At 39.7% G+C, this 144179-nt stretch overlaps 2 protein-coding genes and 1 long non-coding RNA gene across 6 annotated transcripts; 2 read left to right on the top strand and 1 right to left on the bottom strand.

Annotated features, from left to right (window-relative positions):
* Positions 1-41677: 41677 nt before the first annotated feature.
* Positions 41678-126387, top strand: gask1a (golgi associated kinase 1A). Of its 2 annotated transcripts, none has more exons than XM_084942756.1 (6): positions 41678-42001; positions 80414-81523; positions 83433-83870; positions 109980-110102; positions 117845-117948; positions 122402-126387. In XM_084942756.1, exons 1-6 carry the CDS (start codon positions 41999-42001, stop codon positions 122604-122606), a joined length of 1983 nt encoding a protein of 660 aa, XP_084798882.1. In that variant the 5' UTR covers positions 41678-41998; the 3' UTR covers positions 122607-126387. The 2 variants fall into 2 exon arrangements, with proteins under 2 accessions (XP_084798882.1, XP_084798883.1); XM_084942757.1 differs by lacking the exon at positions 41678-42001 and adding an exon at positions 43059-43428.
* Positions 126388-126950: 563 nt separating this feature from the next.
* On the top strand, positions 126951-131102 carry LOC146377125 (uncharacterized). 2 transcript variants are annotated; one of them, XR_014801680.1, is made up of 5 exons: positions 126951-127520; positions 127728-127833; positions 128447-129176; positions 130169-130387; positions 130997-131102. It is a non-coding gene; the product is annotated as an uncharacterized LOC146377125 (long non-coding RNA). The 2 variants fall into 2 exon arrangements; XR_014801679.1 differs by lacking the exon at positions 126951-127520 and having other exon boundaries at positions 127527-127833.
* On the bottom strand, positions 130886-137251 carry LOC146377124 (G2/M phase-specific E3 ubiquitin-protein ligase-like). 2 transcript variants are annotated; one of them, XM_084944356.1, is made up of 14 exons: positions 137176-137251; positions 136112-136238; positions 135672-135772; positions 135272-135580; positions 135089-135171; positions 134871-134914; positions 134682-134715; positions 134505-134566; positions 134109-134192; positions 133408-133724; positions 133155-133336; positions 132767-132939; positions 132276-132490; positions 130886-132159 (listed from the first exon to the last, which is right to left on the bottom strand). In XM_084944356.1, the coding sequence occupies exons 4-14, from the start codon at positions 135435-135437 to the stop codon at positions 131924-131926; spliced, it is 1596 nt and encodes a 531-aa protein (XP_084800482.1). In that variant the 5' UTR covers positions 135438-135580; positions 135672-135772; positions 136112-136238; positions 137176-137251; the 3' UTR covers positions 130886-131923. The 2 variants fall into 2 exon arrangements, with proteins under 2 accessions (XP_084800482.1, XP_084800483.1); XM_084944357.1 differs by having other exon boundaries at positions 133513-133724.
* Positions 137252-144179: the final 6928 nt, after the last annotated feature.

The raw sequence follows: 144179 nt of genomic DNA, 5'->3' as shown, positions 1-144179 counted from the left end.
CTTTGAAACGTTGGCTGCCATAGCAGTATAGTATTGCAACATTGCATTTGGGTCTTCTAACTAAAATAGGAAAATAGGAACATAAATAGTGCCATCATTGCCAGACCTGGCCCACATCTGGTTGACATACACCCTGCCATGACAGTGGTCAGTCAGAAGTGCCAGCTTGATGCTAGATCCGGACTAGACCTGTTTTCTATGGGCTTGGGCCACATAAACCAAACCACAATCGAGCCAGATATGGCATGCCATCACATCTATGCCAGGTCCGGCCCAAATCTGGATGACATACATCTTATCATGCCAGAAGTCAGCCAGCAGTGCCAGCTTGATACCAGATCCGGGCCAGACCTGCTTGCTATGTGGGTATGAGAGCGTACTGTTGACAAGTCGTTTTCAGGGACACAAAATAATGTTGGGAAATTTGTATTGAGGAACATAAAAAAGAACGGGTAAATATTTGTATCTGTCAGTGTGAATCAATAACTTAAAGGTCATGACTATTTCACAAACTGCTTCGAGACTGGGTTGGTAAATCCTGTCTAATGAGTCTAGACTGTCACAGCCATCGCGTCTTTGCCTTGTAATATCATCATTATAAACTGTGATGTGTAATCATCAGTCCAGTATGTTTAGAAATATGCTCCAAAACCCTCAACTATATGATTCTATTGCATCATGCTATGTTTTTTCTTTGATGTTCCTAGTGTTCAGAGTATTTTGCTTAATTTATTTAGAAGATGACAGAAAAGATAAGATAACAGTTCTTGAATTCAAACCTTCTCTTGCTAGGAAGTCAAACAAACATACATGCAAGCATCCAAGCATGGTTTAAGTATATTAAACAATTCTAAACTCAACAGCTCGTGAGCATGAATTTAGCTCATGCTCATGTGGCTTTCTAAGTACAAGGGGTAAAAGGGTGATTTGGAAGGTGAAGGAACCCTAAGACTGGGTGTAGGAGTAGGGAAAATAACCACTTAGAAAGAAATTGCTCAATAATTTGTACTGTGAGCTCCAATGAGATGTAAGTGGATATTTCACAAGCTATAATAGCTGATTTCCAACAGCCAGACATTAGTAAGAAAGATAGTAAGAAAATGAAAGTGAATCTAATCAGCATCATCTCTTTAAGTTGTCTGTTAACCTTAATGCAACCTTACACCATTCTGCTCTGTACCAGCCCAACATGCATTATGTTAGTCTTCCCCACAATACTGCAAACTACTTCTTCTAGAAAACTGCACAAAATTTCCTAGCTGTTCGTTTAATCTGTGAATAACACAAAGTTATTACACTTCAGTTTGTTTCAAAATATGAAGAAAACAAAAAAACATGACTGCCAGGATATGATTTCAAAATAAAAGCTCTAAAATAAATTAGAACATTACAAGTAAGCTTTAAATTTCCAGTTGATCAAATGTCACTTACTGACCAGTCCTTGGCTTTGAAAACACTGTCTTATCTTCCTCTGTTTCTTACAATGTTCTCCTTCTCTGAGAGCTTATTAATACACTATGATTTTTTTTCTTCGTGAGAAATACACCATGTGTTGGTTTAGCTTCCAAGACATGTGTGGCATTCCCACATATGTTTATGCAAACATTTTTTCTTTTGTGCTTTCAATCTAAAATTCATAGTCCAATGACAACAACTTGGTATCTTGCCCAAAAATTCATAGGCATACAGACTGGAGCAGCCAGGGATTGAACCAGCAACCAGCAACTTTCTGATTAGTCGATAATCTATTGCCATCCCTGAAGGACAAAGGAGTGTGTTGAGGGAGCAAGATGTGATGTCATAATTTTATACTTGCTAGAAGCAACACTAATTCACTCAACAGTACTAATGAAGTAATCTGCCTATCAGATTTAATTACTTCTTTACTGAAGATGCAATTTTTAAATCCTCCCTGGTAGTGCTGTTCTGACCATATGCACATCAGCTTTGCATGCAGGCTGAGCCATCCTCTGCTGAGCCAAAATAGTGTCTCACAGAAGCTTTTGATCCCATCTTTTTTGTCAGCAAAGATAGTTTGGTCTTGGTGATATGTGATGACTTTTAAAGAAAGGCAAGCAGAGGAGATTGCCCTGACTCGGTACCAGTGTTTGGTATATGTTACACTGTCATCAACAGCTATTCTCAGACCCCCATGTTGTGATTGATCTATCAGGATAGCATCAGTGTCTCCGTCAGGGTGCAAAAGCATACATCAAACCCCAGTTAAGTATTCGCATACTCAAAAAAATTAAATTCAAATGATTATTGGATCATAAATGATGATAATTTATTTTTACTAAATTTACTTTCCAAATATTGACAGCCTAAAAACAATATTATGTATACAAAACACATAAATGTATTAAACGTAATTATTGCCAAAAATCAGATATATGCCTTGGCTTTTTACACCATGCCATAAAAAACGTCCTTAGCTTTAATAATTGGGTTATAAAAACTACTAAGAAATAACTTAATAATTAGATAGATAGACACGATTTTATGTATATTTCCATGTTGTCTTGATGCTTGCTCAGTCATCCAGGTAAGTAAATCCCAAAAGGTTGAAAATGGAAATGCTACATGGGAAATGCTACATGGTCAGGAAAACCTGTGGTCAGCTGAGACTGAAGAAGTCACTTGAATGAGTGACGAAACGTATCTCTCATTGAAAATGCTACATCCAGGTGGACAGCATCAACCTTTTGGTACTTGCATGCATGTTACTTAGTCCAGGTTAAAGATACAGAGGATGCCATTGGGGTTTCTTATGGGTCTTTTGGGTCAAACTAATTAGTTTTCAGCAGTTTCTTTCTAAATATGTGTGGACTTGCCCGATCAAGCAAGCTTTATTTTAGTGTGTGTGATTGCCAAGACTGTGCAGAAGACTTTGTCATTGTACTGATGTCCATTGCAAAATCTTTCCCAAACTAAATCATGAATCCCGCCTTTCATCTGTGCCAACAATGCTGTAAAATGAGCTTTTCTCTGGAACTCATATGAGAAGTAAAGGCCTTTTCTCTTTATTGACCAGTTTACAGTAAAGACAGAAAAGAAAGAAGGAAGTCTGATATGAATAGAATAGAATAGCCCTTTATTGTCATTGCACATGCACAACAGAATTATGGCACCAACTGGGCCAAAATAAAAAATAAATAGTACACAGCAGGAATAAATAACAAACAAGATAAAAAAAATATACAATCAAGATGGCTATATACACAAGCAGAGAAATCCATGCAAAACTAAGAGGAAGGCACACAATAGAGAGCAAGTTGCAAAGTGCTTGGAAGTAGTGCAAACAAAAAGACTGAATACAGTCGGTGTGTGAGTGGCCTGAGTGGTTAAGATTATTCAGACCATGGCTCAGATTGGTGAGGTGAATGGACAAGGGTGGGATGTAGGGCAATAGTGTTTGTTAAGAGTCTGAATGGCCTGGTGGAAGAAGCTGTTTGTCAGTCTGACCTGAGGCGCCGACCAGAGGGCAGCAGGTCAAACAGGTGGGTAGGGTTCAATGGGTCACCCGCCTGGATTTCCTGAGACAGGAGAATCTGTCCATGGCCTCCAGGGGTGGCAGAGGGCAGCTAATGATTTTTTGGGCACTGTCAATTACCACCTGTGCACTTCTTGTTCTCAATTGTGGCCCCTGTATACCAAGCACCCAGGCAGAGGAAGAGCACACTCTCCACTGAGGAGCAGTAGAAGGCCAGCAGCAGCTTCTGGTCCAGATTATTCGTCCTCAGGGTACGGTCAGTGCAGCTGCTGCTAGGCCAGTGGGTCCACTGTAAGGTGGAGACAGATTCCAAGAGTTCTCCATTTATAATGAGAGGGGTGTTGACCAGAGATGGGCAACGCGTTACTTGTAACGCGTTACTGTAATCCGATTACGTTTTTCAAGTAACGAGTAAAGTAAGGGTGCACTATTGCAAAAAATTTGATTACTGTTACTTTCCCGCAAGCACACTGCGTTACTGCGTTACTAAAACCGTGATTTTTTTGTGAGAATGTCTCATGACAATGACGTAAGCAAGTGCGACGTTCGTGGCAACAGCTGTGTGCAGGTCAATAAAGGGCGATCGTGGCTCACAGAGTTAGCAGTTCGTCTTGTAACCGGAAGGTTGCCGGTTCGAGCCCCGGCTCGGACAGTCTCGGTCGTTGTGTCCTTGGGCAAGACACTTCACCTGCTGCCTACTGGTGATGGCCAGAGGGGCCGATGGCGCAATATGGCAGCCTTGCTTCTGTCAGTCTGCCCCAGGGCAGCTGTGGCTACAACTGTAGCTTGCCTCCACCAGTGTGTGAGAGTGAATGAATAGTGGAATTGGAAAGCGCTTTGAGGGCCCTGAAAAGCGCTATATAAATGCAATCCATTATTATTATTATTATTATTAATGGATAATATATCGAGTGCGGCAGAGAGTATGACCGTGCAAGCGTTTAAAGCGTGGAAGTACTGACCTTACTTTGAGTTTGATTCCGTAAAAAGTGACAAAAACATTAGCGTCTGCTGTACAGTGCATGGGAAGAAAACTTCTTTTTACAGCGAAAAAAAACCCTAAACCTCTGAGCAAGCACCGAGTACGCTGCCACGGAATGAGAAATTCACAGAGAAACTCGCGGATTCTTCCACTGACCGCTGCAGCACACCTGCACCAGGGCAAACATCCGCCTGCCCCACTCCTGCTATACAGGTGAAAATAGAGCAACAGGACCGCTGAGTCTTTGATTTTATTTATTTTCTGCTGTGTTTTACTTGCATTTCTTTGAAAGACTTTGTGTAAACACAAAACCTATTTTATTTTATGTGCCGGAATGTGCAGAAAATAGGTTTAAATGTTAAACAAATTTCTTCCAGTCAGAGAATGTTGCATATAATTTAATTTTTGCTTGATGCATAAAGTTAAAAGATTAAAACTAATAAAACAAGTTTTAAAAAAAAAACTTTTCCATTTGATTACATTTTGTATGATGGATTATGCAGAAAAAGTAGAATTGGGCTGAAAAATCTATTGCTTTATTACCTATTCTGGTTGTAAATCATGTTTTTAAAAAGTAACTAAGTAACTAATTACTTTTGAAAATAAGTAATCAGTAAAGTAACAGGATTACTTTTTTGGGGAAGTAATCAGTAATTAGTTACTGACTACTTTTTTCAAGTAACTTGACCAACACTGGTGTTGACCTGTCTGTGCCTCCTGAAGTCCACAATAAGTTCTTTGGTTTTAAGGGTTAGGGTTAGGGATGAGAACCTCTCAGTATCTGGTGCTGAGAGACTGTGGAGGGGAGAGGTGGGAGCTGAGTCAGACTGTTCAAGGTCAGTTGGTTAGGAAATCTTAGCAATGGATGCACAAAAAAAAAAATTAAAAAAAATAATTATTTAATAAAAAATCCACACAGTCCTTTATTTTCTCTTAGCTTATCAAACTTGTGACCCCATGTTGTGATTCTGTGGCCAGCATATCTGGTGTGTGTCAAACTGTTTTATCTCAGTAACAGATGTGGGAGGCCAGGAGTAATCTGAGTAAGGGAACAAATAACAGCTGATAAGAGTGGGTGGAGGAGCATGTGGTGTGTGTGTGTGTGTGTGTGTGTGTGTGTGTGTGTGTGTGTGTGTGTGTGTCAGTTTAAAAGGCAACCACTTGTTCTTGCAGGAATTATCCAGAATGCACTTCCATGTCCTGCAATGCACGTACCATAAACTTACATTAATAAACACACACACATTTTTTCTAACCCATTAGAAGGTGTCACGGTTCTGGGTCAGTTTGACCCAGTATTTTGAGTTGTTATGTTTTGGTGTGTTTTTGCATTTTGGATTATTTTCTTATTATGATGATAATGATGATGATGATGATTATGAATCTATGTTTCAGTTATTCTTGTTTAGGGATTAGTTCGTAGGTTTTGTGTTCTCATGTTTATTGCAGGTTTAGTTCTAGTTCCATGTGTCATTTTCTCTCTGTCTCTCAGTGTCGTGTCTGCGTCCTTGTGTAGTGTTTTCTTGTTTCCTGTTTTATTGTGAAGGTCTGCGTCTCATTTGAGTGTGTTCAGTTTTACCGCCCTTGTCTCGTCTCGTTAATTACTCCCAGCTGTGTCCACCACCTGTGTGTAATCTCCCTGTGTTTCTCTGTGTGTATTTAAGTCGCGTCTTCTGTCATTGTAGTTGCCGGTCCGTCTGTGTATCCACCGTGCTCCTTCTGTGTGTTATCCCTGCTGTCATCCGTCGTCATTCTCCGCTGCTCATCCTCCTTCATGTTCATGTCCTGGTTTGTGTTCACTAGTTTAGTTGTTCTCAGTTTAGATAGCCTTCTGTTCCTTTTTGCCGTTTGCCCATTTTTATTTTGTGTTTAATAAACCACCCTCACACCTTTACAAGTGCCTGCGTTCGGATCCTCCTTTTCTTTCTTCCACATGGCTCACTCAACTCGCCGTGACAGAACGAGCCTGAGTTAGTGCTTGAGGGTGAGAGGTACCAACTAGATATAGTCGGGCTCGCCTCAAAGCACCGCTTGGGCTCCAGAACCAGTCTCCTGGAGAGGGTCTGGACCAATGTTCCCTCTAAGCTGCGCACGTGCGCAATTGCGCACTGCTGGCACGGTCTCTGCGCACAGAAAATCTGTGTTGCGCACAAAAAAAAATCTAACCTGAATTGAAATTAAAATAAATACTTTAAGATGGCGCCGCCATTGCGTGCAATAGGTCGGCAGCCTTATGAAATTTCCCCTTGTGGGATTAATAAAGGTATATCAAAAACAATTCTGTTTTGCAGTGTTAGTCAATAAGTGACTGGCTGCTCCCATGTGGGATTAGAACAATGCCACCTTATCCCATAGTCCAGCCAATGATGCGATTCACATTTGTATATACGCAGCTAATCAACGTCGTTGACAGGCTATGACAGCGTCCTTATGTGCCGACACTGGTGTTTTAGCTAGCAAAGCGGCGTGGCTGATGTGGAGTGAAGCCACGTTAATGACAATGTGTACAATCATTGGAGATGTGAGCAGGACAGACGGAACAATTGATGGGAAAAGTGTGGACTTTATACCAGTTTTTAAATTGTGTTGATAGGCCACGTAAAACCAGAGTTGTGATAAAAATATATGCAGTGTTTGTTTTTCTTCCTGAATACTATCGTTGTTTAAATTTACTGCGGGAAGAAACGGTAAAAAGGAAAACGCTCCATAGCACTCTCCGCCTGTGAGCAAAACCAAAACCAAAAAACCCCAACCTTTCCTATTGGTGGAAAAATGTACCATGTCGACCAATCAAAAAATGATATGGCAACATGGCATTTAGTTGTTTAGGACGGGGGGAGTTTTAGTGTTTTAGTGTTTTGAGATGTGAGACATTTGAGACGTTTAGCGCAAATCTTGTGTAGTTAGTGTGTACTGTAGTTTTGTTGTGTGTGTCAGAACAATGAGGCGACTGCTGAATGTTACAGGTGTTACAGGAGTGATACATCTCCTGTTGTCAGGCCTGCAGGTACCAGGCTGTTGTTCTCCTTTATCTCAAAGTGGACAGAAATTATTTTTTGGAGTGGCACAAATAATTTGCGTGGCATCAAATTTGATGCAGAACAGCTGATTGTTCCGTAAATAGTTTGAAATGTTTATTTAAAAAAACACCTTGGCTCCATTTTGAGGTAAAAAACTGCAAAAAACTCAGTTACTTTTTTGAAGAAGTAACTATGTAATTAATTCCCCAACATTGGTAATTATATATTTTGGAGACAGAGTTACGGGACTCTCTCCCAGACCACAGACTCATACTCATAATACAAGTCAGAGCTTTATTCAAAAAAAAAAAAATATATATATATATATATATATATATATATATATATATATATATATATATTTTTTTTTTTTTTTTTTTTTTTTTTTTTTTTACTTCCAATAGTGTTAACATACTACACAGGTCATGAACAAGATTTTTTTAAATTTTCATTGTAAGTGGGCTAAAGCAGTTAATTAAAAGTAGTCTAACATAAATGTAAATGCTGTAATTTGATTATTTTAATAAACCATGTAACTTGGATGGATTCGATGCTGGCGTGACCACAGTGCACACGTCTGCTGTTGCTCACAGTGGTCCAAGTGTCCGCTCAGGGAGTTTGTGTGTTCGATCAGACACATGAAAAATTAAGCGGAACATTGGTCTGGACTCTGTCTCAGTCTGGAGTTGCCCTTAGCGGCGGGCTGGGGTGGGTATCTTAGTATCCCCTCGGCTTTCTACCTATATGTTGAGGTTTTCCCCCTGGACTAGAGGGTTTTTGTCCCTTCGCCATTGGATCAGGGAATGGGACCTGACTGTCTTCTGCGCCTATGCACCGAACGACAGTTCAGATTACCTGGCCTTCTTGGAGTCCCTGAGTGGGTTGCTTGAGGGTGCTCCACCTGGGGACTCTGTCATCGGAGGCAGCTGATAGGTACCAACAGGGCAAAGCGGAACATGGCTTGGACAGTAGCTGAAGCATAAACTCGAGTGTGTGAGGAGTTCATAGAAAAAGACCTTTGGACTGCCTTGAAAAGATTCTGGCAAACTGTCAGGCACTTCAGGATGGGAAAGAGGTGCTCTATCTGCACTGTTTATAGTGCGGGTGGAGTGCTGCTGATTTCGACTGAGGATATTGTTGGGTGGTGCAAGGAATACTCCAAGGACCTTCTTAATTCCACTGACACGTCTTCCGTAGATGAAGCAAAGTCTGGGGTTGAGGGGGATGTCCATCTCCTGGGGTGAGGAAGTGTTGGGGAGTAACAGAATAAATGTACCGCCGTTACGTATTTAAAATACAAAATATGAGTAACTGTATTCCGTTAAAGTTACTGTTTAAAAAGGTGGTATTCAGAATACAGTTACTTTGTTGAAATAAAGGAATTACACGGCGGTCTTTTCCTGTTTCATATGTTAGGCTATGCCCTCTCTATTTTAGGTAATTCCACGCCGGTGGAAATCCAAACAAAACACGCATTAAGAGGCTCCAATGCCTATGTCTCAATCAAAGTCACCTCTACTTGCGGCCCGCATAATGACGTGAAGACATATTTTTTAAAATTATTGTTCAAAAAATGATTTAATATGAAGGCAATAGGCAGAGTTTTATAGGCATAGCCCTAAAGAATGTAGCCTCATGGGCAGTGTAGCCCAGTTGTAAGTAAGCTGTTAAGACTCGACTGTGTTTGTTTTTTCCTCCGAAACAATAAGTTCCGTTGGAGCAGCCTTTCAAAGCATCTCTCGCTACCAAAGTTGACCCAGACAACAAAGTAAAGCTAGTTTTCGGCTACGAGCCCAACATAGAACCCAATGTATTAGCCAGAGGTCCCTTTACTACGGTTCAGTGCCGCAGACCTGTTTTATATACGCGTGGAATAGTTTTCTATACAAGATCGCTGCAAAAAGTGCAGCCTTACCTAATGTCCACCCAACTGTTACTCATTTTATATTAAGATTTACAAATCTAGTTGGTATTGGTATGGTGAGTAGCCTTCAGTAATAGTAATAAATCACACAGCAATAGTACATTCATGTAGTTGTAAAAAGCTTGATAATGTATTAAGTAATCCAAAGTATTCAGAATACGTTACACTCATTGAGTAACGTAACGGAATACGTTACAAAATACATTTGGGGCATGTATTCTGTAATCTGTTGTGTAATACATTTTAAAAGTAACCTTTCCAACACTGGGGTGAGGTCACTGAGGCAGTTAAACAACTCCTTGGCCGCTGGGGTGGATGAGGTTTGCTCTAAGTTCCTGAAGGCTCTGGATGCTGTAGAGCTGTCTTGGTTGACGTACCTCTACAACATTGTGTGGTGATCACAATGGTGAGGGTGTGCTCAGCCTCCCTAGGAAAGTCTATGCCAGGGTGCTGGAAAGGAGAGTCTGTGTGTTAGTAGAACCTCGAATTCAGGAGAAACAAACAATGCTGTTTTTGTCCAAGTCGTGGAACACATATGTTTTGTGAACTTGGAAAAGGCATTCAACCGTGTCCCTCGGGATGTTCTATGGGAGGTGCTTTGGGAGCATGGAGTTTCTGGCTCCTTCAATTCTTGTACAACTCTTGCAAAAGCTTGGTCTGTATAGCCAGCAATAAATTGGACTTATTCCCAGTGGGCCTTGGACTCCGCCAGGGCTGCCCTTTGTTACTGATTCTGTTAATAATTTTTATGGACAGAATTTCTGGGCTTAGTCAAGTGGCTTCATCAGGTGGTATCCTCCAGCTCACACTAGAGCAGTTCGCAGCCAAGTGTAAAGTGGTATGAATGAGAATCAGTATCTCCAGGTCTGAGGCTATGGTCCTCAGCTGGAAAAGGGTGGAGTGCCCACTCGAGGCACGAGTTACTGCACCTAGTGGAGTATTAAGTATCTCAGGGTCTTGTTTACAAGTGAGGGGAGCGGAAGTTCAACAGACGCATTGGTGCTGGGGCTGCAGTGAATCGGACACTCTAGAGGTCGGCTGAGAGTTAAAAGTGAAGCTCTCTGAGATCTGATGGTAGAATCAGGAAGTACAGGAAAGTTTTCTAAGGAAAAGGTTAGCATTGAAAAATCTGGGATACGAGGGGAATGAAGTACCTTGGAGTCTTGGTATATGGCATACAGAGGTGATAGGAAGCAAAAAGGCTTATACTTGTTCTTGGACTTGTTCTAACTGGGTAGGCAGAGAGAACTGGAAATAATGTGCAGCAGGTCAGAGTATTTAAAGATTGAAATAAAAATGTTTCTGCGCAAGTGAGGTGGGATCTTTTCCATTTTTATATTTTATCCTGTCTCATTCTGCTCCTTTCAACCAGTTGCAACAGACTGCTGCCCCTCCCTGAGCCTGATTCTACTGGGTGTTTACCATACAAAATATAAAGCACCTTGAGGTGACTGCTGTTTGCTGTTTAGTGCTATATAAATTGAACTGAATTGAATTGAATTGAATTGAATTGAAGGCAGGGTGGAGTGATGGAGACAAGTGTTGGGGGATATTTTATGACAAAGGACAGCAGAAAGAGTGAAAGGGAAGGTTTACAAGATGGTAGTGAAACCTGCCGCCATGGTTTGTATGTACAAACTTTCTTTTTTTCTAGACATTACCTGTCTAGAGAGTTACTGAGTTACTATGACTTTAACCACATGTCTAATCTAACACTATCCTAAATCCACTTACCCCAGCCTCAAACTGCACAGTGTCATCAATGACATACATCAGAATCCCAAAATGGAACTGTGGTGGGGCGTGGTCTCTGGTGCTGTGCAGGGAGGGCGGACGCACCTGCACGGCATCCTTAATCACGCCCGCCTAGTTAAAAACACGGGGACTCAGGGGTTGGGGTGTGTTGTGGTGTGACGAGTATTGAATAAAATGGTTCAAACCTATGATCCCTGGACCCGCCGTGTCTCATTCACACCACAGGAACACATTGATTATGTGTTTTAAAAGTATCCTAAAAAGAGAAAGTGATTACACAAGACTGTTTGTGTTTGATAGTGTTGAAGAGTAAAAGAGAAGTAAAATAGAAACTCCTACTGAAAAAGAAGTATCTTTCTATTTGTGTTGTTCTAATGTAAAAAGCCATTTGACATAATCTTTTTCTTCCTGCATTTCCCCTTCTAATTAATCACTTATCTGGGCTTTCCGGGCACGGATGCAGGAAAGAGAGACGTCAGCAACACAGGGCGTGGATTTGTTGGGAAAGACAGCGTGCTGTGGAGGGCTTTTGGGGATACAGAAAGTTTAGAGCATTAAGACTATATCACCAACAACAAAGAGGGAGGAAAGGAAAGGAAAGGAAAGGAAAGCAAAGCAAAGCAAAGCAAAGCAAAGCAAAGCAAAGGAAACCAAAGTAAAGCAAAGGAAAGCGCATAGGCTATAAGTCATATGTGCAGCAAATATCTTCCCAGTGGCAGTCTATGTTGGTTAACCATTTGACTCTTTGGTGCAGACTGAAAGTTTTGAACTGTTGGATAGTTTGGGGCTTATGTTATGACAGAATCCTCTGTGCGGAGAGTATTTTTAAGGAATCCAGTTTATATTCAGATTGAAATTTTTTAATTTGCAGATTCAATTCAATGTTATTTATATAACATTGACTTGAGGTGACCACAGCAACAGTCACCTCAAGTCAAAGGGAAAAAATACCAGACTGTGAACCTGGAAAACTGGTGTTGACTCTCCCTCAAGTTTCATTTTCACTCCTTTTTTGAAAAGCCTATGCATTGAGTCATAAACATTTAAATATATTCTCTTTCTGGTGTGCAGAGCCCCTGTAGAGCGCTAACATGAAGCCAGTGCATTTGGCTTCTTGTCATGGTGGCATTACACTTCAAATTTCAACTGTTGAGGACTAATTTGACAGCTTCGAGTTGAGTAGTTATATGAGTGAACTCAGTGGAATTTTATATTTCTCTCTGCAGAGGTTTATAAGATATTTCTACTGATTAGCACAATATGAATGTACCACAATGTAAGTGTGAGAACTGTGCCCTGTTGATTTAACTTTATGTTATGTACAGTTTTTATTTTTTTCTAAGGGATGCACTGAATGTAGGTAAATAAAGAGAACTAGTTTTATTTTAATGCAAAAAAAAAACAAAAAAAAAAAACAGTGTTCTGTTTACAGAACAGCAATGAAAACATTTTCTGTCATCAAAATCAATGAATATTTGTGATCTCAATACTGAACAGCACAACCATGATGATCATCCTGGTCATAACTGTGTATTGATATGTTAGCTCAGCAAATCCAGTATTCTTAATCTTGTTGGAATGTGTGTACACAGTCTCTGAACATGGCAAAGTCTCTGAAGGTTCATTATAAAAGTAAAAGGCCACCTTAATGAGTCCTGATACTATTCAAAAATGATTATCTGATTACTATAAGACTGCAGTGATGAATGAGATTCAGCATAGCTGCACATTCAACCTCTGTGTGAGTCTTCCTGCCTTTTCTTTCTCCTCAGCAGAAGGCTGTGTGTCTGTGGTGTACCTCAGACATCAGATGTCACAGCTCATCTTAGCTTTTAGATGTTTGACCTTTCACCTCTGCTGTTTGGAGTCTTCAGGCTTTCACTCCTGAAGGGGGGGAAGTGCATGTCATAATGGGCTGCATTCAGGACTTGATTCATGACCACGAAGAATATGATATAGTTCACACACACACACACACACACACACACACACACACACACACACACACACACACACACACACACACACACACACACACACACACACACATCTGCTGAAACATTCACCCCCATCCCCATCATGGTGGTAAGTGAAAATCAAGAGAGATGTTTTGATCTGAGAGAAATACTACTGGAGGAGAGCATGAAATTCAGACTTTTGAAGTGAAGATCTGAAGAAAGAAGGATTAAGACGGAGATTTAAGAGTCCAAAAATGAGGGAAGAGCATAAAAGGAACACAGTAACAAGGTTCCAAAGTGTCATACTCTACACAGAAAGAAGCATGTGCCACATGTTGCTTTCATGCAGTTGGGAGTGACTGGAGGAGCTGCAGGAAAGCAGGGGCTCAACAGTCAGCAGAACATGATATGTTCGCAGTGTCGCCTTGTGATTTCCCCACTGCTGTTGTTAATCTGCTTCCTAACCTCTCCATTTCTCTTTCTGCAGCCAGAACAAAACCCTGGAGATGGGTGGGGAGCAGGGGAGTGTTCTCCTGTCTTCAGCTTTATATAATTTGGATTTTATTTTCCTAAAATGTACAACGTTTCAGTTTGTTTTTAATTACTATTATTCTTGGTTGGATTTTCTTAAGGGATTTTGCTACAGCGGATCAGAGAAAGTAGTAAAACTTGTAACAGATCATCTGCTCAGGCAGTCCATTAACATGCCTTCACAAGCAACATTTAATTGGCAATTATTATAGGACAGAAGGAGTCACGCTAAAAGAGAGATGCTTATTTTCTTCAAAAGAGAGTCCCCATGAAAGACAAAACAGATAATTGATGGTTTGTTTGTTTTTTTCACATTTTCTTTGCTTAAATTATTCGTGACAGTCTTCTGTTCACAATGTGTGTTCCTATTTTTATTGGTATTACTATAATTAAAGAGTGTCTGCATTTCTTTCTTCTTTTGAGGTTGGAGTGAAGAAAAAATAACATACCATATTTGATCTTTTAGACAAACTGCATATGAAAGGATAAAGCTGAAGTTTCTCTCTATTTTTCTTATTGTTTACAAATCCTTTGAAATTATTCTGTTGCCAGACAAAGAATAGTCATATTAGATGTTTCTGCAAAACCCCAAATTACAGAGTACATTGTTGAAATTCTTTCTTTCTGCAACATCTGCACACAACAGTCACATCACTATAGAGGTTATAGGGAAATATAATATTAATGGCAAGTGACAGGCATACATTGACTTTATTCCTTCTGAAAATTTACTTGCTAACCTAAAATGCAAATGATTTCTAAGACAGAACCATATGGGAAGTTAACCTTGGAAATTCTTTCAAGGACGACTTCCTACCAACAAAAGGCTTCAGTGCATCTCTTTGATATTCTATTAATGAAGAAGAATCATGTATTTCTTATATAAATAATGCCGTAGAACCATCCTATCATCGCCTTCTTTTCCATTATCGTCACACCTGAATTATAGTTGCCATAGTTGCAGTACAGGATGTTGACTTGTGTAAGATTTAAGGAACTTTACAAGATAAGTTGTCTGAAAAGACCACACTAACAATGCTAGGTTAGGCCCAAGCTTAATTTTTTTCAGATTACGCATACATTATTGCTGAAAAACGTCTTCTTCTTCTTTCTTTCTTTTTTATCGTTATTGTTATTGTAAATACTTGAAAAAATACATAGAGGTGGCTTCCTTATGGTGACAGTCAATCACACAATACACATTGCACTTAACACGTGGCACTATTGCATGAGAACACCATCACATGTGTGGCATTATTGCACATCTTTTACAGTAATGGCTACCGGACAGAAGTTAATCTTGGGGCCAGGGTGTGAGGAGTCTTTTAAAATGTTCTTGGCTTTCCTAAGGCAGCGGGATCTATGGAGTTCTTCAAAAGAGGGTAGAGGATAGCTGATGGTCTTCTGGGGAGTCTTAATGATTCTCTGGAGTGTTTTCCTCTGTGCTGCTGTGCAGCATGATAACCACACACAGAGGTACTAGTAAAGTATGCTCTTAATAGAGCATCTGTAGAAGGACACCAGCTTTTTTTGAGAGATGCTGAGGACTCTTTTGCTGGGCCTTCTTTGTCAGCTCTCCCACCTTCACATCTCAGCTCAAGTAGAGAAGTGGGAACCAGTGTTGGGAGCTATGCTAAATATATTACTAACGAGTAATCTGAGTATTTTAATGTTTTACTTTATTATGAATTGCGCCAAACACAGGTCACAACTGCTAAACATATTGTGTCTTGTGTGTGTGACACACTACAAGCCACATCCGCTAGCAGTTACAATGCACAACATTAAACACAGACAGACTTATTTTTGATCCACTGAGCGATGTTCCATTCTGTTTACTCTGCTGTTGTAGAGCAAACACGAGTTCTGGCTCTCTTTGAAACGCTGATATGTCATATATCACTACAAAGTCCAAGAGCAGCAGATTTACAGATGAATAACTGCGTGACTCAAAGTTTTCAACAGCAAAGTTAACATCTGCACATTTCAGAACGCATTCAGACCCGTTTACTTTTACTACATGTCATTTAGTTGTCAATTTGTTTTGAATGGATGAAACTAAACGTTTTCTCTTCAGTCAGTACTCCATAGCAAACACAAAGTGAAAACGTCAAAACCTGAAGTGTCTTATTACGCACTTTAATACTTTATGAAACATAGACTTTATAGAAGTTACAGTTTCAAGTCTCTACAAGTGTCCACATCTGGATTTGAGCAATTTATTCCATTCTTTCTGGCAGATCCCATCCAGTGCTGTCAGACTAGATGGAAAGCGTATGTGAACAGGTCTCTCCACAGATATCCTGTGGGGCTTAAGGCTGGGCTTTGACTGAGCCCCTCAAGGACAGTCAGAGACTTTTGCTGAGGTTTCTTAAGTGCTGTTTTGGCTGTATTCTTCCAGTGCTGTGTTGTGGCTGAATCATGGACCCAGTCTTAGTTTGCTGTGCTGTAAAATGTTTTCTTTTTGGACCTTTTTTGCTTTTAGCTGCACTCATCCTGCCTTCATTTCTGACCTGTCTCTTTTTCTGTTGCTGAGAAGCACTCACAAAGCATGAAGCATGATGCTGCCACCACCATGCTTCTCTGCAGGGAGGGAGGACTAGATGGAAAGTTCGTACTTGTCATCTAACCATGTCGCAGCCCGGAGGATCAGCAGGTAGCTGATCAGTAGCATTACAGTTTCTCTCTCGCTCTCTCTCTTTCTCTTGCTCTCTCTCGCCAGGGTGGAACTCATTGTGGGTTCACGCCCTCGACCTACGCACCTGTGAAGTGGAAACACCTGGGCCTCATTATTGCTGTCAGCATTTAAACTGAGGGATGGCAGTTACTCATCGCTGGATTGTTGTGTGACTAGCGTCAGTGTAGCCAAGCTCTCAAAGATTTCTGTATAGCTCTTGTTACTTCTTTGCCTTCGTGCATGTCCTGCATATAGATTCCCTGCACCCGTCGCTGTGTTCCCTGAGAGGATTCCTTGTCGTGAGTGATTGGAGAGCGGCTGGCAGCGAGCAGTGAGTGACCGAAGAGGAGCAAGTGTTTTCCCCCGTCCTCCCCACCTTGGATTCCCTGGAGCCCATACCCCTGTCACCTTGGTATAAAGCACTCTTCCCCGCACTGTCTGTTGGAGATTCCCGCGTGACCTCAGTGAACTGTGACAAGCCAGGAATGGATTTTATTTCCATTTGGTGATCACACAATTATAGTATCTGTTGTATCATCTTTGAGAACAAACTGCAGCTAAACTGAATAAGGGAGATGTGGTCAGGGCTCTCTTCACTGATTTAAAGAAACCCTGTTAATAATAAGGGTTTAGTTACCAAGTTATCAGAGTTCAGTTTCTCACAATTCACTGGATGAATAAAGATAGAAAAAAATGTATTTGAGTGAATAATAAAACGTTGACTTCGTGAATAACAGTTTATTCGAGCATGTTAATTAACCGTATGAACCGAACAACTCTGAAAATCCAAGGAAAAGCTGAGTGTATCTTCTTTAGACCTCATCTGGAATTTGATGGATTACTATACTGCATTCAGGACTTTATCACAATGGTATATGAAGAGTGGTACCACTAGAAAGTGTACACACAGTGTCTCACTTCATGCTTGCTCTTCACCAACCTCTGGTGTCACTTTGTAGTCACTTGTGTTGTAATTGTCTTATTTGTTGCAGAGGTTTTTGCTTGGGAAGTAACCGTGACCTCTTTTTCAGAGGCTTCTCTAACATTTAATGCTTGTGAAAAATGTTTTTCTCCTTTACTTTAACAGCTAAGAGCATTTTGAGCACAGTATAGACAACGGGTTGCACTGAGGATTTTGAACTATGGCCTGTTGTCACTGCTGAGGATTCGTGTACACAGATCCTTTTTCACTGAGCTGCTGTTTACAGTTTCAAAGTCTTCATCAGAACAAGCACTTCTAATTGTACTTTGGTTTAGTAATCTGTCTTAATATATTTTGTGTTTTATTTATTATATTGGGAACAGGCTGTGGTCATCCATCCTGTTCTAATAAACCCGAATTTCAGGAACACCTTTAGATCTGTTCAGTTTTATTCATATAGCACCAGTTAACAGTCAACAAATCTTGTCTTGGGTCATACAGGGAGTGCAGAATTATTAGGCAAATGAGTATTTTGTCCACATCATCCTCTTCATGCATGTTGTCTTACTCCAAGCTGTATAGGCTCGAAAGCCTACTACCAATTAAGCATATTAGGTGATGTGCATCTCTGTAATGAGAAGGGGTGTGGTCTAATGACATCAACACCGTATATCAGGTGTGCATAATTATTAGGCAACGTCCTTTCCTTTGGCAAAATGGGTCAAAAGAAGGACTTGACAGGCTCAGAAAAGTCAAAAATAGTGAGATATCTTGCAGAGGGATGCAGCAGTCTCAAAATTGCAAAGCTTCTGAAGCGTGATCATTGAACAATCAAGCGTTTCATTCAAAATAGTCAACAGGGTCGCAAGAAGCGTATGGAAAAACCAAGGCGCAAAATAACTGCCCATGAACTGAGAAAAGTCAAGCGTGCAGCTGCCAACATGCCACTTGCCACCAGTTTGGCCATATTTCAGAGCTGCAACATCACTGGAGTGCCCAAAAGCACAAGGTGTGCAATACTCAGAGACATGGCCAAGGTAAGAAAGGCTGAAAGACGACCACCACTGAACAAGACACACAAGCTGAAACGTCAAGACTGGGCCAAGAAATATCTCAAGACTGATTTTTCTAAGGTTTTATGGACTGATGAAATGAGAGTGAGTCTTGATGGGCCAGATGGATGGGCCCGTGGCTGGATTGGTAAAGGGCAGAGAGCTCCAGTCCGACTCAGACGCCAGCAAGGTGGAGGTGGAGTACTGGTTTGGGCTGGTATCATCAAAGATGAGCTTGTGGGGCCTTTTCGGGTTGAGGATGGAGTCAAGCTCAACTCCCAGTCCTACTGCCAGTTTCTGGAAGACACCTTCTTCAAGCAGTGGTACAGGAAGAAGTCTGCATCCTTCAAGAAAAACATGATTTTCATGCAGGACAATGCTCCATCACACGCGTCCAAGTACTCCACAGCGTGGCTGGCAAGAAAGGGTATAAAAGAAGAAAAACTAATGACATGGCCACCTTGTTCACCTGATCTGAACCCCATTGAGAACCTGTGGTCCATCATCAAATGTGAGATTTACAAGGAGGGAAAACAGTACACCTCTCTGAACAGTGTCTGGGAGGCTGTGGTTGCTGCTGCACGCAATGTTGATGGTGAACAGATCAAAACACTGACAGAATCCATGGATGGCAGGCTTTTGAGTGTCCTTGCACAGAAAGGTGGCTATATTGGTCGCTGATTTGTTTTTGTTTTGTTTTTGAATGTCAGAAATGTATATTTGTGAATGTGGAGATGTTATATTGGTTTCACTGGTAAAAATAAATAATTGAAATGGGTATATATTTGTTTTTTGTTAAGTTGCCTAATAATTATGCACAGTAATAGTCACCTGCACACACAGATATCCCCCTAAAATAGCTAAAACTAAAAACAAACTAAAAACTACTTCCAAAAACATTCAGCTTTGATATTAATGAGTTTTTTGGGTTCATTGAGAACATGGTTGTTGTTCAATAATAAAATTATTCCTCAAAAATACAACTTGCCTAATAATTCTGCACTCCCTGTATTGTAAGGTAAAGACCCTACAGTGTTAACCTAAGTCAAATGTTCACTCTGATTCATTGATGAAGTGAATGCAAGTCAGTAATCAAAGGTGAGTTTTTGGCCATAACTCACTATAGTATATCATGAGTGGACAGACATGGATGTAAACCACACCTTAACGGTTTGGCTGAGCCAAAACAACCACAGCAGTGATTCTGGCTACATTCTTTGTTTGTCAGGTGTCCTGTTTGGAGAAAACACTTTGAAGCCACTTGAATGTATAGGAACACAATTACACAAGGACAAACTGACTTCAAGAAAAATAAAAATGCTCAAATTCTAAAGTTTGTGAGTTATGCTGTCTTTATATTTTAGTATAGTTTTTGAGTTGAGGCAATAAAAGAATATTTAACATTAAATGCACCAATGTTCTTGTGTACTACTTGTGCACAGATCATTTTAAGAAGTTTTCATTTAGAAGCAAATAGTGTGTAAGCTTGTAATTGTATAGAAATGTATGGTTAAGGATATAAAAAAGTACATTTAATGGGTTAAAGTTAAAAGAAGTGACAGTAAATAAGAATAGAAACAGAATTTTCAGTTTTTCTATTAATGGAAAATATCCACTAATGATACAGAAACTATACCGTGAATATCTGTAAATAGTACAGAGAATATACTGTAAATCTACAGAATTTTACCGCTTATGGAAAAGTCTGTCAACTTCTATAAATAAAACAGAAAATGTACTGGCAAAAAAAATACTAGGACATTTTCTGTTTCTTTACGGAATTGTTTTTTACAGTAAAGGAGCAATTAGAGGAAGTACTTCAGTCTTGTCATCATGGGTACTGATAGAGGTTTTTGTGGTTAATGAACACTCCACGAAGCCTGTGTGCAACACGAGACAATAAAGAAATGCTGACAGAGTAGGGCAGGTTATTGTCAGTCCTCTTGTCTCTCTGTGGCACAGTTGCTACATTCTGTTACGGAAGGGCCCTCCCTACAGGAAAGAATAAATGTATTTCCCTGGCTGACCAGTGAGGGTAGTGAGTGGCTTTGGGCAGTATTTGTGTTGGGTGGATCATCTCTTCCTAATGAAACTCAGCAGGCTGGAAATCCACAGAGAGGCAGAGGTGGTGTCAGCAATGATCCGTTTGGGTGGATTTCCTTAAAAATACCAAAAAAGGAAATGGTGCTATTAAATCGCTGGAACAAGGACTACTTTTTGCAGTTTGACCCAAATCTAACACAGCGAGTGATCTAACAATCACCCGCTATGTTAGATTTGTTTGTTTCCTTTACACGCTCGTAATGACAAGCATGCAAGACTGTATTGTAAGGAAATGGTAAATAATTCAGCTGCTAGGTTTCTCTTAGTATATTCTGTCCAATATCACGCCTTGCTGGGAGTTTGTGTGCATATTAGTCCTCACGAAATACCCTTTTCTTCACATACTTCTACATGTTCTTCCAATCAGTGCTCAAAATTTTATTCCCATCCTCCCTCTGTGAGCGACTGTAGTTGCTGCAGAACAAACGGCATGTGCACTTCATTGTGCAGCCCCTTTATATGTGCGTGTGTTTGTGTGTATCTTTTCTGGGGCAGTTATATGTCACTTTTGGTCAAGTGTTTTATGGAATTGACATGTGTTGCAAATTGTCTGCCAATGCAGTCACTGGAGTGTCTGCGAGCTCGTAAGAAAGACTGAGACAGTGAGCACACATGGGCATAATTCTTCAGAATGACGATGGGAGTGGACTTACGGAAAGTTGCCTCAGTATCATTTATCCTGCACAGCTAATGTGTTTTGTAGTCTGTAGTCTAGACAGTGCGAACACGCATTTCACAGAAATGAACGTGGTCATAATTATGAACAAATGTACTCGTTAATCACATGTTCTGCAAAAGAGAGAAAATAAACACATTTGGTACAAGCTGTGCTTTTTGGTCTGACAGTACAAATAACACATAAAAATCAAAGGATGTGAGCCAACACATGAAAGACACACAGATGTCATGGCATTCCAAAAATTGTCAGAAGTGATAGTAGTATCATCTGATCACTAATCACACACCAACACTTGTTTACCATTCAGCTTACAGTTCAGGCCTTGTCCATAAACCCTTTGATGCAATGACAGGAGGAGCTGGTGATAGAAATGCCAAGCAGGAATAAGTAAGTTTTCTCACTACAAACTTCCTGGTATAATAGTCTTAACTGGTTCTTGCCTTTCCACCAGATGTGTATAAGTGGTTGCCAGGATTTTCCCCTAAACAATAACAAGAGCTGCAGTGAGAGCCAACACTATTGTTGGGTAAGAACTGGCTCATTTCAAAGGTGTTTAATAGGAGGTTAAAACCAGTGTTCTTTGCAACTGGCTTTCATTACAATTAGAGGAGTTTCAGACCTTGATTATATTGTGGATATGTTGACATGTACAGTGTTATGAAGAAATATTTGCCCCCTTCCTGATTTGTGATTTTGGTTTTGCATATTTGTCACACTACACCTACAGCTACAGGATGACTGTAGGTTAGCAAGTGACCGCTTAATCAGAAATGTGGTGATTTGATCCTTTGGCAAGGTGCTGAACCACATGAATATGAATGCGTGTCAATGTTAGACAGAAAGCACTCTCACTACACTACCGGTGTAGAAAAAAGTGCTTGGGTGAATTGAAGTGCTTTGAAACCTCAAGTAGAATACAAAAGTGCTATATAAGAACCAGTGGCTTTTTCATGACTTATATATTATGGCATCAAGCACATTTCAGTATTATACAAAGATGACCCGAGTCAATGCAAAATGCAGAGACATTAGAGGGTTTTCAAGCATGAGCAGCCTTTTAAGGTCATGCCAACATATCTCAATCTGATCTAAGTCTGGATTTTGAATAGGATGCTCTGAAACTTTTTCATGATTCAGAAGTTCTGGCAGTAATCAGGTCTGTTTGTGGATACTGAAATTGAACTCAGCTTTTACTTGCCAAGAAGGTTTGGATAACCATGTTACCATGTTATATTTTGTATTTAATCTTGTTATTTTGTTTAATATGAACATTTGTTTGATGATGTGAAACATGTAAGTGTGAGAAATATGCAAAAAAGGGGCAAATACTTGTTTATAGCGCTGTTTGTGGACAGCTGTGGACATCACAGACAAGTAGTTGTTTCTTTTTGACTTGGTGGTATGGCTCTGTCTTGGACCTCCTCTTCTTTTTACTTGCCTACACAGAATTGAAAAGCCAGGCAGCATAGCAGCATGACCAATATACAGAAGAAAGCAGGCATCAGTGAAAACAGGTATAACAGGGAGCAAGTCAAACAGAACATGAAAGGAAGAGCTGAGGTGGAGATGGATATAAAACAGCTTGTAGATGTGCAACAGTTAGGGGCAGGCTAAAGGAGCTTGAATAATATGGTTTATGTGATATTTGTCAATTGGATTTGAAGAAGGATATTAACTGAGTCATCAGATGAAATGAGATCATCTCTTCCAGGATTGTTGCTAAGTATATCTTCCTGGCCTGCTTGAATTGGCTCATTGTTTTTCAACTCCATTGGGAGTCAACCTGGAGGATGGTCTAAGGAGCTTGGAAAGAAAAGCATCTGGACTTCTTTAAGTTGCTTGAAGACGTTTCACCTCTCATCCGAGAAGCTTCTTCAGTTCTAGGGTCAAAATGGTGGAGAGTCCCAGATTTAAACCCCGTGGGTGTATCCCCCCAAAGAGGGACAAAAGGACCCCCTGATGATCCTCTGCTTATTTAAAGAGACAAGCAGCTGATCGGTCAGCCTATGATGACAAAATTTATCACAGACTCAACTGGTCCACCGTGATTATGAAACTCTATAACAGTGGTGTCACATTAAAACAGAGCAGGACAAGCACAGGTCCAAAGAAGCATCCTGAGAATAAAATCTGAACAGATCTTCAAGTAAGGAACACTTTCAGTACCATGATGATCCAACAATCATTGATGAGCCACAGTCAGAATGTTTTCTGCATTTTATACTTAAGTTTTTCGACCATGGGGAGTATAGTTCAATATGTGATACAGAATCTTATCAAAAAGGTCCATAAGAGGGCCTAAAAAATCTAAACCTTTTCCTGATATTAAATAATTGAATCTCCCATTTGAAGATGATCCTGTGATGATGATCTGTTCAGCCAATAATATGAGCTAAGCAGCTGTAGTGCAGCAGTAATCCTACTGTATAGTGACCAGAGAAAATCAAGTACCATGCATATACATGTCTGTCTTTGTCTTGTTCTTCTGTATCTTTACCTAAATATGTCATACTGTGCATATGGATTAGGAACATTAGAGGTTTAGATTCATATTGGAGAACTCAACCTGCCAAGGAGTAACCAAGGAGGCCAGGTACAGTTTAAAGGCAAATATAGATTCATTTTTTGTCGTTACTGCACTCTATTATTTGTTAATGGATAGAATAAGAATACTTATATTATAGACGTATTATACTTAATTAATGTTTGTATAGTGCTACAGCCAACCTGCAGCTCTAAATATCTTCAGTCTTACACAAACACACCCATATGGAAAAGAAATAGTAAAAACTTATATGATTTAACTCATGAAAGTGGCCACTTTCTCATTACTTTCATATATTGTTTTAGGAAGTATCCAAAACATACAAGTTTCATTATATAATTTTTCAAGGGATCTTATATCTGTTTTCACTCTTGTATGCTTTTCATACAAGTTTCACACAAGACAGATACAAACTTTATAAGATTTATATATATCTTTTCCATATGGGCAAGCAGCACAGTTACTATTCTAAAAACAACCCCCCAAAAAACAACAATTAACACTATTTTAATTTTTCTCTCTATATATGTAAATTAATCATGCCTATAAGCTCAGCTTAGGCATCACCTCAGGTTCATCTGACCCAGAGCCTCTATCCTATTTGGCAGTGAGCTGTGACAGTGGTCAAAGGATTAATGGAGATCAAACACTCGCTTTAACATGAAAAGACAAACCAAAGCTCAATTAGCTGCGTGTACATAACCATCAGCTGACTCCAATCATGGCACAGGGCAATCTGAGCAGAGGAGGAGAGGTGAGACTAAGTCTTCTCTTCTCGTTGTTGTAAATTGGGGATACTGTGAAATAGATCTGATTGATTGCCTGAAAGATTTTTTGTGTTATAAAAAGTTGGCAAACAGATCAGTACAATTTGTTTTGCTAACAAAACAAAGCCACGTGCTCCTGTCACTGCCCAGCTGTTTTAGGTACACAGAGGTTTTAATTAGTTATAAATATTAAACAGTTAATACAGAGATACTCTTGAGAACTCTTCATATCCAGTTTCATAGACGATCCTTGTAAAAACCACAATGACTGAGGCTTCATGGAGCCCACAAATGCACATTTATTGAGGTAAGCAAAGAGGGTTGAGATAATATTGTTCAATTTGTTTATTCTTAAGGGCATTGATTATAGGAAAATACTTTCCTGTTTATTTTACGGATTTTTTGCCGCAACAAGACAATTTCTAGCAGCAGTCTCCTCTAAACAACTGCAACCAGCTGCTTCTTCTACAGACATGGAAGCTTTTGTTGTGGTTTAACTTTCAACTTTAGTTATCATCTGGAAACAGATTCCATTGTTTTACAATGTATTACGTATTATCCAATTCAATTCAATTTTATTCATAGAGCGCCAAATCACAACATCAGTCGCCTCAAGGTGTTTTATATTGTAAGGCAGACCCTACAATAATATATACAGAGAAAAACCCAACAATCATATGACCCCCTATGAGCAAGCACTTTGGTGACAGTGGGAAGGAAAAACTCCCTTTTAACAGGAAGAAACCTCCGGCAAAACCAGGCTCATGGAGGGGCGGGGCCATCTGCTGCGACCGGTTGGGGTGAGAGAAGGAAGACAGGATAAAGACATGCTGTGGAAGAGAGACAGAGATTAATAACAAGTAGCATTCAGTGCAGAGAGGTCTATTAACACACAGTAAGTGAGAAAGGTGACTGAAAAAGAAAAACTCAATGCATCATGGGAATCTCCCAGCAGCCTACCTCTATTGCAGCATAACTAAGGGAGGATTCAGGGTTACCTGATCCAGCCCTAACTATATGTTTTAGCAAAAAGGAAAGTTTTAAGCCTAATCTTAAAAGCAGAAACAGTGTCTGTCTCCTGAATCCAAACTGGAAGCTGGTTCCATAGAAGAGGGGCCTGAAAACTGAAGACTCTGCCTCCCATTCTACTTTTAAATACTCTACCAACAACAAGTAAGCCTGCAGTGTGAGAGCGAAGTGCTCTAATTGGGTGATGTTAGAGCACTTCGCTCTCGCACTGCATCATAAGCCCCCAACTGACCGATCAGTATGCAGTAGCAGCATTGTTTAGATAGTATAACAAAAAAGGAAAAAGAAGGACATTAGTGTTTTATTTTAAAATGGACAAATTATCAATACTGTATTTGTGAAAACTGTGTGTGAAATGAAATGAAAATGAAATGGGAATTTATTTATTTTTTTGCTTTGTTTCATTTTGTTTTGCCTGAAAGCTATTGGAAATAATTCCGACACCACTGAATCCTGTAGATTGAGGACTTTTTAGCACCTTCTGCTGTGCCCCTGGCTGAATTGCTGACAATTTCTCTATAATGGGAGTAAAGGGAAGATGAATGGCTCTCCTAAATTGGTTCTGTTCTTTGTGCTGATGTGTCTTCCCCCAGGGCATGAGATCCAGCACGCTACTGTACAAAAACAGGGCGAGAGTAATACTTAAAGGCAACACAATTGACCCTGTGCACGAGAAAATGCTAACTTCCTGGTTTGAGACCGGATGTGGGGTTGTACATTTCCGGTAGCTTTACTTTGCGGTCAACCGCTACTGCGAAAATATACTCCAAAATCATGTCCAAAACTCGAAAACGGAAAGATCGCGTTAAGTTACAAAGAGCAGAAGGTGGGAACACTCACCGCTGTTGTGTCATAAAAAATCTAATGATCAATTTTGACGTTTAAAGAGTTTAGATCGATCAGTTGTTTACATCACTCTTCTGCAGCAGAAGACACATCGTCCACATTCAGAAGCACATCTCTGTATAATGACTGGTCTTATGATTTAAACAGGCAAATGTTCAGCATTCAAACTACAGGTGAAGAATAGTCAAACCAGATGTTTCCCCTTATGTCGATATTAGCTAGTCAAGTACACACCTACACAGCATGTTAACAAACCGTGAAAAAAGCCACACAAAAAATGAATGATTGTTGGTAAGGGTTTCTATACATTAGTATTTACGAAGGGTATGTTGTGACTTACCTTCAAAATTACAGCGGTCCCTCGCTAATAACGCGGTTCACCTTTCACCTCGTTGTTTCACAGATTTTTTTAGTGCAAGTTTGCACGTTTTTTTACGTCACATTGTGTCCTGCGTCCTGATCGCTGCAGACGATCTCCTCGTGATGTCTCTCCTGTAGAATCGCTGCATCGATCGCTAGCAGCGTGACTCTGAAGTGCAGTACTGTATGTCCACGATGTCCACGAAACGTTTTGCACCGTCAAAAAATAAAATTGGCTACTTGATTTCACCTATCGCTGGTTATTTTTAGAACATAACACCTGCGATAAACGAGGGACAGCTGAGAAATATAACATTTGAATCCCTTTTCTCTTTTGCGCTGAGGCACGGGGAAAAAATATCGACAAGTCGATGAACATCATTTACAGATATATTGGGTAAATGCCCAAGACATCTATAGAAATGTAAATCGCCGCTTGATTCATTCATTTGCTTAACTTGTTTTGGACCGTAAACAGGGCGTGAATAGGACACCGGAAACAAAGCTCCCCACAGGAGTTTCCGCACCGGAAGTAGCATATGCTAACGTGCACATAGTCAATACACCTGTGTCAATCACATTCACTCCCTGGCTCCATTCCCTAAACCACTTGTGCTATCTCTTCCTCCTGCAGCTTCTCTAACCAGAAGCACTACAACAACATTGTCAAGTTACCGTAACGTTTGACTTAAAGCCAGCTGTTCATGAACCAAGCCTCTGAGGTATTTAGTCTGTTTGTAAAAGAAAACTATATAAAAAAAAATGTATTTTATATATTAGTTTTATATAAAAAAAATATATAAAATATTATTAAGGGACATAATTAAATGGCAATTTTCACCAAGTCAAATTAAGTTATTCTACTGTTTTAATTATATTTTGGAAATGTAAAACTTCTTGCTAATGCCTTGTTCACATTTGGACTAATAAGTTGGCTTTTTTTGGTCTATGGAGCAGCCACTATGTTGTTATTATAGTAGAGGCTGCAGGGATCAGTGGGATATGTGGGATTGCTGGGGCTAATCAACCTGATCGCCCTGTGTTGGAAATGTGGGAGCAATTTCAGCTCCCAGCATAGACCATTTAAACTGTATTGTCCACCAGCTGAGGCACTTTCGCTCCCTCCTATGTCACAATTCTAGAAATTCAAACTTGATACTGATAGCAAGAAAACACTCAATGCTATTTCGGATACTACAGGGAAGATTTTGACGCCATCCTGCACCAACAGAAGTAACGGTAAAGAAAAATTTATCAACCAACTTTACCAATTATAAGTTGGATTTCAGAGTATTTAAAATGAAGTTATCATAAAATATTTTTGATTATTTTAGTAAACTTATTTTAGAGCCTACTAAAAACACAAAGGGTGCAAGAAATACCACAACATTTAATGTAACTAAATCATTTAATTAATGTTGAAGCATAGAAAAGTAAAAAATGAACTTATTCTAAGATAAAGAAGAACAGAGCAGTAACTGTGAAGGACTGAACCAATCACCGCCTGCATATTAAAACTGACCTCACAGCTGGCTACAACAAAACATGAAACAGATTTTAATAAATTAATGTAAAAGTAGAAAAGTTAAAATTTGATCATTTTTTTCTGTATCAGCTGAAGAGGGCGAAAAAGGCAGGATAATTATTGTAATTTTATATTATTTTTGTCATCATTTTATGTTGAGTTGTTGGTTAGTTGTGTTTACTTCCACTTCCTCTTCTTGATCATTTTTTGCCAACGGTTTAAAATAACCAACATTTTTCACTGACTGTGAATGTTGTTAAGAATGTTGTTGTTTTTTTATCTTTTATTTTTACTTCAGTCATGAGCATGACACCATTAACATGGAGATTCCCAGTATTCATTTCCACAAATTTGGCAGCAGTTCCTCTGAGGACTGCTGTTGTACTGTCCTGAGTTTCTGTTGGCACTGCTTTTTTTTTTAAGACAAGGGTTCCTCTCCTTTTGAGATACAGTGCACTCTTACTGTACCGTAACTCTTGTGTAATGTAAATATACTTTTTTTTTCATTTACACAGGACACATAGATATTTTATATTGTCTAAATACTCCTAATCTGTTCCATGCTTGAGCTTTGTTTGCCACACACTAATTAATTCCAGTGTTCTTTGGATGGTAAAACTTAGTCACTGCAACAGAGACTCTGTGTTATGTTGAAAACTTCCCCAAACCAATGCATTGTTTTCTCAACACAGAATGCTAGGGAAAAATAGCAGGAAACAAAACAAGATGAAAATGTGTTTCCTGCTGTGCAAAACACTGTGAAATTGTCCCTTCATGTCATGATCACACCATGATTTATTAATTAGTGGCTGGGTGGTCAGCCATGAGGACTGTGTGATGTAACTGAACAATAATAGGCGGGATACTTCATTTTAATTTTAATTTTAATTGAATGAATGATCAGCGAATTCATCATCATCACTCTGGGACTGGGCAGAGGCATCTGGACGCAGACATGGAGACAGACGTTGGATGTCTTTCCATGGATCCAGTTGGGTGGAGTGGGTGGTACTGTATGCCATGGTTAAGAACTGGCAAAAAGGACAATGCACCAACCGACCCTGAGGAATGATGCATATTATTTATGCATCATTTGACAAAAAAGTAGTTGTGACTCACGATAAGCATAACACACTTCATATGTTGCTATGTGTTTTTGGTTTGTTGTCTTTTGTTTAGTACATATTATACGGGATTACAATTTCAGCATAACTTTTTCCAACAAGCATTTCTCTCAACATCTGAAATAGATGAGAGAAAGAGCTCTGCGTGTGTTACTGGGGACATAAACTGGTAGGTGGGAGATGTTTACCTTCTGGTATGTGTTTAGAGTTGTAAAGGGGTATATTTGAAACCAAATAACCCAAATCCCAAAATTTCAGGACTCAGCTTTGTTGCCTAAAAGTAACCACATATTTCCTAAAGGCCTAGGCCTAACCTAAATAGTAACAAAAAGAGTAAAGTCACTCACACAAGTAAAATAAAATTGGAAAAAGAAAGTCACCCAGTTAGACTTAAATGCTTGTCTCATATTTAGATTCATACCAGCCAACAAGAACTTTTTTCCCCCAATGTTTTTAAATGACACTAAAATGATGGTAAGGGGGAGACCCCTTTCATTAAAAGATGATGAGAAAAGGTTCCTCATAAGTGTACCAACAAAATATTGCAAAATATAGTTGAACTCCTAGTTTAATTACAGGTAGTGAACTACTCAGCAACACCGCTCATTTTATTGTAGGAGACCTCTAACAGCTGTAATGAGTACATATTTTCTGCAATTTTGTCTTGAAGGTACAAATCTTGAACATTCACAAAATTAGAGGAGAGTCAGAGGACATATATAACTTCAGAGGCCTGTATCAAATAGGTTAACACATATTTGACCAGTTTTACTCAAATTCATTAATCAACTGATTGATTGATTCATATAATATGCACAGTACCCATCTTTTAGAAAGAATATATAAAGTAAGCAAGAATCAAATAGTCCACCTTATCAACTCTGACCTGACTGAGTGAATTCCATGCTTTTCATTTAAAACCCTCATTGCGGAGCATGTTTTTGTAGCTGTCTGAAGTGTTGAACTATGCCTATAAACATATTGCAGTACTGTAATGATGAAAGAGAAGAGTTCTTCAGAATTGCTCTGTCAGAATTTTACAAAGTGCAATATACATCCACTGTGAGTCATGATTCATTAGAGGGTAGGGACAAGCCTTGTTGTCTTGGCAAATTCAGCTCGGGAATCCAAACTCCCAAGCATGGGTAGATACAATACATTCCTCTAATCTGCAACCCACACAGTAGACCTCCAGTTAATATTACTACTGTTCAACCACCCATCCATCAATCCTTGTGGCCAACATAGATCAACTCATAAGCTACCTCCACAGTCAGCGCTCTCCAATACGATGTCTGTGCCACTTCTGTCATTGAGGAATACAAAAACAGAGACTCTCAAAGAGATCAAGTGTGCTTGTGCAGATTAAATTATTACCAAATGTGCCTACGATTAATGATTACAATGCAAAAAAAAAAAAAAAAAGCACATTCACGCACACTGATTCCAGGAAAAAGAATTCCTGGAGGACCAATGCTTTATTCCAAGAGATGATTTAAATTCTGAGGTTTTCTCAGAATACAGAGTCCCTGAGTGGGTGAAAGAGATCCGAGGTATTTGTATAAGTATAAAAGTATTTTAATCCGTATAATATTGATAGACTTGGTAGTAATGAGCACAAAAGATGGGTGTTCTAATTAATCAGACTCATACGTCACACTTGTTGTTTTAACTTTTACAGGCTTGAGTCTGTGGGCGTCCTAGTTCAGATTAGTAACTAATGACCACAGTCAGCAAACCCACATGGCAACATACGCCCACATGGCTTGGCTGCATTAGTCCTACGTGCCTCATTCTTTAAGCCAACACAGCTGTTGTATAGACTGTAGAATAAACTGTGGCTTTACTCACTGCCTTTGTCATCACTCTGTGTATCTCCGACCAGAACCCTTTCAGTGCACGCACAACTCACAATTCAAGGCTTCGTACCGATGCATTACTTATTTCCAGGTTTGCTCATCGTTCAGGGAGTGGCACTAATATGATACACTTGTGTTACACTCCATATGCTGTATATGAAGATGGGCAGCCTGCCAGCTCCTTGCAGGGATTCCAAAATAAAGGGATCATTCTCTGATGGCTCGCTGCAATACAGGCTCTCAGTGTTAGAGGTAATGTACCTAAACTAAATTTATTTGATGCTATAAAATCATAATCAGTGACAGCTGAGATTGACAGCTTCTTTGAATGAAATAGTTGGAGCGACACTGCAGACTTCTGTTCAGGGGCTGTACTGATGAATGTGGAGAAATCAGTGTTTTGTTGCATTGTTTATGGTTCGTTGAAGGCATCACTATAATACAAAACATTGTAAGCATGCTAATTTTGTACCCTGCAGACCCTTTAGATAGCTATTTCTACAGATTCAGTTTTTTCCTTGTTAAGAATAGAAAAGGCAGTTCAACATCAGCCTTTTTCATGCAACTAAACACGCTTCCCTTTTTATTGGTTCTGTCTCTAACGATGTCATTGTTCTGACAAGTAGCCCACTGGACTAATCTATGTAGCTCTTTCATTCTGGGACAGTTGATTTCAGAACACCCTCCCCCAACCCCCTGACCCCCCAACCCTGTTGCCCCTCAGGCCTAACCATATGCCCTTTCACCTCTGCTATCCTCCAGTCCCCCGTGTACTTCGTCATTACCCTCCTCACACGTCTGTTTACTTCTGTTGTTAGGGCTGTTCACATGGTGACCAATCTGGACTCTCAAACCAACGTCTGGGCTTGTGAACAAGTCTGGGGAGAAAGAGTGGAAAGGAAGAGGAGTGAGAGAATGAGAGAGGAAGCCAAAGAGAGAAAAAGAGACTCGATCTAAAACACTCTCCAGACATGGCAGAGGAAAGTACATCTATCTGGGAAAGCAAGTCCAGCACTCCAGCTTTAATTATCTTTTAAGATGCACATGGGGCAGGGCAAACGATTCCAGAATGTAGCAACGAGTACAGAGGCCGGGCAGATTCATGCTGCAGATTCCTCTTTTTCCTCACAGCAGACAAACAAATGTAAATAGAAACCAAAAGTCGACAAGGAAGAAAACATTCACAGGGATGTAATGAGGGAGATAACTTATTATTTCAGCATTATTCTCTACCGGTTAAAGCTTATAGAGGCCTTAAATGAACCTGTTGTGCAGAGCAGCATCTGTTTGCCAGAGAGCAAGCGAAGCCTCCACCCCGGACCAGACCAACACTGAGATCATTGTTGTTCCACAGCCCTCGCCGGGCTCTAGCAGTGGGGCTCTACTGTGGTAGGTCTTCCATAGACATTTAAAGTGTTTTCCAAACTCATTTCTGCTCTATTAGATAATGCACCGAAGAGAATGGCAGTTAGGCAGCAGGAAGATGTAACTGATGTATGAGGAACTAGGAAATCCAGAGGTCACGAGACAAAATCCTATGATGCTGCTCAATCACCTCACCATATGCTCAAGGAGGAAAACCCTGACTGCAAACATTTTGTCTTTTTGTGGTGTTTTTTTCCTTCAGGTTTAGTTTTTGCTGATCTTTTGTGGCTTATGTATGTCCCATTTTAGCTGTGTCTGTTTCTTTCATATTTTATAGGCATATAGCATATAAGCATACACTATATTGAATATACACACACCAGCCATTCCATTAGTTGTACCTGTTCAACTGCTCATTAATGCAAATATTGAACCATCCAGTAGCATCAAGACAACGTGCTGAAGTTCAAAGTGAACATCAAAATGAAGTAGAACAGTGACTTTGAACATGGCATGACTTAACACCTTGACAAAATCAAAAGTAGTGTGGTACAATATCTATCTATCTATCTATCTATCTATCTATCTATCTATCTATCTATCTATCTATCTATCTATCTATCTATCTATCTATCTATCTATCTATCTATCTATCTATCTATCTATCTATCTATCTATTTATATTTGTGTGTGTGTGTGAGGGGAAAAAAAGCTTTTTAATGCCATAAAATTGGGATTCTATGGGGATTCACTTTAACCTTCACTAAGCCCCCTTCCCACCTCTTGCACTGAAAGCAGAGGTGGGGGAGCTGACGTGCTCTCAGTTCAGATAGACGCGATGCATGGTTAATTCCATTTTTACCTTCACTAGGGAGTCTCACGTATGTTTGCTGTCTTTAACTTCAAATTATTTTCCTTTATTTATTTATATTTCTCCAAGCACCTTTTAGATGATTTCCTTAGCTGCTTTGCTGCTATATATGATCACCGATCACTGATAAGTCACAATACATCAACGCTGTTGCCAATCTTATTAATTGATCAACTGAAAATCCTTGTTTTGTCAGGCCACAAATGTTAGGCTCTGTGCCTTTACTGTATGTGTGAAAGCACTGATGATCACACAGTTCCTGAGTTTTAGTGTCCCACCTACTCCCTTTGTTTGGATAATGCTAAAAACAACTGTGGTAAATCCAATCCAAATACTGAAATCTGGCTTTCATTGCAGTGGAGGGAATCTCTCTTTAGCTCTCTCACTCTCTGTCTCACACACACACACACACGCACGCACGCACGCACGGCTCATCCTGTTTTTTGTCCTCAGTGGAAGAGAGTTTGTAGCTGACAATTGTTAAAACTAATGACATCACTCCTAGTGGACCAGAGGCCATGCTGAGTGTTGTCATTATTTCTTTGTAGGTATGATGTGATGCTCCTGTTTACAGTGGACATATTTTGGGTGTGGGGTTCCTATAATTTAGTGGTGATGTTACTGAATATTCAGTAACAGTGAGACAGTCGTGTGTTTCACATCACAGACACAAAATTACCTAAATAATTTCAACAAAGTGCTGTATGTATGCACAATGTTAATCAACTACCCTTACCCTTAACAGCATCAACATATACTACGAGGGCTATCCTGGGCCAGTTAAAAACATAACTGTTCCCTAACATTATAAAGATCCACCCAAAATACTTGCATTTCATGCCCCTGAATCACCTTTTAAAAAACATGCAGCGGAGGCATCAGATGTTTTCACTTCAACCACAGACTGCATTAGTCAGTCTGTGGTTGGGATGAGATGGCAGAAAGACAAAAAAAAGGCTGGTTAAAATCATTGGATTAGCTGGGAACATAATGATCATGGATGTAAACAGATGACTACTATTGTAGCTGTACTGAAAATAAAAAAAATTTATTTCTGGGTGCAATTCAAGGATCATTTGTGCCCATGTAAGTAAAACTTGCTATCCTTTAACTTCATTTAATTGAAGTTTTTAAAGTATGTTTTTCATTACTTGTGTTAAATAATGCTACTCCCGCCTCTACATTTACTACAGGTCTGCACATCACCCTTGTTCCACGCATAGTCTCACTCTCCAGGATTGTGTTAAACAATCTAGGTAAAAAATCCACTGCTCTTTTTTTACACTCTTCATCCTCTTTGTAGGTGTCCTCACTTCCTCCTTACTAATCCTCTGCACTTGCTGATTCATTAACTGTCCTCCATCCATCCTTCTCTCTCCATCATTTTCTTCATTCATTGCATGTCTCTCTTTTATCACCCTAACTTACTGCACATCCTTTTTAAATGCTTATTAACAGCTTCTGGCACTCGTCTATCATGGATCTAGCTTTTACCAAGCAAACGACAAAACTGCAGGCAAAACCTGGAACAGCTGCTGCGGCACTGAGATGTGTAGAGGCACAGAGACGCTTCAGCTATACTTCCCCAGTCATCAGGTAACTCTTCCTTACCACCAAGAGTCTATCACAGCTCTTTCCTGAACTCTGTTGAACGTTTATCCTTCTTCAACTTCCAGCATTTAATCCTTGCCTTTGCTTTCACTAGCTTGCTCTTCTTGGTTTCTAAAGTCATCCTACAGAATACCATCCAATCCTTAATATCCAGAGTCGTTCCTGACAACACCTTGTAGTCTCCGATCTTTTTCACATTTCACCTTCTGCATAAGATGTAGTCCACCTGTGTGCACCTTCCTATGTTCCTGCCCCTTCTTAAAGTGCATGGTCACTGCAGCCATTTTTGATCTTTTTTGCAAAATCCACTATGATCATTTCTCTCCTCGACACCATACCTAGCCAACAACTCCTCGTCACCTCTGTTCCCCTCACTTACACGTCCGTTGAAGTCTGTACCAATCGCCAGTCTCTAGAGAGTGGAGACACACTCTACTACTTCATCCAGTGTATCCAAGAATTCTTCATTCTCTTTTAACAGACCTACCTGCAATAAAACCTCAGTTTTCACCTCTATAATACTATTCCCATACTCTTCCTTCGGGATTACTCCTACTTCATTTCACTTCCATACAGCTTGAATCCACCTCCAATGCCTTGATTTCTACTCTAGTCCTATCAGTCAGATCTCTCTTTTACCATAGTCCCTGCATTTCAAGGCCTCTCCTTCTCTCTCACTGCCTTCTCATGCCTTCCTCCTCTCCTCCTCGTTTGTCTTTAGCCAACAATAGCACAGTTTCACGTAGCCCTGTTGGCCAACGGCACCGGAGGTGGTCATTTTTAACCTGGGCCTCAACCAAGGTAAGGAAATCCCAGGCTTTACGATTGTTACGTCCCCACATGAAAGCTAGTTGAAGAGGGTGGGGGACAGTAACAGTTGGATCCGGGTTGAAATGAAAAGAACGCCAGGCAGAGGTATTTAACACAAAATATATCTTTATTATCATCAATTAACTCAATATTCATATAAACAGTAACAACAAAACGAGACAGCAACGCTGCATTAATGATAAATCAGACAGGCCAACCCAAAGAGATGGTGACCACTTCAACAAAGAAAACAACTATAAGGCTTCAACAGAAAAAGACAGCAACGCTGCTATTAGCAATAACTAGGCAGGCCAAACAAATTAATGGAGGCCACCGACACTTAAGGAAAACCACTGCTCAGTTAAGAGCTACGCACAAAGAGCCACGCACGGTGGGGCTGGTCACACACAGCAGGCCTTTTCCACACCTAGACCAGTATCACACACTGACCAGCACAGAGGAAAACCACCAGAAGCCTCTCCCACTGCTCCTACCACTCCACACCGTAGGCAGGACACTCACACACCTAGCTCTCAAAGTGGAGACACCAGAGAAAGCCACCCTCCCACATCCAGCCCATCCCCAGCTTATATGACCTCAGAGAGGTGATTGCTACATTATGTCATATATTTATTGTCCTTTCATTTTTTTTTTTTTTTTTTTTTAGCTGTTTTAAGTATAAATTCATACATTTAAAACCACTTACTTGTTAGATGTAATTTAAACATCTGGTTATAAAAAACACTTTTGGCTGCTCCCTTGTTAAAACGGGTCCCCACAGCAGGAAGCTCTGCATGCTTAATTTGGCGAATGCCATTCGTGACGCAACCGCAACAGAGGATTTTGTCTCCTACAGTCTGAAAAGTGTTTATTGATTATTTTGACCATATTTAAATCATTTATCTATCGCTTTGAAAAATATCCACAGACATTCATGCAGAATATGTAAAGTTGGCAGCGTAGTGAGAAAAAAACTTAACTTAAAGAGTGTGAAACAAACTTTGATGTGTATAAAATCTTTAGCTGGGTTTTCCCCATACCTATCAGATCTTTACCACTGCTGACTGAACATACAAGACAACTTATCTGATATGGTTTCAAATACACATTTGTGAAACAAGGCCCTGTTTGTTATCTCTGACTGTGAGTCATAATCTTGTAGGTTTATGGTGGCTGTCTCTGAGGGCATGCTTTGGGAGTTTCTGCAGATTTTAATGAAACTGGCCCTGGCCAGCTGTGGATCCTGAAACGAGACAGTTATATAACCACTGCTGTGTTGACAAAGAGGTGTTTGATGTGTTTCTCATAGGTTTAAGACGTCTGGGTTTTTCACACAATCTGAAAGAACAGCCAGGAGCTGTGAGACTCTCTTAGACATCACATTTTTCCTCTAAGCTATAGATTTTACAAAAACCTATCAGGAAATACATCATCTTTCTTTAGCTGAAATAACAATTCTCCAAGTACAACGGGGGATACATCTCTGCAGCTTAAATGATTATATAGATTACTGCTAATAATGTTCAGTAATGTAAAGCTAAAGGAATCTCATCATGGAACAAAGCTCTCGCTGTGTGGCAGGGAAACATCTATGAGGCTCCCTGTGGTTTGGAAATAATCGAAATGCCACGGCAGCCTAAAAGAAAGGATTAATACAGTAGAAGATGGTTCACATATGCCCTGTAAATGCATACAGTTAACTGGGTGTGCACTCAGCTGCACAAAAAAACTGCCTTTGTTTTCTGTGCACACTGAGCTCCCTGTTTAACAGATCTTTTATTCAGCTCAAATGTCATGAAGCGTGAGCTGTAGGGGTCGTGTGGCCGGGAGGTTCAGAGCGAAGGGTCAGAGGCCAGTAGAGTCAGATGAAGCAGCTGATTGTATAATGGGACAGTAGTACTGAACACCAGTGCTGAGTGAGTGGGTTGCCAGGCAGCCAGAAAGGTCAGAGAGCAGATGAGAACCATCAGCCTAGCTTTCTGCTATCACACTGTCGCTCACACACACTCTCCATATCGCTCTTCTTTTCTTTTTGTGGATCATTGCACTCACGCTTGGATAGATTAAAAATAAATAAATAAACACATTAAAAAAGTTTTACTTTTTGAGTTTTTGAGGTGAGTTAAGGTGTTCTCTAGAGAAGGAAATTTGTACATGCAGTACAAGTAGAATTTCTATAAAAGAAGCTAAAAGTTACGCTTAATAAAACTGATAACATTTAAGTTATGATTTCTCTTTCTTTTTACTTTTTACTGTCCAAGCAATTCTGCTCATAAATGTTAAATGTTTTCAGAGTACAAACAGTTCATTTATTTACTAAAATCTCAGGGAGCATTAACAATAAAACAATCATTTTACCAGTTTAAGCTTAAGAGTTTCAAAACACAGCAGTGTCACCATCTACAGGCTGTTGTATGTCAGCACATCTGAGAGCGGGATGAGGGTGACACCCATACAAGTACAGGCTTTTATTTTTCTAAGAGAATATAATTTTTTGGATCTCTTGGACAACTTAAGTATCATTTTCCCACACACCTGCTCATTTAATTTCAAATGGAAACTAGAAGGGCCCACAGAGTAGGTCCTGCGCTAAGGCCAGTGTGTGCATCAATGTATAAATACTTTTTCCTTTTCCCAGCTCTCCACCGTGTTTAAGTGTGCCTTGGTCATTTTTTGCACAACCTTCTGATAGTCAGACAAACAATCAGTCTATCTGATACCTATGCGTCCTTGTTTACCTTCTCTGAGGAATCAAACATTCAAAATTTTATTTTTGCAAGCCATCAGAACTGCAGTTGTAAATGATAACATGCACAAATAAGCTGCTCTATATGTCTAAAAACCAAGAATAATGTTCAACAGTCTGGCAATCCCTGTCCCTATACTGCCTTACAACTCATTACTAGTAAATAATGTTGTAACCATTAATAGGACCACGGATTAAAACTGTGTATTATTAGAACATGGTATCTATAAATGGTTGTTTCAAGTGATAAATCGCATAATGGAAATATCTTTTTAATACTGAAATGTTCAGTGTTGTTTAAAGAAAAAACTACAAAGAAAAATAACATGCTTATGGAAAATTTTGTTGAATTATGTTTAATTTTTTGAATGAACAAACACTTTAAAGTTAAACAAGTGAAGTAAGACATTTCTTCTTTTTCTTCTTCTTCTTCTTCTTCTTCTTCTTCTTGACAAACTTTCATTTCCAGGCTTCTTCAACCCAACGCAAGTAAGACAAAAACCCTCATTGAACACAAGATGTCATCCTCAACCTTCCTCAAGATTAACACAGTACGTCAGCCACAGCCCTGGCAGGGGTCATTTCTAACAGAAGCCGTAATTATCTGCGCCTGCTGACGAACTGGACCATCATCTTGGCCTGTCAGATCTCACAGCATCTAGATCTACTTAAATAAATGTTCATCAGATTACTGTAAATTTAAAAAGAGATACTCTTCTGAAAAGCTATGCATTAAGCTGTAAAAACTAATCTAATTTTAACATTTATATTATCATGACAAATTAATGCTTTCAAATTTTTCATTTAAATCTGCTTGTGATTTAAAAGTGAAAAGTACACTGCCCATGGATGTTGACCAGATGACTATAAATGTAAGCAGTGTTTTGTATTTGTTTTTTTTATTTGTAGCTGACTGTTCTTATGATTGTGGCCTTGTTACTGAAGATTTTATAATGTTGTCTTGATAAATCATTTGTGCAGGACTTTTAAAATGTTGACTTTTTAAATTTGGTGCAGTCTGTGTTTGGTCCTACTCATAAACACACTGGATCTTGTCCTCTCATACAGTTTGGTATGCCCGTGTCAAACCTAGAGATTTGTGACACTATGTTCTCTGATTATATGTCTGTATCATATGAGGTTGGGTTGTCTTGTGCTATACTTACGAACCCGTGTTCGGCGCTGTCAGATGTTCAACCCTTTCACTGCTGATCAGTTCTCTGTTGTTTTTGATCTATTCTGCGGTGACTCTGTGAATCCAGAGGAGCTTAATGCCTGGTTCACTTCCTCCTGCAAAACCATCTTAGACTCTGTGGTGCCACTAAAAATGAAACAGCCAAAAGCTAGATCTGATAAACCTGGTTCAATGACGGGAGTGCCAAAGAGCTGAACGAAGGCGGAAGAAGGATAAGCTGCAGGTGTCCTTTCAAATCTTAAAAGATTGTTGGCGTCTGTATTAAATACCTTTAAACGGGCTAAAAGATAAGACAAAGATGACAGCAGCCAACTGTTATAACTCTCGTCTGCTGTTTAAAACTATCGACTACATTCTTAATGCCTTTATTTTGAAACCTCCCTTTTTTTATTGATAAGGTTGTCACCACCAGGGCTTTCATTTCAACCCCTGTTTTTGACCTCTAAGCCTCGGTCCGTTGTTCTGCTGTTTTTAACCAGTTTGAGCCTGTGTCTCTGTGTTCTTAGAGGATGTGGTTCATCACATTAAGCCCTCAGGTCCTCTGCATGATGCTGTTCCTCCTTAATTTTTAAAGAGGTTTTTCCCAGTATAGGGCAGTCAGTTTTTGCCATCATTATTAGTAGTCAGTCTTCTGGTGTGGTCCCTGGAAACTTAAAAACTGCAGTTGTGCAACGTTCAATTAAGAGATCTGATCTTGATCAAACTGTGTTAGCTAATTTTAGGCCTATCTCTAAGCTGTCGTTACTTTTCCAAAAGATTGTTCATTATATTCAGTTGAAGTCTTTTTTGGAAAAGCAAGATATCTTGGGTCATAACCCCCCTACCCCCCCCCCTGGAAATTACGCCCCTGCCCCCTGATAGAAACTCTTTCAAGGTTAAACTTTGTGGCCTCTCATTCCTCAAATCTGCAGTCACAAAGTTATTGATCATTTTTCAGTATCAGTACCTTCAAAAACACCTATCCTCATCAACATTTTGTAGTGCCTTACTAATAGCTAAAAAAAAACTATAAACATTTTAAATATTAACAAAGAGTAACACATAGCACTTTGAAACATAAAACAACAAGCCTACTCAGTCCATTACAGACATGATGGGGAGTAAGGGATCTTGCTATAGCCTATATTTATTGCGTTACTGCTGGGTACATGTGTATGTGATGTGTGCACCAGCATACAAGAAGAAGGCAAACTGGTGGAAGGAGTATGATTATCTTGGCAATACACGTTTGGGAAACCCTGTATTCAGTATTCACATGGTTGATAATTTGCCACCTACTTAAAAAGTGTTGCAGGCAAGGAACATCCATCAATACCTACAATCATGCATCCTCTTAACCATGTATCCAATTCAACGGGGCTGAAGCCTATCAAAGGTGCTACTATAAGAGAGGCAGGGTACACCTTGAACAGTACCAGGAACATTAATTTGTGGCTCTGGTACTCTCTGCTACACAGGGATAGCAGTCTTGCTTTGTAATACAGACTTTAGATCTCATGAGCTGGCGTTGCGTTAGTGGCACACAAAGAGGATCACCAGCATGTAAGACTGTTCATAATTTTCATGTCTAGAGATTAAAATATTAATAATTTTAAAGAAAAACTATAGAAATGGTAAATTGAGTGGTATTTATATAGCGTTTTTTACTCTTTTACTCAACCCTATTGAGCCATAGCCGCCTCGTTATCATGCTTGCTTTGTTTTGTAACAGTCAAGTTCCTGGTCACAGTTCTTGTTGCAGTTACAGGGGATTGTAGTCTGCCTTCTTCCTTTCTTGTTCCTATATCTGCCTTAAGCTGTCTGCCGGTTCTGAGACGCGTTGTTATGTTTTCAGGGAGGAATCATCTCAAATTTCACACTGAGCAGGCAGTCCCTCCTTAAACACCACGGCTTTTACTTTGAAAAGTCATTTCCCTGACGCTCGCGTAGCAGCTGCGAGTTCCCCTGGGAGAGAGAACGGCGCTCGCGACACCCCGTAGACTCCCTTTTTGAACTTTGCAGATACAACATTTAGGACCTGGTTATGTAACTTCTGGAAAATGACATATTAGAAGCAAAAACAGTTTTTAGTTAGCAAAGCAAGCAGTTTTCAGACTAGAAATTTTGTTGTCCGACTGGCCCGTGGCCGTTGCAACTTCAGGACCACCGGCTGTCTCATGCTTGTGTGGAGATTCAGCAACCTCCAGTCAAAGGGGATGTCTGTGTGATAAATGAGATAAGGGTAATGCGCTCGACCAGCGACACGCACCATGGTGAGACTCTTCTTTTGTCTTCCTGCAGTTTCCCCTTCAGCCTTGCAGTCTGAGACAAGACGGAACACTTTGAAAGTTTTCAGCCAAGTGCTGAGTAGGCAGATCCACGAGTCTGTTTCAGAGAGTGCATAGTACAGTCGACCACATATTTCATATGTTAAATGAGTTTATAACTAGTAGTGGAAAAAAATATAGTTGTAGGTCCTAAATGTGGACTGTTTGTACATTGCAGAGCACCAGTCTCACACCGGCATTGTAAAATGGAATCTTAGTGAGCAGAGCTCCCCACTCTATAAATAATAAGTATAAATAATAAGGACACTGCCATGTAAAAGTAGTGTAATGGAAGTGTGCATATTTAAAGACCACATACACAACAGACAGCTAAGCAGGTCCTCATGCATGTGTGTGATTACTGCTGTCGGCTGCTCCCTTCCTTTCTCAGCCCCAGTTGTTGTAATTCTGCCTTAAACACACTCTGCTGTGTGTTGGTTTCAGCTACAGATGTTTTTTCTTTCATTTAATTGCCAGTTTATATTTTGTGCATGGTCTTGGTTCAGTGTGAAACCATCTAAAACTGCAGTTTTGCGCTGATAAAAAGGAATTTGGAAATGAGTACACACCAGCATATAGATAAATTATATGCACAACTGAAATTGTTACACTGTGGTGTTTTAACTGAAATGCATCTGCGTTTTTTTTTTTTGTTTTTTTTTTAAAACAGAAAACAAGGACATTGTTGGGTGACTCTTCAAGAGTGCTCTTTCTTCTGCTTTCTTTTGTGGTCTGTTTCTTCTGCTATGTTTTTCTCTCAGCACAAGCTGTTTTAAATTTCTGGGTGACTAATGGAGGAAACTTGGTGCAGATGGTGCTGTTGGCCTTGCACACGTGCATTTCTCATTGACCGTAAGTCATGACCACTGAGAAGTGCAGTCTCTTTGAATGCTCTTAACAAGGCAGCAGTATTTGTGCACCTACTTAGATAATTAGAGAGAATTCATGTATACAAATTAACTATTGAGGTAATAAACTGTGACTTTGCGTGACAGCTTACTTCTCGAACGTAAAGTTTACAATGTCATTAGCTCCTTATTGATCTTGTCCCCACATTGGGGTTAATTTATCATCACTTACTACCAGTGTTGGGACTAACGCGTTATTAAGTAACGCGTTACAGTAACTACGTTATTATTGTGGTAACGAGCACGGTAACTAGTTATTATGCCAAAACCAGGAACGCGTTACTCGTTACTGGGATTTAGATGGGCTCGTTATTCGTTACTTCGTGTGGTGGCTATCGCGGAGCTTCCACAGATTCAATAACATTAGCAAGTGGTGGAAGCCAGCAGGTGGATGAAGGAAAAGGGAGGCAAGAGGAGAGACCCGAAGCGGCCGCTGGTCCGAGTATCAGGTGAACTGAACTTCAGGTAAGAAGTTATGACCTGCAGTGTATCTGAGTCACATATAAATCAAGTTTAGGTGGAGTTTATTTTCGTTATGCTGACTTTTTCGTACTGCGTGCTAGCTAGCATGACGGAGTTTCTCTACAGCTGGGTGGGTGCTATGTTACTGATGTTGAACTTTATTTTGTTCATACGGTTAATTATTAGAGTTGCCAACCGTCCCGTAAAAAACAGAAACGTCTCGTATTCAGAGAAAATATTACGGGTTTCGTATTGAGGTGAAAAGGAACATTTTGTCCCGGACTTCAGCTACAATGAAAAAGACACAAAGGTGGAGTTATTCTGTGTTTACGCTGCACAGCTGCCTCTTCTTCTCTCATTCTCTCACCCCCTCTCCTGTTTCTACTTCAATCATGAAACTGATCAATGATCAGCTGATCGGCTTTTCTCTCTTGTTTGTTTATCGCCCACTTTGCGCCAGAAAGAGGAAACCAGCGGATGTCGCGCTAAACAACACCAGCACGTTTAAGCTTGATCAGCTGTTGTTAGAATTTATTTAATATTACTTTCTACTATCAGCTGATGTTTGCTGGAGCCACAGCTGTGAAGCTGCTGGTCATGATGTCGGTTTGGATATGTGGTGAGAGGGAAACATGAAGATGAAACCAGAAAATGTCCTTACTGAATCATCAGAGCTGAACAGGTGATGGAGAAACAGGTTTACCTTTTAGGTGACATGAATGAGTTGAAGGGAAGTTATGAACTGTTTCTGAGAGACAAATAACACCAGGATCCTTTTTTTACTTAGCTGACAGCTGGTAACTGTGCAGGGGCGGGTCTAGCAAAGTGTTGCCAGGGGGGCAGGTAGGGCATTAACAGGGAGAGGGGGGCACAAGGAAATACTTTTCTTTCTTATTCTCATTTAAAATGTCTCGCTTTAAAAAAAAAAAATTATCTGAGTCTTACAACAAACGATTGATAGATTGATACATATATACCATCAGAACAGTGTACATCACTGTCACAACAGCGCTTGTTTTCATTCAAAGGCTTTATGATTTTTCCTATAATGGTGGGCCGGTCTCTAGTCAAATTCCCGGGACGATTTTTTTTTGTCCCAGTCCAGCCCTGTAAGCAGCTCATCTGCAGTCTGGTGTTACCTGCATCTTCCTATTCAGAAGGCAGAATTTCCGAGTTCTGAGTCCAATCGAAAGCACCACGACTGCAGTTTTTGTGTTGGATGTAAAAAGCAGGCTAGAATCATGTGGCGGTCAACGACGGTCCAGGCGTGGGATTTCTCTCGTGGAAATATGCACATTATTTTTTTCCTTTCTATTGGTAGTTGGCACAGTGCACTTGTGGCAAGTAAGCAAGCTAGAAGACTGGCAGTCTGGCTGGGTATCCAGTTACGGAAGCAACACATTAACAAGAGAATTCTGAGTAAAACCAAAGTTACTTTCCCTAGTAACTAGTTACGCTGAAAGTAACGAGTAACTTGAAGTAACTGAGTTACTTTTGATAGAAGTAACTAGTAATGTAACTAAGTTACTAATTTAAAGTAACTTACCCAACACTGCTTACTACTGATGTGCTACTTTTTGGATGGATTCTGCCTTTGTGATGCAGCAGGTTTTCAATAAATTAAGAGAAGACTTCTCAGAAGAGCTGGAAGCAACAACCTAACTTTAATCTTTTGTCAAAATGTATGTTGTAGTCATTAGAAGTGAGCCTAGTTTTTACAAACTTTCACATTTCTTTAATCTCAAGTTGTATTTTATAAAATTGTATTCTGTAAAAGATACTGTAGAGCAAAGCAAAAGACTGAAAGAATTCGCCATACATAAAAATATATTTTGCTACTTAGGAGTTGTGCTCATGGATGATAATTATAATAATTATGCAGTCACTGGTATAATGGTCCTGCCAGCAAAAAAGATTCTCTTAAAATCTAGGCAAGTGTTGTAACAATGAATATTGCATTAATTGTAGACTAGACTGTAGGCCTTAATGACTGATGCGTTAGACTTCAGGAAGTTTTGTTGATCAGTTTCAAACTTTTATGACATTTTACATGACAATGTAAAATTCATTTTTTTGGAAAACAAAATAAACTTGTGGTGAGGAAATGTTTTTCATTTGATATTTATTACTAAACATGTGAACAGATTTTACCTAACAGTAAAATGAATGCTACACATGTGCCATATACACATCAATAAAAAAAATTATAAAAAATATGGGCAAAATTGTCAGGTATATTAAAAAAGGTTTTAACAGAATAAAGCAAAAAAAGCTTCACTTTTCACTTGTTTTCACTTCACGATAAACTTTTAAAAGTATATTTATATGAAAACAAAATGAATATATATAAAATACAATACTATACCCTTAAAAGTAAATACTGCCCAGAGAGTGAGCTGCCTTAATGGTGGTTTGTGCTTCTTGTACTTATATTAGTTTGGTTTGTTTGTTTTTGCCGTACCTCACAGCGGGTAAGAATCCTTAGATTCTTAGATCCAGCTCCTGTGTCAGTTTGGCCCACCTCTGGTAAAATTTTGATGGAAATCTATCAATAAGTTTTTGATTAAGCTTCTTAACAGACAGATAATCCAACCATATAACTGCCATTAATCTCTCCTGTAAGTTACAGTCACAGCAAATGTAACCTTTGAAAGGAAAAAAGATGCACACAGCCTGAAACTCTCTGAGACGAGATATACAGGACCAAAAAACACAGTGTAACCTGATATATTTTGATACAAAATTTGAAAAGAGCTTGGTTGGCATTTAAATACTTGTTTTTCTATCATCTGATTGGCAGTCATCCTTCTTTCAAGGAGTCCCTATAGTTTCACATTTCAAATTGGTTCCATATGCAGAGCAGGCGCCTGGGTTTAAATTGCCACATGGAAACCACAAACCTCTTCTCTTCTCTTCTCTTCTCTTCTCTTCTCTTCTCTTCTCTTCTCTTCTTCCTGCACTGCATGCTGGGAGTGTGAGTGAATGGGTGTGTGAAGGTGTTTGGTGAGTGCGTGGAGCTGCTGAGTGAGTTTGGGACGTTTGGACTGTTTTTTTCCAGAAAACTTTGGGCTTTATGGGTGGTTAACAAGTAAGGCACGTTTATTTCATTGTGTTGTGTGAAGTGAAGAATTTTAGTTAATTGGCCAGTTTTACCTTGAGTCATGGCGTCCCTCCCTAGTGAGGGTTCGCCTCCCCTGTCTGTTAGACATGGGGCCAGGGTGGTGGCACCACAACAGTACACTGTGGAGCAGGTTTTGCTAGCTTTTGGTGAACAGGTGGGCCATGAGAACATAACTTATGGCTCTCGGATGAACAAGGCTGTGGTTGCTTTTCTCCGTGAGGAGCGCTTGGTTCACCTGTTAGTTGAAAGGGGGATCATTTTGGATGATTTGTTTGTGGCTGTTTTGCCACTGTTTGTGCCATCTATGCAGGTCACCGTGTCCGGTGTCCCGCCATTCATCCCAAATGAACTGCTTGAAAAGGAACTGACCCGCTTTGGAAAGTTTGCTAGCGGGTTCAGGGTTGTTCGCCTTGGCTGCAAAGACGCCAGACTGCAGCACGTTCAGTCTCTACGAAGGCAGGCCTTCATGTATCTAAACGATCCTTCACAGACACTGGAAGTGTCGTTTAAAGTGAGATATGAAAACAGCTTATATACTGTTTATGCAAGTGCACGTAGCATGAAGTGCTTTGAGTGTGGTGATGTTGGCCATAAATGCTCTTCCTGGTGCCACTGGAAACAAAGGAAAACTGACTTTTGCAATTTGGCTCAATGGTGGGAGGTGGGGAAAACGCAGATTAAGCTTTTTTGTCAACAATACACGTCACATGCAACGGCCACTGTTAAAGACTGCTTTGAGGACTTAGAACGAGAGCTCAAGATGCTAGAGGATAAGATTATAAGTGGGACAGATGATACAAATAGTACCAGGGACAGTAGGAGGAAGGCTTTAGGCAAGTTTCTCCACGAAAGAGCAAAAGGTGCTCTTATAAGAACTCGGATTTCTACTATAGATAATAGATGCCCCAACCAGATTTTTCTTCAAGCTGGAGAAAAGGATTCGTGAGTCACACCAAATGATGCACTTAAGGCTTCCAAATGGGAAGGTAACATCTGACCCAGCAGAAATGAGGAAGCTTGCCATTTACTTTTATGCCAGCCTCTTTAGTGCTGAAATGTGTGACCCTGACTGTGTGACGAAGATGCTGGAGGCGCTGCCACGGCTGGATGTGGCTGAATCTGCTGTGTTGGAGTCTGCTATCTCTTTTGATGAGATGTCTTCAGCGGTTCAACAACTCAACTGTGGTCGGTCATCAGGAGTTGATGGTCTTCCTTTGGCATTTTATCAGAAATTCTGGTCGCTGCTAGGAGAGGACATACATGAGGTTTTAACATACTGTATGACCACTGGGATCTTGCCAGCAAGTTGCACAAGGGCAGTTTTGACTTTACTGCCAAAGAAAGGGGACCTGGGTCTGCTTAAAAATTGGAGACCAGTTTCTTTGCTTTGTACGGACTATAAGATTATTGCAAAATGCCTTTCCAATAGGTTGAAGACCTGTATCGACATGATTGTAGATGTGGATCAAGCATACTGTGTCCTTGAAAGGACTATAATGCACAACTTGTTTTTAATTCGAGACATTATTGATCTGGCCAAGCTCAGAGACTTGGATGTGGGTTTTTTATCTCTGGATCAAGAAAAAGCTTTTGATAGAGTTGATCACCGCTATCTGTTAAAAACTTTAGAAGCTTTTGGGTTTGGAAACATTTTCATTTCATGGATCAAACTGTTGTACTCAAATGCTGCTGTCATGTTAAAGGTGGGGGGAGGGTTAAGTTGGCCTGTTGCAGTTCAGAGAGGCATCAGGCAGGGGTGCCCCCTTTCTGGTATGTTGTATACGCTGGCCATTGAACCCCTTTTGCACCATCTTAGACAGGGACTCTCAGGTTTGACCTTTGAAGAAGCAGGAAGCACAGTAAAATTTATATGAGCGAGCATCCTCCGCGAAGGTTAACTAGTCAAAGTGTGAAGATTTCATTTTGGGAGGGTGGTTGATAAAGAGGAGCCAGTGTTACCGGCAGAGTTACAGTGGAACAGGGAGGGACTGAAGTGTTTGGGAGTGTTTTTGGGAACTGATGCTTTTCAGGGGAAGAACTGGAAGGGTGTTGTTGGAAAAATTACTGCCCGGTTGTCTCGATGGACTTGGGTCCAGCCACAGTTGTCCTACAGGGGAAGGATCTGGTTGTTAACAACTTGGCCACTTCTGTACTCTGGCACCGTGCCACTGTTGTTGAACCTCCGGCCTCTCTTCTCAAGGAGATACAAAAAAGACTGGTTGATTTCTTTTGGGGAGGGCTTCACTGGACCAGGTCTGCTGTGCTGTCTCTACCTGTGTCAGGGGGGGGGTCAGGGTTTGATTGACCTTCGCAGCTGCATCACAGCGTTCCGTCTTCAGACAGCACAGCAGTATCTTTATCGAAAACAATAACCACTCTGGTTCAAGACTGCATCTATGCTGCTTCACAGAATAAAGGACCTTGCATATGACAAGCACCTGTTTCTTATAGACCTAACTGGCATAGACCTTTTGCAGACCTCTGTTTTTTACCAGTCTGTTTTGACTGCTTGGAAGACTGTTTTTAAAGTACAGAGAGGCATTTGTGCCGCAGTTGGGGAGCAGGATGAGGAGGGAGGCTCTCTTCTTTCCTTTCGAACACCTGTTCCGGGTGACCTGTCAAAGATTTCACAGAAGGCTATATATGAGGTGGCTGTAAAGGTGCTGAACAGATTGTTGGCTGGTGTTCTGGAGTCGAGGTGGTCAGGTGTGTTGGCTCTGGGGTCATCTCCAAGGGGCAGCTGGAGGTCCCTGTACAAACCTCCCATAGAGAAACGCAGTGCGGATCTCCAGTGGAGAATAGTGCATGGGGCCATGGCTACGAACAGGCATGTGGCACATATGGATCCACAAACAGGGAACCACTGTCTTTTCTGTCTAATTGAGGAAACACTGCAGCACCTGTGGCTTGGCTGTCCCAGGCTAGCTGGCCTATTTTCATTGCTGCGGCAGTGGCTTGCTGGCCTTGGGAGTGTTTTAGAGGAGGGTCTATTTATCCTGGGTCCGAGGTACTCTGCAGTGCAGCGTAGGAAGGTTTGCTTGATTAATTTTTTAATAGGTCAGGCTAAGATGAGTATATGGCTCACAAGGAGGAACAAAATGAAGGGAACAGGATCTGTTAATTTAGGAATTATGTATAAAGGGTTAGTAGGTGCACGTTTGAAAGTAGAGTTTGTTTATTACAAGATGGTGTCCAACATTGAAGCGTTTGTCTCTATTTGGGGTATTAATGGAGTTTTGTGTAAAATAACTGATGATAATTTAGTTCTGAATTTTTGAAAAAAAAAAACAGAATAGAGTGTCTTCTGTTTTTGTTTTCATTTTTGTGTTTATTGTATTTGGGTGGGGTTGATAGTTGTTCATATGTTGATTTGGCATTCATTTTCAGTTATGGTTGTAAGTTGAAGAATTGATATAACTGATAATATAATAAAGGTGTGTTAAAGGTCAAAGGTCTCTTCTCTTCTCTTCTCGTAATGTAAATTATATAACTAGGTTTTTGCGGCAGATTGGATTCAGTGAAGGTGACAGACCTACCTAAATATAGACAGAACAACAACGCAGCCCTCTGCAGTGTTCTCAGCTGTGTGTTACTCCATGTCTGCATCTGTGTGAGAGACAGAAAGAAAAGCAGGTAGACACGCCTTTGCTGATTGCAGTGTATCAGTGGAGTGCATCCCTACTAAATATACTGTAACAGAAGTGTGGTTAAAGCACCAGTTATAATTTTGTCATGCACGCTACAACCATTTCAAAGTTAGACAGCACTGTAACTCAGAGATTTACAGTTGCACCAAATTACCCATTACTATTCTACAATTACTGTACTGTCATTGGACCTGGAACTTAATTTTATGGAGAACCATATTCCTAAATGGCTGCTACACCAAACACACATATACACTGATAAGGCATAACACCCTGACCAATGACAGGTGAAGTAAATAACACTGATTATCTCTTCGTTGGGGCACCTGTTAGTGGGTGGGATATATTAGGGAGGAAGTGAACATTTTGACCTCAAAGTTGATGTATTAGAAACTGGAGAAATGGGCAAGCAAGGGCCAAATTGTGATGATCTTCAACACTGCGGCTCTTGTGGAGAGTTTGTGGAGAGAGGTCAGTGGTCCATAGAAGGAACAGTGGTTAGGCAGTCGTTGATGCACAGCGGGAGTGAAGGCAGGTCCATGTATTCTGATCCAGTACACAAGCCACTGTAGCTCAAATTGCCAAAAACGTTATAGCTTTACCTAACATTAAATATACCGGAATTAATTTTAGTAAATAAAGTAATTAGCAGTGTAATGACAAACTCAGGTTTCAGACCATAATTAATGATTCTCCATGTGGGAGTATACTGACCCTAATTACAAACATGAACTACCCTCACACTTGCTCACATTTATCATTCACATTGGTTTCTCTGTTGGAGTATATATGACCCAGAAAATCTCAGTGTATGTCCCCTGTAAATGTGCAAATGGCTAGAGGGCAACCAAACAAAAGGTTAATGAGGCGACTTGGATTCTTCTGTTGCACTAACCATCCTCCTACTGTGTTGCATGTCAGGTGGCACAAACAGATGGAACAATGGAGTTGCGTAGCACTGCCAGCACTTCCTGCCATTTCTGTGCAGATACACTGTTTGTAATGAAAGGAGAGGGACATGAGAACTTTTTTCCACTTCCAGCATCTGGATATACTAGCATGGGAGCAGCAAATCATAGTTAACCTTGTTTGCCTACAGTGATGAATAATTTAGCCTAGCATAATTAGTGAGTATTGGATCAGTGGATGGACATCAGTTAATCAAATGCTGCTTAAAAAGTTTATTTCTTCTATACTTTATACTTTATAGTTCTAACTATTTTGAGCTCCTTTAAGGTGATAATAAGTACTGTTAGTATTAGGCAACTGAATGATAGTAAGATGTCTAGAAAGTGCACATACATAAAAATTAATAAAATTTTAAAAAATTCCCAGCTCGCCCCTGCGGGCGTCTATCCCTCAAGCTTGGGTCCTCTACAAGAGGCCTGGGAGCTTGAGGGTCCTGTGCAGTAACTTGGCTGTTCCTAGGACTGTGCTCTTCTGGACATAGATCTCTGATGTTGTTCCCAGGACCTCCTAGAGCCATTCGCCTAGCTTGGGAGTCACTGCACCTAGTGTTCCAATTACCACTGGGACCACTGGTACCTTCACCCAGTTACTGTTCATTGGAACTCTCTGTTTGAGGTCTAAAGAGATGTCAGTGCAAGTGAGTGAAGCCATTGTTGGTCTGAAAAAACGAACTAAGATATAAATAAATAATAAGAGGGACACGAAAACCTTTAGAAGTAGTAAATCAACAATATTGCACATTTTTAAAAAGCAGAAATGCACTGGCCAGCCATTGGTATGAAAAACACATCAGACAGCTCATAGTGCAAAAGCAACCCTAGGGTTTCTCAAACTGGGATATTATTCAATGGCTAAATCACTCAAGTGATCTCAATCCACTACAGCATGCTTTTAGTTACTGATGACAAAACTAAAGGGAGAGACATACAAACAATCTGCAAATGAAGGTGGCTGCAGCAAAAGCCAAGGAGAGCATTCCAAGGGAGGAAACGGCATGTGGTCATATCCATGGTTTCTAGACTTCATGCAGCACACTGACTGCAAACAAGTTTCCTTCAAATCTTTATATTTTAAGTTATGTTAGTTTGTTAGAGCCTCTGAAAATGTGTCTCTGTAAAAACTGTAATGCCTAAATAGTTACAGTTAATACAGTACTTTGAATTAAAGATGAGAGTCTACACTTCAGTGACGTCTTGATTGTTTTATTTATATATACCCACTGTAATGGTGCACAGAGACAAAATTAGAAAAAATTGTGCCAATGTTCAAACAATTATGGACTTGACTGTATCTCTCCTCCACACTCCACCATGCCCTCTCCACAGTGTTTCACCAACAAACACACACTTACATTGAGTTTTAAAACTGAAAAAGCAGACAGAAATATCACCTTCAGTTTTTTCATTGCAGTGGTGATGGATCAGTGTAGCAGTGTAGAGGGCAGGAGTGCAAGCTTTAACTTGTGTTTTGGGCACTGGTGTGTGCCCACACATCTGTGTTGCAAGTGTTGGTTATAAACCGGGATGCCTACATGAAACTAAGCCAGTAGGATTAAATCCAACATAAATTTAATCTTAATCATAATAATAATAATTTATTAAGTGATTATTAATTAGTAAAGAAGCTAAAACCAGTGACACTGCCCTGGATCAGCACAACCCATGAATTAAAGATGTTACTACTGTGCAAAAAGAAAAATATCTGTGGTGCTGGTAGTGCTTTTATGCTAATTGATGCTAATTATCGGTGAGCAGTGGTTCTGTTCAGAGTTTGGAAATCGTAATTTGTGGTAACTAAACAGTTCCTCTAGACAGGATTATCAGGTGCTCAGAATTAAGAATGTCAGATCTTTAACACTGACTTACTTTAAAGGAGTACAATTATATTTCAAGTTACTAATTATACCAGTGCTTTGTTTTTACACTGGCACAAAGAAATCTTATCTTTAGTAATATGTTCCACGTCTGCAGAAACTTTACCCAACATTAGTGTCTTGGAATCTGGTCATCATAGCAGAGGCCTGCCCATCGCTGCTGTTCTCTCTGTGTCTCATAGTTAGTATTGCATTTTTAATTTCTCTTTCTCTTTGGGCTGATTGGGACATGATGAATGTAAAAACAAAGAATTACCAGATTTTTTATTTATTTCTTTTTTTACCTGATTTTTGTTTCCACATATGAGGACATTCGCTTTAAATTTCGATAGAACAGTAGCAGTATAATTAGATTAGATTAGATTAGATGAAACTTTATTAATCCCTCCGGTGGGTTCCTCCGGGAAATTCAGTTTCCAGTAGCAAAGCACCGAAAGAAGTTGCATGTTACAGATACATTAAGGGGAATGAGAGTAAGGATATAAGCATAAATACACCATATATACACATATACACATATATAGATACAGAATATACAATATGGATAAATAGGATTGCTCATTTGAGTGAGTATATTGCACAGTGGTTATTGCACAGTCAAATATAAGAAAAAAGACAAAACAAAAAACAAATATTGCAAATATTGCACAGTGTAGAAAAGCACCTACAACTCAGTTGTTCCCGCCCTCCCTTGTCCCCCTGTTTCTCCTCCCTCTCCCCTCCAGTGAGGAGTTAAACAGTCTGATGGCGTGTGGGACAAAGGAGTTTTTAAGTCTGTTGGTTTTTGACTTGGGGAGAAGCAGCCTGTCGCTGAATAGGCTCCTCTGATTGTTTACGACCGTGTGCAGAGGATGCCCGGCATTGTTCATAATGTCCATCAGTTTCTTTAAGGTCCTCTTCTCTGCCACTGTCACCAGAGTGTCCAGCTTCATGCCGACCACAGAGCCAGCCTTCCTGATTAGTTTCTCCAGTCTGGATGAGTCTGGATAATGTCCTCATAAGTGGATATCAGGCACTTGTAGAGCACAATTTAGTATTTTGGTCTAGACAACCCAAAATGTAATGTCCACACATGTGGACGCCAGGTCCTAGGAGGTTAAAGCAGCGTTATAACCCTGCATCAGTTGAATGCAACATTAAATTGGCCCTCACCCTATCTGTCAAGCAGCCTTTCTGGTAGAAAACCCTGATTATGGCTGTAGACTAGTTTGACTTATTTGCACCATGTTGAAGAAAGTGAGCAGCAGTGATGATGATGTAATCTCATGCAGTCTTACTAACTCTTGCATTTGTGTGCTTGCATTGATGATATGAGTTTCTGCAGTACATTGGTTTTGGTTGCTTTGGCTTTGCAGTGTAATGAAACTGGACAGGAAACAGAAGAGATTTCAGTGCAGTGAAAGTGACTTCAGAGGAGCTTTGCCTCCCACTCAATCTGTCGCGAGTACAACTCCAAGAGGGACGCTGTCCACACAGCCATCTGTTCCTCGTGTTTGTGTGGAGGTGGCTGGTGTATCGCTCAAAACTCATAATGATATGCATTGCGACTTGTTGGGTAAACCAAGTAGTGTGTGGTGAATGGGAAAGACAGGCTGATGTAAGGAGATGGTAGAGAGTGGGGTGTTAGGAAGTAGTGGCAGATGAAAAGCTGTAATAGTTGTAGAAATTGATAGAGTTTATAGCCTCTGTTTATGGTGGATGTGTTATATTAGGCCAGTGCTAATAACCATTTGGTCTATGATACCTGATGGATTTGCATCAGCTGTACTTATGTCTCGTCACAGAACAAGGAGAGAGAATGCCACTCATTTTCTTTCTTGCTCTAATTTTCTACATTTTATTGTAAAAATGAAACACTTGGCTGGGATGTCTAGCCATTAAAACGGACACCTGTGAGGGTCTTTGTTAAATATCTTTAAAGTCTTTAAAGACTTAAAGATTAACACGAAGAAATTAACAGAAATTGCAAATAACAGAAAGAGATACAAAGGAGAAAATATCTATATGTAGACATTATCTTAAGTAATTTGGCAAATGTGGCTTGCACGTAGTCTGGCCTGTGGTTGCCAATGTTTGTTCGTCCGTCCGTCAGCCAGTCCGTTTGTGACGCCCACGTCTTCCATCTGGGCATCTATCGATCAAACAGAGCAGTTTTTCCTGACACAATTTGCCACATTGCAGACTTTCCACCAGAAAATTGCCCAGCGGAGGTGGTGATCGGTGAGCAGCTGGTGTCAGTGTCAGGTCACATATATATTTGTAAATAAGAAGTATGTAATGCTGCTGGCCAGACAGCTATTAAAATCTTTCAGCCACACATACACTTCTCCAAGGACAAACTCACAAGGTTTCAGAGATTTATGCAACATAATGGTTTATATAATGAACTGCTGCCAGTTTAGCAAATTAAAAGCACAAGGCTGTAAAGGTAAAGACAATTCTATACTTTCTGAAGCCTGTGAAAATCTCCTCTTTACAGAACAGTGGATGGATCCTAAACAGGCAGGGATGACTATTACAGCTGCATTTCTAGTGAAATGAGTACACACACACACACACACACACACACACACACACACACACACACACACACACACACACACACACACACAAACAAACTGGCCTTTTAATGCCTTTTAGCTTGGCTGTTTTACCAAAGCTGTCGATGAGGATTACTTGAGATTGGATTAATTTTGAATCCAGTCTCAAGTGGCAAACCCAAGAACTGCACTTCCACATCCACTTTTCTTATCAGCCGTGGGGATTGCTGCTTGGTATTAGGACTGTGCCATCATTGGTATGAATTTTTATGTCATATAAAAGTGTTTTATCACAGTATCATTGCTATAGCAAGGCAGTTTATGTTCCCTAGTGCAAATAACAAGACGAGCTCAGGCATCTCTGAGACCAAGAGCGGCATTTCAGTTTCCGATAGGGCCTAAAAAAGGATCTACTTCAACAAATTACAACATGTGCAAGAAAAATGTTTCTGTTAAAGGTGCAGAGAACAACATGTTTCATCTCTACTTTGTTTTAACACACATGGCAATTCAGGGAAATATGCATGGAGAACCCATTGGGATTGAAATGCACATTTAGGTGTCTTCGCATGTGATCTGGGGCAGGTACGTTTTTGTAAATCCTAACTAATCTAAAAACTGACATCAAATGTAATTGCATTTGATGTGTCCGTTAAAAAAAGCAAAGACCCAAGGATACTTGATACTGGAGTATCAAGATAATGTATTCAGCCTTAGTAGTGACATTACTTTTTTTTATAATTTGTGTTTAATATAAGTATATATGACCTTTGAATAATTCAATTATGAATACTCCTTATTTATCTTATAGTGGTACTTTTTGCAGCCCACAGGGGATGCATTATCTGAAACAAAGCGGTTTTCACAGCCAGACCTGTGTATTTGAGACAGCCCATTTAGGGATCGACAACACAGAGAGCCAGGAGTAGAAAAAGAGCTTAAAAGCAAAGTTTTTAAGCTCTTGAGATACTGGGTGCATCTACACATATTTGGAACCTTTGGTCATGTTTAATATTAGAATCTCCCTTTATGACAGCATACAGTGCTGTGAAAAAGTATTTTCCTCCCTCCTGATTTCTTACTATATTTTTGTCAAGCTTGGAAATCATAAAACCGATTTGTCAAAAAATGTTTTAGTATGACTTTGATAAGCTACGAAGCCGCACTGCTTGATAGATTGTCGGAGCATTAAGGCTACCGTAGGCGGGAGCCTCGTGGAGGAATCTGGGTCCAAAATTCCGTCCACTTCAGGTCCCAAAGTCAAACGAACACTGCGGCATTACTGAGAGTTAAAAACTGTCTGCATTCTTTTATCTTTAATAAAATGATCAGCGTTGCTGCTTTACCATGTGTAACAATTAAGTTTAACATCCATGAAAACAGAATTTATTAAATTTAACAGAGTTAAAAGTTAGCAGGAAGTTAGCTCACTAGTTTCCACCTAAACATGATATACCACGTTCTGACTGAGAGATTTCTGAAAAAATTAAAACGTACAGCTCTGCTATCACTTCCAACATAAATGAAGACAGAAAACTAAACAGCAGTGACTTTTTTAGGGTTACTGAAGTTGGACCGGATATATATCGATGTGCTACGTGATCGCTAGCGACACAGCTATGTTAGCATAACATAAACACAGTGAAGGTGGAGGATGAATGCTAACTTTTTTTACACTCGATAAAAGTTAGATTCATTCTCCACCTTCAACGCAAGACTTCCCGATGGTTAGGGACAAATGCAATGGCAGGATGCTGTAAACAGACTAAACTTCAGTCAGGAGAACAACTGAGATAATTCATCCACAATACGAGGTTAGTCATTAATATACTGCAACAACACGGGAATAGAGCAGCTGCAAGAGAATTCAACATTAATGAATCAATGGTACGTAAGTGGAGAAACCAAGAAGAATGAGTTGAGTAAAGTTTGACTTAATCTGACTGTTTTGTTTCACTTAATGAGCCTTATAATCCGGTGCACCTTATGTATGAAAACAGACCTTTTCATCGACAGTGCGCGTTATAATCCGGTGCGCCTCATGGTCCAAAAAATACGGTATACATTTTTTTAAATAATGAGTTCATCTATTAAGGAATAAACCTTTCTAGACAAACCTGATCCTTCACTAGTCACATCCAGGTCTAGGTGTGGCTAATGAAAGTAAAGGGCTTTTTAATGACTCAAATACCTCAAAACTATACAGGGCTTAGGTTAATGTACTTACATTTTACAAGTACAAATAAGCAGCCAGGGATGGTTTCCATTTGTAACCAGTTGGTCTACTGAAGCATTAGATTAAATACATGGTGACACTAAGAAATATAGAGGAAGTCATCTACCATCACTCAAGCTATGTGACCATGGCAGGGTTGCTGTGTTCAGTCAATTGAGACAACATTTTTGTCCTTTAAACAAGAATCACTATTTCTGCTTTAGTTTAATTTTGGCTTAAGTTGATGTAATTTGGCTGCAGCCCAAATGTAGTCTGTTTCTTGCGAGCCAGTAAATGATCCTGAAAAGTCAGCCTTCATTTTCTTCTTGCTACCACATCTTTCTGCAAAATTTGCTCTTATGCAGCCCCTTCCACTTAGGAGAATGGAATGTGCGTTGTGGAACAGACTCGACCACGTATGCACTCAGATCTCTTTGCAGCCATATGGAGGAAGGATTTTTGTGCCATAGAGTAATTACTTTCAGAGCTGTGATCTGATGTTTGGGCTTCATTCTACACACGGAGATGAAGAATATGAAGAAATGTATTCTTTATTCCTTTGCCAAAAGGGAGAAAAATCAGGTCTCTGCACTCACATAAAGCTTTGTAACAAAGCTTTCTAATTTAAAAGTGAGATTGGTTTGGGATTCTGAACAAAAAGAGATGTTTTCTCAGTGCCTGTAGTACATATCTTATTAGGAGGTAGCTTTTAGAAAATGAGCAACTTTCAAAGGCAGATAGGGTTTTGTTGAAGCTTAAAAAAAAACTTAAATTAATCAGCACATAAATCCCTGAAAGGCAGCACTCATTAAGTGTTTGCTTTTAACATGTCAGAAAAACTTGTGGTTGTAAGGAGTTGACTTGTCCTTATTGATTGTTATAATCAATGGGCAGGTTGCACAGTTGCTTCACTCTTTTGAAACTTGCATCTGTTCAACTTACTCATTTTATTAAACTGGACATGGCAGGAGTTCCCCTCCTCATAATCAAGACTTTCATTAAAATGAGAATAAATTGAAGTGATTGTTTCCTTTCTAACGCTAGCTCTGTTTCAACAAATGCCCAGATGATAACTTCTCAGAGCAGTGAAAGCAGAGCCAGCAGCAGGTTGTCTAGCATGCTGGTCTCCCATCAGTCTTCCGACAAAGACCAGAGGTTTAATGCGCATGTGTAGACAACCAGAAAAAAGTTACTGGTTTCTCATCTTTACAAGCTCCAGCCATTGTTAATGAGACATAGACACAGCCATGAGAACACCTACCCCATGCACATTTCAGCTAATTTAGCAGCGCTAATTCTGCTTCCAGAGACAATAGCCTACTGTGGCCACAAGATGGCAATAATACAAGGGATATAAGTAGACAGACCAGGGGCCTATTTGATTCCTCTGTTGTTACTGAGCTGTTTGTCATTGTCTTGAATCTGATTTCAGAGACCCTTTAAAGTAATCAGTTCTTTTGCGCTTTCTTTTATTTTTATTTTTCACTTGATGATTTTTTTTCTTTTCAGTTGGTAGTGAGGGAGTGACAGATGCATCTAATGTCATAGCCCAGGGGATTCAGTGCACAGGCACCAAAAGATACGTTGTCAGCAGTTTTGAGAAATGGGCTGAGAACAGACTAAATATGGCGCTTTTCTAGTCCATAGGACCCCAAAGCGCTTTACACTACATTCAGTCATTCAACCAGTCACACACACATTCACACACTGGCGATAGCAAGCTACATTGTAGCCACAGCTGCCCTGGGGCGCACTGACAGAGGCGAGGCTGCCGGACACAGGCGCCACCGGGCCCTCTGACCACCACCAGTAGGCAAACATGGGGTTAGTATCTTGCCCAAGGATATTTGGCATGCATCCAGGAGGCAGCCTGGGATCGAACCACCGACCTTCTGATTAGTGGCTGACCTGCTCTGCCACCTGAGCTACAACCACCCCTGTTGTAGCTCAGGTGGACCCAGGTGGACCCAGGACCCAAAATACTAGGACCCAGGGTTTCCTAGAAGACAGTTGCACTGTAACGAGAGGATCAACTTTATTCACCTAATCAGAATCAGAATACTTTATTAATCCCTAAGGAAATTATGTGGGTTACAGTTGCTCCAGTACAGTAACATTAACAGAAACAGACTGTACTATTTAACAATAAAATCTGTTACAGATTTACAGATTTAAGAAACAGCACAATATATACAAATCACTAAATAATAAATATCAAGGATTGACAGAGGTGATTATAAATAAGTATCTAGAATATTCAATTCAATTCAATTCAATTTTATTTATATAGCGCCAAATCACAACAAAAGTCGCCTCAAGGCGCTTCATAGATACAGAGAAAAACCCAACAATCATATGACCCCCTATGAGCAAGCACTTTGGCGACAGTGGGAAGGAAAAACTCCCTTTTAACAGGAAGAAACCTCCGGCAGAACCAGGCTCAGGGAGGGGCGGCCATCTGCTGCGACCGGTTGGGGTGAGAGAAGGAAGACAGGATAAAAGACATGCTGTGGAAGAGAGACAGAGGTTAATAACAGATATGATTCAATGCAGAGAGGTCTATTAATACATAGTGAGTGAGAAAGGTGACTGGAAAGGAAAAACTCAATGCATCATGGGAATCCCCCGGCAGCCTACGTCTATTGCAGCATAACTAAGGGAGGATTCAGGGTCACCTGGTCCAGCCCTAACTATATGCTTTAGCAAAAAGGAAAGTTTTAAGCCTAATCTTAAAAGTAGAGATAGTGTCTGTCTCCCGAATCCAAACTGGAAGCTGGTTCCACAGAAGAGGGGCCTGAAAACTGAAGGCTCTGCCTCCCATTCTACTTTTAAATACTCTAGGAACAACAAGTAGGCCTGCAGAGCGAGAGCGAAGTGCTCTAATAGGGTGATATGGTACTACAAGGTCATTAAGATAAGATGGGGCCTGATTATTTAAGACCTTGTATGTGAGGAGCAGGATTTTGAATTCAATTCTGGACTTAACAGGAAGCCAATGAAGGGAAGCCAAAACAGGAGAAATATGCTCTCTCCTTCTAGTCCCTGTCAGTACTCTTGCTGCAGCATTTTGGATTAGCTGAAGGCTTTTCAGTGAGTTTTTTGGACATCCTGATAATAATGAATTACAGTAGTCCAGCCTGGAAGTAATAAATGCATGAACTAGTTTTTCAGCGTCACTCTGAGACAGGATATTTATAATTTTAGAGATGTTGCGCAAATGGAAGAAAGCAGTCTTACATATTTGTTTAATATGTGCGTTGAAGGACATGTCCTGGTCAAAAATGACTCCAAGGTTCCTCACAGCGTTACTGGAGGCCAAGGTAATGCCATCCAGAGTATGAATCTGGTTAGATACCATATTTCTAAGATTTTCAGGGCCGAGTACAATAACCTCAGTTTTATCTGAATTAAGAAGCAGAAAGTTAGCGGCCATCCAGGTCTTTATGTCTTTAAGACATTCCTGCAGTTTAACTAATCGGTGTGTGTTATCTGGCTTCATGGACAGATAGAGCTGGGTGTCATCTGCATAGCAGTGAAAATGTATGCTATGTCTTCTAATGATGCTGCCTAAGGGAAGCATGTATAATGTAAACAGAATTGGTCCTAGCACTGAACCCTGTGGAACTCCAGTATTGACAGCAACATTACTGAGTAGAAAAGAGTGTGTGCAAAAAGGGTGTAACTATTGCAGCGTTTACAGTGTATTAGATGGAGGAGTTATACAGGGAGATGGCCACAGGCAGGAATGATTTCCTGTGTCGTTGACTGGTGCTTTTTGGTAATCTCAGTCTCTCACTGAACGTGCTCCTGTGGCTAGCCAGAAAGTCATGGAGTGGGTGGAAGGTATTATCCAACATTGCCTTTATTTTGGACAACATCCGCCTCTCCGACACCACCTTAAGTGAGTCCAGCTTCATCCCCATAACATTGCTGGCCTTGTAGATCAGTTTATTGAGTCTGTTGGTGTCTAGGGGCCTCAACCTGCACCCCCAGCATGCAACAGCATAGAGAATAGCACGTGCCACAACAGACTCATAGAAAATCCTGAGCATTGTCTGACAGATGTTGATAGAATAGAGACCACTCTGGCCCTTCCGTTAAAGTGCAGTGGTGTTTTTAACCCAGTCCAGTTTATTGTCTATGTGTACTCCAAGGTTTTTATAGTCCTCCACAATGCCCACGTTGACCCCCTACATTAAAACATGGGTCAAGGTTTTCCTGGTCTTCCTAAAGTCCACAATCAGTTCCTTAGTCTTTGCCACGTTGAGCTGCAGATGATTCTGCTTGCACCACGTGACAAAGGAGTCAACCACAGCCCTGACTCATCACCCCTGCTGATACATCTAACCGCCACAGAGTCATCAGAAAACTTCTGAGGATGGCAGATCTCTGTGCGGTGGCTGAAGTCTGTGGTGTAGAGGGTGAAGAGGAAGGGGTAGAGGACGGTCTCTTGTGGTGCCCATGTATTGCTGATTACCTTTTCAGACACACAATGTGGAAGACGCACATATTGTGGTCTTCCTGTCAGGTAATCAACAATCCAGGACACCAGAGAAGCATCCACCTGCATCGCTGTTAGCTTATCACCCAGGGGGGGTTGACCTGATGGTGTTGAATCCACTGGAAAAGTCAAAAAACATGACACACCCTCACAGTGCTCGCCGGCTGGTCCAGAGCACTGTGAGGGTCTAGATATGATTGAGCAGCAAACTGAAGGGGATTCTGATGTGGGCTGAGTATGAGTCAGAACTGGTCCAGGACGAGTCTTTCCAGGGTCTTCATGATGTGGGAGGTCAGTGCCACAGGCCTGTAATCCTAGGGGCACTGGGGGCCAATGTAGAAGTGTTTTTCATGTAATTTTTTGCTGATCTGTGTCTATGAAATTAACTTGGCACCCATCCTAAATTTGTGACCATGAGTGATTTTTTGTTTTGCCTAGTTGGTAACTGTGTAACATAAAATGCGTTTTCCAACTGATTTGGCCATTACTTGTATTTTATCTGATTAACTTTAGCATGAAATGTAGTCTCTCAAGAATGACATTATATGAAATTGAGGGATGTACCCTTATGCTAAAATCAACTTTTACCATTCCAGGGCAGATGGATGGCATGAGAAGACCTGCCACAATACTGATGATTTACAGTAAACTGATTAAAAGGGAATCTTTAATTTTAAAAGCTTCTGCAAATAGTTTCTCTTATGTGTGGCATAGTAAGTAAAAGCCACTTTTTCGATTGAAGTATTAATATAATAATTTAATTGATCAAATAGTCTTGAGATGAGCTTTGTCTGTCGTTTTGAGAAAATTAATATGTAAATATAGAAAAGTGCAATTCTCTTCTATATTTAACAGAAGTGATCCCCATTTCACATCTTGAGGTGTACATGTTAAAGAAAACTATTGCTTTCTCTAACATCAAATTAAGAACATCACTGTTGTTTTCAGTGTGCACATATGGAACAAGGCATGACATCTGGAACATTTTTAAACACAGGAATTTCAGTATTATAAATTATGAGCAATTTATATTAATCCCAGTTATGACGACAGGGCTGTTTCCAGGACAACCAGTACATGGTCTGGCAGTGTACAGCTCAAAAGAATGACTGAATCGCTGTTCCTCACACACACAAACACAGCCTATGTGCACTTTAGAGGTATGCAAATTAAAGGATATGCAAAAACATGCATGAGGCCACACACAGTGACACAGCACTTGGCCAGCTGAAGGTCTTGTCAGCGAGAAGATTGCCAGATTGCCCGCTGTCACACTCCACCTACTCAGCTGACACATAGTACGATGGCAGACAGGTCACCATGCAAAGAGACCACACAGTCACATCACAATGGATGACAGCAGGTTCCACACAAAGCAAACAGAGCACAAAAAGACATTTCTGGGTTTTTCCTGCTCACTGTCTGTGGGGTATGTTACGGGATATACACAACTATAAAACTGCATCAGCTGAGTCTACATTTCCTGTTATAGGACAGCAAACACAGTACATCAGGTGCAGATTGCAGTTATCTGTGTACATGTAGTAATACTATTCCATTACAGAAATATTGCTCTACATTTAAAAATACTGGTGTTGGAACAAAAAGCTGCTCAGGAAATGACAGTACTTACTTTTTAATCATCTAGCAAACATAGTACTCTTAATGTTTAAAAAGAATGTGCAGCAGGTTAGGGTGATCAAGGACAGACATGGAAATGTGTTAATGACAGAGTGTGTTGAGAAGATGGAAGGAGTAGGCCTACTTTGAGGAGCTGACTAATGTGGAAAATGAGAGGAGGCTGGGTGGAGGACAGTTAGCGAATCAGGAAGTGCCGAGGATTGGTAATGAGAAAGGCAGGGCACCTATGAAGAGGATGAAGAGGGGAAAGGTGGTTGGTCCAGATGACATACATGTAGAGGTATGGAGATGTCTAGGAGAGAAAGCAGTGGACTTTTTAACCACATTGGTTTAACACAGTCTCTGAGAGTGAGAGGATGTCTGAGGAATGAAGAAGACGTGTACTTGAACCAATTTTCATGAACAAGGGTGATGTGCAGAGCTGTAGTAACTACAGAGGGATAAAGATGATGAGTCATACCATGAAGATATGGGAAGCAGTTGTTGAAGTGAGGCCAAGACTAGAGGTGTGAGCAGCTTCATGCCATGAAAGAGAACTCCAGATGAAATGTTTGCTTTGAGAGTGTTGATGGAGAAGTGTAGAAAATACAGAAAGAGTTTTGGATCCAGATACAGTCTAATCCAGACGGGCTCTAAAGAGGAAATGAGTATATCGCAGGGGCAGCTCAGAGTGAGTGGTTTGGAGAGGCAAGGCTGAGATGGTTTGGACATCTGCAGAGGAGGGAGCATGGATACATGGATACATGTAAAGGATAAAGGATATTGAAGATGGAGCTGCCAGACAGGAGGAAAAGAGGAAGACAGTAGAGAAGATTCATGCGTATAGTGAAGGAAGATATGCGGAGGGTTGGTGTGACGGGACAGGGTGAGGTGGAGGCAGATGATCTGCTGTGGCAGGCCTCAAAGGGAGCTACTGGAAGAACACTAAGCATTTGAAACAGGTTTCTAATGTTGTATTACTTATTTTTCAGTCATGTAATATAATGTGCTTTGCTGTTATGTTGAGAAATTAAAGCCATCTCCAGCTACAACATTTAAATGTTTTATGCATTAATTAATCGACATTTATGATTATTATATATTATAATATGTAAAACTAGAAGTGGGAATCACCAGAGACCCAGTGATACCATATTATCATGATAATTAACTCACAATATAGACATTAGTGTGATTTCAAACATTTAGTGATATGGTATTTGTGTTTTATTATAATAATATTGTGACTTGTCACCCAACTGTGAATAATGCCACCAAATGTAAGCTTTGTCTGTTTTAGGCATTTAATTTGATTTGAGAAATTATTGGTCGCTTGCTCTCACCTAGCCATCACCACAGACCATAAATGTTATCTAAACTTTACAAACTGAACTCTTTGTGTTACGATCTAGTTCAAATTAACTGAATGCAGACGTGTGAACGTCCTCTTTAAGATAATGAGCTGTTTTAGTCACATAGGACTCTATAGCCCATGATGTTCATGCGTTGTACAGTTAATTCCTCATAACCCCTCATCATACTTCATTTTCCACAGCATGTAACAAAAGTCCTGGTTTTCCACAGCACTGCATCAGTGGAGGCCTTTGTACATGAAGTGGGTGATGGTTTGTGCTTTTTTTTTCTTATCTCACTTTGAATTGGAACAGTTTGTTTTAAGCTAGCTTTGGCATCATTGGCTGACTACATTTAAGGACACTCCTTGCAAATCACATATGTCACATTCATCTTTTTCGTCTCATCCTTATTAACAAATCCAAAATAATTCCATACATTTGAATTTAGCACAGATGGGTCTTTCATAATTTCATTCTCTGTGCCTCTGTCTTTGTTTTACTTAGTTCCTCCCGCATGGTGATCGTCACTTTTGCTAACACAACATTTCATTTGTTAATGTGAAATAATAACATGGAAAAAATGACCACCTGACCACAGGTCTCCACCTTTTACTCTGTATTTGTCTGATCTATTTACAAATAACTATGACTGTCGCTCCCAGGCCACAATTACTTGACCTGCATCCATTATATCTGAGCTGTGAGCAAATAGCCAAGTTTGCAATTTCCTGGAAATGTTTGAATGAAGCTTTATGCTATATGGCTTATGTCTGACAGGCGTTTGACAGAATACGGTGACTTTAAGAAAACTGAGGCCAGTCGTTTTAAGTATTTCATGTCTGAAAAGAGGAAAACGGATTTTCAGTAGATTGATATGTTGTTTCATCAGCCATCCCATTAACTTTGGAAAGTGTAGAGTAGAGATTTGGGGGTTTATTACTTCACAGATGGAAAATATCGAAGCAGTTTTATGGAGTCAACCTTACACAAATATCCACTATAGAAACATTTCTTTTTAGTGTCTATGTGTGTTTCTGTGTGTGTAAATCTTTTCTAAAACCATATTTGAAAATAGACACTCTCTTTAAGACCAAATAATGGGGGTGGATACCTGTCATAGGTGATGTTATACTTCATAAAAATGATATGGAGTGGACCTAGCACCTGATTTAAAGTGCTGTTCCTGGGCTCTTGCCTGTTTTGCTTGGCTGATAGTCTAACCTTGGTAATTACTTTATAAAAATAAACTTTTTGAAAATGTAACCCTGTCCTCCAGATGTTGCTCTTCATTAGAAACAGCTAACCATCCTTTAAAAAGGCAAAAGGATTTTCCAGGATGATTAAATACACTTCAGATTTCACCGTTTGTCAATTGGATCCAACGCCTGCTTTCCGGAAGAAAAAGTTGCTGACAGGAGAGCAGGATAGAATGGTACTCATATTTCAAACTCCAGGAAAAGCAGGGGTTAGTTTTCTTCTCGAAAGAGGATCTCTGTGGGAATATTTAGATTTATGCTTATTCAAAGGCCTGAACTGAAGTGCGTTATTCACTGTGCTCTAGCTTCGGAAAGATATGGGAGCACATGCAGGGAGGAGTTCATACTTTATGAACGCACAAATGCATTTTCTTGTGCACGTGTGTAGCTGCCTTCATGGATTAGTTCCTGCTGTGTGAACATTCATCCCTCTGACTGTGCGCGCTCATATCAAGATACCAAAAACATTGGTTTGCATTACATCAGCAATTCCATTGGCCACTGATGTATCCAATGCCTCAGGCTTGTGTGCCCTTGAGCTGAGGTGTTACATATACCAATATTATTGCTTACTTCCATTTCTGTGCACTGTATGTCATATTGATACCATTTCTTTCTGTGCTATATACTACCATTTCTAAAGTATAATTTTGAGCCCTACTGTTGTGGGCGAACTGTGGAATTCATTATGCTGTATTGTGCATCACTGGATAGGATGGTGCAACAAAATCCCAGCTCTATGCCAAAGACTCAGCACAAGGCAAGCTGATGACTTGAGCTGACTAAAACTGTGTCTCTGGCCCAATGACCAGTCTAGTTGGAGATGCAGTGTTACAGACTGGAGTAGCTGTTTCTGACTGACTGGTAGTTGCATCAAGTAGAGCGTTTTCACCTTACTGTGCGTTGCTTGGCTTCACACTACTCTTTGTTCATCTTTGATGCTACAGGGATGGACCTATCAAACTATTTCCAGCTCTAAGATGATATTGATACCTTTCGGTGGGGAAAAAATAATTATTAATATTAATAATATTATTGCAATATTTTGCATTGTATTGATACAGGGACACCAAGTAGCAATATTCTAATAAAATACTCAGGGAATTTTATGAAAAAGCAAGCTCATGCCCCAGCATCCTGAGATAAAGTTAACCAAGCAAACTTACATTAAATCGGCTTAACTGAAAAACCAACCAATGCTGGGCACACTGAGCTTGGCAAAGCTACCTCTGAATTCAGAGCAAGCTAATGGCTCTGGAAAAGGAGTAAAAATAGGACAGCAACCATCTAGCATCTACTAGAAAAAAAAATCAATGGCGACTGCATTTAATTTTTTCCACCTTCTGTGACCAATTGCAACTTTCAGTGCGTTTCAGTGTCCATAGTTGAGGTTGCACACTCACAGCCACTTTTGACTGTGAGGCAATTGCACAGGTTGTCCAATAAGACAGCTGCATTCTGACTTGGACTGACTATAATCACTCTTGAAGAGATTATTCTCTAATTTATGAATATGTTGCCATCATTTTAATTGCTGTACCATCAGAAATGATTGCATGACATTTCCAACTTGACCCCAGTCAAGCAGACTGACTCCATCATTTTGAAACATTTATGGCAGGGTTTAGTATTGGTATGCTTGATAATTGAATTGGCAAATTTTAGCTCTGATGGAATTATTTGCGACTGAAAAAATGTGATAAACACACATGTTAAATGTTATTGAAATTCTCTGTGTAAGTGCAGCCACAGTAGAAAAAATGTTTTTATCCTCTGTTTCAAAAATGTAATTGAAAATAACCAATATTTAAAAGAAAATAATCTGAACTCTTTCTCCCTCATCTCCTCTTTCTATAGTTGCTTTGTTCCCATTATTGTCTGGGTAGAAAAATACACTGATATCAGGCTGTAATCTCAAAAGTCATTTATTTTTCATCTTTCATGTGTTGTCATCATCCTCAGACTCAGATGCATCAGAAAGTGAAGCGAGCAGTTGCTGAATGCATTCTGTGCCTTGGTACATCACTTTGCTTTTGTTGCATTGCTTTTGCATTTCTTTCATCTTCCTGCCATCCTTTCTCACACGCTCTTCCTTATTCATGTGCATGTCAGAGAAAAAGAGGATCTGACCACTTTCATTAAGGTCTGCTGTCGACAGCTGAGACACACACACACACACACACACACACTTCATCTCTTCTATAGAATTCCTCAGATGCGCTTTTGTCCTCCTTTTCTTCTCTTTGCTTTTTAGCACCTTTCCTTTTCGGTTGTTCGGCTGTCATTTTTCGGTTGTTTTCGACTCAGTAAATGACTCTGGGGTTTTCCTCTAAACAAAAACAGCAGACTGGACATGCTAAAAACATTCAAAGTCTCAGCTGGTTTTAAACTACATATAGTCTGTCACGGCATGCTGTTCTTCATCACCACTTGGGCAGGGTTTTTATATGAGATGTCCCGAGTCAGTCATAAGTTGAAATCAACACTTATCCAGCCATATTTTAATGGATCATTATGGGATAAAGTAAAGCTGAGCCAAATCCAATTCTTTTCTCTGTAAGATCTACAATCTGAACTGCTTTTTATCATTAGAGTCTAAGGTCATACAGTAGTACAGTAGCACAGCAGTACAGGAGCACAGGTAGAGGCCAGCAGCCTTCTCTGTGGTATTGCATGTTGTAGGCTAATTTAACCCTACCTACCTACCTTACCAGTAACACAATAAGACATTCCCGGTTAAATAAAGGTTAATTATTCAAATTATAACATTTCTTTTCATTTATTTATTGTCATTCATTTTATTCATTAATTCATTATCATTTATCTCATCCATTTAAAAAAAGCTAGTACTCATAGCTGCAATTCTCCCAACCTGCACAGAATTGAAAACTGGGTTTCTTCTAAAAATATCTAATGTTGAATCTAATGGTCTTAGGGAGTTCTTGGAGCACTGTCCACTCACCTTGTTTGGCGAAGTCAGAGTAGCTATGTAGGTGAGAGCTTGGTTAATGATTTGGGCTTCCGTGATTAGTGATCATCAGTTGAACAAGGTAAACTGTGTCCCAACATTGGTTATGATACTGCTTACATTTTTTAAATTAACTTCTTTTAAATCCTGTTTTAGTTCTTCTGACTCATTCAGGCTGTTTGTATTTTTGCGGAGGTAATCAACACTAACTTTGAGGTAACATTTGTGTTTTGTGAGCCAAAATACAAAATTCTTTGATGCTTCGTCCAAGTCAGGCGTGAGTTTAGTCATGGATTTATTCAGGCAACCGTTTGGAAAGGATGACACAAAGTTCAAAACCAGCTACAGATAGAATGAGAATTGTTAAACAATGTTTGGCAACACCTTAGAATTTGTCAGCAGACAGCAAAGTTGAAGAACCCTGACTGCTGTGGCTGAACGCATACTGAATTAAGCTTTGAAATGGCTAGTGATAAATGCTTCATGCCACGCAGGTCTCTGTTTTTGATTGTTGGTGAATTGAGGCTGTTTCATGTCTTTCATAGCAGAGATCACTCAGGGTTTCTAATATCCTATCTGTGAAACTAAACTTAGGTATTTTATAAATTAATTTTATCCTCACTGTTTATCCTGCAGCAGCAACCTGTACAGATAGTCGTGTTCTTGTTGGGAATCAGCCAGTGATGTGTATTTGCTTGTAAAGGTGAACTCTTTGTAAGAGCATTGCACAAATTTAATTGGCCTCTGAACGCACATCCAATTAATTTAACAATGTCACTGATATTAAAGGATACCAGTCCAAACCGGGTGTTATGAACTGGCAAGCTGTATCTTTCGTGTTGAAGCTTGGCTGTTAGTTAGTTGATGTTGCACATAAACACGTGCGGTATATCTGTGTCTCTGAAGATTTGATGTCTCTCTGATTGAATTAATCCAGATTGAATTAACTCGTTATTTTTTTTAGTCTCTCCATCCACGTTGATCCAGACAGAGAGTTATTCTTTGCTTGTGTGTGTGTGTGTTTGTGTTTATGAGGGGATGATGTGTGTATTCGTGTGTGTTTTCGTTTTTTTTTCTTCTTTTCTTTCTTATAATTGAAGCTGGCACAGACAGAGACCTTCTGACCTCATAAATTTCAAACATAATTCCAGCTTTGATAGCTCTATTAAACCAATCTCAGTTGCCGGCTCATTCAAACTCTCTAAAGCCCTGATGCCAGCTTCTTATCATTCATACGCTGTTAAACCTTCTTTTCCCGTTAGTATCACTTCATTATACAACAACATCATAGAGTTGCTTCTTTCTGTACTTCTCTATATAAATGTTTAATTGCTAGACTATAACACTAATGATTAATGAAGACTTCAGCTCTGTTGTACATTTAAATCAAAGTGCACTCAGCTTTACTTAATTCCACACTTCGTTTGACCTTGAAGCACCACATTTGGAATAAAACAGCTCAACAGAATGGAATGAAGATAGTAGCAGTAAAAAATTTCAAGTACTCATGCAGCTTAAACAGCTGGGATAGCAATTATCAAATAACTTGGATGTATATTGGTAGATATGTTTTATAGATGGTGACTTTTATTCTTTTTTGGTTTTTTAGATATATATATATATAAAAATTGTGCTTTGCATCTCTCCCGACCTTTGATCCCATCTTACTCTGCAAGGACTGAAATGCCATTTGTTCAAGACATGAAATCTTTGAGGATGAATCCTTATACCTCCTTATACCTCTTTTTCGCCATGGTGTTGCCGTTTGTAGTTCAAAGTCAAGAGCTTAATAACTAATAATAAAGTCCCCAATGAAGATATCAGAGCCTTAGTTAATTAAGGCCTTGAGTCACATTTACTTTCCCTAATTTGTAGCATTTGTAATTTTTGATCTTGATTCAGTTATTTTATACTAGTGCTAGCCAAACGCTCAATCAAACAGGACTAGCATTGGTTGATTTGCTTTGTTTACTACAGAGGGCTGCAGTCACCTGTAGTTTGCACAGTTATATGCTTTTGTGTGCAAACCGATTCACTTTTGGATCCGTTTGCAGCAACCCTCATTGGTTCATTTGACTGCATGACTAACTTAACAGTCAACTCCAAACCGTTTTTTGTTTTTCATTTTCACTTAATTTTTCAGGTTCAGGTTCAGCAGTGATTCTAATTCTAATGTAATAGAGTTTTAAGTTAATTCTAAATCTGTCCCTTTTTACTGTGAAGCACTCGTTTTATCTGTTTCATAATAAGCACAACCATTGCCTTCACAGCATTGCTGTGTTTCCCCTTCTTAAAAGCTGAAGCTAGGAGCTGTTTGGTGCAGTCTGAGTAAAAATGAATGAAAGAGAGCCTAGCCCAGACTCACAAGGTGAGCGTGTGAAAGGATTATGAACAGTTTGTGCTTTTGACTCTTGGCTTTGAGACTTTGTTGCTTGCCCCAAGGTACTGTGCTAGTCTGCTGTTGCTGGGGGGGCTCTCTTCGTCCCTGTCTGCAGAAATCTTGCAGTGAAGGCAGGCTTGTGCATGACTGACTTAGCAGTCAACTCCAAACTGTTTTTTGTGTTTTTCATTTGAATAATATTTTCTTTCCTTCCTGCTTTATGTATGATTTGACTGGTGTATGTCCAGTAAGGTGGTCATTTCTGGCTAATTTTTCCCTTTTATAGCACTAAGTCCAAATATACCCCTCCTTACCCTCATTAGGTGTAACAGAAGTGTACTGAGTCTACCCTTCTGTTAGTAAATCACAAAGTGTATTTGTTTGAGCCATGCCACACTAACTACAGCACAGATGGTTAGCTAATGCTCTTCCAACCTGATGGCCACTTTCCGTTTGTTAATGTGAGGACATCCATCTGGTATGTTAGAGTTTACCCGTAATTGCACTGTTCTGCTGACTTTGTCTCACAGTTAAACACACTTTTGGAAACAGCACATCCACTTCTGCCAGCACACTGCTCTGTCAAGACTTTTATTCTGTTGTGTCTTGCCCTGTCTCTTTAAACACACTGATAAAAGGTGCCATAGGGAAGACGGTGAAATGAGACAGCTTTCTGGGTCCAGACATTCTCATCTCCTTTCTTCTCCATTCTCTCCTGAGGCTGGCTGGCTGCAGCACCTGTTGCGTGTCTTGACCTAATGCTGCATACCTCGCCGTCAGCTTTGAGCAGGAAGAGAAGAAAAGAAGTGATATTAAAAAGAAAAGAAAGGGGAAAAGAGCCAGGAGCTGTCAGATAGTGGCACACCTGGCCTGTCAGAGCAGGTAGGAAGTATACATACATGTGGAGGGTTAGATATGAAGCTGCCAGATATTAAATAAACAACATATCATCTTTTAGTCACAAATCTACTTAGAGGGGACTAATTATTCATCATCATCATCAACAACTTTGCCACAGTCTTTATTCCTGGACTTTACTAGACCAGCTTTTCATGATTAAGACTTCAAAATGATTCATCTTCTTAGTTCATCCCTTGTAATAAGCTTTTTTGAGTTTCCTTTCCCGTCCCCAGTTATAATCTGATTGGCTGCCTCTCACAAACACAAAGTTTGAACATCAGGTTTTGTAGGTTTTCTGTGCCTGAGATGACCATAACAGCGATGTCCTCTCTGTATTACATCACATAGAGCCAAGAACAGAAATAGCTGTCTGAAACAGAGTTTTAGGAGCAGTCCAAATCCTGAGCTTTTGGCTCACAGGGATTACTTGGACTTTATTTGAAACTCTGGCCATGTTTCATATGAACATCCACCAGTGTTGCAGGATATAACAGAAAAATCAAAAGCATAATATGTCCGCTAAACCATGATATCATTCTACATCTGCAAACACACATGCAGATGCAGAACACTTTGTAGTGCTTTAATACAGATGACTCCAGTTTACACGAACTCTTATCTGCTAAACTCTTAGCAGATAAGAGAGATGAAACATGATGAATTCGCTGTTCTCTAAATACCCCCCTTTGTGCGTTGTGCTAAAAGATGACTCACTTTGTATTGCTGTCCTCTAGTAGGTGAATACCACAAAATTATTTAGTTTCATTTGGATATATTGCAGACAGGTTGATAGGATTGGGCAGTAGGGGTGGGCCATATCATACCTTTCACGGTAATACTGGTACAATGTTAGGCAATGATAAGAAAATGAAATATCGCAACAGAATATGGGTAAAATGCGCATGCGCAGTGCCTTTGTTTTCGTACACACATCTCAGAAAAAGCATGGCAGCGACAGAGAAAAGGGCGAAAGCGGATCGTTGAATGAAACAGATGAACCAGAACTGGTTTGTAAAAATTGTGCAACTTCAGTGGTGTGAAGTGGTTTGGTTTTCATCCGCCAGATACCCACCAAAGCACAATTTTTTGTAGAACAAGCAAGCATGCCGTCGTAGTGAAGGGAGGAAACACCGCAAGCCTATTTCATCATTTGAAGCAGAAGCACTTGTTGGAGTACAACAAAGCTGCTAAAGCATGTGAAAAGGCGTCCGCTTCAACTAGCGTGGTGGTGAGACCAAAGAAGCGGACTCAACAAACAATCGGCGTACTTTAAACAGCTGCACGCCTTATGACAAAAGCAGCAAATGCTGGGGGGAACTAACTAATGAACTAAACTAATATAAATAGCTGCTTGGTTTTTTTTGCACTAATAAAGTTGTGGAGTTGTAAAGCATTTTGTCTTGCGTCAATTATAGCGTCAGTCATATCGTTTCGCAAATCTTCAAATATATATCGTGATAAATATTTTTGGCCATATTGCCCTGCCCTATTGGGCAGCATATCTTCAATATATCTTCTGAACGTTTTATTGATGCTTGCAGGCAACGGCATTTATAAGTGTAAATAAATAAAGGGCCAGTCTTTTCCAATGACCGACTTTCAGTGATGACACAATGATATGAAATGATAATCTACTGACACAAGGTGCCACAGCAGTATTGCAGTGCAATAGTAATGACACAGCATTACAGCAGGGTCGGGGGGAATTTACGCAAATTTGCACAGGCTAGTAAATCTAGTAGTAGGGACTTGCATCAGGGAAAAAAGGCTCAGTAATTCTAGTGTTAAAAATATTTTAATTGGATGGAAATCAGTCATTTTCATCCACTGTTTACTTTTCCTGTTCTAAGAAGTGCATTTACGAGAATAGCTAGCAATGCTTGTTAGAGTCATTTCTTTACATCTGTGCCGCACATCACCAGAGGCTAGCATCTCCTCCTTCATAGCCTGGTTTGACTTGACAAGGTGTTGAACATGTTTGTTGTTTCCATATTTTGAAAGGGTCTATTCTTTATCAGATGATGTTGAAGTTTTGAAAAACAAAAGCCTGAGCCGATAGCAGCATACCTAAGGAATGGTTCAGGGTAATTTAAAACGTCATCACAAGGGAAAATTTGAAGTTTCCTCAGGAGACTGAAATATCTCTAAACTGCTTTCACTGCTTCCCACCATGCTTTAATGCATTAAATCCACGTTGCACGCTGCTTTGTGCCTGCACCTGGTGACCTGTTTTGAATCTACGGGAGCTATGCGTACCTGAACTCTGGTAACCGTGGACACCAGTTTCATTTCATTTGTAGTGGAGAGAGAAACTACTGGCCCTAGGGCTGCTGTCAAAGCAGCGGAGGAAGAAGAGTGGAGCCAGACAAAGAGGCAGGACTGCAGACACAAATAACCTGTCAGAGAAAAAAGAAAACTGGGAAGATAACAAGTGTAAAATATCTTTAGCTTGGCAGTAATAGTGTCATTTTTCTCTTTGAAAGCACAAACAAAACGCTACATTGAGTTAGACTCTATAACCTCAGGTCTTTAGGGGTTTGTGATTCTTATCGCGGCAGAAAAGGCTTACATACGCATGTGAGTGTGTGTGTGCGCGGCTTCTCACCACTCTGCATATTTATTCATTGTGTTTTTCCAGTTCTTTCTTTCAAAGTATTTATTCTGTGGTTCAAAGTGCATGACAGCAGTCAAATGTACAGCCAACCACATCACGTGACTCATGCAGTGAGTTTTCCCTCCCCTCTCATTCTAAACATTTAAAAAGTCTGGCTCTGTGCATCTTTGTATGCTATAGAGAGGTGCTGAAGGCAACAGCACACTCCACTGTTGACATATTCACATCAAGCTATGCTAAGCTGCACACGAATGGACACTGATTAGCAAATCTCAGCCAAAACAACTGCTAACGCAGAGGAGTGTGTGTGTGTGTGTGTGGGGGGGGGGGCTGTAGTATTGCATATGGAATGTTATCACCTTGTGTCTTCAATGCAAGGTCATAATTTGAGCTATAGTTTGAAACACAAAGTTTAAAGTCACTGCAGATCCAGGTTGATTGTATTAAATAAGAATCCTGTAAACTGTATGCTGTTAGCAGTTAAAAATTTGTCTTGATGGTGGCAGTGTCATGTGAGTCTTACAGTGGCTAAAATGAAACACAATGATAAAGACATTTTTCAGCTTGACCTACTGCCTGCCACAATAACAGGATGGCACTTGTGACTACTATACTGCTTGTCTTTGGTGGGGGAGTTGTCACTGATGAGTTAATGCAGGCTGTTGGTGGGATATTTCATTGGACTACAATGAAAACACATTAGAAATTATTATTATTAGGAAACACTATGTGCATAAGAAGAAAGTACAATTTTAAACTGACCAAAATGTATTGTGTTTGTATTATGTGTGAAGTGCATTAAAAGAGTAATGGCTTACTTGACTAGAAACAGTAAGAGTATTTTCACTTAGTGGCACACTCACTGCAAATGATTATCTCTCTCAGTTCCCGGTTTGGTTTTTTATAGTCTGAAGTCTACTGTCGGTATCACACTGAGCACTTTTTCACAGACTTAATTTCTCAAAGCAGCAGGCAACTTTTTTCTGTGAAAAAACTTCAAACGGCCACTGTACAGTACACAACCTGCTCAGCACAGCAGACAGACTGAAGAATTAGGAAGGAAAAAGAGCCACATACTTTCTTCAGTAGCGGAAGAAGACCAAGGTGGAACTAAATTAAAAATCAATGTTGAACTTGAATAAAGTTCATTTATATGGTACTATAAAGGTATCATATTAGATTTAATAGTTAAGTATTATAATCAAATTCAGTCATTAGCTGAAAAACTGACTTTGTGCAGTTTAGCTTCATAAATTGTATACAGGAGTGGGGATGGGAACTGGGAACGTCACTTATTAATTTGATTCTCAATGGATTGTCACTGGCTCCACTTTGAGAGTCACCACCATCACTAAGCAGCACATCAATGACGACACGGCATGTAATAAATCTGCATGAATGTAATGTCTAATGTTGGGGTTGTTACTCAAAAAACTAATGTATTACACAGAACACTTTCCTAAAAAATTATGTCGTACTTTACTGAAACCCGAAACACACTGTCTCATAATTACCATTTGACAATATAAACCTATAGGCTACAGTTACACACATCATTACAAATCCTTATCCTAATGAGGACACGTGTGATCTTTCTCTTTAGTATTTAGGGTAAGAACACAAAGCCGACAGCACAAATCAAAGATGAAAACGAGCACAAAGAGACTTTAAAGTAAAGTGATTTTACTTAAGAAAAATGTACAGTTAGAAACAGTGGCTGCTTTGGTTACCTGTTTAAGTTCAGGGTCTGGCTGCTGCTGGGGTCAGCAGACACTCAGTTTTATCATCACTCTGTGTAGGTGCTTGCAAAGAGCTGAAGTTGTTGTAGCAGCAAATTGCATTTGTCTTCTGGATGCACTCTCGTCTTTTGACCAAAAAAAAGTTTTGTTTGTTAGCAGGTTAACAGCCACAGTTGTGAAGGTATGTTCACATTTTATGTGATGGTAGATACCAGTGATAGGTTGAACTAAGATGAAAATCCGGCCAAGGTCCCACCAAATTTGAAAATCATCCATCCATCCATCTTCATCCGCTTTATCCGAGGCCGGGTCGCGGGGGCAGCAGCCTAAGCAGAGAGGCCCAGACCTCCCTCTCCCCAGCCACCTCCTCCAGCTTATCCGGGGGAACACCAAGGCGTTCCCAGGCCAGCCGAGAGATATAATCTCTCCAACGTGTCCTGGGTCTGCCCCGGGGCCTCCTCCCAGTGGGACATGCCCGGAACACCTCACCTAGGAGGCGCCCAGGAGGCATCCTTGTCAGATGCCCGAACCACCTCAGCTGGCTCCTTTCGATGTGGAGCAGCAGCGGCTCTACTCTGAGCCCCTCCCGGATGGCCGAACTTCTCACCCTATCTCTAAGGGAGAGGCCAGTCACCCTTCGGAGGAAGCTCATTTCTGCCGCTTGTATCCGCGATCCGCGAATTTGAAAATCAATAAAAACTTTATCCATCCATTCATTCGCTTCTGCTTATCCTTTTTCACGGTCGCGTGGAGTTGGAGTCCTCCCAGCTGTCTTAGAGCGAGTGGCAGGGTACACCCTGGACAGGCCGCCAGTCTGTCGCAGGGCAAACATATAAACACAGACAACCATTTGCACTCACAACCATTTAGAGTTTCCAATTAACATATCCACACCAACTGCATGCCTTTGGACTGTGGGGATAGGTTAAAAACTATATATTACCCATAATATTTTATTGATCGTCTTCAAACTTAAAAATAGACTAGGCCTCGAGGGACCATACCTAGGTACCTAGGTTGGCTAAACATTTGACCTTGACCTTCATTGGTAGTGCCCTAAGGTCAAAGTTGACCTTGAAAAGAATTTCAAGAAACCATATTGAGTAACGTATTAAAGTGCTGTGCAATCTGTCACCCGATAACATCACAATGATGCCATAAAGTTTCGCAAAATCACAGACTACATGAATATATCTTAAAATCTCAAGTTTTTACAGCTTATAGACGCCAAAGATTTCAACCAGTTCTGTGTAAGTTAAAAATAATATAATGCACCATCTTGGTATGTAATGTTTCAAGGTCATACATCTGTATTGTGTATTTAAAAACATCATAGAACATCGGAGTTGAATGAATTTGAACATTTCAGATAAGCTATTTCTGTATTACTTGAGAATTTGTATTAATAGTTAAAATATTATGATTGTGAATTTCTTAATATTTTTTGATATTTTTAAGCTATCTGATAATTGACCAACCAGTTAAAGATTAAACATAAGTGTTTGTGGGACTGCAAATAGCAGTAGCATCTGATTGGTTAAATAAACATTTCAGATAATAAATGGATGGATAAAGGATTAATATGATGCGTGGCTAATGACCAAATACAATACAGCTTTAAGGAGTTTATCTGCATTATTGATTTGGAGCAACTATTTAAACCTCTTTACAATGAAGGTTAAGGTGAGTTTTCAGTCAGAGCAGTCCTGCTCGAAAGTGTCTGAGGCAGGCGAGCCGCAGATTTGCTGTGAAATCCAATCCATTAGCGTGAAATATAAAAAGGCATTAAGAGGTCAGTAAACGCTGCCAGTCTGCTCAGTAATGATCTCATTTATTTAAAGTAATTCAGCAGAGTCTCACACTAATGTTTCAGTGACATTCAATTTCTCCATGTAGCACATTTGATCAATTCTGGACTGAATGTGTGGCTACTATAATATACTGTAGTCTCTTTAACAATGTTAACTACAGCATTAAAAATTGTCTTTGAGCGGTAGATGAATATATCTATATAAGTCTGACACTCCAAGTCTCACACTGGTACTGTTGGATAGTTTGTACAGGTTCTGTCAGCACAGGCAGCCTGATTCAGGCCGTCCAGTCCAGAAAAAGAATAATGGAATCCTTTCACAGGTGGAGGAATCTGGGCATGTTGTTAAGAGGCTTTGAGATGAGGAAGAGATCTCAAGGGTCTGAAACATTCCTTCACCTGAATGCAGAAAAAAATGAAGGTGATGCAAAGGGAGGGAGAGAGCGAGAGAGCAGGCAGGGACAGAGCAGTTATCTGGGTCAACCTGGCAGCATTCACATATGGCTTTACTTACAGGTGGGGGGAAAGTGTGGTATTCAGATGGAGCTGTGTGGTTCATCCAGCAGTTGCAGGAAGTTTTGCTGATGGGAAAAGTGCTGTATGCGTCCTCTGCCACTTAGCTTCTTAATATTTCCACTGGTAGGCCACCCTGTCTGCAGAGGAGCTACCATCCTGTTCTCAAACAATTTTATTTCAAGTTTCAGCTCAGATCTGTCAAATAAAACAAATGCTGCTACAGAGACTTCTTGCAACACAACCCCTTGAAAAATCGGACGATAAATCATTGGAAGGGCCAATTCCAGCTCTATTATTTGAATGTCAGCGTCATGGAGTTATAGTTTTGCTGTTTAAAAGCAAATGGAAGGAGTGCAGTCTACAGTAAATAAAGGGCTAGCACCTCTGCGACAAAATCACTTTGACAGAGCCTTCAGCAAGAACACCACAAGTCGTACTGGGGCAGTGAGAGCACATTGTGAGGAATACGGCTTTTCCATCCTTGCTGGGCACAGGCAATGGGCATGCCACAGCTGTATTGGTCTCAGCTGGATAGGTCCAATGCAATTGTAAGCTACTGGAAAAATGCAGCCGCCTGACACAAGCTTTATATTCTGCTCCTCGCAGATTCATGTTTGTGCAGCATGGACAGGACGTTTCAGTGCTGATGGCTCTATGCTACAAAATTCCAGATTATTCCTCTCACGTAAACTGATGACTCAGAGGTCACTATTCTGATCTCATGCAACCGACCCGAGCTGTGTGCCAACATCAGATTGTTTTTCAGCTTTCCCTTGTAGAGTTTGTTTTCCACATGCCAGGAGAAAGACCCCGCAGGAGCACTGAGCACTCCAGTCTGTTTATTGCAGATGCTATCTTTGATTTTTATGTTCCTTCTCCATTATAATCATTGGTCTCTCAGTCTCCCTCTAACTTCTGTTTCTTTTTATCTGTTTTTGTGTTTGGTTTTGTTTTTTAACCACAGGCCTGGCGAGTGTGGTCCAAACTCTGGTGTGGTCACAAATGGATCCTACTTCTTACCCCTCTTTTCCTTCTCTTCCTCATGATCTTTGTGATGACAGTCACCCTGCCACTCCCTTCACCACCCGCTCACATCGCCTGGAGGTCGTCCCGGGCCCTGAGTTCTACGGGGGAGTTCAGGTCCAGGAACAGGATTGTGGAGCCCCTCCCAGCTGCTGGCTTCCAGCAGCCACTCACTCACATGTACAGCAGGAGCTTGAGAAGCAGCAGTAGAAGAGAGACATCTAAACATTCTGTGCCACTTAAACCTTTCGGGGACGCTGCTGGCAATGACAAAAACAGCATCAAAGAGACACGTCACGCTGACATACAAAGAAATAAACACAAAAGAAAAGGCATTGCCTCCAAGAGAAAAGAGCTGGCAGGTGCCAGCCAGCCAGCCAGTCATCACCATCCCCATCCAGAGTTTATAGACAACAACATGCTGCCAAAGCACAGAATTAAACCAAGCAACCACAGTGCTGTGGCAAAGCAAGCTACACAAACATACATTTATCTTGAAAAGAGTGCTTCAGCAGATCCCATAGAAAGTGAGACAGGAGCTGCAGATAGACAGACAGCCAAATTGAGGTTTAGACACACAAACAGGAATGCAGACAAACAGATACATGGCAGCCATACAAGTGCAAAGATAGCACAACAACACCTGGGTTTAAAAAAACACAAACAACCAACAAAACACAATCTGAAATCAGACAATGTGCAGGCTGTTAAAAAGCCCGCTGGATATTTCATAAAACACCGTAATCTCTCTGAGGATCCCTCAGATGCGAAAAAGATCCCGGGATCACTGGCCAACAGAAAGGCTTTGTCCAAACCAGAGGTCGCTGTGATGGAAGATGACATCGACTGGTGTCAAAGCTTTACAGAGCAGGACTTCCCAGACAGCGACCGCAGGAGGATCAGGGCTGACTTGCACCGCCTTCCCTGGTTCAGCAGGGAAGACATCCAGAAGATGGAGTTCCTCGCTAAGGGCGAGGTGGTTAGCAAGACCAGGATGCCGGGACACGGGCAGGTGCTCCAAGTGGCACTGGATGCTCCAGCAGACCAGCAGGTGTGTTGTATTGCTGACTGTAATTTTAAGTTGAAAACACTTCTCAATGTTAAAAAGCTGTTTCCTACTTTTTTAATCACATAATGCAGACGCCTCACAGACGAGGTGAAAGCAGGTGAAAGAGCGCTGCTCTGATATGACCATAACAAGCCAAAGGTGTAATTTGGCAATGTAAGCTGAATACTGCTTGAGATTGTCAGCCCGTATTGTGTTGGCCTTGAATATTGTACCATCCTTGTCGCACTTCCTGAGACACACAGGGTCAGTGGTGACTGCATGCCTGGGTGACAGGATGAGATGCTGAATTCTGCAAAAACCAACAGTGAATGCATCTTAGCACTGTGCATGTGTAATCGAAGCCGGATACTGTGTGAGGCATGTTATTCTGCACCAAAGAGCCTGTATTATTCTCTAGATCTATTTAAAACAGCACTCCTGCTGCTGCACTTCATTCTCTGAACACACACACTGTGGTATATTTTGACTCAGTCTCACAGTCGCAGTCATCTCACTGGAAAAACTCATTATTGCACCAAATGTGGATGAATTGATAAGACTTTATAATCCTATTACTGCATAAAATGTTTGTAATATAGTTACGCACTATGAAGCATTAGTAATCAGTTAGTAAATACTTATTTGTAGAGCATTCCTTCTTATTTTGTACTTTCTAAACATGGTTTATTTTGAATTAATAAGCTCATATATAATGGAAATAATGCCAGCACTGTTATACTTATAAATGATGGATTAACTGTAAAGTATTACAGTAAGTACTACAAGTTATTTATTTATTTAATGGTTTGTGCTGTCATTTAGAAAGTCCATGTAAGTGATACAAAAAAGTATTTTGCTCAGTCATGCAAAAAAATATGATAAAGACATGAATTTATTGTTTGTGTGGTGAAAGCGGTTTTATAAATACCTATTTCATATTTTAATTCAGTTGATTACTAGTTGTTAGTTTAGTATTTTGTGTGACTGCCTCAGCCTTACAAAGCAGAAATTATAAATAAAACTGAAAGGTCAGCAGGACGCTGCCTTCACAACAGAAAAGAAACAGAAGCATAACGTGACAGAGAACACATGCAAACAGAATACTGAAATATGTGTCAGACCACAGTCTGAGTTTGTAGAGGATTTAAGACATGCTGAGCAATCAAACATAATAACATTATCACAAAACAATAGAGAATATTTCACAAAGCTTCACAAACAAGTGTAGATACCATAAATTGTCCACCATATTAAACAGTTATATTCAAGTCTAGCGTGTTAATAAAGCCTTCACAAATTTATGTTGAGTATTACTCAAAGCTGTTTTGGTGAACTACTGCCCATCTTTACTTGGGGGAAACTGCCTGTCTCAGGGTTGCTTGTTTTATACCCAGTCGTGTTATTGACTTGTCAGTTTTGTCAGTTTAATTCCAGAATGAAAGTGTTGGAATAACATATTGTTGTTTCAGTCTTTTCATGGGATTTGTGGCCAAAACCAAAAATCTAGAGTAACAGCAGTTTCATCCATTAAGCTGGATTGTCATGCAGTGACAGTGTGACACAACTAAGAGCTGATGGTTGTGCTCACAAGTCAAGCAGGTTTTTTGAGTCTGATAATGGATTCCTGCTGTTTATGGAAAAGGAGAGAAAAATATATTACATTTGAAAGAATTCAACAATATTATTATGTATACTCTAGCTCCACCTTTGGCACATTTATATATGAAAGTTGTTAAAAGGTCCCATCCTTTAATTACTGGATTAAAAAGTCATAATTTGCTAGTTGAATAAATATTCAGTTTGTCATAAATGAAGTCCATACAATTAAATATACATGGCTATAGGATCATAATGGGTGCATGGTCTTAGAGTAAAGTGAACAGCATTATCTAACTGTATTCATCCATCACAGAAGCCATCCGTGATGAAAGACTCACATCAGCACGGAGAAGGACGTGGACGTTCAACTACCCACAGTGAGCGCTGTCAGCAGGGCTGCTGCTCCCTGGTCAAGCGCACTGATGACTGGATTGAAGTGTTCGCCTTCCACCTGGACAGAGTGCTGGGACTCAACAGAAGTCTCCCCACAGTCCTGAGGACCTTTCATAGCCACGTGCTGCCCAACAGGTACATTAATGGCACCCCCAGACCTGCAGTGTGGTGGGACCCAGATATTCACCACCTTTCTGATGAAGACAATGACCAGAACTCAATACAGCTCAGCTGGGTTCACTACCAGAAACTGCTAAAAGCTCACTGTGGGAGTGAAACAGACCTGAGGTCAGCCCCCTGCGTGGGAGTGCAGCACTCAGAGTGGGGAAGGCTAGCTCTTTTTGACTTCCTGCTGCAGGTAAGAGAAGTGATTTTGTCCATTTTCCTGTGGCTTCCTACTGTAGTAATATTAAACTGTGTATATACATCTCCAAAAGTTGATTCTGTTCATCTGGACGTAGCATTTTGTGGGAGAAACGTTTCGTCACTCATCCAAGTGACTTCTTCAGTCTCAGCTGACTGCAGGGAGGAACGCTGGTTTGAGCGCGGAGTCAAGGAGGCCATTTATGTGAAAAGGGAAAGACCATCTCTGAATCGAGGAGGGGGCCTAAGGGTACATATTTCGCCATCTTACAATGCTGTGATTGCAGCCATTCCCCAAGTCTCTGTGAATGGTACTCATGGCCATTGATCAATGGTCTTTGATCAGTGGGTTTTGGTCAGTGGTTGTTGATCAATGGTCATGAGAATTTGCATAATTACAATTAAGGAACTGACCTCCCAGCCCATTGTTTCAGTCATTATGCAAATGTACTGTTTATAAGATTGGGGAAACCTGCAGTCAGCTGAGACTGAAGAAGTCACTTGGATGAGTGACGAAACGTTTCTCCCACAAAACGCTACGTCCAGATGAACAGAATCAACTTTTGGAGATTTACTTTCCTGGATAATTGAGAATGCATCAAGACGTGTATATACAGTTCAGCAGGACAATTTCTTTAGATCGAAAAAGCTGACATGCACTATTGTCCAGAAGACACAGGACAATGAATGGAGTTTGCTACTACTACTGATAATAACAATAATAATAATAATAATAATAATAATAATAATGATGACAATGAGTGAAAGGCATGTTTTTTAAAAGCATCAACCTACCCACAAACCCAGAAAAAAACAGCTAGGTCATGTGACCCTCACCTTGTGGGTTGTAGTGTAGTAACTTCCCAAGCTAGTTAACATTGATACAACCTAAATTTCATTACGTGCTAGCTAGCTAAATTGCTAACTAGACAATAAGTTAATAGAGTTCATCACAGACACTCAGATCTTGACTTTTCTGTTTATCAGTTTGTTAAAAGTTTTATTTTTTTTAAACAAGCAAAACACTCCAGTGTCAATGTCTGCTTTGGATTCTCCGCTCTCTTGAAGGTTACCAGTGTCAGGCTGACGTGCTGTTGGTCAGCTGCTTTATTTAGGCATGCATTTCAGACCTAAATACAGTTGAATCCAAGTTTTAAATTACTTGCATGCACAAGTCAAATGTTATTTTATGAGATCAGTCATGAGCTATTTTACATTATATAGAAGAGGCTGAGTGATGCCTTTCAGCTTTAAAAGTTGGAACATCTTGTATCTTGTATGTAGACAAACATGGGCTTTTTGATCGGCCTTAACATCGAAACTTTAAATCTGTCTAATATTCATACATGAATCTAGCATGAAATGTCTTATTCCTTGTACAACATTGAAACAGCCAACATTTGTTTCAACCAGGTTCCAACACTGAGGGTCAGTCATGTGCAGCCTGGGTTTCCTCCCCTTTTTAAAGCTCTCCCAGTCACGATTCTGACATTGATTTCTGCTTTGCTGGATAAAAGCAATAAAAAGACCTGTTGTTGTTATTACTCTGACATTTGCTTCACAAGTTACACAAAGCACATAGTTGTATAAGCATGTGCTTTCATTGGCTCGTGGATTGGGAAAAAAAGACACTTATGGAGTGAGAATGATGAATGTCTGCTCTCAGACACAAAACTGTTACATTTAGGAGGTAATTAAAGATGCAGCGTTATGTGTAAGAAGCCATCTGGTCACACCTTGTAACTAACGCAAAGCTGTTTGTAGTAATGATCCCACCAAGAAGAAAGTCGCCTAAACATTTTTCCTAAGAGGATTACAAGCCACAGATCACTTGTAAAGTATAAAGCTGAAGTGGTGATGTACTAGAATAATATAATGTCATGTTATGGGTAACTTTAATCTGAAACACCTGGTTCATGCTGAGCGACAGTTGGATTTAATGAGCTTTTATAATAAATGTTTAATGTACATAGTGTACAAAACTAATCTCTGCACACTTTTTTGTATTAAAAGCTTATTATTGCCAATATGAACTCTTACCCGACTTATACATGACATAGCAGATACAACAGAGGAGCATAGCAGTACAGGGCAGTCTGCTGTATGTCTGATTGCACTTAAGTTGATGGCTGTGCCATTTCTAATGTTTTTCTTAACCAGACAATCTTCAAGGAGATAAATAATCTGGAAAAACTTATCATTGTGACTGCACTGAATTTGAATTTTATTCTTTCTAACTTCATTCATTTAGTCAAAGTGACACCCAAGCATATTATGGGCTATTATAAAGTCCACTGATGTGGTCATTTCGTGTTTATTGTATTTCTGGCTGTTCATCAAATTCCCAGTTTTATGCAGTTTTCCTGGTAATCACATTCATCCTGCATAGAGATTTTCTCATCAGTACAATCGCAGCCCAGGAGTCCAGTGGAGGGGGTGTGATGTGGGGCTGTCAACTTTAGCTATAATATGTACTGCCATCACTATAAGTATTGGTTTATGTATTCCAGTGATACTGCGAGCTAATATGTACTTTCACTGTAAGTGATGTCCAGCCATCTGTGATCAGGATGATCTTTCCCTACAAATATTTTTTCTAATTTTGTCTGTAGTGGTATATTAAATAACTCTGTGAGTGGCTACAAATGTAATATGTGGGTTAAAGTTCATAAATGAAATCTTTAAACCTGTTGTTACTAGCTCTCAAATCTTTTCAGTGTCAGTGTGGCTGCAGTAGCAACTGCTGAAGCTGGTAAGCTCCTTGGATGAGAAGAGGGAGGCAAAAAGAGTTAATTGTACTTGGCCTGAGCTGCAGTTCCTGTCAGACTTTAGCTTGCCTAATGAGCCAAGTGCACTGTCATGTTGCTTTTTGTCAGCCACACTTAGGAGAATTAATGCAGTTATAAAAAAAGATTACATTGCAGATTACAGTGTGAAATTTTAAACCAGTGGTATTTTTTTCTGTTTGTTCACATTTTAACCCTCTCGAGGCAGGCGTTGCCGATTTGCAACAGTTAAAAACTAACAACCTGATTACCCCACATACATATTCTATGAGTTTTTTTTAGTCAGAAGTACCACTGCAGGACTTGGTTGTGCATTAGCAACAAAAAGTTTCATTTGAGCCTGAGAGGGTTAAAGATAGATGAACAAAAAGTGCTACAGACATGCTGCTAGACTGATTTATTTGGTTTGAGGGGTTGTGACATCAGTAATGTAATTAGAAAATAGACTGCACTTGCACAGTAGTTCATTTTGTTAGTGAAATACAAATATGAATATATCCATTTTAATCCAGTTTATAAGTAACCACCCAAACGTTCCAGGGCCTCCACCATTTCTGCTGAAAAGGATGTGTGCTTCCATTAATGTAATATCCAGGTTTTTCCACCTGGACGGGAAAAACATGACCTTTATGGTTTTCCCTTCCAGAGACTGGATCACATCCTCATTTTCTTTAAAAGACACTGAAACGTTCCCAAGCAGACATAGAAGTATTACCTTTTTCTGTACTAAGACGTTCTTACTTACATACTGCCGACATTTGAATTCTCAAACATAACATTGCCTACATAACATTTACATTTGGGACAGCTGAGGTCCCAAATTGTAATTCTGGATGGCAATTGCAAAACCGTGTCCCAAACATCACTGTCTATTACAACATTTGAGCAAAATATACCAGGATGTTCTTAGCCGTGCAGGGAATTGAGGGTCGGGGGAGCAATCAAACACACATCACAGGTTCTGCAAACGTGTGTTCTGGTTGTTCAGCAGGTGTTTGATAAATTGCTTGTATTGTCTCCCTTACTGTTGGATCATGTTGCACCTATGATTACAAGAACTGGAGTCACTTACTTGAGAAAAACACAATCTGAAGTCTGTTATATTTTGTCCACAGTGGCCTCTGTTCTGATGTGTGTGTGTGTGTGTGTGTGTGTGTGTGTGTGTGTGTGTGTGTGTGTGTGTGTGTGTGTCTCAGGGGTAGAGTTTCATCCTCAGCCAGACAGTAACCAACGCAGAGTATGAGAGATTTCCTGAAATAGTTGCCTTTATTTCTCATTCCCTTTTTATTCTAAGTGTGATGCCTAATTCTACTCTCCCTTCCTCCGTTCAAGTCACTGAGTTATGCTGTGCACTGTGGTGACTCACACCTGAGAGGAATTGCTATGCTAGTTCCAGCTTTTGTCAGCAGTCCTTTATGCAGACAATAAGAAGAGCATCACTCTGATTAGGATTTATCCATTACGACCTTGGGATAGCGCTCAGTTCTATGACCCACTGTGTGCACCTTCGCTAATCTAATATAAATTGCTATTTCTCAGCAAGTACTCTGTGTGCGTGGGTTTTTTTCATGTGTAGATGACATCACAGGCCATTGTCAGAGATCCTAGTTTTAACTGACCAAGGTTTTTATTTGATCACTTAAACAAAGTTTTGGGTTTCTTGTGCGACTAACAGGGACACAAACCTCATGTTATGCTTGGGGTTGGTACTATTTTCTCCTTTATTTGTCATCCTGGAGGAGCTGGACTAGTTAAAGGATGTTATCAAAAACCAAACCTAAAGAAAAATCCATTTAGCAGAGGGTTTAGGAGAGGATAACTTAGTTGGTCTGTGAAAACCCCCGGTTTGGGGATTTCTCTTCCAGTGCTCTATTTGTCATGTTCATCTGCACCAACGCAGGTTAAATTGATTCTCAGTGGTTTAAGCTTCCTCACTCAATAGAGTGGGCTCCCTGAAGATTAATGTGTTTTTACACTTTGCTGATCAAGTCTTCTGTTCAAGCAGTGCATTTAATGTCTGTTCATCTCATTTTTTTTCAGTAATCTACTGTGACAAATTGTGACAAAGTTCCCACCCACTGCATTTCTTTTATCTTCTGGAAGGCATCACCACTACTGAGTTGAGATTGCTTGAAATCCATACAGCTACTCACTGAGTTTATTAGATTTTAAAAGAAATAATCAGTACTTTAAAAACTATGTTTCGGATTTTTTTCTTTAAGAAGTTGGAGAGCAGAGAAATTAGCTTCTATCTGGACAGTGTGTGGAAAGCAGATGTTTATCTCCACTTTTATAAATTGGACTAACATGACGAATAATGTGTAGCATGTTGAATTTTGGGTAATGTAGGTTTTGACAGAGAAGAAAAACATGTGGATTAATGCATTGGATTTAACAGACGGTGAGCTTTTTTTAGTGGAGTAAGATGATCTAATAAGACTACAGCCTTTCAAATGTGGGAGGAAACCTGAGCATTAGTATTAAATTCATACAAGCGTTTAAACACCACACATGCATGTCTTTGCCAGCAAGGTCATCAGAGGCAGATGCATTTAAGCTTTTTTATGATCCAAGCACTGCATCCATGTTCCCGCAAACACAATAGCCTCCTTCTCTTCCTAATGCAGCAGATGTTTAACTATGTTTTCCTTTTATATCTATTCCAGTTTTTTTTTCTTAACAGCAAATAACACAGTCAGGTTGGCAAGTTTTTCCCCAGAGAAAACACACAAATGTCTGGTGTTTATATTATGCTAGAAAGAATCTGTTGTGTAATGTCACTGCTTGCAGTAAGAATTCACAGGAGCCAATATATTTTACATACAATGTATCATATGTAATTTTTGAAAGTACATTTTGTGTTAGTGACTCACTGTAATTTGTAGCAGTGCAGTAATTGCCACCTCGAGTTACTTTTAATACTTTGATGAAGGAGCTGAAATAAAATTGAGTGTTTCTGGTTAAAAAAAATAAAAATAAAAGCAGTGCATCTCTTTTAGCGACAGGCGGAACATCGTATAAGTAACGAGTAGCAAACTGTACAGATGGAATTTATGTGCATGTCGCTGCCAGTACGCTTAAGCTCTGGACTGCAGTTTTCCTGGATTTATCACTGGAGACATTTCCAGCACCCGTCATTGCTTCCCCTGTGAGAAAACAATGATGGACATCTTTGCAAATGGAAACATGAACTGCACAAAATGAAACAAATACAACAGCAGTGATAACACATTATAACGCATTTTATTTAAAATTCCAGATTCAACTGATTTTTGGTGTGACTTTGAATCCAGCCCTCACAGGGTGGGTGGTTTTGGTTTCCACTGAGCATTAATACGCCAGTAAAGATGTTATAATTTAATATTTCTTTCAAGATCTGATGTGTGAGTTAAATTATCCCTTAATTAATAATTGTGAGTATATGATGTGATTAATTGCTCAGTCCTCATTCATTCTATCTTTTAACTCTTTTGTTAGTTTGAGTGTGTTCTGCAGCATGCCAGAGCTGACAGGCTGATTTTTTTACATCATGGATTAACTTAATGAGCAATACCTACACACCAGAAGTGTTTCTGTGGATTTTTGCTTGTGTGTGCAAAAAGTGTGTGCCTGTGTCTGTGAGTATAGATCCAGTACCATCGGTTCAATTAAAAATCCAATATAGCTCCCGGTGTGTATATTAGTATGTGCACTTTTGGTTCTCAGGGTCTGTGTCTTTGGGTTTGCAATTTTAGTGGAGCTCATTTAAAAAGTGTCAGCTGCTAATGATCCTGTCAGAGCTGCTGTTTCTGTGCTAAACGACAGCCTGCGAGTAGAGAGCGGAAACTTGACAATGATAGGTAGTTACTTTGTAGTATATGGGAATACTACACTAATGATTGGGAGTCATTCAGTGTGGATATTTACAACATTTATTAGTACACTGATGAGAAACCAAATCAAATGGAAGCACTAAAGGATTCAGAGGTACAAATGCAATAAGTAAAAGCAGTAAGCTGCAATGAATCCCCCCAGGAACATCGCTGAGCTGTGAGGGTAGTCCGGGGGCCACGATCGATTAGGATCTTTTCATGTAATTTGGCCACAAGTCTCCAGCATCCTGAAATTACTCACTTTGAACAGAGACAGTATGAAGGAAACACGGCAGTCTGAGAGTCCTGGATAGAGCGTCTGTGGTCTGAGCTCAATGTTCCCTACATCTTCCTCACTGACTCACAGAACTGTGTATCATGAAGAGTGATGAGTAAATGTCCTTCAGAACTGAGTGAAAATGCTGGAGCCATGATTACCCTGTGGGATGGTTGCCCCCTCTCTTTATCTGATGCTTAATTTCTTTAATTAATGAAGAAAAAAACATACATTTGAAATGAGTAATTTTGTAATTTATGTTATATTTTTAGCTTGTAATTTGAGTTTTGCATAAAAAGGCGATGACAAGGCTTTAGATTTGAAAATCATATAGGAGAAACAGAAATACAATGTTAATAAGAATGAATAAGAAAACAGTAACAATGTTCATAATTGTACTGTTTCAGCTACAAAAATAAAAGGATCTTTTACTGCTTTTACATTTGCAGTTAGAAATAGGCATTTATTGGAGATTATGTATCGGAATTTCAGGAGTGGGACCACGCCTCCAAACACGCTCCTTCCGGTTGTCATCTATATAGGTTCACCCAGTTCTGCAAGCTGTTCATTCTCATTTACGTGCCCCACCCTCCCTCTCTCCTTGTTCTCAATTCTTTAACTTCTTCACTCCTATTTAGTACATGGGGATCTGCCAGGCCCAGGCCTGGGAGCCGTCGCCAGTCCCCTTCCAGCCCTTTCCCCAACCGCAGCTCAATTCATGTCCAAGCATTCACCTTAAACTACTAAAACGCTGTCTAACCTAAAATGAGAACGTGGGCCCAGCTAGTGAATTTAAATTTACTGTGCTGTTGCTGAGGCAACCAGCACCATATAAGTTTAAGGTTCATTTTTTCTTACATTTTACCATAAAGCATAAGTATACAGTTACCATTAGCTTAAATTAAGCAGAATGTGAATCTGCCATTTCCTCATTTGCAGAAATAAAGTGGTGAAACATTTTTATGTTGCGCTCCAGCAGCACTGCACATGTGGCTCTATGCATTAGAGGCATTAGTTGTGTTTCATGCCAAGTTTTTTCTCTTTATGTTTTTAGGGGAGTTTAGAGTAGCAAGAAAATCCAAATTCAAAACCCAGAGACTAATTCCTGTGCCAGTTTGCAAATGTGCCTATATCTGGATATTTATGCAGTTAGAAAAGCTGAGATTTTTTTTTGCTTGATTTGGTCAAATGCCTTTCATGCTAAGTTGGTAATGCAGCCCGTGATCAGCACACCGTCGCTGTGAATGATAACAAACATTAGAGGTAGGAATCATGACATTATCACTTCACTCACAATACTTTTTTCAACTGTAAATCATGTCTGTGCCCCAGTATTTGTGTTTCAGGTCCTGGATTAATATTCTTTGATTTAGTGTTATTCATGTTTTCCCTATTTGTCTCTGTGTGTTATATGCGTAGTTTCTAGTCTCTAGTTTTCTGCCTTCCCTGTGTTCCACGGTTAGTTCCTCTTGTCTCCATGTTTCATGTTCCCTCTGTTCCCCTAGTCATCGTGTCTCCATGTCACAGTGTCAAGTCTGCGTCTTTGTAAAAGTCTTATGTTTCCTTTTTTATTTTGATAGTTCCTTGTCCTCTGTTCGGTGTATTCGGTTTTGCTTCCTCCTCGTCTCGTTATGTCTGATTAGTCCTGTGCCCTGTGTTTTCCTCTGTGCGTTGTTGCATCGTACTCCCTCATTGCTGTCGTTTTTCTCTGTGTTGCCTGAGATCTTCTGGTGCTGTGTTTTTCTAGTTTCCTAGTTTATGTTCCTAAGTTCCTAGTTTCCAGTGTCGGTTTTGTTTTTCTCTGTTGTAATATTCCGAGTTTTTGTCACAGCAAATAAAGCTGTCTTTTTCAGTTCGACCTTTTGTTTGGGTCCTAATCCTGCCTGCCACAGATGTAATATGACAAGGAGACCTTCCTGCATCCTTCCTGTCTCTACTGCTGCTTGGTCTTCACAGTTGGTTGTGGTCACTTCAGGTTCCTGTGGTCATGTGGACTCTGTGTTGTGATGTTTGTACTCTGGTGATTTGGGTGATTTTGGTGGCAGTGGAAATGTCCTCACTGCCACTTTCTGCTTGTTTCTTTATCCTTTTTTTGGTGTTTGGTTTTTGGCTTTCATTGTGATACATTTTGCTGCAGATTGGATAGTGAGGAATATCACAATGATGTCTTCACAAATTTGCAACAAAACCAAAAAACAATGTTGCATCAGAGGTATACTAAGCAGAGATGGGCAGTAACGCGTTACGCGTTACTGTAATCCGATTACTTTTTTCAAGTAACGAGTAAAGTAAGGGATTACTATTGCAAAAACGGTAATTAGATTACCGTTACTTTCCCGTAGGAACGCTGCGTTACTGCGTTACTAAAACCGTGATTTTTTTGCAAGAATGTCTCATGACAGTGACGTAAGCAAGTGCGACGTTAGTGACAACAGCTGTGTGCGGATCAACAGTGGATCATATATCGAGTGCGGGAGAGAGTATGAGCATGCAGCGTTTAAAGTGTGGAAGTACTGACCTTACTTTAAGTTTGATTCCATAAAAAGTGACAAAAACATTAGCGTCCATTAACATTGTGCGTGGGAAGAAAACTTCTTTTTACAGCGAAAAAAAACCCCTAAACTTCCAAGCAAGCACCGAGTGCGCTACGACGTAATGGGAAATTCACAGAGAAACTCGCGGATTCTTCAACTGACCGCTGCGGCACACCTGCACCAGGGTAAACCTCCGCCTACGCCACTCCTGCTTTACAGGTGAAAATAGAGCAAAAGGACCGCTGAGTCTTTGACTTTATTTATTTTCTGCTGTGTTTTCTTGCATCTATTTGAAAGAGTTAGTGTTAACACACAAAAAATATATATTTTATGTGCTGGAATGTGCAGAAAATAGGTTTAAATATTAAAAAATTTCTTTCAGTCAGAGAATGTTGCATATAATTAAATTTTTGCTTGATGCATAAAGTTAAAAGATTAAAACTAATAAAACAAGTTTTAAAAAGGGACTTTTCCAGTTGATTAAATTTTGTATGACGGATTATGTAGAAAAAGTAGAATTGGGCTGAAAGATCTATCGCTTTATCACCTATTCAGGTTGTAAATCGTGTTTTTAAAAAGTAACTAAGTAACTAAGTAATTAATTACTTTTGAAAATAAGTAATCAGTAAAGTAACGGGATTACTTTTTGGGGGAAGTAATCAGTAATTAGTTACTGATTACTTTTTTCAAGTAACTTGACCAACACTGATACTAAGTTATCTTACTTCGGTTTTTCTTAGTAACCAACACTGTTACTAAACCCTGCCATAATTTGGAGATAGTGTCTGTTTGTGACTGAATGGGGTCAGGTTAGAAATTACATGCAGTCTGTTTCTGATAATACAGCAATTAACTGTGATGAACTGTCAAAAATCTCCATAGACAGAAATTCACAATTAATTATTACATTTGCACTCAGTGACCTTCCTGTTCTTTGGGAGTATAACCAGAATACAACCAGCTGGCACCCAGTTGCTTCCAGTCCCCTCGTGCTAAATGGGACTTTGTCAAGCTAAGTGTGTCGGGTGGTTTTTTGGTTGAGCTGATTTATAGTAAGTTTGCTCGCCTAACATTATCTTGATATTTAGTGTCCCTGTATCGGTACATGCAAAACATACTAAAATACTAAAAATTAAATACTATGCTGTATCGATTAATTCTCACAACCCTACTAAACATAAGGTGACAGTGTACTCGGTCTGTCCATCATTTGTTGAGGTCACATGACACTGTGGGCCTATCACCCTGCTGAAAGACTTTCAGCTCTTATTTCTAACTGTCACAGGAGTGAGACTTGGAAAAAAAACTCTCAAGTAAAAATTGACATTTTTACTTCTACCAAGTCAAAACTATAAACTAGAGAAGAAATAACAGCTCAAAACAATAGGTCAGTCACACTGATGTTATTGAACCTGTTCCATAAAAATCACTAGTGAACACTGAGCACGAGTTTGAAAAAGAAGAGTTTACCTTCAAACATCCTCTTATGTTTGAACTTGGAACCAAAATGAACACGGTAAATCGACTGACTCAAACACACTCTCCTTTATTCTGTGCCTTTAAGCATTTTCTACCTACCGTGCACAGAGACACTATGACAGCTGCGTCTGGAGCATTTTGGGTTTCAGTGCCTTGCCCAAGGACACTTTGAATGTGCCAGGGATTGAACACACATTTCAATTGGGTTCAGAGGAGCCTTTTATCAGTGGCTGTCTTGGAACTCAACAGGCCTTTTTTTAATGAGGCTGCAACACTGACAGTAAAGATAAATGTAACATTTATCCCCTCATTATTCTCAACTGCCATCTGGCTCTTAAAACAAACAGTTTGATAAGCCAGTACGTTGGCCTGCTGGTGACATTAGACATTAAATAAAGGTTCAGTGTATTGTACCTGTTGTTTCAATTGAAAGTGTTTTGTTCATTGAGTCAAGGGCATGCTAGTCAGCTAAATGTTTAAGTGCTGCAGGTGCATGTGGACCTGTGAACCTACAAGGAACGAGAGCTATTGCTGTTTGCTAATCTTAGCCATACTGGCTTACAGAATGTGATTAATGGTTCGTAACGGCTAACAATAAATGTTTATATAGATAATGTGTGACATTTTCAGCTCTCTTTTCACAACACAGAACCAAATGAGAATTTTTACTTTAAGAGCTTAAGAAAATGTCTCGTGACTACAGATACAGTACTGGTGCATTGGTGACTTGCAGTATACATTTACAAGGTACTGGCTACATTTCTGTTTGTTTACTGTTTGATTAAGAAGGTGGGATTCAGTTGGCCATATCTTGGTATGTTTACACACACACTTCAAAGCAACGACTGCAAATAAAGCCTGGCTCCTTAGATTAGAGCTGCCCACAGTAATCCTGTTTACACCACTGGAAATACGCTTGAGATTATCCAGAGAAAATTATGTTTCTACTAAATTAAAGAAAAAAAAGCATGCTTTTGACAGCTTTGATGGTGCTCAGGGTGACAATAAATGTGAAATCTGGGTAATTGTTCTAGGCTGGAGTTGGATTCACAGTTTGTGTGCCAAGTTTTTTAGACTGTGGTGGTGGAGTTAAGGATCATACATTCAAAAACACCTACACATACTGACACTGACCTTACTTATGTTCACTTAATGAAGACATCTGCTAGCAATACAGTTGTCCAGACTCACTAGCCAGTTAAGGTCTGCATCTTGCTAGTGCTGGGTTGGACCCAGTTTTGCATTGAGAACCGTCTTAATTCTTCATCGCACAGATTTGACAAAGTGCTGGAAACACTCGTCAGAGATTTTGGTCCTTACAGACATGAACAGCATCACACACTTGCTGCAGATTTGGAAAATCTCTTTTTCAGTCTATTCTCTGTAAATCATAGAGACGATTATATTGGAAAATCTTGGTGGACCAGCAGTTCCTGATATACTCAGAACACCCATGCCACATTCAAAGTCACTAAATCACTTTTCTTCCTCATTCTGATTCTTAGTCTTGACCATACTTACATGCCTAAATGGATTGATTTCCTGCCATGTGAGTGGCTTTTTAGATATTTGTGTTAACGACGCAAGTAACAAATTGTCTGGTTGGTGTATTTAAAGGTATTTTTCCCAAAGGGAGGTGGGATCTATGATTGTTACTAGAATTTTAAATTTGTATTTTAAATACCGTTACAAATACAAAAAAATACAAACAATGGCGCTTAAAAAATAAGTTTAGAAAAGTACAAACAATGAAACAAATTAAAACCACTATTATTAAACTGACTGATATACTGCAAAGAAAAAATATTTACCCGATTGTAATTTTTGTATATGAAAAATAATATATTAATATTTTTAGGTTGACTAATGTGGTGCTGTCAATGTTCCCTCTAATTTTTCATGTGTCTGAGCGAACACACAAACTCCCTGAGCGGTCCTTTGGACCACTGTGAGCAACATTAGACGTGTGCACTGTGGTCACGCCTGCATCAAATCCATCCAAGTTACATGGTTTATTAAAATAATCAAATTACAGCATTTACATTTATGTTAGACTACTTTTAATTAACTGCTTTAGCCCACTTACAATGAAAATTTAAAAAAAAATCTTGTTCATGACCTGTGTAGTATTGGGGGGAAAAAAAAAAAATATATATATATATATATATATATATATATATTTTTTTTTTTTTTTTTTTTTTTTTTTTTAATAAAGCTCTGACTTGTATTATGAGTATGAGTCTGTGGTCTGGGAGAGAGTCCTGCAACTCTGTCTGCAAAATACAGTAATACAAAATACAGTGTTGGGCAATTTAATTATATAGTTACTTCTTCAAAAAAGTAATTGAGCTATGCAAACAAAGTTTTTTGCAGCGCTTTACCTAAAAATGCAGCCAAGGCGTTTTTTTAAATAAACATTTCAAACTATTTACAGAACAATCAGCTGTTCTGCATCAAATCTGATGCCACACAAATTATTTGTGCCACTCCAAAAAAATAATTTCTGTCCACTATGAGATAAAGGAGAACAACAGCCTGATGCCTGCAGGCCTGACAACAGGAAATGTATCACTTCTGTAACACCTGTAACATTCAGCAGTCGCCTCATTGTTCTGACACACAACAAAACTATTGACTACACTACACACTAACTACACAAGATTTGCGCTAAACGTCGCAAATCTCTCACATCTCAAAACACCGCCGTCACTCCTAAAACTTCCCCCTTCCTAAACAACTAAATGCCATGTTGCCATATCATTTTTTGATTGGTCGACATGGTACATTTTTCCACCAATAGGAAAGGGTGGGGTTCTTTGGTTTTGGTTTTGCTCACAGGCGGAGAGTGCTTTCGAGCGTTTTCCTTATAAAACGCTGTTTTTACCGTTTCTTCCCGCAGTAAATATAAACAATGATAGGATTCAGGAAGAAAAACAAACACTGCATATATTTTTATCACAACTCTGGTTTTACGTGGCCTATCAACACAATTTAAAAACTGGTATAAAGTCCACACTTTTTCCGTCTATTGTTCTGTCTGTCCTGCTCACATCTCCAATGGTACACGTTGTCATTAATGTGGCTTCACTCCACATCAGCCACGCCGCTTTGCTTAAAGTATTAATTTTAATTTCAATTCAGGTTAGATTGCGCACGCGCGCAGTTTAGAGAGAACATTGGGTGCTGTGCTTCTGGTGACTGGCTCCATACTTTGCTGATCAAACAGAGTTGGTAAGATAGGCAGCCCCTGTTTCTCTCTAGTTGATGTTAGACTTTTCTCAGCTTCAGACTCGAGCCCTAATTTCGCTGGACGATAAGTTATACTATTTTAACTCAAACACACAGCTTGATGCTGCTCCAGGTCAGTCGGATCCGTAACAGAGTTGGTCCCAACAAATTGTGAATAAAAACTGAATGCAATGATGTGGAGATGGCAAATGTCAATATTTTATTCAGAATAGAACATAAATCACGGAACAAAAGTTGAAACTGAGAAAATGTATCATTTTAAGGGAAAAATATGGTGATTCAAAATGTCATGGTGTCAACAAATCCCAAAAAAGTTTGGACAAGGCCATTTTCACCACTGTGTGGCATCTCCCCTTCTCCTTACAACACTCAACAGACGTCTGGGGACCGAGGAGACCAGTTTCTCAAGTTTAGAAATAGGAATGCTCTCCCATTCTTGTCTAATACAGGCCTCTAACTGTTCAATCATCTTGGGCCTTCTTTGTCGCACCTTCCTCTTTATGATGCGCCAAATGTTCTCTATAGGTGAAAGATCTGGACTGCAGACTGGCCATTTCAGTACCCGGATCCTTCTCCTACGCAGCCATGATGTTGTGATTGATGCAGAATGTGGTCTGGCATTATCTTGTTGAAAAATGCAGGGTCTTCCCTGAAAGAGATGACGTCTGGATGGGAGCACATGTTGTTCTAGAACCTGAATATATTTTTCTGCATTGATGGTGCCTTTCCAGACATGCAAGCTGCCCATGCCACACGCACTCATGCAACCCCATACCATCAGAGATGCAGGCTTCTGAACTGAGCGTTGATAACAACTTGGGTTGTCCTTGTCCTCTTTGGTCCATTTTGCCACACTCCATTTTAAATGATCCCTGGCCCAGTGAAAACGCCTGAGCTTGTGGATCTTGCTTAGAAATGGCTTCTTCTTTGCACTGTAGAATTTCAGCTGGCAACGGCGGATGGCACGGTGGATTGTGTTCACTGACAATGGTTTCTGGAAGTATTCCTGAGCCCATTCTGTGATTTCCTTTACAGTAGCATTCCTGTTTGTGGTGCAGTGTCGTTTAAGGGCATCCAGTATGGGTTTACGCCTTTGACCCTTACGCACAGAGATTGTTCCAGATTCTCTGAATCTTCGGATGATGTTATGCACAGTTGATGATGATAACTGCAAAGTCTTTGCAATTTTTCGCTGGGTAACACCTTTCTCCTATTGCTCCACTATCTTTCTGCGCAACATTGTGGGAATTGGTGATCCTCTACCCATCTTGGCTTCTGAGAGACACTGCCACTCTGAGAAGCTCTTTTTATACCCAATCATGTTGCCAATTTACCTAATTAGTGTTAATTGGTCTTCCAGCTCTTCATTATGCTCAAATTTACTTTTTCCAGCCTCTTATTTCTACTTGTCCCAACTTTTTTGGGATTTATTGACACCGTGAAATTTTGAATCAACATATTTTTCCTTTGGAATGATACATTTTCTCGGATTAAACTTTTGATCTGTCATCTACGTTCTATTCTGAATAAAATATTGACATTTGCCATCTCCACATCATTGCATTCAGTTTTTATTCACAATTTGTTTAGTGTCCCAACTTTTTTTAATCCGGTTTGTATTATGAGCCATAGCCTTTAGCTTATGATAAGACACAGCACCGAGAAGGTGACATGAAAAGAATGCTATTTGATAAAGTTATTTTCAACTACTCATCCTTTGCAGGATGAGCTAGCTGACACCACTCTTCAGTACCTTGTGACTGTTGTGTAAATGCTAATAGTTGGGTGGCTAACACTGACGTGCACAGTGAGGCTAACATTTATGATAAGTGTTCAATACTTGAGGGGAGGGGCTGTGTGTCAACCGGAGTAGGCAAAGATGATTCTGTTGCCATCAGTACTGTTACAAATGAGTATCTAATCCCACAGTAATTTTTAATAATGATTAGTATCAATATTATAAGTTTTGTCTTATGTTATGTCTTCCAAGCAGAAGCAATACAAGAATGCAAGACTAATGGCTAGAAAAGAAACTAAACTGTTTGCCTAATACAGACCAAGGGACAAAATATTCCCTGTGGTTTCATGTATGATGGGAAATAATAAACATGCGCATTACGCAGAAGAAACAAAACAGCATACATCTGCAAACCACAGCTGTCGGATTTGCCTAAGAATCCTTATATTTTTTACTTCTTTTCTAGCATCATCATTAGCTGACAGTTGTCTGTGCAGAAACGGGTATAAACAGGAACTTCTTAGAATTAAACCTGCACAATTTTATTTGCAGCAATTCTACAAATCTGCCTGTATGTTAGTGCTAGAATGCAGGAGAGAGAAATATATCAAATATAACGTTCTGTGGACAGGATTAACTGAATATGACATCTGTTGAAAAACAGGTGGTGATTTTAAGTTGTAATTATTCCTCTAGCAGTTCTGAAAACCAGCTCACAGATGTACTACACAGTAAATTATTAAACCCCCAGTTAGGCGAGGTATTATTAGATACCTCTGTTTTTTCATACCTTGACATTTTTCACTGAGGTGTATTGCAGCGTTTGTAAAAACGAAAAGAAAAAGAACAGAAAGGTGCAGAGCAGCTGGTGATGGAAGGCACTCATGCAATGAATGTGAACAAACAAACAAGTTAATGTCTGATTTAACTTTGCTTCCCTCACTACAAACTAGAAACATTAATTTGGATGTCTGTAGTCCATGTTGTCTTGACAGCTGTCCACCCTTCTGGGCTAATAAAAGCATTAGGATACTAGCTACAGTGGTTTCTTTGTACTAGACCAGTTGATTAGTCTAACGTATTGTTTAAGTAAGTATTATGTAGGGAACCCTAACCTTATTCCACAGATTCCTACAGGACGACTTGATGACATTACTGAGTCCACTGCAGCAGCAAAGGGTTACTCTCTTTAACTAGAGGCGATGCTCATGTTATCAGTTATCAGTGGGACTAAACCCACAACATTTGCAAACAGTTCTCTAGTTCAACATTGTTTTCTACTTCTTGTCTCCATCTTTTAAAGCTCACTGAAATTAACTGGCTGTTTACTACTACGTATCGCATATGGTATCTTCATGCAGTGCATAGGGTCACACGACTGAATTCAGAGACATTATAGAAGAGGGACATGGCAAATACAGATGAATAAAAATATATATGCAAATGACATAATGGGAAAGATGGTGTGCACCTGTTCATCTATTCATAACAAATGGAGGGTGTCCTACTTTACTGTAGTAAAATGTTGAGCATTTACTTTTATTTGGGTCATTTATATCATCCATCCATCCATTCGCTTCCGCTCATCCTTTTCAGGGTCGCAGGGGGCGCTGGAGCCTATCCCAGCTGTCATAGGGCAAGAGGCAGGGTACACCCTGGACAGGTCGCCAGTCTGTCGTAGGGCTAACACACAGAGACAGACAACCATTCGCGCTCACATTCACTCCCGCATTCACACCTATGGGCAATTTGGATTAATCAGTTAACCTATCCCCACAAACCCCCACATTTATATCTGCAGAAATGTAAAAAAAAATTAGAAAATAACAGAAAATAACCAAGAGGGTGTAAGTTGAAGCTACAGCTTATATAACACCAACCTGATGCAAGAAACTCAACATATAAGGAAAATTAGAACAGTGACAGTTTTAATCTCCCACTTAAAAAAGGAATCACGACAGAGAAGAAAAAGAAAGAAAAGGTAGACCGTTCACGTCAAACCCAGCTATAGATGAACTCTTTGTATACAGAGCGCCTTCACACTGAATATTTAACACAGTACGGAATAATTACGTTCAGTTCTTTTCATGTCACCTTCTCGGTGTCAGGCTTGTCGCGACATGCGCTGCTTGCACTGTGGCGACTGCATCCTGCCGCTAATTTTACTACGTCCAATAGTCATTTGGACCTGCTTTGTTCTGTCCACACTCTCAGATGGAATGTGTATCTAACACCCATCTACAGTGTGTGTGTGGGATGGAATATGAATAACCCATGAGGCTGCTCTCTCCCCCTCTAGATGTCAATCCCTGTAATAGGGCCAAGCTCTAATAGCCTCCTATTGATTTGCTGAGAGCCGATGAGGGCGCCTCTGAACACTTGTTTCTACCTTCTCCCTTAACACCTCCCTTGACTCTGATAGCAGGGAACCAAACACCAAAGGCGCAGGAAGAATAGTGTGAAGGACACATATTCTCACACACATACAATGGCAGTGAAGAACACCCTGGGTAGGATAAGGGAACTGAGGCTAAGGTAACAATTTGAGTGTAGGTTTAAAAAAATGAAAGGTACACTGTTTCAGACTGCTACCTAGCTGTTTGTGCTATAGCTGCAAGGAAAGAAATCGACCAAAGCTTAGCACGCTCAGCATGTTTCTGATGGGCTCGGATTATATTCTGAAATCGTTTCACAGTGTGATCAAACCAGCCTGAAGCCAATCACTCAAGTCTGATACCCAGAGAGCAGAGCCAAATAGTCCTTGCTGAAGATAAACAGCTTGGTGATTTTCTTATTTTCTGAGATTTATTAAAATGTGAACATAGATTTTAATGACATGAGGTTAAAATTTTGGGTTGTCTGTCTATTCAGTTTGTGGAAATGTTGAGTTCTCCTCAAGCTGGCACTAAAGAAAATTGTGTGAAGCTTCAGCACCAGCGTAAGCTTTCACCACTTCCAAAAAAGGGGTTGTCCCCTCTCCACCACCTTTAAAGGGCTTTGATTCCGTAAATGCACCTCAAGGAGAGAGGTGGCTTATGGAAGACCTTAAGAGTGAAGTAACTCCAGTGTGTTCTAGCCTTTTTTATTAATTATTGTGAGGTGCAAATTTGTCTCAGTACAGCAATCTAACCTGTTTATCCAGCACTGAACTGCAGAGTATTTTCCTCCAACAGATGAAGACATTTTGCAATATGAAAAAAACTTCACATCATATAGAGATCCAATATCTGATTTAACAATTGACGACTTAGATCTAAACTTTAAATTTTCAGTTTATCAAATGCCTCTAAGCAGTCCTTACCTTTAATCTAACCTCTCTTCTTCCTCTCATGTCTTTGTTATCTTTCTCCATCTCTGAGGGAATTTAGCTCTCTTTTCTCTCCCTGTGAAATACAGCAGCTGGAAGGATTTGAAGTTACCTTCTACCTAAAAAAAACATTACTGCCTTTATGCTCGCTCCTTTTCTGTAATGCTAGCTAGATGCTAACTTACCTTACTTACCATAACTTACGAACATTTGCACTCATTCCAGTGTCGTGCCAATTAAAAAAATATATTATATGGTTTTGCGGCTTTCATCTTATTCATCTCTGAAATAATAACTCTCCCTAAATATGCTGAACTGAAAGTAACAAGTCTGTTTTGAAAATGTTAAGAGTAGAAAGTATAAAGATAGTGTAGAAAAAAGTCAAAAAAAGAAATATTCAAGTAAATTACACATAAATAACACAAGGTATGTGTACTTACGTCCCACCTCTGGTGATGTATAAACTTCACAGTGTTTACATTGTAGTGTTATTGGTATAACTCAGATAATGTTATAGGACACTTACATATATTATTTATATATCGTCCGTATGGTGTTTTGGTACCTGTAGTTCATTTACTCTTGTCCGAATCAGTTGATGAGTTTGTAAACTTTTCAGCTTGTTTGTAACTTGTTTTCACACAGAGTTAATGTTTTCACGTAAACTCCAAGCGAACCAAAATATGTTCAGTCCGCTCAATGGCCAGATGTGTCTGGTAGTTGGTTCAAATTGAGGTCGGATAATGTTCACAACAGAAGCGAACCGATCTGGAGTTTGTTTGGAGCTTACAGCACCTCCTCCCAGGGGTCTTGGTGCGTTTGTTTTGGTCTGCACCCAAGTGTAATTACTGTGTTCACACCTGCACATATTAATCACAGCAAGGGGGGAAGACCAGAATTCGATTTAAATGGGCTAAACGGGGGTGTGACAACACCCTCAAAAATCTAATAGACAGTATTTAATAAGTGTAAACGAAGAAATCATAATAACCCCGTGCAAGAGATAATGAACACATTTAAGAATAATGGTCTCTTTTAGTTTTTAGGCCATAACAGCAATAGCTCTTTAACAGGTGGGTACAAATGCCTTCCAGGTGAAGTTTTTCAGGTCGACCAACTGAGAAGAGACCCTGTGACAGACCCAGGACATGTTGGAGAGGCTATGCGTCTACTGGGGGCTACCAGGAGAGGGATGTAGCTCTGCTTATACTCCTACCCCATGATGAGTAATGCAGAAAAAAGTAATACCCACCTTGAGACATTTTCTTTTTCAATCCAAGCCTTCAGACTGCTCATTCCCCAGTCTGGAAATCTCGATGCAACTTTTATCACACTAGGTTCCCCTTTGATTCTTAAGCTACAACTAGTTATTCAAAATGCATTTCCTGGCCTTCACTCTATCACATTTGAATTTGTTATTTACAATCCAGTATAACTTTCATGGTGTCTAATCTGTTCTCTGCTCTGAGTGACTGATGATGCATGTAACAGCATTATGCATAGCCTTTTTTTCAATTAGCAATTATAAACCTGTGCAGTCATTTTAAGAACAAATGATATGGTAATTCATGCGCATAGATTTCCTCATCCATTTTTAACTACAATGACCCCAATGCACTGCGCAAATGTGCTCGATAAGTTTCATAGCAGTTGAGCATGTAATAGGCAGAAAGCGGGCTTTAAAATAATCTTAGTGCTAATTTTCCTCCTCTGCATATACTTTATTTGCAAAGTACTTTGTTACAAATACATTACTGAGCAATATAATCAAGATTTCTCTCTAGTAAGACTCAGCCTGTGGATGAAGTCCACCATCTGGAGTGGCAGTTGGCTGTAGTCCCTCTTGACTGCAGCACTTGTGATCTTGGCATAATGGTGCATGAAACAGTTCTCCACCTGTTGCAGGTTCCAGTTAGAGTGGCCCTCCAGCTGTCAACAGCTGCAGTACAAGAACTGTAGAGCTGGAGTTTATCTCACAGCTGGTTAGCTGGTTAGACTCAAGCTAGCACTAAGGGAGAGACTATTAACACTGAACAGAGCTTAAGAGCAGAAGCCACTAACAGGAAGCCTGATGACCACCGCAGGGGTGAAGATGATCTGGTGAAAATCCAAACACCGCCCCAAGGCGGACCCACCGTTGTCAACTCCAAAAAAAAAACATGGCAACAAAAAAATAGAAAACACCCTTGCCTTGACACAACCACAATGGCTGCACCCTGCAAACGGACCACTAAAAAACCGCTGTGATTCCTGGACAGACCTCTTTTCATTATATATGAGGCGAACCTAGACAATCTTAGGAAGGTGGTTTTAATGTTATGCTTGTACATTGTATCTCCACAGGGTACCAAATAGTAAATAGCATAGAAGAAATACATATATTGAAATTATTTTTAAAAAGCAGTCTGCTCCCTGGGATTCTGCTTTGAACCATTTTGATTGTGTGCAAAAAATGCTAAGTGCTCTCCTGATAATTTAGCATTCATATTTTTGCCATCCAGCCTACCTGAAAAACTATTAGATGGACTTCCATGAGATTCGGTTTCTTAGTGTTTCGACCATATTCAATTCAATTCAATTTTATTTATATAGCGCCAACAACAACAACAGTCACCTCAAGGTGCTTTATATTGCAAGGTAGACCCTGCAATAATACATACAGAGAAAAACCCAACAGTCATATGACCCCCTATGAGCAAGCACTTTTGTAACAGTGGGAAGGAAAAACTTCCTTTTAACAGGAAGAAACCTCCAGCAGAACCAGGCTCAGGGAGGAGCGGGACCATCTGCTGCGACCGGTTGAGGTGAGGGAAGGAAGACAGGATAGAATATGCACAGAATTATGAAGTCTGCTTAGTATTAATATGTAGTTGGAGTTGTGAAACCATAATAAGTGGACTGAAAGCAGAGGAAAGAGCAACACCTACACGAAGTCAAATTTCATTAGAGTGAAAAAAGTAAGGAGCAGTACATGCTGCCCACACTGAGACTGAACGCTGAAAAGTTGAAAGAAGAAAGCACCAATAGACATAGCACCAGAGGAAAGTGTTAATGGGGATAAATGGAAAATAAGGTCTGATTGCCATGTTAAATAGGTTGCTGAACACGTGATAATGCAGTGTATCACTCTGTTCCAAATGGACACACGCAGTGGAAAAATAGATTTGAGTAAATCATACTCCCCAGATGCACTTTACAATTTGTTCCACTTTAATATTGTGTTGACTCTGACCGCAAAAAGCTGTCTCACTCTGAGGCTTGCTGGTGTTCAGTGGCAGTGTAAGTCAATATTGGCTTAGTCTCCACAAAGCTGCTGGACTGTGCTCAAAATCACTATATTCCAGTGTGGGAGTGAAATGTGGCAACGGGGTGAGAAGTCTCCTCAAAGAAGCACACAAGTGAGAAGAAACAGCAGAGGTGCATATTTAGTACACAACAAAACACACAATCACCTCTCACACATTCTCACCTACTGTTGACTTGAGGGCAATAGGGTCATGTGAGTCATACACCCTTGAACACGCACACAAACCTTCCTTACTACATATACACACAAACCCTTGCAGTTGACCTGAAGGCAGATCTCATCAAGGTTGTATCTGTTTGTTTCTCACTCTGTCAGTCTCTGCCTTCAACACCAGGGAGTAAATTACACTCTTACACTAAGTTTTCTCTCATATTGTTAATCATTTTACCAGCTGCAGAATGGGAGAGTTGACTACAGGTTCTCATTTTTGAAACCTGAAAAATGTAGATTTATATTGCATGGATACTGTTTGTAACCTTGCAAATTTTGGGTTTACTGTAAATTGATCTTGTACTCACGAACCTTCAAACTTCTGGTAACGTGACTGACAGTGATCCTCTCAATGTAATGTTGGGAAACCAACATTACATTGAGATGATCACTGTCAGTACCCTCATGTGGCAGCCATCTACACCAGCATCGCACTGCGCCCTGCCATACCATCTACCAACTACTTCTATAGCACTGCGCACTTGCGGTTTAGGCTCCAATGACCTGGAGCCTAAACCGGTCATTGGAGCAAGTGGTTGCTACCAGTTGGCAGCCACTTGCCAACTGGTAACCACTACCAGTTGGCAAGTGGTTGCTTATTATTGCGGCGCCTTTTGAAAGAAGTTGGTTTCAGCACTAACGCATAACTTTCACACTGAAGGCAAGTAATGTCTGTTTCAGGTTTTTTCATCACACTTTTTGCCCTTTAGTTAGCTAGTGATTGTCTTCCATAGTAATTGCAACCACAGCAATCTGCTAGCAATTGAAGCAAACACAAGGAGATGTGGCACCCTCTTTATGACTGATTTCACCTGTGTACAGCCAGCAGCTACTTGCCAACACACTGGAGAAAATACATTTTTCCCTACCAACAAGAGGTTGCCAGGAGGTCCCTGACTTATCTCTGGGCCCGTGGGATTGAGACCTTAGGTACATATGTCTCTCAACTGGTACTTTATATCACATTAATGCCATGAAACAGATTTAAAACTAACTTTTGACCCTCTGTGGATTAGAGAATAATATATTCAAACTTATCCGCCCAATTCAGTCAATAAAAATATATACTGTACAATCATTCCATCCTGGAAAAAGAGACGTTCAAAGAAAGAAAGAAAAGCCCAAAATTGCAGTAACATTCATGCCCATGATGAGTGGATGTAAACTACTGACCACAACTATGTAGTGGGGTTGGAGGTTCAGTCCTTAATCTCTCTGCGTGCTCAATGTTCTTAGTAAAGACACTGAATCCCCCAAGGTTGCAACTGATAGCAGCCACTGTGGAAGGGAGCTCCACAGCCACTGGTGTGTTTGAATGTGTAAATGAGAAACACACTCTAAAGCACTTATCTGGCCAAGATTAAAAGGCGTTAAAGCGCACATTATTTAAAATTTCATGAAGGATTTCATCCCTAATCTTGCTAGGCTTAGATTACAGGAAGTAAAAGAGACTTGGCAGCAGGTAAAAAATAGCCAAGAGAACCTTTTGTTCCATGGAAAGTTCCATGATCACTTGAGTAAATTGCCCAGTTACCTCAGCTATTTGAGTTAAATATAGGACTTAGAATATCAGGTCACAAGCAGTTCTCACAGTAGTTGCACCGTTTTTTCACACTGAAATGTAAAAGCTGTGTTCAAATACTTTGCTGCATAGAAATAGAATGAACTTCAAAATATATGAAACCACATTCTCTCGTTTCACTAGAACATTAAAAGGTTCTATTAATTCATCTGCAGTTGCACTTGTATATGCTTTAATTTTTCAATATGTATGGTTTCAATGACTATATCTTATATACAACTGTGCACAGACGTGCTTGTGTGGAGTGCAGTCCTGTCCTGTATACATGTAACATGACGTTATCTGCAACTATTCTTTTTCAGTTGTGTTAAATCCATTGTCTGAAGTCAACACAACAGAAGTATAATACCAAACTCTGATTTCAGGCACTGGCCTGGTATGTCAGTAGAATTTAAATTCACTTAAACAGATGTCACATTAGGTTGGACATTTCCCAAATATCAGGCATAGTCTGAGTTGTTCATAACACCAAATGTGTTTGCATATTTTTTGGCAGCGATCACTGAGTATGCAGTGTAGAATATTCATGTCTCATAACCAAAGCTATGAATTTCACTTTTAGCCCTAATCAGTGCTTGTTGCTCTTGTTTTGAACACAGATACTAAATGTGAGTCTATTTTTTAACTCCATGAGATTATCTGTCAGGCCAGCAGCCAGAAGCAGATAAGTGGCTGGGGAGATGAGCAAGCAGGACTAACCCAAAGCTCCATGTCTTTTCCTTTGTAAGCATTGATCTTTATTCCAAATCATTTGGCCAAAAACAGTAAGATGTAAAATAACAGACTATAAGGAGGGCAGAACGAAGTCAGAGATTCTTCTTTTATGTGCGTTATTTGAACTATTTTTTTTGCTCTCATACTGTTTAGAGATCTACTCCATAGTACTCATAGTACCAAATGCTTTGGGCTTTTAATAAAGATTTTAGTACTGGTTTGGTTTTATTACTGGTTACTTCCTCCCTACCATTGCTAGATGTTGCTCATAGGGTCTATATCTTACAGTATAAAGTGACCTGAGAAAGCTGTTGTTCGATGCTGTAAATAAATTGAACTGAAAAGGAATTCTTAACAAATTAGTAAACATTATAATTTCAATTGTTTGTAACCAGTAAATAACTGTTAGCAGAGTTTTATTCACTATCAATTAATAATCATTCAATTGTGTTACTTTAAATCTGATATTGATAATTCTACAGCTAAAGCCTCCACTCAGTGTTAATTTACTGTCATAAAAAAATATGTATTTGTTTAAATCATATTTTATTTGATAAATTACAATTAAAAGATCAAAGTGGAAATTTGCATGTATTACACAGTGCCCTTGTATTAATTCCTGAACTACAAATCACTTGTCTTGAATCACTGCAATATTTAATATGTTTAAATATTAATATTATTCTATATAGTTTTTATCCTAAAAAAAAACTATATTAGTGCGACTGTTTGTATTTCTGTCTTAGCCAAGCTTCATTATTGCAGCACTAAGTCTGAGGGGCACTCTTGGAGCAACTATTTTAGAGACGTGCTTCCTTTGCATACACTCGACCTTTCTACTGAGTATCACAAAGTGCAGCCTGGTAGCTTTTGCACAAACATGTTGACAGACAAACAGAAAGGCAAACAAATGCCCCTGAAAACTTAGTTCTGCCGATGCATGTCCACATAACAGCAGTTTGAGAATTCTTGCATTGCTAACTTTCTGCTAATTTACAGATCAAGGCTCTGCAGCAGAGGTCAGTTAGTAACCTCTAGGTTATTATTATTGCATGTTCTTTGTTTTGCAGGTAAACGACCGGCTGGACAGGTACTGCTGTGGATTCATACCTGATCCCGCAGAACTCTGCGTGGAGAACCTGCTTTATGCAAAGTGTGCCAACACCAAAGACCTGCTGCTGGTTCACATCCTGGTACGTATCACAGCCTGCCCTAATGCTTTTTCATCCTGTCTAGTCGCTGCAGACAGTAGACCCTTACGTTTCCTCTTTGTTCCATTATCAAAGTAATTTATGTCCCAAGACACTACAAGGCAAACATTAATCAGTTATCTTCAGTCAGCAGACCACTTTACTGATCACTGTTTGATGGATGTGATAGCAAACAATGCTTTTCTCTTGCCATTCTAAATTGTTATTTAATCAAAAAAATATTTAAGTGTCAGTTTTCTGTTGTTGCCAGATCATTATTCATTATATCAGCGGGAATGTACTGAATAAAAACCACCTTGGCTCCCCAGTTTTCGTTACACAACAATTTGTTGCTGTCATTCTTCCGTGGAAAGACAATGGTTCTATATTTAAATGATACAGCAGGAGTGGATATTAAACTCTCCGAGTGTTGATGTATGTGTATTCACAGACAGAAAATGAGTTCAGAGCCTGGCAGATGTTACCGAGCTGGAGCTGATTATGCTGCATGTGCTTCATATTGTTTATAAGAATAGATAAAAGCTCACAGCATTTCCTGCAGGAAACAAGCTCTGCAGAGAGAGTCTCGACACATCTTAGCAGCACAAAAGAAGCAACATTAGGTACATTGGAACTTCACAGAAATTTAGACTCTTGAACAATATAAAGACAATAAAAACACCACGACGGCCCGTCAGTCCAAGTTAGTGCAGGTGTGTGTGGTTTTTGTACAAGCAGTCGGGTTGTGTGCTTTTGTGCTTTCTCTGGGTTAGCTGAACATCTTTGCACGCTCTGAGTGACACACAGCAGTCTGTTCCTGACATCTGTTTGTTTGTACGTCTGATGCAGTGGAGGGGTTTCTGGCCTGCATGTTCTCAAGGGTGCCGAATATCTTTAGTGATGAGGAAAAAAACAGTTTGCTATATTAAATGTTGCTGCACATTTTAAATATTAATATAAAAATGAATGGTGTCCCTAAATCAACCGGATATTGTCCAATATTCCTTCAATAAGAAACAATAGCAGTTACAGGGGGCAGTTTTGAGGATGGAACTTGAGAAAAAAGACTTCAGAAAACACAATTTCTGCTTATGCTTTATATCTCCACTATATAATGTAGATAAGGTAAATCAATTTTAATGTCATGCTCTCCTCGCTTCTTATTTTCTCAATTAGTCTGTGTTTTATGTTGTTTTTATACAAGTTGCAGTCAGACAGTTCTGTGACATAAAAAAGTGAAACATACCACGTTTGTATTTGGCCAGTCTCCCTTTTTTATGAACCCTTGGGCAGCACTGTTGATATTTTAAGATTGTATCAATGATTACAGGTGCACATCTGCACTTTCATCTCAAACACCAACTTCTATGTCAAGCCAACTTGACCTTCATTATCAGGGATAATCGCTGGTGATGAAATCTACATCTGCAGGTATGACCTAAGAAGGGAATCGTCATTTAAAGGGGCCAAGACTAAAGGTAGCACAAATGCACCAGGAGCATGCATGTCATTTTCTTTACAGGTCACAGGATTGTGCACTGTGCACTTATTCTTCCTGTGGAGTCTGAGGGAGAATGGTCAGGCTACCTGTATATGATCAGTACTAAAAAAATCAACATGAGCACAAAAGCTGAAATGGTAAATGGACTGATTCTTATATAGCGCTTTTCTACTCAAAGCGCGCTATACAACATGCCACATTCAACCAATCACACCGAATCTCACAAGCACTTTCTCTAATCCGAGTGCTTTCTAATGACATTTACACACAGTCATACTCCCATGGATGCATCGGAGAGCAACTTGGGGTTAGTATCTTGCCCAAGGATACTTGACATGCAGGCTGGAGAAGCCAGGGATCAAACACCAACCTTCCGATCAGTTGGTGACCTGCTCTACCTCCTGAGCTACAGCCACCCCAACCCCATCATTTTGGAATTAAGTGGATTCTTAATTCAAAAATGATGTTCCATGTGTAAACGTGCACCAATGATCAACCATAAAGACTCTGATTAAGAATGGAGATATGTACAGTAGTTTAATGACTGTGTGAGAGCATCACTGGCTTTATTTCCAGACTGCAGAGTGTACACAATGCATATGTCCAGGTGGGGATGATGTGTATGTGTGTGACTGGAGAAGGCAGATTGTGTTTCAGCTTTCTCGGGTGTGCGCTGTGCTCCTGACAGCGATCATGTTCACTGCAGAGATTTCACACACATAAGCTAAATGAGAGCTATCACCACGATCACGAATGTGATGAGGAAGACTCACTACATTCATATTTGGGAAAGGTGCCCCAGACTTTTTCCTCATCCTGCCACATGCTGTCATTATCCTGTTAGCTGCTGTGAGCTACTCACCGTGAGCGTCAGTGTCAACAGTCCGACCCTCTGCTACGTTCTCCAGGAGTGTGGAAGTTGATTGTGAAACACTGAGCGGATGTTGAAATTTAATATAGGCTCACTGATACTGAAGTAACACTGCTGACATGAATGTTTATCATAAAATTTATGTTTTTCACGAAGTCTGCAAACCCAGTGCCAAAAGAGTTGGCACACTGTATAAAATGTCAGTAAAGAAAGAATGCAATGATAGAACATACAAAATATATCAGATGTTTGAAATATTTTCTCATTGTGAATTTAATGAAAGGAACACATCAGCCGGAGGAACATTTTGCACATAAGTCAGTTAGATAGGCAGCTGGTCAGTAATGTGATGGGTATAAAAAAGACTTTGGATATTTCATCATCAAAATATCCTGGGAGGCTGGAGCAATGACTTAGCGCAAAGGACAACACCAAATATTAATATTGGATGCCTCAGATCTTTGGGCTCTGAGGGCTCTGCATGAAAAACAGACATGAATCTGACATGGAAATCAGAGCAGGGCTCAGAAACATTTCAGAAATTACTGTCTGTGAACACGTTTTGCTGTGCCATCCACAAATGGAGGTTAAAAAAGAAGCTATATGTGAGCATGATCCAGAACCCTGGCTGTCTCCTCTGGACCAAAGCTCATCTAAAATGGACCGAGGCAAAGTGAAAAACTGTTCTGTGACTAGACAAATTGAAATTTGAATTTCTTTTTGGAAAATATGGACGCTGCATCCCCTGAACTAATAAGGAAAGTTACCATTCAGGTTGTAATCAGCACTCATTTCCAAAGCTGATATGGGGGTGCATTAGTGTCTGCAGCCTGGTCATCTGGAAAGGCACAGCCAGTGCATCTATAACAAGAGCATGGCTTTGTGGTACAAGAGTCTGGATCCTGGCCTGTTAGTTAGTTAAGACCCAAGATTGCTGAGGAGCTAGAGTCCTATATCAGACAAAAATAACAACATTCTTCTCCAAAAAGTTTAGCAGCTGCTCTCTTTCAGTTTCCAGATGTTTATGGACGAAGAGGGAAGCTACACAGTGGTGAATGTGGCCCTATCCTGGCTTTTTTCACATATGTTGTTGTCATCAAATTCAAGCACTATTTCTATACTCTAAATATACCATAATATTACCTAGTAAAAGATGCTAGACTACAGTTAAATCAATATTATGATCATTCTGCACCACTGCAAAACCTTTTGCCACTGAAAAGCAAACGTTCTATTTTGCAACTGAAATGCACGGACACTGTTATTCTGTGGCTAGCTTTATTGGAATGTGCATTTTATGGAGGAGAGTATTTAAATTGACGGTCAAACTAATCATCTTACTCTGCAGCTCTTGTGGCTGATACAGATGCTGTGTATCAGCCACAGCATCTGTATCATTTATTTGAAAGTCAGAGATGTTGTGAGGACAAGCAATGGCTTTGGATGGCTCAAAGCTATGATGTTTTGGCTCTGTCCCATAACTCCTTAATGAGTTCCCCTGTCCCACATAATTCTGGTCCTTAATGATAGAGGTATTTTGATAAACAAAGCAGACTTAATTTACTTTGAAGCATCAGGGGGAAGAGGAGACTCCCAAAACAGCACAGTGAGGCAGACGAGTTTTTACAGTGAGTGATGCGCTATTAAAAAAGAAGAAAAAAAAAGACAAACCTAAAAATATGTCAATCAACATCATTCAGTAGCTTTTTGGGTTTTCTCAACTTTTGCCTGTTGTTGTGGTGAGCTTTACTAAGATTTGCATGTTTAGATAACAGCTTTGGCAACTTTAATTTTCTTTGTCACTAAATTATGTGCATGTGAGGTTAACAGTAAAATACTAGCTTCAATTACATGTTCAGAAAATTTTGCTTGTAACCAAAAAATTGAGTTGACATATTTGGTTTGGCATTGATTTTTATGCCAGGCCTGGAACCAGCCGGGGTTTTACATCAGCTTGTGATTTGGTTGAGTTGGTTGTTACAATAAAAAATGTCAGTTAAATATATTTAACTGACTTTTTTTATTGTAACAACCAACGATTTATACAGGAAAATAATGACTATTAACAAGGTTGCCCAAACTTTTGCATCCCACTGTATCTGCCAAAATACAGCTACTAATGGGACTCACACAAATCTAAAGTGTATTTTATTATCTGAATGTTACAATGTGTAATATTGGCTTTGATAAATGCTGGCAAGTTTATATGGCATGAAGCAAATCACAAGCAACCCACACAGGTGGCACAGTAGCTAATTTCATTATCATGTGGACGGATCAGGATGGGATAATAAACAATGTAATCATCATTGAGTCGCACATTTATTTGATGGAATACTTTATAATAATGAAAACCTTTTCTGGATAAATCATGTTCTCTAAAGCTGGGCTTACACTGTGTGATTTTTTTGCTCATTTTGAGACGATTTTTCAGTCGTGCGACCGTTTTGGTGATCGGCCCGAGTTTGGCCTTCATCGTGTGTCGTGCATCGTGTAGTATACGTGGGGTAACGAGAAGCGATTAACACCTCATGACCAGCTCCCGATCATCAATCACTTGGTCGTAAGAAAATCAAACCTGTTTGAAATCCTGCTGGCCGTCGTGAGGGTGTCACAACAGCCTCTCACACTGCGCACACGCAAACACAGACATGAAAGTGAAAAGACGGAGCAGCACGGCGGTGCAGCGTATGATCTGGACACAAGCAATGGAGGCACAACTTGTAGAACTTTGGCAAGCTCATCTGAGCCTTTTCGATGTGGCCTCACAAAATTTTCGTGACCACAACAACCGTGAAAATAATTGGATGGACATTGCTGCTCAATCACAGCTGCCTGATCAATGTTTTTCATTAGCAATTTAGCAAAGTTGATGGTGGCGGTGTGTGTGTCTGTGTGAGTGAAAAACAGAGAGGGAGAGAAAGGGAGAGCGAGCGACAGATTTTCTGTTATAACCTTCATGTTATGGACGCACAGTGTGAGCACTCAGGTCGCATCAGAGCATCGGGCCGTATAGTGTGAGACCCTGCATCATGACCTATGAAATTCTAACCCAATCGTACAGTTCGAGCAGGGGCTGAATAACGCGACTGAAAAAAAATTGCACAGTGTATGCCCAGCTTAACTGAACTGATTTATCCAGATTGCTGATACAACATCCAAGACCCCACACAGTTTCTAGTATTTTCTAACAGTAGAGTCTGTCTTAATAGAAAATATCAGTTCTCATTGTTTGGCTGTTTCACTGCCATAGATCTCATGCTAATTTGCTAAGGGTACAGGGGAGGTCGTTAAATGTTTTGTTTATGAAGCGAAGAGTTCATGTCTGAAAAAGCCACTTGGGTTAATGTAAGAATGAAATACTGAAATGCTTAGAATGCAGTTTGACACGGTCCAAGTGGACTGTCATGTGTCTTTCAATCTGTGTAATGGTGACACACTATTTAAAGAAACTGTTAAAGGTGAACTGTGGTTTCACTTATCTTTTTTATTTAGGGACACACATAATGTATTTTATCCCCTTTGTAAAGAAACTGCACAAAATTATATAAATCTGTTGTCACAATCTGGGTGAAGCAGACTGTGTGGAGTGAGGACCCAAGTGCTGACACTGACAGTGCTGAAACAGTACAAAACAAAAGGGTAAGGGTGAAACTAAACTATAACCAAAACTGTGTGATCTAACGCTAACAAAAAAAACCTGGAACATGAACATTAAAACCTGGCATGAAATACCTGGACTTGGCTTGACATGAATACATGAAATCCCCCCAGACTGGACAAGGAATGAATGAAAACTCAGAGACTAAATACACACAGGAGGTGATATGGTGACGTGGAAACACATGGGGAAGCAATGGTTTGACTTAATATAATGACGACACAGGGGAAGTGAAACTAAACACACTGAGCACAGAACACCAGAGCATTTCAAAATAAAACAGGAAACATAACGGAAGGCAGACATGACACACATGATAGACTAAGGTTGTGTCCACATTCATGGGCTGCATCCTCCTGAAGACCCGTCCTTCGCGGTCTACGTGGGCTGTGTCCTCAGAAGGTCGGGTAGGCCGGAAGTAAACGGCTGGGGAAATTGAATGGTCTAGCCTTCAGATTTGCGTCACCGCTGTCTCGGTGGAGTTTAATAAGCTGTCTGCTCCTTGCTAATATAACAGGACACTGGTGTAAATTCTCGACCATCTCACACTTCTGTTTAATCAGTTTTCTGTCTGACGTTTATTCAGCTGTGTGAAAACCACACAGCTAGTTTTATTTTATCTAATCTAATCTAATAATTTTAATCTCAGCCAAACCGATTTACTCACGAACAAATAAAACACTGAAAAAAGCCAAACAATAACATTTTTAGGTTATGTAAGTGACTTTTATATCACGTTTAACCTGAGTAGCAAAAGACTGTGGTGATCTGAAAATGATGTGCCGGGAGTTTGACGTTCTCGCCGGCTCTAGTGACCCTCGAGCTCCCGGCTAGCTATCGAGCTGGTGGATAACAGATGTTTCCGAAAACGTCGGAGCACTTTTTCAAATATGTGATATCTTGATAAACCGAGCAGATATTTTAAGTTGACACAGCTGCATTCTCGCCTGAAATTTTTGTTTATTTGTGATCCAGAAAGAGTAATAAGAGTAATATTAAAAACTTAGTAGCGGCCACCATTGTTGGAAACTGGAACTGGCTGGGCCGCGCTATGAATTCTGGGATATGGTGGGCCACGAAGGACACACCCGACCCATCCTTCAAATTCGGGGAAAAAGAGGACGGCTGCAATTTGTCGGCTGCATTCGGAGGAGTCTACAAATTTGGACAGCCTTCGTTGCGTCGCTGTGACGTAATCGGCCTTCAAATGCGTCCTCAGGAGAATGCAGCCCATTAATTTGGACACGACCTAAGACACACGGACACAGAGGAAGAAGGGAACTGGAGATGAGACATGGACATAACTAAGCACAAACAGACCATGATGGCAGGGAGGAAAAGGAATGGTTCACAAGGGGAATACGTGTAAGCAAGGGGGAGACGGCAGACAAAAACATTACTGAAACGCATTAAACACAAGGGGGTGAAGACACTAGGGGGACTCTAATAAACAGAACCTAGGCAAAATAGAAATGAGCTTAAGATAACTAAATGAGACTTAAATATAAACCGTAAACATCAAAATATAAGAAAACAAAAAACACTGTGTCAAACGACACAGGATCGTGACGTCTGTAGTTTATCAGCTTTATTCATTCTTGTTAATATTGTATTACGTTTAATGTTACTCACTTCCAATCGGTGCACACTTCCTTCTTGGTGAGCAAACAGTAGGCTCTATGTTAACTGTGTATGTTTGTGTGTATTCTCAGGTGAGGAAGACGGATCCCTCCACACTGGTGTTTATAGATAATGCAGGGAGACCACAACAGTCCACAGACAACCTCAACTTCAAGCTGGTTGAGGGCATTGATGAGTGAGTATAAAACATTATGTCAGAGAAGAAGCAGGCAAATGAGATTTTTTTTGTGTGCGTGTCCTTCAGTCTAGCAGTGAGGTTCAACAAATTACACCATGCCGATTGAGAAACTCATTTTAGCTCACAGCGGGTAGAAATAATGATGTAAGGAAATGTTCCAGGAAAAAAGAAAACACATCCAACAACATATTTCCCTGGTGACGTTTCTGATTTGAACAGCTTTCAAATCAGCAGCACAGAAACGTCCACTGGAAGCTTGTTAGATTTTTGTTACAATGTCTGTCTGATTAGATTAGCGTGCTTTCAATTAGCCTGCTATCCAGTATACCGAATGAATCAGCTCTGATAGAAATTCCCCTTTGTCTGTCACTTAGGATTACTAAGCTCTTCCATAAAATTCTCTTAAATATCTTAAGCCTGGACTTGGAGCTGAATGAAAATAGAATGTTAAAGTCACATATTATTTCTCATGACTGAAGATTAAAGAGCTAAATAAAAGAGAAACTTCTTAGTTTTCAGAGGTGTTACAGGACTAATTTTATTTTCTCAAAGTCTTACAACTCGCTGTATTTAATTAATATAATTACATTTTAATATACATTCATTTTCACATGATAGTTATTCTTCCTTTTTTGTACACTTTATTGGGTTGAAGGTTTAATTTGAATTTATAAAATAAATGTTTTTTGTCAATAAATATGTCATTACTATACTGTTAAATTGTTCATGCTCATAATAAACATAGTGTGAAATATTGAAGTTAAATTAGGCCCAAAGCTCAGGCTTCAAACTTTGCTCTTTATGAGCAAAGAGTAGAACAAAACTTTCAGAAATTGAGCGTTTAGCAGAGTGCTCTTTAAGAGCAAAGAGTAGATTTGCTCATAAAGAGCTGGATTTGAGCTGACCTCTAGGTCAGTCATACAAACAAAGCTCAAAAATCACATCTTCTTTTATACACATATCGTCTTTTTTTGCCCACAACAGCTGCAGCAGTGTCGGTCTACTGGAATTAGATTCATGAATTTCTTGGCTGATGAATAAAAAACATTAAACTAAACTACTAGAAAGATTTAGGTTCCAAAAGTTGTTTTTGTGTTTTTCTTTCTCTTTTTTTCTTTTTAGTGTGGTGATTTGTTGACCTTTGCTGCTCTTGCAGCACTAGAGAATGGCTAATATTGATGTCTCTAAAGCTTTTTGCTTATGACTTATTGATTCAGGAAGCTTGAATCACCAAATGGCTTTCCAACCTGACAGAAGTCTGCACTGCGCTATCACAAAAATATAGTATGGCACAGCATTGTAAAATAAAAAAGTAATAATAATAATAATGTATGGCCTCCCTTTTCCTTGTTTGTGAAAATCGTCATTACAAAATCTCCCTGTATGATTATTGATCTGTTTGTGAAAAATCACACAGAGACTCAGAGGCAGAGAACTATGGACAAAACAAAATTAACTTCAGATAAAATTGCAGACAGAACAAAAGGCACAAATATTTAAAGGCAACAACAGGAAATCTGGCTTTGTTTAACCCGAAGAGCCAACAAAACTGAATTAAAGAGCAGATTACAAACAGTAAGTTAAACGCCATCCTTCCAGCAGAAAGAAGCAAACATGTAGTATGAACACTCACATGCACAACATCTCCTATACAGGAGTATAGTACTCTGTGTGAAAGCATGAACACAACAAATCAGAAAAGTCCAGAACACCATTATTTCAATTCAGTTCAAAAGATACAACAGCAATCAGTGCTTTTTGTGAGTCTGCCAGTGTCAGAGTTTTTATTGAAAAAATGACATATTCTTTCGATACAAAAACATGTTCATGCCTTTTTAATTTGTCATTTATTAAAATTCTAAATATATATTTTACCTCAAAAGTACAGTTTTTAAATGTAATGTTGCTGAAACAACAAAATAATAAAATAAAAAAAATCTATCTGATCGAGAAATCCCTCATCTTTGGAAAAGAGAGTTTATTACAGAGAAATGGCTCTTTCCAAAATAAAAGCTATACTATACACTTCTTCTTGGGTATACTCTCAGCAGCATATTAAACATATCAGGTCCCCATAATGAGAATCATGTGCTAACGGCTGTCTAAATCAGCGGTCCCCAACCTTTTTTGCGCCACGGACCGGTTTATGCCCGACAATATTTTCACGGACCGGCCTTTAAGGTGTCGCGGATAAATACAACAAAATAAAACTAGTACCGGTACCGAAAAAAAGAAGATTTATTCCTAACACACGTGAAAAGACCCAGGAAAACCGAGTTAACGATAAAAACGATAACAAAATAACGCTGAAAACCGATAAAAACCCTGAAAACCATACATTTCATACCTGAGCCTCAACTGTCGCGGCCCGGTACCAAACGACTCACGGACCGGTACCGGTCCGAGGCCCGGGGGTTGGGGACCGCTGGTCTCAATGACTCGGGTAAAGTTTGTAGCATGCGTGCTTGTTGTTTTTGTCTGCTTCCACTTGTCTTTGCATTAGGATGATGTCGGCGTAAATGTGCAGTCATGTTCGTTGTGTTCCCACTAGTGCTGTCAGCGTTAATCTCGTTAAAATGACATTAACGCCATAACGCCGCAAATCTCCATTAACGAGTTACCACGGATCGCCCCGTGTGTGGGGCTGGACGGCCAACACATTAACGAGCTAACTGCGCTAACGCACTAGTTCCCACCAATGTAATTGAGCATTGCGTGGCACATCCAACATACTGTTTTACTTTTGTCCATGACGCGCTTACCTTCAGGGTCATACGTCACATGAAAACCAAAATAGTTCCAAACGCCAGATCTGAATGAGGGTGGGGGAGGTTCAATTTTGGCTAGCGTTGAGGCAGTTGCCATGTTGCAACGAGCTTAGCTTCTGTCTTGCTAGCTTGCTCAGTGGATCTGCGCTCGACAGTGCAGCCTAGGCGGAGTATTTGAACGCAGATCCACTGAGCGCTCAACACAGACAGCATCGTCAGAAGAAAAGTTGTATCAAACTTTTCTTCTGACGAAGAAAATTGTTTGATACATTTGCGTACCGAACCGAAAGCACTGTATCGAACGGTTCAATACCGATACGAGTATTGTTGCACCCCTAATATATATATATATTTACACACACACAGTTATTTATTTGTAAAAAGTGTTTGGAATCATGTATGATTTTCGTTCCACTTCTCAAGTGTACACCACTATTGGTCTTTCACGTGGAATTCCAATAAAATTGATTCATGTTTGTGGCTGTAATGTAACAAAATGTGGGAAAGTTCAAGGGGGCTTTTTGCAAGCCACTGTATATAGTTTTTTGTTATATTCCTTATTTATTTTTAAGTAGTTGTGAATAAGTATTCGGAGGGAAAGACACTCTGTTTTGATAGAACTGTACATTATTATATTTTGTGCTATATATATATATATATATACATATATGAAACCAAACTGGTTGAAAATTCAGTGAGTTCTGTTGATTTTATTTGTGAACATAAACATGGCTTGCCCATAAAAATATAACAGCACATTCGAGGATAAGAGTCAACCTTGAGGTGACTTTTAAAAATGCAGTTTTTAAAAGATTGTGTTGTATAGAATGCATCTTGTGTAATAATTAAACAACAGTCTCTTACACATCCTTAAGTTGAATTTCACCTTTGCAGAGTAAAGGGTATGTTATGCAGTGGGACGCATACAGTATGAAGGGCGGTAGAGTTTTCAAAACTTTATTTATATTTACACAAACTAAAAGAGAAGGACAACATGTTTTTTAATTGCTGTGTACTTGTTGCTTTTTGATTTTTTAGAAGAAGCTGAAATGGGGCTGTTAAGCCACGCCCCTGAGAGGTAATGAAGAAAAGTGTCAGCTTCCTTTTAATGAATCAGCCATGTTCAAAAACTAAAGATGGCTGAGGGAGTATCTGCTGTGTAATAATCACTATCAACATGAATTCTTCTTGTGGCACAGAGTGACTCCACCTCTAGCACTGTCACCAAGTCTAAAAGTGTACTTGTATATTAAAAATATACAGTTTGTGTGTAACCTCAACATTGAAGTAGAAGAGCATCCCAGCAGAATGAACCTTTTTTTGATAATCCACAAGTTTTCTTCTTGTGCCACCCTCAGGCTAAGATGTCAGCCTTCAGTAGCCTTGTAGCCTTTATTCTAGCAGCATGCTCAGGGCAATTTTTTGAACTTTTCATGGTAAAGCATTTTCTTCTTTTAAAGTGTTCTGTACAAATCAGGCTTGTCGCCATCGTTTCATCCCTGGCACTGCTAAGACTGTGCGAAAACCTAAATCATGAGCAGGTTCTTTGTTTTTTCCTATATTGTGACGAATAAAGTACATGACGATCTTTAGAGTCTGCACACAAATATTTTAGTTTTCTAGTCTGTGAAACAGCCATTAAAGCTACAACATATCAAAACCAATGTTATGTCTTTTGTCAGATTTCCAGAGAAAGCTGTGTCTGTGCTGCGCTCAGGCTGTCTGGAAAGTCTTCTGCTACGCTCCCTTTACACAGACAGGGAATTCTGGGACAGCCACGGCGGGTCCAGCGGTCTCGGGCCTCTCATCCACATGGTGGAGCAGAGAGGAAAAATTCTCCTGCAGCACATCAGGGACAAAAAGCTTCAGCTCAAGAGTGATCTGTGACTGACCTGATCAGGCCAACCTGGATTTTAAAGTAGATGCAAACTGCAGATCAATGAGCTCGAAATCCTATTAGCTGTCGTCAAAGAGAGCAAGAGTCTCTGGAAGAAAAGAAGCCTGCAGAAATGAAATGCATTGTATAATTTAAAGCACAAAAGTCATTAAGATTGAAAAGTGCACCGAGGCACAATGAAAACAGATTTAGAATGGTTTTTGCAGTGCAGAGTCATCCAGGGCTTGCATGGTGGAATAAAATATTTAAATGTGTGCAAACAGATCAACAAAGCAACAAAGTGGACTGAAACACTGGGAGCTAAGTGCACTGTCTGGCAGCCCGAGCCCAGCAATTCATGAACATGTTTGACTTTCTCACTTCATAATACGCCTTTCATTCTTCGTTGGTTAGTCTTAGTCTTCTGTAGTATTGGCTGTACAGCAGATACAGTATTTTTAAAAGGTGCAACTGCTTTTAGGTCAGCTGGCCAGATGGACCCCTGTGCTCTTGCATTCTGGTCTGCACTTTGTAAAGATGCTAAAGGGCCCTCGAGACTGACCAAATGTCAGCATGTGGTGCTTTTAGAGTAAGATTGAGTTGATACAAAGCACTCTGAAACTTTCTAAAGGTATATTGCAATTTGCGTTATTTCAGCAAGTCCTACCACAAAAGACAGTTCTGTTTTCACTTAAAGTTTGATGTCTAGGCTTCAAGCTCATCACGCCCACCAAATATGATTCACACAGAAACTAGGGAGTGATGACTAAACATCCTCCCTGGAGCCTACAGGTTGATGGAGGTAGAGACCCAGGACAGCAGAGCCATTAATATGTCAGAGGGAGAAATGGGAAATTTGGGAATGAAGGAAGACCGCTAAGGTTTCGGCAGGTATATGACATAAGGAGAGATAGCAGGTGAGGTGTATAACATAAGGAGAGAGAGTGTGTATAACTGGAGTGAAGCTCACAAGCTTCACTCCATTTAATTCATTACAAAATAAAGTGTTGTCATGTCTCTGCTTTAGCCTTTTTTATTGTTATTATTCAGGAAACAGATTCAAAACTAAACCTGAAGGTGTGTCATTGTGTGTACCCCGTTAAAAAAAGCGCCAGCAGTCCCAAATTTGATTGACTCAAATTAGGGCTGGGCGATATGACCCAAAATTCATATCTCGATATTTTTTAGCTGGATGGCGATATACGATATGTATCTCGATAATTTTTTTTAAAGCCATAAGGTAAGAACAAAAAGAGAGTTCTTAGTCAAAGCTGTGGCCCAGATATCACACAGGCACTTTTATAAACATACAGCGTAGATGTAAATGAAGAAATTACTCAAAAATAAATTATCAGCATTTATTAAATCAGTATTTCCCAAACCTTTTTTGCTAGGACCCCCTATCCTCCAACCACACACAGCCATATTTTGCTCCATTGCGGTTTCTTTCACACCTCAAACATTTAGTAAACAATTAAGCAAATACAAGTAATCTGCAATAAATTACAGGTAGTAAGAAAGTAAACTACTAACTCTTTTAGGCTACCTTCAAACATACACGGGTATTTTTGAAAACGCAGCTGTTTCGTCCACACGTAAACGACGTCTCCTATCACCGAAAACGGAGATTTTTTAAAACTCTTTTTTTTCAGTTTACGTGTGGACGAGGAATACAGAGTTCGTCACGCAACATCAAAGGTATGTGCCTTTTTTCACGTCACGCTGTGTGCCACGTTTACATGAGATGAATTGCAGAGAGACAAAATACTGTTACTGTTAATCTGACTATCTTCAGGTTTTACACACTTACATATACACACGCAGTTACTGTCCCTCCATTTAGAAAGGCAGAGGCGTCATGGTGTGATTATTTTACTGTAGTTGTTTTTTTTTTCATGTGTAATAATATTCAACATTGCTATCAATGCATTTTTCAAAAAATGCCTCTCTGTGCAAAATGGGTTTAAAAACATAAACAACTGTGGGATACTGTTTGTCCGTGATTTGAAGAGCCCAGCGCTGCTCCTGACACAGGGAAAACCAATTCTGCAGGGGAGACCTACCTTGGCACTTGTGCAGGTGAAACCAAAGGGAAGATATGCTTCACCATATTTTCTAGTCTTTGGCTTGAATGAAGTTGGTTTGGAAACATATTCAGCGATGCTTCATCTCCTGCTTTGCGTCTCTGTGGGCGCCCTGTGCTAGCAGTGTCCAAGCGTTTTGTCCCCCCCCCCAGCAATGGCTCTGCGCCCCTCCTAGGGGGCGGGTCCCACACTTTGGGAAGGTCTGTATTAAATAATCATGCTCCATAAATAAAAGAAAACAATGTTGTTTTTGTGCATAACAAAAAGCTCAGAATTGTGCAGTCAAAATGTAAACTAAAAGACGATGAGCATAATAACAAAAACAGACAGATTTCACAGCTGCTCTATTCCCAAGTTCTACTGACAGCCTTCATTTTGAAATCCTCTTTGTAACCATGTCTCTTAACAGGTGCCATTTATGGCCCTTATACACACACAATACAGTAATATTACGTTGAAGCACAGTACGTATCACTCCGCGAGGCTCCAGACTACGGTAGCCGTAATGCTCCGACAATCCATCAAGCGGTGCAGCTCCGTAGCTTACCAAAGTCGTACTAAAACATTTTTTGACAGATTGCTGAGCGCCGTGTTCCACATAAAATCGTTCGCGGTCAGTAAGCACAACCAGAATTCATACATAAGGCGCACTGTCGATTTTTGAGAAAATGAAAGGATTTTAGCTCGTTAGCGCGGTTAGCTCGCTAACACGTTGAAGCTGTCCAGCCCCTCGCACGGGGCGATCCGCGGTAACTCGTTAACGGAGATTTGCCGTGTTCATCTTGTCGTTGCCTGCAGGTGAAGCTATGGGTGAGGGGGAGTTGTGTTCAGTGAAGGAGAGGTGAGGCTAAGTAACGTTGCGTAGAGACAAAAGTGGATGAAAGAGAGGCAAACTTGCGGCTCCACAAGTATAATTATAACGTAACATATACTATATCGATATAAACGATATTGTCACATCTTATATCTCGTATGAAAATATATCGATATTTTTTTAAAAACTTGATATATCGCCCAGCCCTAACTCAAATGGTTTGATCATCTGGAGAATATGCAATACCGCTGTAGCTCCGTCTGTTCTTAAGGGCGCCTGTCACTGCTTTTCATTGAAGCCTCCCATCTGCACTCAGTAGCTTCTCCCCAAATGTCGCCTCATTGAAGGGAAATGTGAGACAAATTATCCCCCGTTTCCTCACTCTGTTTTAATATTACAGAGAGCTAGCAGCAGATCGAGTGATTGATTTGGAAATCTGCTTTTGTGAGATAAGCTTTTAATCGAGGGATTAAAACTGGCTGTCAGCAAATAGCTTCTGGAGCAGATCCTGGAAGCTTTTTCATTTATATAAAATTACTAAATATATTTAGATATATATATATTTTTTATTGCTAACTGGCTGAACTTGTACATTGTATAATACAAAAAGCGAATCTAAAGTTGAAAGAAAATTGGATAAAAATCAAATACCATTAGTGAAGGAACCGAGCTGTGGTCTTTCTGTTTGAGCAGCACGTATTTTAAGCTTCACTGTCAGAAAAAAATCCCTTTTGGTATGTTGATATTGTGAGATGCACAGATGATATCAGTTGAAGCTGTTTTATGTTTGACCCATTCTGAATTAAAATTCCAGGCATATTCAATTCACAGATTAATGACAGTTTCTATGGCTCCCTTTTTCATCACTGAATAAATGGCTGTAATGAGAAATGATTCAGATGTGTGATCCTCTCTTCATCACCACTCGGTCTCTTTTACATTAAATATTTTTCCTTTTTTTTCTCAGTTTTTTTCTTTTTTCAGTCCGCTAACTGTGCTGGCTGCTGTTGGATTTTGCTATTTTTACATCGGTTCGGTCCAGCTCATTAAGCCCCATCTGGATTATACCCTACTTAATGCTTTCAGACATAAATAGTAAATCCTTCATACTGTACTGCTGAAGGACGGCAGTTCAAATACCAGAACACTGGGACTAAAGAAAGGCAACAAAATGAAGAAAGTGGTCACAGTCAGATAGATGAGTGTTTACAATACCAGGATTAAAGCTGCAAGCAGCGTTATGAGGGCCATCGCACCCCGTTGCGTCGAGCCACGCCCAACACCTACACCCAGCATGTTCGATCTGATATCACATTGATGGAATTCATGTGTAGAACCACCAGGTAAAATTTCATCTGAATCAATGATGATTATAGTCATCCCACTAGGTGGCGCTCTAACCATTACTGACAAATCGCTTATCAAACATTTCTGAGCTTGACTCTTGACTCATGCCTGCGTCGTTTGGGTGAGATTGGACATTGTGTTTTTGAGTGACAGCAGATTACTGCTTTTTGGCGAATGATTGAAACTCCAGGTGCCGCCCTGACCATCCCGTTTCCCTAAACATAAAAAGCTTCGCAATTTAACATCACAGAGGTCTTTAGATTCCATGCATTGGAGATCACGTCGTTCTGATGAAATCCCTCTGAGGAGTTCGTCAAAAGTACGAGGGGTACGGTGGCCCTGAGAGGCCAAACGGACTGCAACTTCAGAAAACACTTGCAAAAAGAAAAATGCTGCAAAAAGAAAGACGCTGCACTGCAACTTCAAGAAAAACGCTGTACTGCAAAAAGAAAAACGCTACAAAAAGAAAGACGCTGCACTGCAAAAAGAAAAACGCTGCAAAAAGAAAAACGCTGCAAAAAGAAAAGCGCTGCAAAAGCACACAAAGCACAACGGAAATAGGAAAAAAGACAACGGAAATGTTCCTGGGGAGACAATAACCCGACGGACCAGTTGCACGAACCAAAACATGCTAACCAGTGCGCCAGGACTGGGACACACTTCAAAGAAGTGGAGGAGAGGTAAATGTGTTGTAATCTCATGATTCTAATAATACTACAGATATCTGGAATATACATTCAAAGATAATTCTAACAAAGATAATGTTTAATGTAGCCTTAGAAATGAAGCTTTTTTAAACTCGAGAACAAATACTAATAAGTCAAAGTCATTAAGGAATATTGCAGTTAATGTGTTCAGGTTTTCATTTGGCATTGTGTCTTCATCAGGCAATGTATTGTCCATATTGTGGAATCCAGCTAGTGGGGCAAATTGGAGTTTTTTGTGGGTCCTGTGGAACTAACATTCAAGTTTTAGCACCTTTTATAGAGAATGGTAAGCACTTCACTTTCCTAAGTTCTAGTATTTATTGCTCACCTTTTAATTGCTTCATAATGACTTATATACACCACAGTAGCTTCAGTAGTGCGTGTTTAACTTTTTTGGGGGGGGGGATTATTATTCATGTGCCATTCCAAAGTACTATATTCATTTCCTTATTCTAAGGTTTTTGTATTGTTAAAGACTCTGTATGCAAAGATAAATCAGAATTCCAAAAACCGTAAAGGCATGAACTGGTAGGTACTAAGAACTGTATTCTGGTTTAAGCCTGCCACCGGTTCTACGGCATAATTTTAAAAACTAGTTTATGACTTAATAGGACATATGTACACAGTGACGAAATTCTTCTAACTTCTCTAATTTTGCTCATTTTGAGTTGTCAGCATAGAGGTCTTAATGAGAGTGATAAGTCCTGAATCCTGGTCCATGTTCTTTGAGCTTTTGCTGGCCTTTATTTAAGCACACATCAAGAAGATTAAATACTTGAGTCATGTTTATTGAGACTTGTTTCAGATGTGGGTTTTTTTTTAAAAAAAAACACTTATTAAGTGCATTTGTGGATTCCTGTGGTCGTAATTATCTTTTCATGTTTTCTCTTCAACCTTAGGCCCAGTCTCAGTCACAGACATCATCAATAAGTATTTCTCTGAGGGCCATACATATGAAGTGATCCTGGATTTTCTTGAAAACAAGCATAATATTTGTACGAGTCTGAGAACATTAAAGAGGAGGCTAAAAGATGCTGGAATGACTAGAAGGACTGACTTTACTCCCACTGACATTGTCATTTCCACTGTTACACAAGAACTGAGAGGCTCAGGTCAGCTTCTGGGTTACAGATCCATGTGTCAGACACTGCGACAAAAGTATAATCTGAAAGTTAAAAGAAATGATGTAATGCACATACTCTCAAGACTAGATCCATATGGTGTTAAGCGTCGCTGTAAACGCAGGTTTGTTCGAAGAGGATATTTTTCAGAAGGACCAAATCAAGTGTGGCATGTGGATGGTTATGATAAGCTGAAGCCCTTTGGTGTTGCTATTAGTGCATGTGTCGATGGATTTTCAAGGAAAGTTATGTGGCTCAGCTGTGGCAGCTCAAATAATGACCCAGGTATCATTGCAAAATATTATATGGAGTGCTTGTCACGGTTTGGTCAACTTCCAGCATGCCTTCGTACAGACTGTGGCACAGAAAATGGCACAATGGCAGCCATTCACTGTGCTTTAAGATCAGACCATGGAGATGAACTTGCAGGAGCCCACAGTCATATGTATGGTACCTCAACTACAAATCAACGGATTGAAAGTTGGTGGTCTTCGTTCAGAAAGCAAAGGTACATGGCTTTTAAAATATATTCTGAAACTAAAATTGAATGGTTCTGAAGGTGTTTCGTGGTCAGCGATATACTTTTTTTTGTGGGTGGGGTTTTATACTCAAATATTAAATTACAGTCACAAACAAACAAAGAAAAACATAGTCACCTACACATTTTTCTCATGTGATGCACAACTGCTTCAAAAAATATAATAAATGGTGTGGTATACCAGTGACATTTGTTTGTATTAAAACAACACACTCAAAAAGAAAATCCTACTCAGACATTCCACAAAAGTCCTAAAAAGGAACTATAAAAAACAACAAACAAACTGACATTCAACATTTTAATAAATTATTATAAATCCTAGAGGCAATGGCGTCAGTAAAGATTGATGTATTTAAAATTGAGTAAAATTTATTCAAATTTGTGTGCCTACGTAGTACCAAACTAACATCTAGATCAAATAGTTTACCTGTAGGGAGTCATATAAATAAAAGAACAAGGGATTCTTCAAATTTGAGAACTGTAATATGAGTAATATAAGAACATTGATCCAACATGACAGAAATTTGTTAGAGGAGGTCATTCGTTTCAGACATTTCTTCGACTTTGTGTGCCAAAAAAAAAAATACTGATGTTTTCACTAGCTTTTGGATTTCTGTGTGTTATCTAACAAGTGATAACAGCTTCAGTGCTCATGTAGAAACAAAATAGTACATTTATATGGACAGACCTGTATATTACAACTTTTCTTAAGTTCAACCGCCAAATGCAGGAATAACAGAAGGATTAATCATTTTGTTAAATTTTGTTATTTGTGTGAAGTTGCTTTTTTTTTCCTGCAGTGCATTGATGAAACACTTCAGAACATGTGAATAAGCTTTTCTTTGAACGAAATTGCGCACATTTCAATATTCTTAAGATTACGACTTTTTTTTTTAAAGAGGACAATTACATTGAATTACTTGTGTTATTAAATTTTATATGCCTTGTCATTCCACCATTAGAACTCAGTTCTGGATTGAACTCTTCAGTGACCTGAGGGAGAGGCATCTTTTCAACGGCAGTCATGAACATAAATGCCTTCTACGATATGTCTTCCTCAATGTCTTGCAAAAAGAGCTTGACGAGTACAGAGATCTCTGGAACACTCACACCATCCGACCTGTGCGCCAATCTTGTTGTCCATCTGGTAAACCAGAAGCCATGTATCACCTGCCTCATAGGTATGTATTTAGTCCATGTATTTTATTTCATAGTTTTACTAAAATTTTTCTTCCTCAGTATAGTGTATTGTATGTGCAAGATACCTGTCCAGCTTGCTGTTATTAAACCTTTTGTTCATTTATAAAATGGTTCAGGAACAGTCCATCCCTTATGTGCACTCTTTTCTTTCTTGACCTAACCACTTGAGTTAAGTAAGCAGTATGTCATTTAGGTTTAACAATTTGCCCTAACTGTTACTCACAGCAGGTATTACACACACTTTAGCAATTGAATAGTGTTTGTTGTTTTCACCTTTTTGCTGAATAGAAATTAAAGCTGCCACTTGTGTTTTGCCATTAGTTCTGTTCTCTGACTTCATGCACATACATTTTATTTTTATATTTTTTTTCAAAAAAAAAAATAAAAAGTTAGACAATCATATTTTAACTTTGGATCACATCTTGGCTAAAAATGACAAATGTAGATATATGCATAATGAAGATTTTTTAAAATCACAATTTCCAGAACTGACTTTTAATTATAAGATTGACTTTGCGCTTTTGCTGTAACCTTGAAGGATAGTACATGGAGAAGTGACTGAATTTGTTCATTTTTCTGACTGACCTAAGGTATGGTGGAAGAGAGTGTGGATTCCAAGTGCCTCAAGAAATCCTGCACCAGTTTGATGACATTCTACCTGCTCAGTACAGTCTATGTGGGGACGACAATCTCCAGGTTCATTTCACAAGCTTGGAAAGACAGAGTGAGCTCCCTCGACCAGTCAACTGGACTACTGCAGTTGAAAATTATATAACACTCAAAACTATGACTGGACTTTAGAAGTCAATGTAAAATCATCTGCTAGATGTGGGTACAATTACCACTGACAATAATTGTCACAAACCAACTTTAATGAGTATTGAAAAAATAGTACCATAGTTTTTATATAAATAGTTTCACTACCGTCAACTTTTCAGTGTGTACGCTTTCTACCTGAAGAAATCAAAAGACCATACTGTACAAAATAACTTGTTCCTTTTAATTAGGTGTTGTAACAAACACGTTGATTAATTTGGAGATCTGTTTTACAAACAAAGGTTTACAAAAGCATTCAGCGAGACCTGTATTTATGTGGGTTTTTCTTTTTCTTTTTTTTTAACTCCAAGAACAACTTGCATATCTTACAAAAAAATGTAATCAAACACAGAAGTGTTTGATTAAATAAAGCCTTTTAACTGAATTTATCAGATTTTTTTCCCTGTGTTATTATACTAGCGTGTCTCAGTACATTAGAATACTTCAGAAATGTTTTATTTTGTTACATTGGCAATTTCTTAACACAGTGAAATATGTCTAACTTGTTCAATTGTCCCACTATGATACTATGCTTTTGAAATTCCAAAACCTGATTGAACTTTCTGCGATGCATTAAACTTTATGTGATTTACAGAAATTATTATAAATTATTAGAAACAAAATTTTCAGATTTTAAAATCACAAACTTCAAATGTTTGCTAAAACCATAAATGTGGCTTAAAAGCAAAAGGACTTGGACCTTAGGGAAGCCCAAACCCAGGAGAGTTCTGGATGCCATAATCCATGGCTTCTTGGAAGTCCTCATAACTGTGTAACACTGGGATTTTGATAGTATTTGCACAGACATCTGCTACAGGGAAGCGTGAAGTGGTCTGGAAAAGAAGTTGTGGCTTTGGCTGAATTGCTGCAGGAGGAATTTCTCTCAGTCCAGTTGCAAACATAAGGATGTCTTCAAGAGACAGACTTCCATTTCTCTCTGAAAATGTAAAGAGAATAAAAGTTATTTCTAATGATAATAAACAGGAAAAAGGTGCCATTACACTTTGCTGACATAAATGTACTCATTTCAACATTTTCAACCAAATTTAATACCTTCTACAGAAAGCAGATAGTCTTGCCAGTAGCTTAGTACTCTTGTCTCCTCTTGACGCCTAGAGCTGCCAGGTGGACCAAATTGCACATGGAAGATGTTCTCAAGAAGATCAGCTGTCAGTCTGGTCTCAGTGTAGCACATGAATGAGAAGAAGAGTGAAGGATGCTGTTCCAGGGCGTTTAGAAAATCCAGTGTTGCTAGACCCTTTCTGAAACTAGAAAACAGTCTAATTTTTAATAAAATGTTTAATGTTATTTGTGCAAGAAAGCAAAACTTCACATCGGAAACTACTGTGTTAAGAAAGTAACTAACATTCTTATCTAGCTAAGACACTCATCCTGCTACAAAAAAAAAGTCCTCCTGAAAAAGGTCTTGCATTTAGAATATGTTTTTTCCGTCCTTTAAATTTCACGGGAATAAAAAAAAAGTAACAATTTATTCTTCTGAAAAGATTTTGTAAAATGGGCACATAATAGTCTGAATTCTATACCTTTGGATGGAAAGATGGTTTCGGTAGATGAAGTACCACTGAATGTAATCCGCTACTACCTTCTTCTTATCCTCCAGTGTCCTCATGAATCGACAGCATCCTGCTGTCTGGAGCATGCTTGAGTGTTTTTCTGAGATTACTCGGAGCTCACTTAGAGATGTTGCATTCTTTATCTAAAGAGAAAAATATATATTACACACACATACACATGCACAAGTGACATCCTTCGCATGCTGTCTATTAATGTGCAATTTAACACAGTCTTGGATTACACAATCCGTAATCATTTCAGGCATCAGTTAGTTACCAAGATTATGTTAAGTGGATAACTAAAACTAAAAATTTGCATTTATTGGCGTTTGTCATAATCATAACATCACAAATTTACCTCTAGTAGAGCCTTCTTGATTTCTTCATCTGGTATATCATCAATTGGTGCCTCGAATGTCTTTTCTTTTCCAACAAGGTACATAAAGAAGTTTGGAGATAAACAACATGGCCCTGGACCACCATGGACAATGGAAACTGCAATCATTCTTCCAACGTAGAAATATTCATTTTCATCTGCAGCTAAAGATAAAGACAATTCATTATAATAAAGTAATTTTGACCATGGAAAAAAATGTGAAAAAAATAGATACCTTTACTATGAAATGTGAGATATTTGGCATAGTCTTTTCCTTCGAATATTCTTCTCGTCCTTATGGCTTCCATCAAAAGGGTGAGAAATTCTCGAGTAGGCCCACCTGTGTCTATTGCCTCTTCAGCCAGCCCCACATCATCAGAGAATTTCACCATCATGCCAGAGTTGGGACTATATGAAGACCTTCTGAAGCCTCGGTAGGCACCATCCCAGACATTGGCTCGGTTAATGTTGAATCTGCTACAGGAGGTTTTGTTGATCTTCAGAGCCAGATTTGAGATGACATCTGCAGCCATCAATCCATCAGGTTCGTCACTGTAGAATGAGTCAGTGAAAAGCAACAAAATATTTACACTATTTACACTTTATGTATTTTTTTTTTGTTTAATATCTTTTAAGTAATTGTTCTTGCTTTATCAATTGGCCTTTTTCTGTTAATTAATTTTAAAAAGCAAAATAGTAATCTGAAGATCAATCATCAGCAACCAAATAATTTTAAGAATCTTTTTTTTCTGAATACAATCATCAGCAGAATAACTTCACAGGAAAAGTTAAGCTATGTTTGCTCCTGTAAAAAGTTAGGATCAAAAATAGCAGCAGTACCCAGCACTATTTTTAGTAAAAAAATATTTGATAAATAGGTTAACTGCAAGTCACACACTATGGGTTTATTGTACTTACTCGAGATATGAAAGTTACCAGTTTTCCTTTTGCAACTCCTCTCCCTCAGCATCTGAAGAACTGCTGTCAATAACGACAGGTGCATAGATATTGGTGTAGATACTGTCAAAGGAGAGTAAAAACAGAAGATTAAAATACATTTTATGTAATAGTAATTCTGGCTCTACATTTGGCTGGGTTGGGTCTGAAGTACTTCACCGTGACTGAATTTGCTCAAGTTATGGATTAGATAGAGAACCTCTATAATTAAAAAACAACAACAACAACAAAAAACGGTTTCACTGAGCTTATTACTTTATAATTATTTACAAGATATATCATTTCATATTTTTTAAATTTTAGAATCACAATCTGAATCATAATACTTCATTGATCCCTAGGGGAAATCATGTAATTTTATAACTTAAGACTAACTTGTAACTTGTAGTATGTTCTCCTGATGTGGATGCCATTTGAGATTCTGTACCACACTGAACCTTCAGCATAAACACAAACACAACACAATACCATAACAACTGCAGATGTAATGGCATGCAAATGAAACTTAACAATTAAATATGCAACATTGTTATACAAAAGAGTATTATGTACTTGCACATCAGATGTTTGGGATATTGAAGTTGACCTATAAAATATAGATCCAATGATAAAAAGAAAATATTATGAAACATAACATGCTTTTGTGGCCATCAAATGCTAACCTTAAAGTGTTAAGAACATTAGATGTTTATATACCTGCCACAGAGGCCAGATCAATGTGCTAGAAGGTAGCCAACTTACCGACGTATAGGCTCTGGTGTACTGCTTTCTGGACTTGACCAAAGCTGTCAGATAAAATCATCAAACACCAAACTCGTTGATTATGGCTGCTCAGATTCTTACCACTATATATACACAACGATAGAATGATATTAGTCTTATATCCAGACATTGAATGCATTATGCCGGAACTGAGAGCACTAACATCTCGAACTAACGAATCCTTGAGATTTACATACCACTGTGTCAGAGAGGGGTGACGTAACGGGTGGTACCCTAACGATAACTTCATCATCCTCCTCAACTTCTGAAACACTAACATCTGTGGGAACGTATGAAATACTTTGGTTAAAATCTTCAACACAGTAATCTTTAACAATATGAGTATAAAAAAGAATTAATGGCAATTCTATTTAACTCACATTCTGACAAAAAGTCCTCAAGTGTGCAGACAAATAGTGTAATTCTTTGGTAAGGCTTGCCAACGGCCTCTTTGTAGAGTTCAATCGTAAAGGGTGTGTCAGTTCCTGGAATATTTTTTATTTGAGAGCCATCAGGGTAGAGCAGGATGTATTCTACATCTTTCATATCTTGTTGAAAGCTTTAAATTTTTTAATGGCAGCACCCAACAGCCTCTCAGATGACCAGCTTGGGTCAACATGTAATGGTAGTGATTTCCCTCTTATGGGTCTCATGCCAGTCCTCTTTTTGTTCATGATCCCAACAGAAATCTAGATTACATTTTAGGAAAAAAAAGTGGTCACATATTAGAAAAGTGTTGTCAGACAACAGATTAACATTTAAAAAACTTTGTATTTATACCTTCACTGTTTTCTTTGATTTCTTTTTGGATTTTGAGAACATCCTCCTTTCTGCCTCTTTACCTTCACGGTACTTGAAGAACTGCTGAACAACTGTCTTGGCTGAACAGGAAAAAAGGGTGAAAGACAGAGAGACTCTTTATTGGTCTATCGTTGTTTATAATTCAAAAGCAAACATGAAAAAGTCATTATTCAAAAAACATATGAACATAATGCACAAAAAAATCTACCTCTTCCCCACAGTCACATCCAGCAGAAAAATGTCTTTGCTTTCAGAAATGCAGATTTATTAGTCACATGACACCTGATGTCTATAGTTTTCTTTTTTTTTTTCCATTTATGACACTATCTGTAAATTACAAACACCTGAACAAATCTTGCCCTTTTAACTTTTTTCCATATAGAACGAGTTACAATAGCAGGAAGTTCAGAAAAAATTACCTCTTGAGTGTTCTTGTTCTGTGGAAGCATCTTTAGCTGGTACAAAACTTATGTCTTTTCCACAGGAACAGCAAAATTTTGTCAAGTTCTCAAACTGGAATCCACAGAATGGACAATACATCTTAACCTGAAAAACATGAGTTGTATGATTTTAGCAATTTATTTTACAAAACAGTCAAATATATATATATATATATATATATATATATATATATATATATATATATATATATATCCGCAGCTCCGAACTGTTATAAAGGGACCTTTGGCTAATACGTGGGGTTCAGTGTCTGGCTCGCACCTGGAACTAGCTTTACAGTGTTGGTCAACTTTGCTAGCGAGAGACAGAGAGAGGCGTTGAAAGGCTGCTCCAACCGAACTTATTGTTTGGGAGGAAAACACAAACACATTGTACAGTCGAGTCTAAACAGTGTACTTACATCTGGACTCGTCAGGCACTGTTTTTGGCTGCAGTGGTTATTATTATATTTACATGCTTCCATCTCCCTTTTCAAATAGGTGAGAACTCATACTTTTCCACTTTCCTTTTTCTCACTCCCTGGCTCACAGAAACTTAACGTGTATGGCAGTCCATTCTCCCTGCAGCACGGACTACATGAGGGCACATCCTTTATCGCTATGCCTGTAATACTCTGCCTATTGCCTTCATATTAAATAATTTTTTGAACAATAATTATTGAAAATATTTTGTCATGTCATTATACTGCCGCAAGTAGAGGTGGCATGGGCCGCGAAACTGAGACACAGGCATTAGAGCCTCTTAATGCTTGTTTTGTTTGGGTTTCCACCAGAGTGGAATTAACAAAAAATAGAGAGGGCATAGCCTAACATACGAAATAGGAAAATAATGATGTGTAATCTATTTATTTCAACAAAAAAACTGTATTCTGAATACCACCTATTTACACAGTAACTGTAACGGAATACAGTTACTCATATTTTGTATTTTAAATACGTGACAGTGTTACATGTATTTCGTTACTCCCAAACACTGCAAACATATCTGTAGTATTATTAGAATCATGAGATTACAACACATTTACCTCTCCTCCACTTCTTTGAAGTGTGTCCCAGTCCTAGCGCACTGGTTAGCATGTTTTGGTTCGTGCAACTGGTCCGTCGGGTTATTGTCTCCCCGGGAACATTTCCATTGCCTTTTTTCCTATTTCCGTTGTGCTTTTGCAGCGCTTTTCTTTTTGCAGCATTTTTCTTTTTGCAGCGTCTTTCTTGAAGTTGCAGTGCAGCGTCTTTCTTTTTGTAGCGTTTTTCTTTTTGCAGTGCAGCGTTTTTCTTGAAGTTGCAGTGCAGCGTCTTTCTTTTTGCAGCGTTTTCCTTTTTGCAGCATTTTTCTTTTTGCAAGTGTTTTCTGAAGTTGCAGTCCGTTAGGCCTCTCAGGGCCACCGTAATAACGAGGCCTGAAAAGAGGGGAAAATGAAGCCAAAATTACATGTTCAATTCAAAATGGATGACTTCCTGTTGGTTTTGGAATATTGCTCCAAGAGACTTTTTTGTACATCTTGATATCTTACATAAGCTTACCAGGTTTCAGACTCCTAGATGAAACACAGAGCAGGGGCTGATGTTTTGAAATTTTGTTGGGGGCGCTGTGGAGCCATTTTACAATATTCCATGGAAATGATCACATAACAAGAAAACCTTCAACACTAGTGGTGGGCGGATCGATCCAAATATCGATAGTATCGATCCCAAGTCGGGATCGGATCGATACTAGCCTGGTTAGATCGATTCTTTATTTTGTGTTCTGCTTGTTTGCTATGCTGTGCTTTCGGCAAAAACGAAACAGTCATGTCGCTGGACTCACCGCTCCTGTGTCAGCGGAGAGCAGGCACACTTTGCTGCCCCCCCTCCTCTTATGTTTCGGTGTTGCGCTGACACGTCACGTGACTTAGACACTTTGGGGGTTATTAAGTTGTTTACATATTAATTATATTTTTACCAATTGTTTTTGTTGTTGAGAATTTTAATTGTAATTTTTATATTATAGTTTATCAACAGTATTTGTTTTAATTTGTTTACTGGTTTGCGTGCACTTAAGATTTAAAAAAAAAAAAAGACCCGATGGCATTTTCATGCTTCGCCGCATCATTTATTCTTACAATAATCACACGGTTGCTGTAACAGTACATTCAACGGCTGCAGCTCTCCCGCTGGCAGCCGTACACATCACCACCACCAAACCTGCAGCGGCATTGCAGAACACGCCCTGCCACATGCCCGCGAGCAGCCGAGGGAATCGACGCCCCATGCCCCAGCCCAGTGACGGGGAAGTGTCCACTCTGGCGGTCGCCCGCGCCTCCAGCGGAAGCCCGGGAGCTGGCCTGATGGCCACCCATATGGCAAGCAGCGGCGCAGCAGGAAGTGAGCCGGGGCTCAGAGGCAGCTGGGCAGACAGCATGCCGCCCTCAGGCAGGACCCCCGTGCACCTCGCGCACCTCGACCTCCATCTCCAGCTTGTCAGGTCCCGCTGGCGCGCCAGCCTCCGGCTCACCGCGAGCTGCGCACTGTTCACCCTTACAGTGATCACCTGGTTGCTGTAACAGTAGCCTACATTCAACGGCTGCAGCCATCCTGCTGCCTGCTGTACACATCAACACCAAAAACAACAACAGCACAAGCAGCGCACAGGTTTTAAGCCGATGAGGCATGATTGTAGATGCAGTGAAGGTGAGTCCATCTCATCTGCAGCAGCATCGCAGACCAGGCCCGCCACTATAATAAAGCATTTTTTATTTAATTCTAAATAAATTATTTCTCCTAATTATGTCCTGGGTTTTAAGTAATTAATAATACAAAAGGAAAAATCACAAAAAACACTTAAGGTCATGAAAATTAATTGTGATTTAGCAATTCAATGAGGCATCCACCTTATTTATTGAAAAGTATTGGTATCGGCAATACTGGCCCGTATTTACTTGGTATCGGATTGATACCAAAATATGTAGTATCGCACACCATTATTCAACACATTGGAGGTGTGGGCCAAATTTCACGAGTTTTTAAACTTTCCAAGTCCCTCAACAGCCACTTCATCTTTCATGGTGAACCGCCTTGCCACCAGGGTGCACCATTCAGTTTAAACTCACAATTTTCTCACTGAAGCATCATCAGGGACTGATTTTAATATTGACTGCTTTTGAGGTGGACCTGATGAACCTGTGAAAATCAGTATATCAAAGTGAACGACATGACATTTCCTGTTCCCACTAGGTGGCGCTCTGCGTATTCCTGACAATGGGCATATCAATCTGTTCAGGGCAGGTATGACATGCCTGTAAAGTCTCGTACAGATCAGACTGGATTTCTTTTAGTTACACTAATTTGTTTCTTCATGGCGAGACATCAATGTTCGCCATGCTGCTGGGGTCACACCGTTTCGCGAAAACTCACACTTTTCACTGTAACCCAAGACCAACTCCTTAAGGCTTTCCTGGAGAAATTTGAGGCTGCACAGGTTACCCATCACTATACTGCACCCCAAAGTGTAAAACATGAATTTCCTGTTCCCACTAGGTGGCGCTGTCACTGGTGTCAAATATGGCAGTTGAAATATGTTCTGAGGTGGAGCCTTATCATATGTGTGCACTTCGGTCCAGATCAGACAATGTATGACGGAATGAGAGGCAATAAGATTTTCATGGCGAATCATCGAAATTCGCCGTGGCGCCACGGCCACACCGTATCCCTAAAACTCAAAAGTTCCACAATTTAATATGGCCCAGGTGTGTAGTTGACACTGACCAAATATGAAGCTTATCCAATCAAATCCCAAGGAGGAGTTCGCAAAAGTACAAGCCTGGAAATGGCAAAAAAAGAGCCAAAATTCAATTCAATTTTCAATTCAATTTTATTTATATAGCGCCAAATCACAACAAAAGTCGCCTCAAGGCGCTTCATAGATACAGAGAAAAACCCAACAATCATATGACCCCCTATGAGCAAGCACTTTGGCGACAGTGGGAAGGAAAAACTCCCTTTTAACAGGAAGAAACCTCCGGCAGAACCAGGCTCAGGGAGGGGCGGGGCCATTTGCTGCAACCGGTTGGGGTGAGAGAAGGAAGACAGGATGAAAGACATGCTGTGGAAGAGAGACAGAGGTTAATAACAGATATGATTCAATGCAGAGAGGTCTATTAATACATAGTGAGTGAGAAAGGTGACTGGAAAGGAAAAACTCAATGCATCATGGGAATCCCCCGGCAGCCTACGTCTATTGCAGCATAACTAAGGGAGGATTCAGGGTCACCTGGTCCAGCCCTAACTATATGCTTTAGCAAAAAGGAAAGTTTTAAGCCTAATCTTAAAAGTAGAGATAGTGTCTGTCTCCCGAATCCAAACTGGAAGCTGGTTCCACAGAAGAGGGGCCTGAAAACTGAAGGCTCTGCCTCCCATTCTACTTTTAAATACTCTAGGAACAACAAGTAGGCCTGCAGAGCGAGGGCGAAGTGCTCTAATAGGGTGATATGGTACTACAAGGTCATTAAGATAAGATGGGGCCTGATTATTTAAGACCTTGTATGTGAGGAGCAGGATTTTGAATTCAATTCTGGACTTAACAGGAAGCCAATGAAGGGAAGCCAAAACAGGAGAAATATGCTCTCTCTTTCTAGTCCCTGTCAGTACTCTTGCTGCAGCATTTTGGATTAGCTGAAGGCTTTTCAGTGAGTTTTTTGGACATCCTGATAATAATGAATTACAGTAGTCCAGCCTGGAAGTAATAAATGCATGAACTAGTTTTTCAGCGTCACTCTGAGACAGGATATTTCTAATTTTAGAGATGTTGCGCAAATGGAAGAAAGCAGTCTTACATATTTGTTTAATATGTGCGTTGAAGGACATGTCCTGGTCAAAAATGACTCCAAGGTTCCTCACAGCGTTACTGGAGGCCAAGGTAATGCAATCCAGAGTATGAATCTGGTTAGATACCATATTTCTAAGATTTTCAGGGCCGAGTACAATAACCTCAGTTTTATCTGAATTAAGAAGCAGAAAGTTAGCGGCCATCCAGGTCTTTATGTCTTTAAGACATTCCTGCAGTTTAACTAATTGGTGTGTGTTATCTGGCTTCATGGACAGATAGAGCTGGGTGTCATCGGCATAGCAGTGAAAATGTATGCTATGTCTTCTAATGATGCTGCCTAAGGGAAGCATGTATAATGTAAACAGAATTGGTCCTAGCACTGAACCCTGTGGAACTCCATAATTAACCTCAGTGTGTGAAGAGGACTCTCCATTTACATGCACAAATTGGAGTCTATTAGATAGATATGATACAAACCATGTCAGCTTCAATCCAAAATGACAAACCCACTGACTTTTTTGTTCGTCTCAGCATGATACACGTGTGGGCCAAATATATATATATATATATATATATATATATATATATATATGTGTGCATATATATGTATGTGTGTGTGTGTATATATATATGTATGTATGTATGTATGTATGTATAGATATATATATATATATATATATATATATATAAAACCATTAAAATACAAAATTTTTCACCAGACCTGACACATGTTTAAAATTTCATGAGTTTTTGAGCATGTTAAAGCCCTCAAAAAGGCACTTGCTTTGCCTGAATAATAATAAGAAGAAGAAGAAACGGAGCAGATACAATAGGGCCTTCGCACTCTCAGTGCTCGCACCCTAATTAGGGTTTAAAACTTTAAAAAGATGTAACTTAGTACTGGAGTACTGAAAGCACATAGAAAAACACAGCCACTCAAGAACTAGCTTTGTACAGATACAAAGGCCATATCGGAGGAATGGTTACGTCACTCGTTTTTGGCTGATAACCACAGGCTCAGGTTTGGACGAGCTTATTTTCATCCCAGCTGCTTCACACACTGCGGAAAACTGCTCATGACGTACAAGCTGGAAGTCATCACCAGACAGAACCACATCATCAGCAAAGACCAGAGCTGACATCCTGAGAGTCACCCTGTGGACTTAAACATTGAGGCGCTGATTAATGGATAAAATGCTGTGAAGGTAAACGATTTGAACACTTTCTTAAAAAACTTTTCCAGCACTTTCAGATAAATTATGGCAGCGGTTCCCAAATGTTTTTTGCTAGGCCCCCTTTTGTTTTACAAGAAAAATGTTTGCACACACCCATATTTTGCTCCATTGCGGTTTATTTCACACCTCAAACATTTAGTAAACAATTAAGCAAATACAAGTAATCTGCAATAAATTACAGGTAGCAAGAAAGTAAACTACTAACTCTTTTAGGCTACCTTCAAATATACACGGGTATTTTTGAAAACACAGCTGTTTCGTCCACACGTAAACAGTGTTTCGAATCACCGAAAACGGAGATTTTTTAAAACTCCTTTTTTGCGTTTACGTGTGGACGAGGAATACAGAGTTCGTCACGCAACATCAAAGGTATGTGCCTTTTTTCACGTCACACTGTGCACACGTTATTGTTTACATGAGATGAATTGCAGAATGGCAAATAGAGACAAAATACTGTTACTGTTAATGTGACTATCTGCAGGTTTTACACGCTTACATACACACAGTTACTGTCCCTCCATTTACAAAGGCAGAGGCGTCACGATGTGATTATTTTACGTGTAGTTGTTTTTTTCCCGTGTAATAATGTTCAACATTGCTATCAATAAATTTTTCAAAAAATGCCTCTCTGTGCAAAATTGGTTTAAAAACATAAACAGCTGTAGGATACTGTTTGTCCGTGATTTGAACCGGGGGAACAAATCGTGGCAGGATCAGCCTGATGTTATTTGTATCCCACTGTAACTTTACTGTATAAAGAGCCAACATCTCCAAAATGTCAGGAGTAGTTAGTCATTACAACAAGTGTTTGTGAACTAAAAATCAAGAATGTGGGATACTGTTTGTCCGTGATTTGAAGAGCCCAGCGCTGCTCCCGACGCAGGGAAAACCAATTCTACAGGGGAGACCTACCTTGGCACTTGTGCAGGTAAAACCAAAGGGAAGTTATGCTTCACCATATTTTCTAGTCTTTGGCTTGAATGAAGTTGGTTTGGAAACATATTCAGCTGCTTCACCTCCTGCTTTGCGTTTGTGTGGGCGCCCCGTGCTTGCAGTGTCCAAAGTGTGGGGCCAGGGAAGCTCTGAATTATGGTAAGTAAAAAAATGCTTACATTCTAGAAAAAAAAACCAAAAAACCAAACATAAACAGGACTTCAGTGGGTGGGTTCTTGGCCCATCTCTGAATTCTTGACAACTATGGGATTGACTGGCTCAATATTTGATAAAAGTTGGGCTTCATCACTTCAAATTTCAGTGCAGTTATAAACCCATAATATAATAAATGCATTTAGAAAGATAGCAAATCACATCATTCTGAGTGAAGAATGAAAAATGCTCACATGCTCTCCACATCAGTATAGGTGCTCTCTTTTAATTCATTGATTTAGCAGTATCCACAGGCCCCTTCTCAGTGTAATGTTCCATTTCTGTTCATCTTGTGAATAAAACTATTTACCAACTTTACTGAATGAAATTAGTTTGCTTCCCTCCCTCCTAGCAGAGCGTGGTTTTAACACGTAATGTCCTTTCTGTTAGCCTCAGCTGTCTCCTCTCGACTGTACAGTTCTGTTTATGATCACCAAAAACTGCTACGGTAGCATAGCTACTGTAAATTATTAACATTTTAACTTTTCAATTGGTAAAAACTGCCGGCTGCATCTACACCTACCTGTGTCCTGCCACATCTTGAGACTGAACCCACTGCACCAGCCAGGGGATCCATATTCTTGGCTTCCATTTAAACTATGCAACATATTCTTTAGAAATACAAATTCATGTTTTTTTTTTCAACTTGCTCTTTCCAAATCCTGAACAGGTGTCGAGTCAAACTGGTAAACCTGTAAACTGTAATTTTTCCTCTAGAAACCAGTTTGTTTATTCAGACTGGACTGGACATTAGATTTTAGCCCCGATTTAGCCATTGTGATGTAAATGTTACCTCACATAAAAGATTTAAATAGTCAGCATAGGAAGCTGTATTTTATTATGTATA

Source organism: Perissodus microlepis, chromosome 11 (genome assembly GCF_051167445.1).
Source record: "Perissodus microlepis isolate ML-2025 ecotype Zambia chromosome 11, ASM5116744v1, whole genome shotgun sequence".
In the NCBI taxonomy this organism is placed as follows: Eukaryota; Metazoa; Chordata; class Actinopteri; order Cichliformes; family Cichlidae; genus Perissodus; species Perissodus microlepis.
This window is presented reverse-complemented; position numbering and strand designations above follow the sequence as displayed.

Bases quoted from the DNA above. Each gene is read 5' to 3' on its own strand.
- gask1a (XM_084942756.1), top strand. The intron at 110,103-117,844 runs GTACGTATCACA...GTGTATTCTCAG, and splicing joins TGCTGCTGGTTCACATCCTG to GTGAGGAAGACGGATCCCTC. The intron at 117,949-122,401 runs GTGAGTATAAAA...GTCTTTTGTCAG, and splicing joins CTGGTTGAGGGCATTGATGA to ATTTCCAGAGAAAGCTGTGT.
- LOC146377124 (XM_084944356.1), bottom strand. From the start codon at position 135,437: ATGAAAGATGTAGAATACATCCTGCTCTACCCTGATGGCTCTCAAATA. The intron at 135,172-135,271 runs GTGAGTTAAATA...ACGTTCCCACAG, and splicing joins TGAGGACTTTTTGTCAGAAT to ATGTTAGTGTTTCAGAAGTT. The intron at 134,193-134,504 runs GTTAGTCTTAAG...CTCCTTTGACAG, and splicing joins GAACATACTACAAGTTACAA to TATCTACACCAATATCTATG.